General features: G+C 39.1%; 1 protein-coding gene across 3 annotated transcripts; it reads right to left on the bottom strand.

Annotated features, from left to right (window-relative positions):
• Window positions 1-40,507: 40,507 nt before the first annotated feature.
• On the bottom strand, window positions 40,508-122,123 carry PIK3C3 (phosphatidylinositol 3-kinase catalytic subunit type 3). Of its 3 annotated transcripts, XM_049795168.1 has the most exons (26): window positions 121,950-122,123; window positions 120,019-120,207; window positions 119,366-119,509; window positions 116,402-116,531; window positions 110,308-110,394; window positions 108,113-108,208; window positions 102,041-102,112; window positions 101,520-101,609; window positions 100,825-100,929; window positions 100,249-100,341; window positions 99,411-99,596; window positions 97,927-98,081; window positions 96,558-96,645; window positions 95,281-95,348; window positions 92,072-92,177; window positions 91,106-91,222; window positions 89,371-89,502; window positions 87,048-87,176; window positions 86,655-86,724; window positions 85,916-85,980; window positions 83,069-83,153; window positions 81,892-81,966; window positions 70,105-70,273; window positions 64,428-64,518; window positions 47,613-47,738; window positions 40,508-41,300 (listed from the first exon to the last, which is right to left on the bottom strand). In XM_049795168.1, exons 1-26 carry the CDS (start codon window positions 122,015-122,017, stop codon window positions 41,286-41,288), a joined length of 2,751 nt encoding a protein of 916 aa, XP_049651125.1. In that variant the 5' UTR covers window positions 122,018-122,123; the 3' UTR covers window positions 40,508-41,285. The 3 variants fall into 3 exon arrangements, with proteins under 3 accessions (XP_049651125.1, XP_049651126.1, XP_049651127.1); XM_049795169.1 differs by lacking the exon at window positions 101,520-101,609; XM_049795170.1 differs by lacking the exons at window positions 119,366-119,509; window positions 120,019-120,207; window positions 121,950-122,123 and adding an exon at window positions 110,826-110,924 and having other exon boundaries at window positions 116,402-116,484.
• Window positions 122,124-144,179: the final 22,056 nt, after the last annotated feature.

Below are 144,179 nucleotides of genomic sequence, written 5' to 3'. Positions count from 1 at the left end.
TGAAGGAAACATTTGCCTTGGTTGGAGAGATGAACAACGTGGCTACAAGCCACCTTCCATTTTATCTGCTTCAACTATACTAGAAGGGGAACAAAGGAGATACGTAGCTGTGAAGACTTGGAACACAATCAAGGAACAAACTCTGCATTTTCAGAACTGAGAAGTCCTGAGTTCTAAGCTTTAAGTTGTTTCTCTGCAGTATAGCTAAAAACAGATGATGCGTGTCTGAGCCTAATGATCCGCAATACCTGTCATTTAATTGTCAACCTCAAAAATTAGTAAAGAGGAGAGCCAAAGACAGCAAGACAAAGTGTAATGGAAAAGAGAAGCTAAGCAAACTGACATGAAGCACCAGCTCAGCCAGGGCTGCATTTAGTAGTAACAAGATGATGCTGCTTGGATTTTCTCAGCAAGATATAGCCATGTAGGTGCACCTCCATAGTTTGTCAATCACCCTAAAACACCAAATAACCTTTTCTCCAGCATTCCCAGTGACATCAGGAATTTTGTAAGTGTAGGGAAGAGCAGGAGGGGCTGGCCAGGGCACGTTAGTTCAAAATCTTGCTTGTGTGCAAATAGGAAACACACCTTATATGTAAAGCCAAGACTGTTCTTAGCATAACTGAAATCTTAAAGGTCTAACCTTAGAATCATTATTAGTCTAGATCTAGTACAGAAAGAGACATAATGTTATATACAGAAAAAGTTAATAATAATGATAATAATAGTATACTAATAATAAATTCAAAATTTTTATATGTACACTTAGTATTTTAGCCTTTTTCCTGCTGTTGCACTCACCTTTCTCCTGCTGATTTGGGTCCCAGGGTTGGTGGTTTCTCTCTGGTGGTGGTGTTGGTGGGGTGTTATGGTGTGTCATTGGGGTCTGGGGTCCTTTGCTGGGAGGAATATAATATTCATGTAGATGGTTTCTTCTTCCTCACTCTAGGCTCCACCTGGGGTCATTTTATGTTTCCTAGCACATTTTTCCAACTTTGTCTTTCTTCATGGCTTTGCAGCTCCACATTACATCTGAATTTACTATATATGCTACCTTTTCCATATGTTAAATATTTCTTTATTTTCTTTGTTAGCCCTAAACCCATCTTTGTCCATCTGCAGATCTGCATTTCTTTAACCATTGGTGAGTTGTTTATAGACATGGGGTCTTCAGTGCCAGCCCATCCAACGCCACACCCTATGTCCCCACCTCTATTTCCTAACAAGAGTCATAAAACCACAGTGGCACCACACAAAGATAAACATATTAGCCACAAAGACCAGTTAGAACAATTGTAATTACATCTAAACCAAGTAAAACAAAACTGCAAGCAGGTCAAGGAAAGCTCCAACAGAGCAAGTTGAACAAACCTCCATCCTGGGACTGTGCACTCAGCCCATAGCCTGTCCCTAGCAATGGCAGTGCTGTATTACAGAACTATAGTGATATGTCCAGATCTTTCTGGTGATGGGTTAGTGTCTCTTCCTCATGCTGTTAGAGCTGAACCAGGCATCAGATTTACAGCAGAAAACTTCCCTTTGATAAAGCTGGTAGAAACTTCTTCCTTCCCTCATTCCTTTTTTCTTCCTTCCTACCTGGGGGTATGATCTGCTCCCTATAGCCAGCTGTCGTGGTTTAACCCCAGCCAGCAACTAAGCACCACGCAGCTGCTTGCTCACTTCCCCCACCCAATGGGATGGGGGAAAGAATTGAAAAATAAAGTAGAATTTGTGGATTGAGATAAAGACAGTTTAATAGGACAGAAAAGGAAGAAGAAGAAAAAAAAATAAAAGAATTAGAATATACAAAGCAAGTGATGCACAATGCAATTGCTCACCACTCACCGACCGATGACCAGTTAGTTCCCAAGCAGCGGTCTCTGACCAGCTTTCCCCCCAATTTATGTACTGGGCACGATGTCACACAGTATGGAATACACCGTTGGCCAGTTTGGGTCAGGTGCCCTGGCTGTGTCCCCTCCCAACTTCTTGTGCCCCTCCATCCTTCTTGCTGGCTGGGGATCAGAAGCTGAAAAATCCTTGATTTAGTCTAAACATTACTTAGCAACAGCTGAAAACATCAGTGTTATCATTGTTATTCTCGTACTAAATCCAAAACACAACACTATACCAGCTACTACGAAGACAATTAACTCTATCTCAGCTGAAACCAGTATACCAGCTCAGAATTTAAACTGTAGTTTAAATTCAACCGTAGTGTTACAAGCTCCTGACATATCCACCTATTCTGCCATCTTATCTAATATCTGGAATAAGGTTTCTGAGATTTTATTAAAAATCCCAGCTGTGCTGGAGCGTGCTGTACATTACGTGAGGGAGGGTGGTCAGCGGATTACCCCAGACTATCCCTCCATTGCACAATTGCTTGAAATTTCCTGTTCCCTTCATCTGCTCCTATAGTCTGTATCTGTAGCCTTTCATGAGGGACATATGTGATGGTGTCCTAATAAATGCAATTTACTTTTCCATCTGAAAAACAAGCAGAACAGGGGAAAGAATAGTGTGGCAGTGTAGAGAGAGAAGTGATGTATTTTCAGAGCTGCTGATGGCCGATTTTTATATGAACTGGTTTGTGTTCAGCATTTTTTATATGTTTGGGTTTCTGTCTAGAGACATCAAAATAATGACTTGGGGTCCCATTTAAAGTTAATCATAGCTGTGTGTCTACAAATTGGTCCCTAGGTGTTGATTTTGGGCAGCTCTTACTGAAGAACTCTGAATGCACAATCAGAATCTCAAAATAAAAATCAAAAATTGTTTATTTTGGCTAGATCTGGCTTCAGGTCTACTTCCCTTTGTTAATACAGGTCAGAATCCTCTGAAATAGTTGATTTCCCAAAGAGTGCCAAAAGATACTATAAACAAGCTATTTTGTGACACTGTACCCTTGCTAGAGAGTTACAAGATATTTTTGTTAGAAATATTAATAAAAACCCAAGAACAAACAAAAATCTTTTTCATCTAGGAGTCCCATAGACATTCTTGAACTTCAAAAAAAAAAAAAAAAAAAAAGTCATTATGGAAACATTTCATCCAAACCCTGAAATACTTATTTTGGGAAATCCAGCTTTTCTGGTAGTCACAATGCCCAATGTCAGGTTAGGTCACGTGCATGAGTTCAAGTCTATTCTCCAAATGCTATTTATGCACCCAGGATACTGCCTGGTATCCTGAGATATACAGAAGGGAAGCAAACAATAACCGTCGCAGGCTCTGCTGCTGGAGGAACACCACTGGTGACTTCCAAAACAGCTCAGATAGATACCCCATCGCTCACTCCTGAACAGGGCCAGAAGAAAAACTTCAGGCACTGGGGAACTGGAAAAACTTAGTTCCCATGGAGATGAGACTTCTCTAAATTTAAATGTCTGCTATTCATGACAGTCCAGTATCAAAAGCCTTCTGTGCAACTAGCGTGTATGACCTTGCCCAACTTTATGTCAGGAGGGGCTTGAGCTGAATTTTCCAAGTCCTTTCATGGAGCTTGGACCAGCCCTCTGCCCAGACAACTAAATGAGCCCACATGGATTTTTTTTCAGTTCTTCAGTTCTACAGCACTTTTAATCTTGCTGGTATTTAAGCTGATGACATGAAAGACAGCTACAGCGATTGCAGATACTTCTGTTTATAGGGATTTAATAGAAACCCTCAGCATAAAATTCACTGAGCAGCATCTTGCTATTGGAACAGTTATATTTTAAACACCATTAAACTTGACAGAAATCACAGCACACATCCTCACATAAACCTTTCAGTAAACTTCAAATGTAGAGGCAAATTCCTCTCCAGAATGGGTAGGACATAGCAGCATGGTTTCAGAGAGGCCGTCTCATAGTTAATAAAGCCATTCAGCCTGAAATACATCGTTTTTCCAGAAGTGTCTCTCCTCCGTCATTTTTCTTCCTTAAAAAAGCAAGGAGGGAACTACTACTGAGGAATTAAGTTGCTGAGAGGTTGCTGACTCACTGGGCTATGGGACACCGGGGAGTTTCTGCCACCCCAGCCCCAAAGAGCTGGGCTGCTGTGGTCCCCTGTCCCCAGCCAGCTGCTGACACCTGGACCCTCGAGCCCCTGAGACTCGTGGTCCTGCACCAGGGTCGGTACTCAAAACCTCTTATTCTGCTGCTGGCTAGCCCAGCCAGAATTTGGCTAGCGTCACGCATCCTCTAGGAGTGTGCCCGTACAAAGCACAGTCAGAAATAGCATTTGATAAGGACAGAGGACAAGCACAGGGCAAGGGTGCTGGTCAGTCACCTGTCTGCATTCGACTGGCCCTTTTTATCCCCTTTTTCTTATATTTTCCCAGGCTTTGTTCCTCCCAAACTCCCTGGAACCTCTGTTTCTCCACCTTTGGTCCTTCTCCTAAACATCCCATTAGTAAATCATGCCTATAATCCCCTTCAAACATGACACCGTAAATTTTATTTAGTCCCCAAATTCTCTTCTCCGCACACTCTATAATAGGTCCTATACTCTTGGAGGCAATAAAAGGCAACCCAGCGTCCTGAACCCTTTAACCTGAAAGGCTTTGGGGGATAATTTATTTGTTTGTCTCCCTTTGGAAGAGTTCACAGGAGGGACAATGGGCTAAGCTTTCTCCTTTGATGGTCTCAGGAGTAACCAATTCAGTGTCTTCCATTTTCACCGATTATGGGGATTTCTTGGGTTCCTTCACCTGACCCTCTGCAGTTGTCTGTTTACCATCATTTGCCTTTAATCAAAAAACCTAAAAAATTCCTTCCCACGGCAAATAATACGTGGAAAATCTGCTGTGGAAAGAGAACATTTGCAGCATGGAGAGTGAGTTCACTCTCTGCACAAATACAAAAGACCAGCCTAGTTCACATCGGCTGCCTCCTGCCCCCCAGGCACTATTTAACTGTTCAACCTCACACACACACACCCCCCGCCCCGTGGTCCAACGCTCCCCACCGGGTCAGCTGAGCCACCTTGGAAGAAAGGTCTTTGTTTCCTTCATCAAGATTTAGCCTGGACTCGAATAGGGAAAGGTAATTTATTCGTTTGAAATCGCAGAATCAAATGATTGCCTTTAAAATATTTGCCATAATCCTCAGGGCATGAAACATGGGCCTCGGAAGAACAGGTCTAGAGCTCTCGTGTGTTTCTAAGGGCTAGTGAGGGCTTAGAAAAAAGTAGTATCTGCTATAGATGGAGAAATAATCAAGCTTTCTGACACAAAAGCTCTTCTTTTGGTCTGAAAGAGAAGCAGCAACTGTCAGTGTTAAATTCAGGTTGAGAACAATTGCTCTGAGTTGAACTTGATACGGTAATTAGTTAAATCATCTGAGAGAAAATGTTGCTGGTATCTGTAAAGCAAAAAAAAGTGTTCACAGGGAAAAAAGTGATGAGGCGGTTATCCCCTATAGGGAGAGAAGATTCATGTGATTTATCACTTTCGGGAAAGGTAGGAGGTGGCGCGGGGACAGAGGAGGAAACTGAAACACACCTTAAGCCAGCATCATTCCTGAGTCCAGGATTTTTAGTATCTGGTGCAGTTCTGAATTCCAGTTCACAGACTCATTTTTTGAAGGAATTTGGGTGAGCTTTTTTGGAGGGAGTGGGGTGTAGAGTAGCTTTGCCTTGAGACTCAGGACTCAGAGGCCGGAGCTGGAATGGTTATTCAGTGAGAAATCCCCTCTCCCTGGTAACCTGATGTTTCTGTCCCTTATTGATTATCCTTAGAAGCCTGTGCTGGTGCATAATGGTTGTCTACTTCTGCACACACAGCTTCCAGGAAAACATAATTTGCATGGGAGGATGTACATTACATTCAAGTATTATCCAAGTGCCATACTTACAAATTTCAAAGGCTGTATTGTGAATATAATTTATCACAATGGCTGCAAAAATATGTTTTCAAACCTTACTTCCACTCTTCAAGAACAGCCTGGCTTCATCCAGGGTGTGCGACGACTGATGAGGAATTGGCTTTTGGTGAAGAGCTTTCAGAAGCTGGCGAATGCTTTGGAAAGGCTACAGAAATCTAGGAAAAGACAAGGAAAATCATTGTGTATAAAAGACAGTTACCACAGTAAGCACAATGAAGCAGAGAATAGACTGTTGTTGATCCTAAGAAATGATTTCTACTATCTATGTATATTATAAACACATGCAAACACATATGGGTGTACATGCAATTTTGTTACACTAATGACTGCCATCAAGTGGCTCCGAGAGGCAAACACAATCAAGCCAAAACGACTGCAAGCAATTTTCCTGCCCAAACAAGTGAGGTGATGGAGCATCTTGATCAAGTAAAACTGGATACAGATAGTGGTGCAACTGCCCAGGGCAAAAAAAAAACCAACAAACCAGAGGTGGAGTCTCCCTGCCTGCTTGAAAACATGGAGGAAAGATCATTAGTTTCCAAAATACAGATTCATGACCCCCTCCATCATTCAGACTGCGCTTCTTCCTATGTACACTTCCAGCAGTTACTGGTGTGACGGCCCCTCATGCTAGAATATGCCCCTCCTGACCAAATACAGCAATATATGATAAACTATTGAGGTAAGACTTTATAGACCATCTTCTCGGGGGCACCCAGTCTAATTTGTGCAAGGGGGAAACAGCCTTGCTAAGTCCTTCCCACCCTCCTGATCACAGCTGCATCCTGATCTGTGTTACATGTGATGAAAACCAAAACAAAACCATGAAAGATCAACATGAATGGTTTTCTAGCCTGTAATACTTTGAAAAGTTCAAGTTCATTATAAAACTGCTTTATAGTGGAAAAGCGAGAGAAGCTTTATAAACTTGAAACTTTAAACCAACAGGTTTTTATGAAAGAGCTAGAAAACCATAGGGTTTGAAGTTCCCCAGAGTTTTTCTAAGCTCACTTTTTCCTTCGTCGTACAAGAAAATAAAAAATAATTGGTCATAATTCTGATTTCACCTTATCAGCTCCACTGAATGTTAGAATTACTCCCGTTGACACTAGTACAAAAGGATATCCTGACAGATCCAAGCAAACTCAGACTTATTAAAAGCAATAAATAATTGTTATGATCCCAGAGAAGCAACATCTACTACTCTATTTGTTTTGTGTATGACTTCAGAGATTAGGGGACCCTGCTACTTAATTGCTCAGAGGGACACTAATCTTGTAAAGCTCTTTTCCTAGCAGAAGCTATCAAATAGAAGTAAGACTCTTCAATAAAATTACAGCTGTTAAATTCTCTGTTTTGCTGGGAAGTTACCAGGTCCAGAAATAATCACCAAAAACACTCTTAGAAGAAAAATCAGGCTGCAGTATCAAGATCTGAAAACTTTAGATAAGCTAGAACTGAGGGTTTCGTTCACAGTCTTTTCTATATGTTTATGTTATGTGGTCATATATGCTTTTTCTTTCACATGAACTAAATTTTCAAACCAAGCAACAGTCATGGCAGGGAAAATTACTTCTCAGCCTCAGCCATCCGGGGAAGGAGCAGGTACTGTCCCCCCGAAGGACAGCACTGAAGGGGAGAGCCAGCCATGGGACATCCTCTAACCAGACAGGGGGGTCAGAAATGGGGTTCCCAAAATCTCTTTTGCAAGTGTGCTATTTTTCAGACCCAGCATGTACAATTTCTGTTACCACAGTTACTTGCCCACCAGCACTTCAGCCTCTCCTGGAGAAATTCTGAGTAACTATGGGTTTTAAGTAAAACAGTGGTAAGAATGTGTTTTTTTCAGTGTAAAAAAGAAATATTTAAAAAACAGTTCTCCCTGGGTTTGTTCTGAGACATGGCTGTAGACATCTGGCCTGGAAAACGTGAGGTTGAATAAACTTTGGGCAAGTCATAGGTCGCTTGAAACATGATGTAATACTTACAGGAGTACGTATCACACTCTTGACTCCAGGACTAGGCTGTCTGCAGATGACTGGAGAGTAACAGGACCAGCATTTATGATACACCCCCCAAATGCTCTCCATCTGCCTTCAACTGAACGGCAGTAAAGGTAGCTTTAACTGCTGGAGAGTCCATCTGTTCTGCTAATAACAACAACAGAAATGAAGGAAGGCAAATTCCTTGATCAGATCGTGGGTTGTGTTTTGCAGGGAACTTTCTTTGAACCTATTTGTGTAGCACCAAGAACCGGTGCTGGTCATGCTACCACGTTACACGGGATACATCGGCTAGAGATACCTGCCCAGGCTCCGCTCAGTTCAACGCAGCTCACGCCACATTCGATCCATCTGTCAAACCTCGACTGAAACGAACCATCTAACTGCTCGATCAAATGGGATTTGCTGTGGAAAATGGGGCTCCTGGAGGCCCCTCGTTATTAATAATTATAGCATAATAAAAAGCACACAGCTAATTGCTGATCCTCTGCTATAACCTGTTAGATTAATAGAAACAGTTCTTTCTTCTCAGGAGAATAGGCTCACTTTCACATTACAAAAATAATTAAAATGTAATCAAGTGCTGAGAAGTCACCCAGGAGGTCTGTGCATAATAGCCCACGCATACGTTTTGCCTTTTGTGCCAAAGCCTCTCACAAAGGACCAAATCTGTTCTGCCATCGAGTCCCGATTGCCCCCTTGCACATGAAAAAGGAGCAGACGGACCACGACAGGACAGCTCTACCCTTTCGCGCTGGGGCTGGCCCTACTGCTGGCCCTCCAGCTGTGGCAGTCCCCAGTTACACCCGATCAGATAAAAAGAAAAATCTTCCCCTGGTAACTTATATCCTGTAATTGCACATCACTACAGTTTGCTTTCCAATTGGAAGCTCAGGATGGGGCTGCAAAAGGAGGGTGTTTGTCTGTCTATCTGTCTGTCTTTCTGATGTTAAATACTGCTGCTACTACCCTGGGCTGGTTTCAGCTGGGATAGAGTTAATTGTCTTCCTAGTAGCTGGTACAGTGCTATGTTTTGGGTTCGGTATGAGAAGAATGTTGATAACACACTGAGGTTTTCAGCTGTTGCTAAGTAATGTTTAGACTAAATCAAGGATTTTTCAACTTCTCATGCTCAGACAGCAAGAAGGCTGGAGGGGCACAAGAAGATGGGAGGGGGCACAGCCAGGGCAGCTGACCCAAACTGGCCAACGGGGTATTCCATACCGTGTGATGTTATGCCCAGTATATAAACTGGGGGGAGCGGGGCTGGGATGGATCGCTGCTTGGGAACTAACTGGGCATCAGTCGGCGAGTGGTGAGCAATTGCATTGTGCATCACTTGTTTTGTATATTCCAATCCTTTTATTATTATTACTGTAATTTTATTATTATTATCATTATTAGTTTCTTCCTTTCTGTTCTATTAAACTGTTCTTATCTCAACTCACAAGGTTTACTCTTTTTTCCCAGATTCTTTCTCCCCATCCCACTAGGTGGGGGAGAGTGAGTGAGCACCTGCGTGGTGCTTAGTTACCAGCTGGGGTTAAACCACGACAGACCCTTACTCAGAAAGCCTAAACATGGAAGGGACAGAGAAGACACCTCCCTCATTCAGTGAGGAAGCCCTGGGGATGCTTTTTTGGGTCCCACAAAGGAAAACTCATCCCACCGAGCCCAATGACACACTGCCGTGAAGGTAATCACAGGAGCTTGCATGTTCCCTGAGAACATCTTTCCCTCTCCTGGGTCACTTCAGCACTACCTTCTGTTTCAGTGCAGTTGCTAAAGATGCCTTCCCAGCATCTAAAATAAACCAAAAGATTGCTGCAACTCCAACAAAAGCAGCACCAACCCCGAGCTCTAGACTTACCAACCAATAAATCTTGTGGCTTTTTTGGTGGTTTTTTTTTTTTTTTTCCTAATTACTCTTTTAATCTCAGAAGTAATTTGCAGAAGGAAGATCAGAAGAAAATTTCCACTCACACACACTTAATTCCCTCTCTATAACCAATTTGCAGCTTCCTTTCACTCCAGGGTGAAAATGTACTGCAGTTCTCATTGTTTCTCATCCCTGCACCTGTGCATGAAGTCAAAACTTCCCTGCAATCACCACAATGTATTCACAGGGTATCAGACTGGAGAACTTCATTATCTTAAGCATGAGGCATTAAACAGTTATTCACATATTGGTCGTCTTTAAAAAAAAAGTAATAAAAAGAAAAAAAGACAATACATATATAAAAGTTAATTATGGTCATTACAGTTAGAAAGAGAAAACAATTTTCACACCCCTCATTGTAGATGTTCCATTCTGATTTTGGGACAAAGAGGAAAATATTTTTAAAATATTAACTCACCAGAACACACAAGCTGAATTTCACAGATTTTAAAGGGGAAAAAAAGGAACCATTACCATTACTTTATCCTATCTGACTTTTTGTATTCTACAGACCGTTGCATGTGTCTTCCATACGTTATCTTGATGCCACACCTCAGTTAGAGTTAGGCATTTCAGTCCTTGAGAGTCTAAACTATTGTCTGTCAGAGACCAAAAAAGAAAAACCAAGATAGTACTAATGCCCAAGGCCCATTGGTTACTGGACCAAGATCTGTTCATTATGTGAGCCATTCCCTAATATTAAAAAAAAAAATCATAAAAAAAAATTGAAAAAACTCCATACTCCCCCTAAAATCTGAACCCAAACCAGTGATTCCCAGAAACAAAGCCTAGGGAAAACATCTTTCCAGACCTGAATCCAGCAGGGGGTTGGTTCTGGGTGTGTGGACAACAAACCCAGGAGCCTGGAGAAAGACGATGCACCTTTCCATTCTTCTATACTATTCCATTTTGGCCAGAGCCCTTGGTCTCCTGCTATGTTAAGGTGGTCTTCATGCTCTGAACCATCTTCTGTATTTTGTGTTGGGACTCCCAATTGTATCTGGCTGCTTTGCTTTTGTGACTTTACAGATCCTTTATCTCTGACATTTTTAGAATGTATTCATGCCATGCATTCAGTATCTCACTTTCCAAGATAGCACATAGTCCACAAATGGGAATTATTACACCCAGGGAAGCTCCTTCAGAAGTTTCCACATGAAGAATGCAACTTCTATGTTTCTGAGATTATCAGTGGGGTCTAAAGCGCGGGGATAAATGATAGAAGAGGCAGTAGTGTGCCTGAATACTTTTAAAAAATTAATGCCTACTTGATTTCAGTTTCATAAACTTTGTATCTGATTTTCACCTCTTGCATCTGGAGTAAAACAGTAGTGCCACACTTCTGTAAAACTAACAGAACAAGAATCGTGGACAATATGGGTATTTTTCTGCAATCTTTTTTGACGTGGATAACATGCTGACTTTCACATCTAATTTTTTTTTAATTACTGTCTGGTTGGTGATTATTTACATGAGATAAAGAATGTTTGAAGGCTTCTACAGTAATTAAGTTTCATCTTTTTAGACTGTTCTTTACATGTAAAGGTAATTGCTTTTAGTTGTTATAAATCTTGTGTAAAATTCCTCAAGCAATAAACACAAGCTGTATCTCAGTAATTGTCTATTGACTACACTTTCCAGTATGAATTAATTTTCAATTACAAACTTCCTTTCTTACTGTATCAGGTTGAAAGTCTGCAGTTTGAACACGTAGATATTCTCATCTTGTGTAGATTTGTCTCACATTATACTGGAAAAAAGAGAGAGAGATTCAATGAGCAACCATCAGTCTGAATATCAATGCAGCGCGACAATAAGTGTATGTCAAAACTCAGATTTCCTCTGCAAATTCCCAGACAGCAACAAAGACCCATTTCCAACCCTAATTGTTTTTATTGCTGGTACATTGTACTCTTCTCTACTGCTTCTTTAAAAGTTAATGGCTTGATTAAGAAGGGGACCTAAACTCAATGAAACTTTCACAGCAACCACAAATAAAAATTATCCCTACTAACTTAACTAGGAGTATTTTAAGGATAGGTACCTAAGTTAATTAAAAGGCATAAGTAGGTAATCCTGGGCTGAGCTGTCTCACCTCTTTCTGAACAAGAAGTTGGAGTCTATAGCAAGACTTTCACAAGTGTTCATCTGGAGTCAGGTGTCGGGTTTGCTGTTCCTTTCAGAAATGACCCAAGCTACTTGCATTTTTAGCCATGGGATACTTTTCTCATAATAGCAGCTAAATCCCACCTTCAAAAGCTGCATGACTCCCCCGGCACCACAAAGTTAGGCGCTTTACTCCGCAGGGGGTATACGCCATGCTGAGGGAGGTGCCAAATATCCTCCCACATCAAATCTGGGGGAGAGCTGCTGGCTTGGGGCCTGAAAACAGCCAGCTGGCCCGGTGGAGAGAGTGCCAAAGCCCTCCGCAGGGAGACACAAGAGGTGCTGATTCAAATGCAGAAAAATACCGTAACAGACTTCTGCTGCCAGAAGAGGAGGTCTCCATCCTTCTTCCTTGTCTGTCTCTCACAGCCATGAGGTCCCACCCTCCCTTGGGCCGATTCTGGACCTGTGCTGTACCAATTTAATTAAATAAAAGAGCAGAAAACTACCCACTCTTCCCTCCCGAGACATTTACTGCCATTTTTGTGAGGTAAACTAGCTCATGCAAAGGTCCTAAGAATGCTAAAGGCAGCACCAAACAAGTGACAGAAGACACCCAGGAGGGGAAAGTGGAAGGAGCTCCCAGCCCAGAGCCACATGTAGACACTGCTGTGAGCAGCCTTTGCAATCGTTCCCTCAAGGACTGAGGTACCCTGAGTTTACAAAGGTCTTTTAACACTCGGGGAAAGATAATCCCATGCGGATTCCCACTTGGTGCCCATACGGGACGTGGGTGCTGCAGATGTCCTGTGTCTTATCTGCAGGACAGCAGAGGGGTCTTGGATACCCTACGGCATCTAAAATGTCCCTGGACACCTAAATCTCTCCATCAGTGACCTCCAGTCATGTCACTAAAAATTCAGTAATCTCAATGACTTTAAAGGGTGTATTTAGTCCAAGAAAAGGGGATATATTAACTCTTCAATAATGCATAAAGTGTGGAAAAAGCAAGGGTGTCTTTACAAGCAGTTCCAAGTAGGAATACATTGAATGCTTTTTAAGGTATAAAATAATGACTAATAAATAAAAGATTTCCTCCATACATCTATGTGTTCAGCACATCTGCATTTCAAATTTCTGAATTTCTCTTTAGGATTGTTGATAAGTTTATCAGGCTCAGTGTTACCGGATTTCTGACACTACAGGAAAAAAAAAGTAGACACAACACACATATATCTGTAGATGATTGCACATTTGGGCATTTATTTAACAAGGGATGTTTTTCTATTCTCTGGTATTTGCTGTAACTGAAAAAAAACAAGAAAAGGATAAAAAAAATCAGATACGCCCACCTGCGGGAATCCTGAGAATGGGACTGAAGAGAATGTGATGGTACAGGCACATAAAACGAGGCTTGACCATTTCACTTGACCACTGCAACATGAATAACTCCATTAACTCCATTAGCAAGAATTGTTCTTTTCCTTCTCTTTTTGTTGTATAACATTTGTCCCTCTGCCTCTGAAATAAAGACTTCAGCTAATAGTGCCACCAGATGGACCCTTGGTGGTACTGTATTCCCTGAGTGATATCCTAATGGAAAAGAGAAGAAAAAGAAAACCCCAAACTTCAGCATTTCTGTTCATTTCATCCTATCTTTTCATCTCTGCTCTGAAATTCTCTCTCCAGCAAGAATCTGAAGGCTTTATAGTGTCTTACATAATAAGGTGAAAAGACCTTGGTTTTACTTTTCAATGCAATAACTTAGTGGCTTGCAAATTTCTCACTTGAGGTTAATTGTATCTTCAGAATGCGTGACCCACATTGCAGGCAGACAGAATAAAACAGTTCTGTATACTTTTAATGGATTTATTTAAAAGGATGAGCAAGCAAATGTTCACTTAAGAGGGCCTATTAGTGAGCTAATATACTACATTTTTACTAGGACAATTAAAGACTGAACAACGCAATGGTCAAATTGAGGTCACAATTAAAATGAAATCAGTAAATCAATAGCCTCGGAATGATCAAATCACTGCATTAATACAATATGTAATGAAATCGAATTAAGAGGTTGATAGCAGATGAAATTACTAGATGATAGTCTTTGGCTTTGGTTGAATTTAACAGAGGTGGTTTCCTTCCAGGAAGACCCCACTGGTGTTGTACCAACATGGTGTTGACCCAGCAGGTAAAGGAAGCAAATATCCACATATGTGGCTCTGGTAGTCCCTTGGTAGTTTTTCCTGGGAGAAATCTGACAGACAATAATGGAGTCTTGGCTTAGACTAAAAAATATAGCTCCTGTTGTGTGATTTTAACAGTCCCTCCTCAACTCACACCACTATTAACACTTTGCTGTGGTTGTTCTTAATTACCACCCTATGTTTTTGCAGCATAACATAGAATCTCCCTAAGGACTGAAACCAGAATTGATTTAGACATATGTAACTGTGACTCTGGGATAACAGTCTTTCTCTAACACGGAACAATCCACTCACTAAATCACTAAAAGTTTTCTGTTTATTTTAGGGAATTATTGAGGTGTCGTCAATACTACTCTCATAATGGTTTTTAAAATACCTGTGAGTACGGCCCTTCTTTAAATGAAGAAAAAATAAGGAATCCACTTTCAGCCATTGGCAATATGAAAGAACACAAGAACCGTGCTTCTTATGTAAAATACTAGATTTCATAAGGGTTATTTTTGTTTGCTCTGCCTTTGGAGTCAACAGGTACAGGAACCCAAATACTCTGAATATTCAACATGGTCCAGTACTTCAGTCAATACGTGTTAATTTTTAAGGTTTTGTGTCATGGAAGAAAACTCAAGAATTAGTTTATCTGTTTCTGTCTGCCACAGCAGCTGCAGCAGAGATAATGCTCCAGAAGAATTGAAAGGTCTTTGATAGAACAGTATGGCACCGGTATTTCAGCCAATACAACGGATGTGAGATCTTGAAAATTAAGTAAATAAATATACACCAGTGAGACCAATATATTATTTCCAACTCAGCTTTCTTTTCATGGATGTTCTTGCAGGGTTTTTTAGCAATTCCTATTTTTTCTGGATTTCTTTTTCCTCAGACAAAAATTAAGGAGCAGAAATTAATGACTAATTCTAATGGCTTTTGATCTCAAAACACTTACAAAAGCTTTTATATTTTTACCAGCATATGCTTTATATATGATTACAACATTTAGGCTGTTTTCCTCTCCAGTTCAACTTAGACTCCCTACAATGTTAACTAAAAAAGTCAGGGAGTTCAAAAAGCAGCATTAGTGACCCCACTCTTCCTCCGAAGGCACGTATTTCCACTGACTACAGGAGGATGACTACAGTCTAACTTGGCTGTCTCCATTAAGTAAGCCTAAATTATCTACCCCAAAAGACACAGTCAATCTGAATCGAAGCTGAGAAGCTTGATCCTTCAAATATCATCTCTGTTCTCTTAAAAAATATGCCATTCTTTCCATCTTTCATCATTTCTGAACTCTGGTCCTAACTTCCAAAACTTCTTGACCAAACAGTCTTCTCTCTTTAACCAATGGCAAAGCTTTCACAAAGGATTAAATAGTGCCAAACTGCCATTCCATCAGCTGACTGAAGATATTTATCCTATTTTAAAAGAAATTATGGAAATGTTTTGGTAAAACCACTTATAAGTATTTTAAATGCTATTTTTCCCAGTTTGTAATCCCATGACTGATCGACTTCATCTGTTCTAACAGGTATTTCCTATTAAAACACTTTCAGAAAAAAAGTAAATGTAATTTATCTTTATAATAGTGAAATAACAAAATAATAAATAGAAAAATAAGATAATAAAAATAATTTGTGTCTCAACACCACAAGATTAATGCTCAGATATTATTTCAATTGTTAAGCAACAGGCTCAGGAAGCCAATAGCTAAAGAGAGGAAACACGTACACTTCCTTGCACTATGCTGTTATTGGACAGAGCAGATAGTTTATGGCCTTGAAACGGGAGCACTGCCAATCCCACATTACAGAGCACCGGTTTGGTGTTTTGTTCTGTCTCTAGTAGCAACAGGGCCCTATGCTATATTCCTGGAAGAAAAGAAAACAGGATTGTCAAATTTTGTTTGACAGTGGCTGCAGTGATTTGTTTTGGAGCTGTGGCACGATTTTGAGACAAATCCCCAGACGGTCTCCATTTACTGTTCACTAGTTCAGAGCAGTTTAAGACCCCACTGACTTCGGCAGGTCAGGGAAGGAGGCAATGACCTTCTTGATCAGGCACTGGCAAGGACCTTCCTTCAGGTTTCTCCAAGAAGACTTGCGTTTACTGTGTGAACTTGGGTAGATCGCGCAGGTTGCAATTCATCTCATCTAGGTTCAGTACTACGTAAGCATCTAGTCCAAGTCAGTCAAATGGGCTCCTAGAGCTCCTGTCTGACATCCATTTCAAGACCACATGCCTGTTTCTCCAGTGAATGACCAACTTTGACTCAATTCTTAGCTTTTAGCTAGGCTATTAACTAGCACCTCGGTTCCCTGCCCATTTCCCTGAAAAACAGCCTTGTCTTTCAGTGGAGGGTTACACTCCAGACTTGTTTTGTGTCTGTGCCAGGGTTTTTGTTTCAGAGAGATCACAGCCTGACAAACATGCAGAAGAGAGTACTCCCAGACCAAAATGTACGTTGCCTGACAGAATTGCTACGGCCTTGGTGTATCTCACAGGCTCTGTGGAAACCTGTCAAAGAGATATCTCCTTATCTCTAGCAGGAGATAAGAAGGCAGCAACCTGGGCTTAAGGAGCAAGACAAGCTTAGTTTAATACCGATGGCCACAAGCACTTCCGATGGGTACCATAGCTGCGAACGGACAACCAGCAATTCCTAAGCTCTACGTGTGGCTTGAGCGGGTGCAGGGAGGGAGATAACAACTCCTGAACTTCCTAAGCAAACATTAAAAGAGATTTGAATGCAAGAAAGTTTTGTACTATTATATTAAATAAAATCCACGATAGATAGCTAAGTCACGGGAGGCCAGTAGCGAGCCTTTGCTGCTGTCAAGTGATTAATTTCAGTAAGAACATCAAAGAGAGGAAACAAGGAAAATGGATGAGACGCTTGCTCCTTAGGAAGAGACAGCAGTGGAGGATTTTGCCCACATTAGAACTGCAGCCCTATGCCCAGAGCTGCCATAATGTATCGTAATTACTATTGCATTGGATTCACATAATCCTGACAAGCGGTAAAACTCGCTTTTCTCCAGAGCAGCAGTAAATAGCAGGAGGTATAGGCATTTGATAATAGGATGACAATACCGGTCTGCCCTTCCCCACCCCAAAAATTGTAAGATCGAGTTTAAGAATCACAGTATTCAAAAAGAAAACAAAATCCTTGTGTTGTAATTTGCAGCCTTCACCTTCCTCTCAGATGGAGATTGTAAACTCTTCCCTGCAACTGAGAGAAAGATTTTAATCTTTAAAAAAATAAATCAAAGATTCTTACATGAATAAGCTGAATTCAGCTGTCAGGGCTTTATATACAAAGGGACTGAAGGGCATGGGAGCCCAGAACACTTCTGCCGCATTTCTGTGGACAATTCACTGTCTAGAAGACCCTCCAATGTTAATGGTGCTTATAGGAAGCTGTCAGTATGGTCTAGAGAGAGAAAGGGGAATGTACAGTATTTCTTTGCATGGACCAGTGAAACTTGGGACAACTGTAGCAGACCAAATTAGCAGACAGAAGACTTTTTGAACCCTGATTCTAGCTTCATATTGAACTTCTGGGGAGGCTTCAGGAAGAGCATAGACTTCAATTAAGACTGAAGATAGTGGAGAGGTTAATTTTATAATGAAGAAGTTCATGGGGGTGTTGTTTTGTGGATTTTTTTTTGTTTGTTTGTTTTTTTTTGTTTTTTTATCGCTGTGGCAGAGAGTTGGACCTTCATCAGAAAGGATGGATGTTATCTGGTGCTTGTGGAAAGCCTGGTGCTTCGGATAAATTCCACTAACCCAGCTAGGCGGAGTTTGAATTCCCATTCCAACTGAGTAACGTAATGCAGAGTATCAGCCAAAAAGGTGGAAACTGGCACTTTTTTGGGGAAAAAAATAATAAAAAATTAGTGCCTGCTCTCTAGAGATGATTCCAGAGTTGGACTTTCCATGGACATACATGCACACTGCTTTCAGACACATCTTACCTACTATGGGTTCTTCTCTTCTCCACTTAGAGGAGCTGGACCCATTTTTTTCAGTCACTGGATTCTCCCAGACGGGAATCCAGGCTCCCTACTACTGAGGTTGTAGAGCCCATTCGGGTGATGAGGGTCAAAAGCCTAAATTTGAAAGAGCCTGTGTCCAATTTCCACTTCCTTCTTGGAAATAGGATTTAACCCTTTGATACTATAACACAAATTCTAGGGCTCTAGCAACCTGGGAGTGCCTAGACGACACTGCAGTTTGTTATTGTTTGTATTGAGGTGTATGTCTTTAAAGGCTAGATAATTTTTGAAATATGAATACTGCTGCAACCAATTTCACATATGGAGGTCTGGGACTTCCCTTCACATATTCAGTAAAACACATAGCAAATGGCAACCTTAAAACACCTACCAGCAGAGATTCATAGATCTCAAAAGAGAATTGATCATAGCCCTCTGCAAGCATGACCTTCTGTTTAACACAGGCCATAGGATTTCACCCACCGTGGCAGAGGGAATTATTCTTTCTTTCTTCCTAACTGAACACTATCAAGCCCAATAACTTGCTGGTGGCTGAACTATAGCTTATCGTTAAGTAAGACATCCAGTCTTGGCGTAAACGCTTCACTGTGAATTTACCACCTTCTTTGGTAAGCTTACAATGTGTTTAAACACCTTGACAGAATTCATTCTTTTCCATTTGAATTTATTTGACCTAAACTTCCTGCTATCCAATTCTATTATGCTTTAGTGCACTGGATTGAATACCCCTTAATATCATTTCCCTGGTTAAGACCATTAGACAAACCACCACATGCCAGACCCCAGGGACTGATTTGCACCATCTGCGGAGCATGGTCACACAACACACAGTGACTGGTAGGTTAAAGTTGATCTCAGGATCCGAAAAAGCAATCTTGAACTTAACGTAGGGCTTCAAAAAAACCAAACTAAAGTAAACTAAGCCAAACCAAACCAAACCTCATTGCTCCAATTGGTGATTCCTAAATTAATCTTCATTACTGGTCAAGGCATTCACCACCATGTGCAGGACTTCTGGTACCAGAAGAGCATGGGAGGAGTGACACTTTATAGGCGGAGTTTGAAAACCGAGATGGAAGACCAGACCCAGAATCCATCTCACAGGCAGTATATGCTGAACAACCACCAAAAAGGGCTCCTGTGTCCCAAGTGAGCTAATGCAACACAGATTGATGGACTGGCCTGAATAAAGGTGATCCATTTTTCATATTCTTTTAAAATATTATCTTTCCCCCCCTCCTAAATAAAAGGCTGGAATGTTAAATCAGCTAAGTGCATCACTTTGATAAAAACTATGCAAATCTTTATATATATAAAGCCACCATCTATAACACTGACAGTTCAGATAAAGGCTTTAGTTCAGGTTTAAAATATAAGTTCCCAGTATGGAATGTAAATGCAAACATTTGTTTTATTTTGTGGGTTTTTTTTAAGTACTTTGTATTTTGTACTCTGACAGTTACGAATTGCATGGATAATTTATTGAACTTTTCCCTCCCTACAAACCCAGTCCTCCCTTCTTGAAAAGACCTCCTAATATTACAGGAGCCTAGCTAGAAATACATAACTTGAAGGACAGTGGGAAGGAAGATAAAACACACAGAGAAATGACACAGATTAAAGTAAAATAAATAGCAGGCAGCAGTTCAAATTACAAAGTGCTGGGGGTATTAAAAAGGAATCCATCATATGTGCCAGGAAAATGCATGCACTATACAGAATTCCTGTGCTGGTTCTTTCCTTCTAACTTGGGGTCACAGTCCGTCTTTATTCCCTTTCAAAGGGAACTGGCTATTATCAACGTGGCCAGCTCAAACCCTTGCCTATCAAGAAAGCAAAGAGCACAGAAAGCAAGGATGAAACTACACAGACTCCTTCAGTTTCCTTCTCTAAAGGCTTTCCCGTTGCCCCTTCCCATTCCCTTCCCATTCCCTTCCCTTCCCTCTGAAATCCTCCCTGCCCTTCTGCTGTACCAACACAACAGAGTTTACGGTGACGCTGGTCAAGGCAAAAATGCACAAAAAATGATAAAATAAATCAGAGAACAAGGTTGTGCTCTTTGTTTTAACCCAGATAATTTCAGACCTGGTTTAAACTGCAAGCCCGCACATAGTTGTATCAACACAGCTGAAGGGACAGCAGGGAACTTCGCATGCTGCAGAAAAAACGTAGCCTGTAACTACTCCCAGTGGAGCCATTCAGTCAAATGGTTTGCTGTGCTCATTCTGCCTGGGGAGAACAAACTTTAGGACAGATTCAGTTCAATGTGATTGCACAGCAGTTAGGACCTTGCTCAATGCCAAAGTGTTGCATGGTGGGGTTTTTTTTCCCCCCCTAAGTTAATGTAAATGATCTTTTAAAACTAGAGTCTCTAATCTAATTTTGACTTTGCAGAATCTAGATGAGGATATGAGAAAATTATAGAGGAAAAAGGGAAATCTGAGGAGTCACCTAAAGACCCAAGACACTGTGGCAAGAAAATTACTGTGAATTAAATAAATGCTCAATTTATTGCACACTGAAAACAGCAGAAAAAATATGTGTCTCCCTGAACAACAAAGTAGAAGGCAGAATAGAAATCCTACCCTCTAGAGACCACTCATGTATAAAACAGCACAAAACTCACCTTTGCCATGATCTTCTATAAGCTAAGAATACAGAGCCCAGAGCACTTCTTCACAGGCTTGCGATCATTCCAGCACCATCAGATGCCTACAATGAAAGAGAAGCCAAATGTATTTCTTGATATTCAGGTGTCAGAAATCACTTAAGGGTCCAATTCAAAAAGAAGGTGCCATCATACCCTCTACAGACCCTTTCTTTTATACAAACCATTGTTCAGAATAAAAAAAGCACTCCTTCCCCTGCCTTTTGGATTTTTTATTTTTTTTTTAACCTTTTCCTTTGAAGAAGGTAGAGCCACACAAAAATCAGCACATAGAGGTCTAAAACACTTAGTTAGCTTTTTCTAGGGCATTACAGAATAGTTATTACTTGATTACTTTAGGGCTTACTCTCTGCCTCTAACATATGACCAGGATTCAACACATGTGTTTTCATCAGTTTTCCTGAAAAAAGCTAAACCACAGAGAGGTGGCTTCACAAACTATCAGTCTTTATCTCGCAGCCTACAGTTTTGAAAGTCAGTAATACAGACAGATGGCGGCAAAACAAGCCAAATTCCATGGGAAAATCAGAACTGACACCATTTTCACATCATTGTTATGTTACGTCAGTAAGAACAAGCAGTAAAATAGCTTGATATGCACAAAGCGAACACTCAGCCTGCAAACAGCTGAAAATTATAGTGGGTAACCCCACGGACTGCAAACAAATTCTCCAGGCAGATGTTACAGCATCCTACAGCATTGGTACCCTAATGCAGCAAGGCTTTCAGATTGCTAAACTTATCTGATTAGAAACAGATACTACCCCTGGGTCAGGATGTATCTCGCCTTAAATTGGCAAGTCTAAAAATAAGACATCTACGTTAGGGGTTTTGGTCCCCCTTTGTAATCAAGGGAGAAGGAGAGAGCTGCAGAATGCTGCTCCACGTATCCTCAAGCTGGCACTGGAGGTGGGAAGAGCCCAGCCCACGGTGTGCCCAGTTTTCCCCATCCTCCACGGATAACAGGTCTGTACTCCAGCAGCGCCTCAGAGCAGCCTTCAGACTGGCTTGTACACGGAGGAAAATAAGCTTAAAACGGAGGCGTAAGGAAGGCTTTAGAAACCTGCCTCTATCAGAAGGGCAGGACTGTTGTTGCCGTCTGTCTTCTCAAGAAAGATTTTGGCTGGGAGGATGGGGATTGTAGAGCACATAGATTTGAGCCTCCCCAGTCCTTCCCTCCCCTCCCCACCTTCATGCCCAGGCTGTGCTGGAAGGAATTTGCCTGCAAACGCTGCCACCGAGCTCCTGCCGTAGCAGCACCAATGGAACAGCCCTCCCTGCTCGTCATCGTGGGATTTTCATCAAACCCTACTGCCTGCCCCAAAGCCCTGCACTGAGCCACACGCTGGGCATTTTTCTTTTTCAGCACTATCCCCCCTCCTTGCCGTACCAAACTCCTTAATGTAGTTATTCCTTTCTTTTGCTTTTTCTCCCTCCCAAACCTCCTGCCTCCTCTGTCAAAGACTCGTCTTGCCTTTGCTCCCTGATCTAATTAGTTCCCACAGAACACCTGGGTTCTGCGTGCCGGACTGACATCTTTTGCGATGCACCAATCTTTTGCTCGATTGCCTCAATTAGCTTCCATTGTACACCTGGGTACGGTATTAATGTGACATCTGTACAGTTCAGAGAACGTCTGCTCCGTTATAGAGCTTTTCCATCACTTCTTGGAGAGAAAGAGATTATTGTGCCCTTAGCTGTAGCCCTGCCTTAGCCGGAGGGATCATTCTCTGCCTCCTTGTCTCATGTACAGCTACGCAGCATCTCTGCAGATGTTGAAGCTTGGAAAAAATGGATCCTCTGCGAGAGATGCGAAATTACAAACCATCGAGGCTTTGGAAATAGTCATTTATTGGAATGCTCGGAGCCAGAATTGCAAAGCTGGGTAGAGCTGTTATAACTGTCGCACCTTGACCGAACTCTGTGTAATCCCAGCAAAGTGTAGCTCTTTGCCCTGTTTGAGTTGGCTATAAAGTTGAGGGGCTCCTCCAGCTGCGTAGCAGGACATTAAAACCTTCATTAGGCTCAGACTGCTCAAGTTGTTTGCAGTAAACGGCAGACCAGGATGTTCAGGGGATAGGTCCAGACTTTATCACAGATATTTTACATTTGCATCCATGGAACTGCTGGCCAAATTTGCCCCACGGTCTTCAAAAAGACATTGAAGGACAGTGGAAAGGCCATCCTCAGAAGGTGAAACTGCAGACAATGTTGATTATTTTAAATTTAACGTTAACAAAAGGTGGAACAAAATAGTTTGTTCAGTGCAGATGAGGAGAACTGTGGGCTAATGCTTCCTATCAAAGATGAAGGCTTTCCCCCTGGATGCAAAATGATAAAATAGCATTTTTCAAGTCACCATGTTGGGTTCATAAGTTAAAGTTTTATAAAATCCAAGCTCCTAATAATCCTTAGTTTGAGGATTAGTAGGGAAAAAATTAGCTAGTATAATTCTGTTTGACAGACATCAAAGCTAAGAACAACAATTTTAGTGATGTTATGCTGAAGCTGGCAGGTTTATGTCATCAATTTTCATCCATCTGTCCATTCTTTGTAGTACAACTGCTGAAGCTGTGGGCCAGTTTCAACTGCATGTAGTGGACCAGGGAGGTCTCAAAGACATTATATGAATGCGTGTTTCATGGAAATGAATCTTTAATCAAGAAAGGAGACCTTATTACTTTCTCTGCTGATTAAAACAGCTGTAGTGTGAGAATAAGAATCATTAATGAAAGAAGCTGCAGCAGAAATTTTTATGAACTTCCTGGCTTTAGGAGAAAAAAACCCCAAAACAACAAACACTGTTGCTATTGGTGCTTTAACAAGAACAAGAAAATTCAGCAGAGGGGCAGTCCATAACAGACAAGTCTCTACAGTTCTTCAACACTTCCACTGGTTAAAGAACAAGTTGTTCCAGTGCATTATTTTTTGTGTCCAAGACATGCCCCCTTGGATTCAGCTTGCACTTAGAACAAAGCAAATTTAACATTATAAGAAAGCAAAGGAGTGATGGGTGATCACTGTGTTGCATTAAACACATTTACCCCATCTATCCATCTACCCAGTCTATGATAAGACATCATAGAAATTGCCATGAATTATATATCTCAGTACCTCAGCATTAGATTGACCAAGGATCAGCATAATACATACTGTAACTTGTTTCTAAATAGTGACCCCTTTTAGATGCAGCCAAACTTTCAGGTCATGTGAAGTGTCCTATGCGTATTTTCTCCTAGTCTTAGGAAAAAAAGGTGATGATGCTATAATAGACTTCAGGTTTACTGTTCTTGATTAATTGTTGTTGTTGTTTTTGTTGCCATTTTCTTCTACTGTGGAGGTTTTATTGCCTCAAATTCACAAGAAAACACATCAACACCATTTCCCACAGCATTTTCCTGGAGAAACTGGCTGCTCATGGCTTGGACAGTTGTACTCTTTGCTGGATAAAACACTGGCTGGATGGCTGAGCCCAAGGAGTGGTGGTGAATGGAGTTAAACCCAGTTGGTGGCCGGTCACAAGTGGTGTTCCCCAGGGCTCAGCACTGGGGCCAGTTCTCTTTAATATCTTTATCAATGCTCTGGACAAGGGGATTGAGGGCACCCTCAGTAAGTTTGCAGACAACACCAAGTTGGGAGGGAGGGTTGATGTACTCGAGGGTAGGAAGGCTCTACAGAGGGATCTGGACAGGCTGGAACGATGGGTCAAGGCCAATTGTATGAGGTTCAACAAGGTCAAGTGCCGGGTCCTGCACTTGGGTCACAAGAACCCCATGCAGCTCTACAGGCCTGGGGAAGAGTGGCTGGAAAGCTGCCTGGCAGAGAAAGACCTGGGGGTGCTGGTTTACAGCGGCTGAATGTGAGCCAGCAGTGTGCCCAGGTGGCCAAGAAGGCCAACGGCATCCTGGCTTGTGTCAGAAACGGTGTGGCCAGCAGGACTAGCAAGTGATCGTCCCTCTGTACTGGGCACTGGTGAGGCCGCACCTCGAGTCCTGTGTTCAGGTTTGGGCCCCTCACTACAGAAAAGACATGGAGGTGCTGGAGCGTGTCCAGAGAAGGGCAACGAAGCTGGTGCAGGGTCTAGAGAACATTTCTTCTGAGGAGCAGCTGAGGGAACTGGGGTTGTTTAGCCTGGAGAAAAGGAGGCTGAGGGGAGACCTTATCGCTCTCTACAACTACTTGAAAGGAGGTTGCAGCAAGGTGGGGGTCGGTCTTTTCTCCTAAGTAAGAAGCGATAGGATGAGAGGAAATGGTCTCAAGTTGTGCCAGGGGAGGTTTAGATTGGATATTAGAAAAATTTCTTCACCTAAAGCGTTGTCAAGCATTGGATCAGGATGCCCAGGGAAATTGTTGATTTACCATCCCTGGAGATATTTAGAAGACCTGTAGATGTGGTGCTTAGGGATATGGTTTAGTGGTGGACTTGGCAGTGTTGGTTAATGGTTTGACTCGATGATCTTAAATGTCTTTTCCAACCTAAACAATTCTATGATTCCAAGTCTCTTCCTCCACAAAACAGAAACTGAGCAGTATCATGGCTGCTTATGAAAAACAGGCCTCTTGAGGCCAAAATTTAACCCAAGAGCTCTCTTTGGGTTGCTCTTTTTCTGTCTTTTTTTCTCCTTTTGTAACTGACTGCCTTTGAGTTGTCCCACTGGATTATTTGATTATTAAAATGAAATGACTAAGCGTCAAGCTGAATGAGTACCCATCTTCTAAACCACTTTCAGCCCATGATGAAATTTCTGCAAAGCATTTCAGCCAGTGCCAGAAAGCCCTTAGAAGGCAGCCGAATCATGGAGAAAGGACTGGACCTGTTTAGAAAGGGAGAGCTCAGCTGCCTTTAGAGAAGGGAAGCACCACATCACTGCATTCAATTATGTTTGCACTAGCAGGGAGAACTCCAAAAATGATGCTTTTTGGGGACTGGGCACAACAGACAGCAGATGCTTGCAGGTTGCTGTATGGCAAGAGCAGACACATCCTTACTACTGCTAAGAAGCAATGCGTGACCAGGAATAGCTACACGCTTCGAAAGCAGAGAGACATTCCCCAAAGGCTGGAGGAGGAGGAGTTCTAGGGTCTCCCATTCCTCCCATAGTACTGGTCAGTGGGTACCTGCATTCCTTGTCATGCAGGGAGCCTTCGCCACTCGTAGCAAAGCTTTTTTGGGGCTCTAAGCAGGGCACAGGAATTGATTTATGTGCATTTAAATGCTGACAAGGCATATCTTCCTTTTGACTACAAGTACTTTAACCACTTTCCTCACTTCTCTGAGTTAAATTCTTTTGTCATCCCATTTCTTCATTTGGAAGAGTCCTGGATTTTTTTACTGTGTTTTGCGTTAATTCAGATGATTTCATCACACACAATCTAACAGTGGCCCAACTGAAGAGGCAGCACATTATCGCACATGGGCGAGAATGAGCCCTTGGGACAACGGAAAGAAAAGGCTATCCTAAACTGGTTTTGCTGGTAGAGAAAACTTCTCATGGAAAGTCACTATGAGTAAGATTTAAAATAGTTATTCTGAGCCACAGCACAGGTGTCCTCTCCTCATCCTTTAGGGAGAAATGGAATTAAATAAGCTCTTTTGCTTTGGCCCCTGTGCTGAGCCAGTAAATCATTCCTCCTGGAAGCAGCGCATCATTTTTCATGTCTCTTGGACCAGGTGACCTGCAGACAGTAATTTCCTTTTGACAGAGGTCTCTTTTACATACTGAGAGATCACAGCATCTGGTTATAGTGGAACCCCAGAATGAACTCTACTGCCTTCAGGGGGAAACTATTCCTTCCAGAACAGGCCCTTCTCTACCACTGTGTCACTCTGGATTTTTTTCCTGTAGCATATATTATTTCCATATACTATAGCTAATCTGCTGAACAGGACAACTCCAGCAGTTGAAAACATTGTTGTGAAAATAAACCCAAACTCAGTATACATGTACAAATATATCTATAGTTTTTACTTCTTTCTGGAAAGGGAGAAAACCATTTGTCAGTGTGGCCAGGGTTTGCATTCATAGCAAATCCCTCCATGGAAGAATGATTAAAGAGAACAAAATCACTATAGGCTGAGTTTTAGAAAAGTCTGTCCAAACTGTATGAGAGGCAATTGACTCACTGGAGTGTAGGCTTTACTTGACTGTTATGGACTAAAAGTGGTTTTTCAAAGCTCTTTGTGTTCATAAATGCTATCTATAACATCTTTCATGGTGCTTTTTCTGCAATGTACAATAATGTGAGCTCACACACAGTTAATAATTAGCAGCCAATGAGCTAAGAATAATGGATATGGAAACAATTTCCAAGAGGGGATTTTTCCTCTTTTTCTCTCTTGACTTTTCAGTCGAGTATTTGAATAGTCAGAGACAAGAGGGATTATATCCTAAAGGTAATTAATATCCATCAGTCATCAAAACTAGCTCCTTTTGTGAGCTCTAATTACCGAGGAGTCCAACAGCTTGGTGGATCGTGCCGCACGGTGGGAGTTCTGGCCATCTCCTTGCTCTAGCCCCTGGAGTAATGGTGGACTTCGACTTAGTCATCCACTAGAGAGTTCTCTGAGAGAAATCACAGAACAGTCTATGGAAACAAGCAGTGCTCTGGGAAAGGCCGTCAGCCCCTGGTTTGTAGCCTGGAGCACAGAAAGGGCACAGACTGTGGCCCTCCTTCTGAAAAATAAGTTTTATCAGTAGCAGACCACTATTCTGATGTGGCTGATGTGGCTCTGCATGACGTCCGAGTTTCCCGAAGGGCGCTTTTTTGTATTTCCTTGGAGCAAACCCATCAGATTGAGCCTGTCAGAAACTGAGAGGGTCACCTGCTCTCAGAATCGCGATTTAAGTTTCGGTGTTGTTTAAACCTAGCAAAACAGGCACTATATTGTGCTCATCTTGAGGCACAAACTTGAAGGTCAAAGAGAGCAACTGAGAGATTTATCAAAGTCCTGCCTGACTCAGTGGGTGGTGTCAGCACCACAGACACACAAATTCTGCTTAAAAGCCATTTTAAGCACTCAGTTTCCTCCTCTTTTTTCCCCTAAGATCTCAATATTTAAATAAAAGCATTTTCTATCCTGCTTCCAGCACTGCTTCACGCTTCTTTTGTGTCTGTTGCTTTAAATGTTCTTTAATTGTCATCACACGACAGAAGAGTATTATCAAAGCAATCAAACTACAGACAAAGGGACTTAGAACATTTACAGCTGCGTTCAGCTCTCCAGATTAAGCTCATGACAGCTTGAAGCCACAGCAAGCATTAGGCTCAGTTGCTGGCCACAGCAGGTCAGTACTTACCCAGGGCAGATGTGGAGGAAAAAAAAAAAAAAAAAAAAACAAAGGAAAAAAAAAGAAGGGGGCAAAAAAGGCAGCTGGACTATCCTAAATGAACATAGAGGAAGAAATAGATGTGATATTCCATGGGGCTCTACCTACCCAAACAAAACTAACAGCCTTTCCAGGTTAGTAACCTGCAGTTCCTCCTTTTACCATCTCATTCCAAAGGCTTGCAATACAGGCAACAGCAGGAAAAAAGCAGTCTTAAACCAATACCGACATATAATTGATCTGGGTTCCTAATCACTGCTCTACAGGGACCGGCAATGCTTTAAAAACAAGATGTATTTAATCACAGTGTCCCACTGACATCAGTTCAAAGGCAGCTTCAGCTGCTCTCATCTTCAAGAGAGAACTTTCTTACCCAGACTTCAATTAATCCCCACGCTGTCTAATTTTTCAACATTTTCAACCTTGCACAGATTCTTTGCACAAAATGCTGTCACTTCCACTTGTTCTTTCCTCCTGGATTGAATGTACAGGTCTTTAGCCAAAAAAGGAAATAAACTCTCTTATCCAGATTTTTTCTTCCCTGCACTATAAGTGAAGACTGTGGCTGCTTTTTGATTTGCTTTATTTGTCATAATCAGAACAAAAAATAACCCCCAGGGTTCAGTCTCCTCAATTTTAGTACGTTACAGAGATTATCAGTTTTCTGTCTTGTGCAAATCAAGTTCTTCACTATTTTGCTGAAGAATTAATTATGATGAACCATTTCTTCAGCATATGCTCCAGATTTTCCTAGAACTGTATGATTTGCTTTTTAAAATGGGAAACTTTTCAGTCTTCTAATATACAGCTATACTCCTGTATTTTGTAAAAGGAACAGATTTCCTAATTCCCATTTCACTCTAAGTCATTTAAGTAATTTTATTTATATTTACATACCTCAGAATTACACCACGGCTCTGAAAAGCATATTAAATTTTCACTGTGCTTGAATAGTTTTCAGTATGGAATTATACATTAAATATCAATTAAAAAAAGGTCTCAAAATACAGCATTCAAAAGCAGACATGAGAATGGAACTTTCTTGCACAACAAATCTGCTCTCAATACAAATAATTTCTGTTGAAGGCATATTTTCTTTTTTTAAGATAGTCACCCATTTCTCTTATGATCTTTTCACAGAGCATTTGCCATGAAATGAATTACAAAGTGCACATACCTTGTACTTCTAAACATATGACCAACTATGCAAGGTCAGCTGTACTGTGCTGTCTTCAACTGAGACCAGTGAGAAATGTCAAAAGAAGAGTGAGGAAAAGAGTAAGAATATATTAGTATTTTTCGGTTGTATTTTCTCAGTTTCCACTGAATTATAGTTTCAGGAAATTCAAGAAGTGTGGGTAATATTACATTTAACTGACCTTGATGAATGTTTCTTCCATGCATTTACCTAATTGCTATTTAGCATCCACAAAATACTATGATAAGGAGCTCTATAGTTCAATTAGGCACTGTGTGAAAAGCACTTCCTTTTATTTGTTTCAAACCTTTCTCTTGCTAAGTTCCTTCTGATGCCATCTGTTCATTACGAAAGAGAAAAAACCCAATCCTTTCTTGTTCACTTTTTTCCATATTACTCAGGATTTTCCACAGCATACCTTAGTTTAGATGGGGCCTCTTGAGACCACCTAGTCCAACCCTCCTGCTCAAGCAGGACCACCTCGAGCAGCTGTTGTCCCGTTGGGTTTTGTGCATCCTTACTGATGGAGACTTCAAAACTTCTCTGGGCAACCTGTCTCCAAATCTGACTACCATCACAGTAAAAAAAAGAATAAAAATAAAGAAAAATGTTTTCTTGTGTTCAGATTGAATTTCCTCTGTTTTAATTTGTGCCCATTGCCCCTTGTCCTGTCACTGGGCACTACTGAGAAGAGTCTGACACCCTCTTCTTCATTCCCAGCCCCCAGGGATTTACAGGTGTTGGTAAGAACCCCCTGAGCCCTCTCTTCTCCAGGCTGAACAGTCCCAGCTCTCAGCCTTTCCTCATAGGAAAGACGGACCAGTCCCTTAATCATCTTTCTGGCCCTTTCCTGGACTTGCTTTAATAAGTCTGTCTCTTTCTTGTACTGAAGAACCCAGAACAGGACACACTACTGCAGGTTTTAAAGACCTCTGTCTCATCCTTCTTCAGCCATCTCTTTTCTAGACCGAAGCTTCCTGGTTCAGCTATTGATCCCGCGTTGGGAGTCATTTTCCCTTGCTTATCCTTCCTCAAGTTCCCTTGCTTGTCCTTTTTACTTATCTTCATATTCTCTAGACCAATATATCCATTTTGGGATGGGACAACCACAGCTCTGTTTGCATTCTGTGTGCGGATGCACATGCACACATGCGGTGGCCGGAGGATTTTTTCTGTACATTCCTTTTCTAACAACTCCGAATGTTCGATTGCTCTTTGACTGGTAGGGAGCGTGAAAAGATGTTTTCCTAAAACTGTGTATTAGAACTCTGTATTTTAACAGATGGGGTTGTATAATGAAATTTTTTCCTTACGGTATTATTATTAGAATCGCTTTCAAATGCTTCCCCCTATTCTTCCTTCAGTTTTTACTTTGCTTTCTTAAACAAAAACTGAAAAAGGAATTTATTTTGCATTAGCATTTTGCCCCCTTTCAATTATTTTCTTATGGCAGAACAGAAAAGTGAATGAAAGGGAGGAAAAAAAGAGAAGGATAAAAAGGATAGAAATGTATGTGTAAAGATGTAATATTGAAGTAATATATTGATCCTACAAGTGATTTTCTTTTTGAGATCGTTACAACATAGCTTATGCAGATGCTTTCTACACTCACATACTGGTCTATGCAATGACAGAATAATTCAGACACCTCTATCATCAACATTGTGGGCACAATTTTAGACATATGTAAGCAAGCAGTCCAAGGGCTGAAGACTTCTGGCTCGTGAAACGGAGAAGGAAGCAGAACAGCGATGCCTTCGCTACCCGCTTCTGCCGTGTAACTTGCTTTTCAAAGCCCGATTAGCTACCATGACCTATGACCAGACACTTGGAGGGGTTTGAAGTCCTTGGATCTCCTTGTACAAGACAAACATGTGTAGAGACTGCTTTATTGTAAATCTTTGCATCGTTTTCTTTTGTTTCACATTTCCAAGAAAGTCGCCTTGTCTTCTGACATGCAGATTAGTGGATGCAAAACTCCGTGGGATTTGGATCAGAAACAGCTGTTTGTTAAAAGACAGGAGAGGTGTGTCACCCTACGGTGAGGTAGGACTCGGAGTACTTTAGAATTTCAGTCCAAAAGCATGAGAAGCACTTAAAATACACTCACTACACTCATGGCCAAAGGCACAACTATTTTGTTACAAAGCTTGTCTATCTGTTTCTGCAATTCAACACACGGCTTCTTGGTGCGGAGACAGAAATTCACAGGAATGCATTACTGCCACCTTAACAATAACATTTTTCTGCCTCAAGTTTTAGACAAGACATTTCTTTCCAGCTCTATCCTACATAACGGTAAGTTATCTGAATATATTGTTTTCTTCTCCACCAGCAATTATTGGGCAGAGTCTAGAAGGCACACTAGAAGGATTTCACTGGGTGATTATACAGTTTAATAACAACAGTTGACAGTTCTTCTCACTCTGATTTAGAAAACAAAAAATGACATTTTTCTTCTCATATTTTCAGGTTGACCAAAGTGAAAATATGTGAGGTCAGTTATTCCTAGCAGAAGGTATAAATTTTCTTCAGAAGGCTTCTGTATTCTATGCAGCTATCTAGTGTCCCTTCTCATTTTACAGTTAATTTAACTATCAAGGTCCAGCTATATGATTTACATGTGCCTTTTCATTTGGGCTTGGATTGCTGGTTTCTTCCGTAATTGTTTGTCTTATAGGAACACTCAGAGATTCTAGACCTATGGTGAGAATCACTATGCAAATGTAATGATATGATCCTTGCTCAGAAGAGCTTACAAATTTAAAAGTTCAAGAGAAGACAACACAGATGGATGCAACAGGTGAAGTAAGAACCACTTGGATCCCTAACGGCAGATATATAGAATTTAAAGGAGACTGGATAAACTGTTCATCCACGTGAAATGGCAAAAAACTGGCATGGTATCTGTGGAGCACTGGGATCAAGCCTATCCTTTATTGTGCCAGCAGAAATTCACTGCAATGATTGCAAATTCAAGTAAATCTCCTTTCTTAAATTATTTAGATTGAAAATAAACTAAAAAAGAAAATAAAAGTAGCCTCCTTCCCACTCTCAGTCATGATGAATTTTATGGAATTAAAAAATATAGGAGGGGAATAATCAATAAAATCCTCAAGAGACATTCAAAAACTGCAGTATCAGTACAAATACACATTTAAATTGAGATAATTCATGCAAATCTCTACCTTACAAAAGTTAATAATTTATGCCTCACTTGGCATCTTTCCACTACCAGGACCTGAACACATTTGTTATTTTAAACTTCACAAAACACCTGAAAGCAGGTAAAGAATAAGAGATCAGAACAAGCACATCCGAAGCCTAGCTACCATGGCAATCGGATGCTGCATGAAGATTTAGAGCCCAAAGCCGGGCATAATGGAACAGCTAGCTGATTTCCTAGAGCAATGTAATTATCTACTCTGTGATTTAAGCTTGGCTGATGTGCCTAGTGGTGTGAAATGCATTTGACTCTGCGCTGGCTTCTGAGACGATGGCATTTCTAAAAGGTGGTACTCTCTCCTGCAACATCATCCACTAATAACTTCAGGTAAAATCAGTCTGTCTTCTTGGGACAGCACCACCTCCTCTGGTTCTGGCGGGAGACCTCTTATTCTAGTTCAGTTTATGGGCATCTGAATGTAGGAAAGGATCTCAGTGTTCAGTGACAGGGCTGTACCCCTAATACTGTACTATATGCGAAGCTCTGAACTACTGCAGAAGTTAGGCTCACGGAAACAATGATCTTTTCAAGGTAACCAGCTGGATGAAAATGTGATGGGATTAAGCCTTTCTCTGAACATTCCTGTACCCATGACTCCTCTCAGAAAACAAACGTGGGACCATACAGTCAAACAAACGCGATTTGGATGCACACTTACTCCACATCTCACAGTGAATTCCACTGCTCAGAGAGTAACGTAACGTCTGCATACCAATGACTGTGACCTCCTCTTAGAGAAGGAGTGCCTTGAACCTCTCCTCTGCCACCTAATAGGACCTCAGACTCCCTTAATTATCCAAACTTCCATGACTGGGAGATCCAGTTAGGGATGCCCTCTCTTTGGTCCTTGCAAGCAACATGCCAGTACTGGAAAACAGAACTGCCACGTGTATATTTTGGCTCTATATAAATACTCGCATCTAAGTTCCTAGCATGGTCCACGGAAATCCTACTCGGTACAGTCAGTGAAATATAATATTTCAGAGTCAGCTCATCCTAAAGTAGGCACATAAGGCTTGATTCAATTTGGTTAAAACTAAGCACACAGTGCTATTTGAAATGGCCTGAGGTAGCCAAGACCTCCATGACAGGCTAGCAAATATAACATGGAAAATACGTGTAACCCATGCTCTTCTAGAGTAATAGCTAGAGTCCAGGAAGGATACTGGTTAGATCTGAGACCTACCTTAAACAAACTTCCTTCAGAAATCCTGATCTGTGATCCAAATATCACAATACAAAGCTAAGGGTAATGTTCCTTACCTGCTTGCCTGGCAAGACAAATGGGAAGGAAGAGATTATTCGTTAACCAAGGACAGCAAAGAACTTAACAGGATCCTGTACATACTGTAACCTACAGGATTAGAACACGCATACACCTGGCAGCTTTATCTAGTAGGATTAATTGCCCCAAACCTGTGTCTGTATGGCACCGACTGCAATGGTCCAAGATTCCTTTTTCATTTTCCCGTATTACAGTACAGTACATTGTGTACACTGTAGTCAAGTATTTAAGCAGTGATTGCACCTTCAGAGATATTCTAGTCCAGGGTCAACACTCTGCAGCCACAAAAATTAGGATAGCTGGTAACCCTGCCACCACACCTGTGCTTGCCTTTGCACTAGTACTATCACCATGGCTGAAAAATGGCAAGCTACAATAGTAACGCACTAGGACTCAATACGCAAAAACCTGAGTAACAAAGAGAGCAATCTTTATGATTGCACAAAAGGCTCAACACTAAAACTGCCATTGAGGAACATTAGTTGGTACATGACCAAGGATATTAATACGGGCAACAAAATAATGAAATAATGGAAAAACATATGCTAAGTAAGCCTTTTGTATACATACATAATGGAGATGTAAGACCGAACTGTGGGTGTCCTGATTTATGCTGATTTACACATCTTAAATGAGCTGGTCCTCTTGCTTATTATATAGCTCTAACTGTAAATGAGAAAATAATCTCTGGAACTTCTCAGTTGTTCTTGTACACCCCCATTTACAATCCATATGGTGTTAAACTAGAAAAAAATGTACAGCTTTTAGCTACCCTTCTGGCTATATCTCTTCATTGAACAAAAAAAAATTATCTGTTGCAGCTTTTTAAATCAGCATCAGGTACCCATTAAGCTGGATGATGCGGATGCAGAAAACGTGGACCCTGATAAAAAGGCCTGACAATGTATCTTGTGGCTATTACTTGCTTAAGCTGAAAAATTGATCATCTGATTTTGCTGTGTTTCAGTTAAGCTTTCTTTTTGCGCATACTGAACTTTAGGATTAGTTAATGAAAGCAAAGAAACATTTTCCTTCTCCCTATTTTTACTACAGCTTTCTAAGACAGAAGGATGGAGAGAACCGCCAGAACAGTGTTTGACAGGAACAGGAGCTCCAGCAAGTACATTTCTTCAGGCATCTTTCAACTCTAAGGTATGGAACAAATATAAGCCAACAAAACAGGCTGAATGCAAAATGCAATCAAAACGCATTGCTTTTGGTAGATTATAATGGCACTTCCCAGATCCATCTGAAATTAAAGCCCCAAGCTATGGTACTTCCCGTGTGAGACAAGTTAAAAACGGGTCCTGCACCACTGAGTTTACAGAGCTGGGAGGGAAACAGAAGTTCAAAAAGTGAGAAATCTTCAAGGCCAACGGACAACACAAGCCACAGCCAGGGCTGTAACACAGTCTCTCAGCTCTCATTTCAAAAGTAGCGTCTGTCAAGTTAGAAGCAGAATGGAAGCTAAGACCTGTCATCTCCTCGTTTGCAGAGTAAGATGCCACTCAGTACCTTGTTATTGGCATGTTGCTTGCAACTTGGAAAAGATAAATGCAATATGGCCCAATATCCCTGAAAGCTACCAGCTACAGGTTTTAGTAAATTGTGCAGACTAACCGTGCAAAACACCTCTGAACTATACAACCACATTTTTTCCCCCATTCAGGATTTCAACAAGTACAGCTCTTACGGTAGCCAGCTCGGTGCCATGTATTTTATTTTTTAAGACCACCTCATTCATTACCCCAAGGTCTGTTGTTGTGCTTTCCCTTGGAAAAGAAACTGAATTAGCTTCCACTGTAATGCTGCCTTGGCAGAACCTGGTCAGAGACCTCAGCTGAGTCACTCCTTTAAAGAAAGAGCTTTCTGCCATGCATGCTGCTGTCCTCACCCTTGAGGTTGGTGAAAAAATCAGATAATCGTTACAGCATCAACCACCTCCCCTTCACCTCTGCTGGGTCAGAAAACTTAGTACCCGAGTCAGTCGCTGCATGATCAGCCCTGAGCGTTAGAAGCGGAACAGTTATCCACACAAGAATGGCTCCCAGCAGGGACAGCCAGAGTGAAAAAAATCCCAAGTTCAAGCTGAAATGGAAGCTGCCTACTTCAGGGAATAGACACCGCTACTAGACTAGTTGTGCTTTTATCAGCAATCTCTCCCTCGTATGTCAGCTGACGACAATACAGCATTAGAAAGGTGACAGACAGCTGACTGGACTGAATGAGTACAGTTGACACCACCAGATATAGGGGAAAAAAAACAATCCAGTATTTACTGGATGAGAAAAAAAAGCTCTGTCCTGTCCTACGGACACAGTGCCCTTGTCACAGGGTGCTACAACACCAGCTAGGCAAGATTAAGTAGGCACCTCTCTATACCTGCACGTAGACATGGAGCTCGTTATTCCACCTAAAGTTCAAAGGGAAGTAGTTTGTGAATGGTTTGTTAAAAGCAGTGATTTTTCCCTAATTACTTCCCACCTTCTCAGCTAGAAAACTGTTATATATGACTGTGCCAGAAAAGAAAGCTATTATAAAAAAGCGCTATTTTTCTTCCGCAATATGGGTTCTTCAGTCTCTAATCAGCGAGAGATGTTATATTAAACAGACACGGGAGATAAAAGCCTTTGGTTACAATTAGCTTCACAATCTGATTCCCAGTGAAAGAAGACACACTGAAGAAAGGACTGCACAAAAACTCTTCCCGTTTTATAGATCAAGGACAGATGAAGCAGCTTGTTTGACACTGTGGAACGTGTATCCATATGATTTACCCATTACATATTCCAATTAAAGTCTAAGCACCTAGCGAGATGGGGAAAAGTGCCGTTATCCAACTGTCACTGTGAGGACTACAGGCTGGAGCAAACTGAATGGCTCGCCCACGGAAGAACTGATCTCAGAGTTCCCCCGAGTCCCCACATTGGCTCAGCCCTCCCTTCACATCGCTTTACTTTCCGTGCTCCGTAGTTTATGAATTGAACATCCTCCTCAGAGCAAGTCTGTAAAATCACCATCTTCTGATCCCTAGCCATTGATGAGGGCGATGGGGAAAAATTTAGGACAAACACATTTCTGTCAAGGGAAGGAATTCAAAGTGGCTCTGTTAATTTTTGCACAACGTCTAGCTGTGGAGAAGTTTTATTCAGAATTTAAGTACCTCCCTGTGGTATAGCTTAATTCACTTTGGAAAGGACCATCCCACACACAGCTTAACTGATTAATGTCTGTGCGTAGATGAGCTATTACCTCCTCTCCAAGCACTGTTCCTGCCATTTCAGGTTTGAACCCATGCAGGTGAACCGTGTCACTGCTCGATTCGCTAGAACCAACAGGGGTTCGGTATTTTACCCTCCAAAGTGAAATTTCTTCCCCCTCCGGCAGAGTCCTTTCTAAATCACTGATGCTTGGAAGGACAGGAGGACACCAATATTGCACTTCAAGTAGCTTCACTATTACAAAGAATCATCACATCAGCTGAAGAGGTTACAAAAATCTATTTTAACACAATCCACCTGCAATCTGTTTTCGATGACTCCCTTAAGACTCCTTAAATGTACGCGCTTCAGATACTTCATAATAACCACGGTATTTTACCATCCAGTGATGACACTGGGTCTTGAGTAAAACCTCTGCTGACTACAAAAGGAAAGCCGTTTAGTGATACTACCCCTCTTTGCTGCTACCCCCACTCTGCGAGGGGTTAAGATTCCCATTCTCTGTTCCTCCTTCCCTTTTCCATAGCCATTATTCCTCCAAAGCCTTGAAAAGTGTTTATTTTAGACTGCACACAAGAAGAACAAAGACAGGTCTGCAAGAACCGGGATATTTTGTGCCAAAAGGGTATATGCCTTTTATATTAAAACCAAGGGCCCATCCCTCCCTTTCTTACTCCCCTAACTCCCCCCCCCCCCATACTACTTTAGCAATTACTGCTTCCTCCCCCCAAAAAAGAAAAGAAGACTGTGCCACTTTCTGCTCCTGAAGCACCAGCAGTTGAAAGCAACCAGTGACAGTCTATAGATAGGGGAAGGAAAAAAAAAAAAAAAAAAAAAAAAAAAAAAAAAGAGCAATTTCTTTCGCTTCCCTCACCCTCGATCCCAAGGGATAGACCACTAGAGATTCCAGAAGAAAATAAAATCAGGATGAAACCAAGATAGATGATGAAAGGCAAATAAAGCACGCACAAGCTGGCTTTACAGTACTTTTTACCTCTAGTTATACAAAATACAACTACTAGGTAAAACAAGCCTGTGACAAAAAGTATTTTTTGACTGTTCTGTTCTTTTTCTCTGCAGTACTTCCTGGAGAGACTTAATAGGATGACTTTTGACAAGTTATTCTACAACACAACTGGTACAGCCTGGTTTCCTACTAACTACTGCATCATGCTTTGATACATGTGATGGACCTCACAGCCTCACTCTACGCAGAATTTTGTGTGTGTATGCAGCCCCAGATATGCATACATGCAAATACACGTGCAGGGTGAAACTGCTGTCTGACATCCCCCTGGGGACCTTCATCTGACTGGGGATCTACCTTTGTGAAACGCAGAAGGATTTCACCTTTAAGACTTATACTCCTCAAGACAAAATCAGTAGTAGCTATTCAAGGGACTCGGAAGTTATTAGAGACAGATAAGTAAGATACTCACAGCACTGGATTACACAGAGATATCGAGCCACAATAGATAAACTATTAAACATTCTTACTACAGAAGTAGAAGCTTTAGACTAACATACTGAAAAAGAAAACCCTTCATTTAAAACAAAATAGCTTACTCCCCCAGGTTGTTTTTTTTTTCTGTTTTACTTTAAATAGATGATGCTGCATGAAATGCTAAGAGCCATAAGATTTTGCAAAATAGTCAGAACTTACTTTGTATATGAGGAATAAAAAGATATATATATAAAAATCTTTTGATGTGTGGACTTCTAAGAACCATTTTCAACAATATTTGGTATTTAGAACACAAGGCTTAAAGTAATAAATTTACTTACATCTAATATATTGTAGCAGTCCCAGTGCTGTCCTGTTCTTCATGCTGTAAGGGTTCAGAGCAGCTGAGAACAGACTATGCAGATCAGCCCCCAAAAAAGTCACTAGTTGGATCAGAGACATATCCAGTTAGTTTGTCAATGCTCAGCTGGTACATGTTCTACAAAATTGTTTGGAAAATACACTGAAAATATAAGCAGGGTGACTCAACAAGCAGAAAGAACACACTGGTTGGATTATGTTCCACTGACTCAGGCAAGCTTTTCCATTTCTGTGCCCGATGTTCTCCATTTAGAAAATACTCGGTGATTTACAGCAAAGTCAGGGTCTTCTTAAGCCTTACCTGTGATACTCAGATTCCATTTTGGGTTCACACGCCAACATTTGAACTGACTTAGCGTACAGTTTTAACAGGCTGTTGCATAGTCCAGCATATGAACAGGTTATTGTGTTAATTTTAAACCACGAGACATAGTGAAAAAACATGTACTAATTCATAATGTGTTTACAGAAGTTATATTTAACACTTTAAAAACCTCTCTGCAAAGTGGAATGTGCTGTAAGATCAGGTTGATGATGTCTTTTGGGTTTTAACAAGGAGTCATCCTTGGCCTGTCTGGTCACCTGGTATAGAGCAGCTCATGGCCGTAATTAGTCTTGGGCAGGGGGAAGAGGAAGTTTTCTTAGAAAGAAATAGAGGAAAAATCCTTGAATATATACAGCAGGAAGGGCTGGGGATGAGGAGTTCAGAACTCAGTCAAAGTGTGGCTACAACATACAAATCAAAGTTGTGTGAGCATGTAGGATGCCCCTTCAAAACAAATTAAAAAAAAGACAATTTTTTTTTTTTTTTTTCAGAATTTACTCTGAATGTCTGAGAAGTCCATGCTCTCAGAAATATCCTTGGGCGATACCACAAAGTACTGTATGTAAAATGAGTTCATGAGAAATGGAGGCAGTAGAGAAATAGGTATTTCTGCCAGATGAAGTAAGACCAAAAAAACCCTACAAGAAAATGGTAATTACTTCTTCTCAGAAGAAAAGCCAGGTAAAGGTACGAGGTACCTCTGTGGCTCCTCTGTGGCATTGTGTTTTGAGAGCTACTACAAGCACTTAAGTAACTAGGGTAACACAGTTCCTCTAAGTCGCAGATATAGGGGAAAAGAGGGGCTGAACCAATGTTGTGGTTAACTGGCAAATTTGGGTAATATGCTAAAATAACTAAGGGCCCATCACAGCCCTCGTAGATTTTCCTCCATCAAAGCTCTTCTGGTGTTTGCTAGCAAAAGCAGCACAAAGCAAGACTGACTTACAAATATCAGTCAGATTCAGATTCAAATCAGTCCTTCTTATCTTTGTAATCGGGAGGGATTTCTTCCTCACTTGAATTGTTATTAAAAAAAATAATACAGGAGTGTAAGAGCACTCTTTGAAGAGATCCACACGTTTATGAAGAGCTAATTACATTGTTGATCATTCAAACCAGATTCATTATTAACTCAACATGTGGCACAAAAGTCATTTTATGGGTGGCCTTATTCCTGCATCAAGCGAACTGAGAAGTGAAAATCCTTGCAAAAAGCCAAGAGTTATGAACATAATCCTCTAGTATGCCATGTCTCAGCAGGTAAGATTAAAAAGACAAAAGAGAACACCTCAAGACGGCAACAACAAAGACTTTATTAGAGTCAAGAATATATAATCACTGTACAGAAAACATTCAGAGTTAAGGTGTGAAATACTGAACCGCTCACTGTGCATTCTGGTTGCTAAGCCTGTTAGTGATGATTTAATTGGCTGCCTACAGCTGGCTAACTTATCAGCACTTAAAAACATTTTTGTAAGCAGGGAAGAAATGATTGTCCTTTCTAACTGATAACATTGCCCAAGGTGGGAAATAAAGGATCATATGCATTACATTAAAACTTACTCACGGAACAAAGTTGGTGGGAAGGGAAGAGAGGAGATTGCCATAGTTTTGTGTTTTTTCCGCACTGAGGAACTGTAACCTCACTGTTCTAACTTTGTACATACTCTTGTTCAGTACAGCAATGATTTCTATTTTTAAATAAGAAAATATATTAACAGGTACAAGAATTTACCATCAAATGCAGCCTCTTCCAGTTATCTTTGGCTTGAGAGGAAGTTCCTTACTTCAACTTTTGAGGCTCAAATGTTTTCAGTGGAAAGAAATGCCATAGCATCTGAGCCCCAAGGATAGTATAAACAACCATTTTTTTCCTTTAAAAAAATAGTTGTTTTTAAACCTTCAGTGAACAGAGACTCAAAAAAGCCTCTCTACCTCCTGAGCTCTCAATTCTCCATGCTACCAAAACTGCAGCTTTTGCCTTCCAAAACTGTTTGGTGAAGTCCACAAGGGCTTGAGAAAGTCTCTTTCTTGAGCATTTTCTTGTTTCCACCACAGGTAGGCAAAAGGCTTATTTTCTCCAATACTAAAAGAAAACAAAAAACAGATAGCACAGCATTTATTCAACTTGGCTTACTCTCAGAAACAAAAGTTATGCATAAATTGAACTCTGTGTTTAAAAACATGGTGAAATGCCTAAAGGCAGCGATTTTCACAACCCTTCAGGAGAGCAAACAGCATGAAAACCAACTATCTGCTCCTTCACAAACGGTTTCATCCAATCTACACAATCCTGCTGGTAGATGTTCCCTATTTTATTTTGGCATCCAACAGAAGGAAAACAGAAGCCCTGTCCTGAAGGAAAGGAACCACAGCTGCATTCCAGGATGCAGCAGCACTGGGACCACAGCTTGGAGATATTCTAAAGCCAAGTAACATTTACAGCTTAAACTGAGTCTGCTCCTAAGCAGACAGCAGCCAAGCATTAGTACAACCCCAAATTGTACACCTACATTTTAGGTGGGACACCCCTCATCTCCCAAGCTTTGACTTTTTTTAATCACTGCTTAGCATGAGCCCTGAATGTAACTGACTTGACTTTTAAATTTACAAGGGAAATAAAATGTGAAATTAGTCACTTCAACTGGAGATTGTTTCCTTCCTCTACAAAAATAAATAATGCTGTTAAAATGAAAATGACCCTCCAGGGAGAAATGGCTATCCAGTCTTCGTTAGTATCAACTAAAATTAGTATGCACTTTTTCTCCTCTTGAGCACTATTGTACAACTCCATTAACTTATTCTAAATGTTAAATTTATTTACTTTTGAGACAACAGTTTTTTTGATAACCATTAAAAAGGAGACAAGTACTACATAAAAAGATCTGTAAAATATTTGGTAAGATAATAGATTAGAGATACATTAGAAACTAAACTAAAGGCTTCATAACACAGCTTTAAACTGAACTCAGTTTACAATACTGTTACAAAATAACAATACTAAGCCAATACCAAAATATCTAGACTGCTTTATCTAAGAGCTTTACTTACTACAGAGTGACATATAGAATGGTGATACAAACAGTTACCATAATAACGAACATTATTAAAAAGCTCTTAACTGCTGCAGTAGACAACACAGATTCCTTGTAGGCCTACTTTGAAGGCAGTAAGAGAATAAATATCTATTGATAAACAAAAATAACACGTTGAAGGGCATTTCAAAGGAAAAATTGTGTGGCAGCATTAGACCAAACTCTGCTGTTTATGCTTGTGTCATAATACCTGTGTAGTGGTTTGGTGGGGGTTTGGGTTTTTTTTTTTGTTGTTTTTTTTTGACAACTTACATTACTATTAAGAGCAAGGCCATTGGCAATTCATTGCAGCATTATACATGAACAAATTGAAAGCTTCAATTGGCCATTGTGCAAGATGACCCCTTTACAGCAAATTCAATGATGCATTAATTGTTCATTTGTTCAATGATTTACAGACTCTGTGAAGACTCCAGCAGCAAATTCTTAAGACCACCTCAGACAAAAAGGAAAGATAATGATTTTGACTAATGAAGTACTAAATATCACTAAAAAGTGTCCTATTTAACTTGTAATATAAATAGACATTAATTACACTCTATTTTGATGGATTTTTCTGGTAATTTTTTTAAAAAATACATACATAGAGCTCAGATTCTTAAGACTTGTCAAACGCTGATTAATCTGTGACTATTCTTTTTGTATCCTTCTCATTCTTATAAACATCCAGTATTCTTGCAGTGGGAAGCCTGCATGTGTAATTGTTTACAGAACATAAATGAAGGCAATAACCTGAACTCCAAAACTAGCAGAAGAATCCGACATCACATGGAGCCAGGAGGTGCCTTAAGCACTTACAGAGCAACACACTACTGTTTTCATTTTAGGCACCTGATCCCAAAAGTAGAAAGGAAAGCTAAAGGCATATAGGTAGCAAACTCCGCAGCAGTGCACATGGAGAATTCAGGGCCTCAGGAAAAGCAGCCCAAAAGTCTCCATGCTGGAATTCAGCATCAGCCAGCTGGAGAGATAAAAACCCCCAAATAAGACAACTGGATCAAGCCTGCATTAGTGGCTGTCATATCTGCTTATTTGGTATCCAAAGTGTGATACACACTGTGGGCTCGCTTTTTAACTCCCAAAAATGTGAAAGGAAGATGCAACTGGTGCCTGCTGCTGTATGTATCAGCCTCTTGCTTAGAACACCATTCCTGGCAGCTAGAAGCCTGGGGTTCAAATTCTTGGGTACTTTTAAATATTCTGAACAAATCTGTCCTGTGATTTTAAAAGCAGTTTTAAGTGCTGAAGAAAGGTCAAGCAAGAACAAGTCTGAATGGAAAAAGAAAAGGTCACCTAAATCAAACCTGTAAACTCTGATTTACTAATACAGCTTGACAAATGCAATAACAATTATCTGGGAGAGTCTGGCAGTCACCTAAAACCAATGAAGTAAAAAGACATGTCTTAAAAAAAGTAACTGTCAGTATGGGATTAAAAGCAAGGTCTACACACATATTGGAAACACTTAAAATTTTAATTTTTAATATTTGTAATGGCTGGGTTGGTGGGGTTTTTTTTGAACCCCAAGGTAGATGCTAGGCATTTTTCACTTTGTCTTATGAAATTATGGTCCTCCATCCTATGATCAAAGCAATCCATAATAAATGACAGCAAATTTTGCAACATTTTCGCATAATTACATTCCTTTTCTTCACATCACGTAAAAGATCACCTTTATTAAATATATATGCAGATGGAAATGACATTTTTGCTTCTTACCCTGCACTATAGTGCAGTTCTTCAAAATAAAAAAGTTCGTAGGAAACAACATATTAATTGGAAGACCTTTAGCAAAATCCATAGCCATAAAAACACTTTTCCTTGGTTCATATCAGAATTTGATCAGTCTTTTGAAGAAAGAATCAATAAAAAAACCTGAGATAATGACTGGCTTTTCAGATTGGTTTCATTTTTCCTCTCAATTCCATTTCTTGTCACGAGTCTAATACTTAAGGCAAACAATGTAGTATCTTAAATCCCTGATAAACACAAACTAAATATGTCCGATGATTTTAGGGAAAAACCATTGTAAATTCAAAGAAGAAATGCTTTTGTGAACACAGTTTTATTCAATGTGAGAATTAAACATTTTATTGTCTTATTGTGGCTTGTAGTAAGACAGCACACATATGTGTGGTTAAACATTTCGTTCTCCATACTAGAGCAAGGGTAAATTTTAATAATAAAACCAGCAAAGACAGGAATTTATTGTCACCCCAGACCATTAGCAAGAATCAGATAGTGTGTGAGGGTGCATGGAACCTCTGGAGATCATTTAGTCCAACCCCCCTGCTCAAGCAGGATCAAACACAATTGGCTGCTCAGGACATTGTGCTGTTGGATTTTAAGTATCTCCACAGATGGAGACTCCGCCACCTCTCTGGCAAACCTGTCCCAGCGTTTGATTACCCTCACAGCAAAAAAAAAAAACCCAAAAACAAAAAAACAAAAAACCAAAAACCAACGGTATTTATGTTTAGATGAAGTTTCCTGTCTTTAAGTTTGTGCCCATTGTCTCTCATCCTGTCACTGGGCACCACTGAAAAGAGTCTGACTCCCTCTTCTTTACTCCCTTCCATCAGGTATTTATATGCATTGGTAAGATCGCCCTGAGCCTTCTTTTCTCTAGGCTGAACAGTCCCAGCTCTCTCAGCCTCTCCTCGTATGACAGATGCTCCAAGTGCTTAATCATCTCCCTTTGCTGGACTCGCTCCAGTATGTCCATGTCTCCTGTACTGGGGAGCCCAAAAGGGGCACAGCACCTTTTGGTGTATCTCACGTAGCACTGGGTAGAAGGGAAGGCTCACGTCCCTCTACCTACACCAGGAACACTCTGGTGGCCCTTCTTCACCATGAGATCATGTTGCTGCATAGAATCATAGGATAGTTTGGGTTGGAAGGGACCTTTATAGGTCACCTAGTCCAACCCTGCTGCAGTAAGCAGGGACATCTTCAACTAGATGAGGTTGCTCAGAGCCCCGTCCAAGCTGACCTGGAATGTTCCCAAGGATGGGGCATCTACCACCTCTCTGGGCAAAATTGTTCCAGTGTTTCACCACCCTCATCATAAAAAATTTCTTCCCTTTATCTACTCTGAATCTACCCCCTTTTAGTTTAAAACCATTATCCCTTGTCTTATCGCTACAGGCCCTACTAAAAACTCTGTCCTCATCTTTCTTATAAGCGCCCTTTAAGTGCTGAAAGGCCGCAGTCGGGTCTCCCAGGAGCCTTCTCTTCTCCAGGCTGAACAACTCCAACTCTCTCAGCCTGTCCTCATAGGAGAGGTGTTCCAGCCCTCTGATCATTTTTGCGGCCCCCCTCTGGACTCACTCCAACAGGTCTACGTCTTTCCTGTACTGGGAACTCCCGAGCTGGACACGGTACTGCAGGTGGGGTCTCACCAGAGCGGAGGGGCAGAATCCCCTCCCTCAACCTGCTGGCCATGCTTCTTTTGATGCAGACCAGGATATGGTTGGCTTTCAGGGTTGCGAGCACACACTGTCAGCTCATATCTAGCTTCACATCCACCAGTACCCCCACGTCCTTCTCCACAGGGCTGCTCTCAATCCCTTCATCCCCCAGCCTGTACCGATACCAGGAGTTTCCCAGACCCAGGTGCAGGACCTTGCACTTGGCCTTGCTGAACCTCATGAGGTTCACATGGGCCCACTTCGGTACTTGTCCAGGTCCCTCTGGACAGCATCCCATCCCTCAGGCTTATCAACTCAGCTTGCTGTCATCTGCAAACTTGCTCCACCAGAACCTTCAGGGCTTTCTCTGAAAAGCTGCTTCCCACCTTATCACCTACCCCCGCTTGCCCATGCTTGTGCATGGGGTTATTCCACACCAGATGCAGTACTCGGCACTTCCCTTCGGTGAACTTCAAGAGGTTCCTATGCAGTCATTTCTCCAGCCCGTCAAGGTCCCTGTGAATGGCAGCACACGCTTCTGGTGTATGAGCTATTCCTCCCAGATTTGCATTGTCTGAAACTTGAGGGTGCACTTCAACCCATCATCCAGGTCATTAATGAAGATGTTAAACAATTCTGGCCTCAGTATCAACCCTTGGAGTACACCACTAGTGAATGACTTCCAGATGGAGTTCATGCCACTAATCACAACCTTCTAATCCCAGCACACTGACCAGTTTCCAATCCACGTCACTGTCCAGTTCTCTAGTCTGTATTGCTGCAGTTTGTTTATGACGATATTATGGAAGACAGTGTAAAAGCCTTGCGAAAAATCAAGACAAAGAACACCTACAGCTCTCACCCAGTTCACTGAGCTAGGCTTTTTATCTTAAGTGGCCATCAGGCTGGTCAGGCATGATTTCCCGTTTTCTAAATCCATGCCAACTACCCCCAATCACCTTGAATCTATTCTGCAGATCTGCACACAGAGCAGAAGCCATCCCTCCTCATGCCAGAAGTCTCAAGGTTCCAGCCATCACCATCCCAGGAGTCTCCATTTCCTAAATCGATGAGCACAATGTATTCTTACTCCTCCTTCAGTGCAGCTGGAGGTTCAGGCTCTTCTATCTCAAGGTCTCTGTGAAGATCTGGTCAATCTCTTTCTTGTCAGCCCTGACACTGTGCAGTTCGCTGACCTCCTCCCACAGCTCCTTTACTTGGTGATGTAGACATTCCACCACCGCACACCTCCTGCAAGCAAGGAGCCCAATTCCCACTGCCCCAGCAAGAGGTCTCAGCCACCCCCTACAGCCCCAAATCTGAAAAACTGCATTATCCCTCAGGATCTCCTTCTGTGCCGATGCCTCTGACATAGGGGATAGCTGTCCACATAGCTGCTAGGGACCATGTTCTAAGGTATGGTATCAACACTGCAGAAGATGTGGATGCTGTTACGAGCAGAGTTCCTGTCCCCTTCTGCGCAAGCTGCTATGTCTGTCAATGATCAAAATGACTAGCTGGAATGCACAGTTAAGGAAGTCTAGCAAAGGTATGAAAGAAAGGAAGTTATCTTCACTCATTTACTTTGGGAATGAAAGCTAAGGAAGTTCTGGATCCTTCCCTCAGAACTCCAGCTTTCCAATTTGCAGTTCTTACCCTTAGTAATACAACCAGTTACATCCTACTTAGCATGTCTGCTAAGGTGCTTTAAAAAAATTTTCTAGAACCACCAACAGCTTGCTCTTCAGTTCTGGCAGCAAGAACACACTTTTAACTTGTTGGAAAACGAACTAAAAAGATCATAAACAATGAAGTTAAGTCTTGAACTTACCACTCGCAACCTCTTACCTTACTGAGCTTTCACAGAGACCACCAACTGAGAAGATATCTCACCTGTGCAAACTTGTGTATCTGCTCCACCACAGCTGCAAAGAGGGCATGGACACTTTCATCAATTAGGCTCTGCATATAATGGACAGCTTCTTCATCAGACAGGTCCAAACGAAACTTGTCCTGCACCTGGAATGGAGGCAGAGATGACAAAAATTAATTCAACAGTTAACACATGCACTATTCTATCTGAAGTATACAGTAGCAGACAAGGATTTCAGTTATGAAAGTTTATTAAAGAATGTCTCTTTCACTTCTAAATTACAGCAGATTACTGGAAATTTACAACGTTATGTAAAATGCCCGTTTTTCACTGCTTCATAAAAACAGGTATTTAAATAAGCCAGAAACATCCACCTACACCTTATCCGTCCAACTAGTAATTTCAAAGCTTGAGGCCAGAGAGTCAAGAGAAGTACCTGGACATAAGAGTTTAAACAGAACTAAAATGCTCTGAGAAAAAGAGAAAACACTCGAAGTTCACTAAAAAAGAATTAAATGTCACTTGAGAAAAAAACCCACACAACTTTGCATATTAAATACAAAGTTGGAAAAGTCTGGACGATCCTAAACGTTCTTGAAAGTATATAACACTTCCTTATTCTAAACTTATTTTCAGTTAACATTGGCTTTCAGAAACTGTAAGACTATTAAGTAAAGAATACATAATCAGAGGAAGGGGTGGGCAAATCAACCACGTCAAAACTGACCTTTATATGGCAGGTGAGAATTTCATTAACTTTTATTACATACACCATCCATAAACAGTCAGCTGGCGACACTGCTACCCATTACATTGTTTTTCCTTTTGATGGCAACATATTTTTATTATTGTACCAATAACACATTTTGCAATTTATACATGAATTAAAAGGGGAATGCACTATTAATTAAGAATACAGCAACATCTATACTTTTCTATTTCAGCCTTGGCAAAGCCTTGACCCATGAATATTTACAAAGGTGCAGTGGATGCCTTTCTGTGAATTCCAACTAATTCCGTGGCAATTGTTCAGGACTGGTCCAGATGGCAACATCTTACAAGCACCGTCACGACAGACATTCCTTTGGTAATACTCAAAAAACTTTTGTGCACAGAACTGGCAAGAGCTTAAACAGATCTTTCCGGAAGAAAAAAAAAAAAAATAGAAAAAGAATTTGCCTTAGAGAAGCCAAGTAAGTTTTGCAGACGTGCCTTATCCCTCAAAACATTTATGAGAGGCAGATGCATAAACAAGCATTTTGGATGAGTTCAAATATTCTGATGCACGGACCTGAGGAAGTGCTACAGATGCCAAAACATCACTTTGAGTTTTCTGAAGTGCTGGCTGTCCAAAGTCTGCATATAGGAATAGCAAGTGTTCAGATTCTTTTGGGGGCAGGGGATGAAGTCATCACACTGGTCCAAAGGTGCACCAGGGGAGGTTCAGACTGCATATTAGGAAGCACTTCTTTACCGAGAGGGCAGTCAAGACTGGAACAGGGTTCTTAGAGAGGCTGTCAGTGCTCCAAGCCTGTCAGTGTTTAAGAGGCATTTGGACAATGCCCTTAACAACATGCTTTAACTTGGTCAGCCCTGAATTAGTCAGGCAGTTGCCTCGATGATCACTGCAGGTACCCTCCAACTGAAACAGTCTATTCTACTTTTTGCATTAAAAAGCCCTTGAGGTGTTGAATTTGGAAAACCATCTGTGCTGTTGAATACCTCCTAGCAAGTCCACGATCTCTCAGAATTAAGAGTCTAAGCCAGAATCACAGAATTGTTTAGGTTGGAAAAAACTTCTAAGATAAAGTCCAACTGTTAACCTAACACTGGCAAGTCCACCATTAAACCATGCCCTAAGTGCCACATATACACATCTTTTAAATACCTCCAGGGATGGTGACGCAACCACTTCCCTGGGCAGCCTGTTCCAGTGCTTGACAACTCTCCTACTGAAGAAATTTGTCCCAATATTGAATCTAAACCTCCCCTTGCACAACCTGAGACCATTTCCTCTTGTCCTATCACGTCTTACTTGGGAGAAGAGACCGAGGCCCAAAACCTCTTTTCAGGTAGCTGTAGAGAGCGATAAGGTCTCCCCTCAGCCTCCTTTGCTCCAGCCACAAAGTTTGCTTTGTGTCCAAGCCACAAGTAGCCAGTTTCTCCAGGAGAATGCTGGAAACAGTGTCAAAGGCTTTACTAAAGTCTAGGTAGACAACATCCACAACCTATCACTCATCCACTAAGCGATCCACCTTGTCATAGAAAGATACCAGGTTATTCAAGCAGGACCCACCTTTCATAAACCCATGCTGACTGGGCCTGATAGCCTGGTTGTCCTGTATGTTTCGTGTGGTAGCACTCAAGATGATCTGTTCCATAACCTTACCCAGCACTGAGGTCAGACTGACAGGCCTGTAGATTCCCTGGATCCTCCTTCCAGCCATTCTTGTAGATGGGTGTCACACTTGCTAACCTCCAGTCAACTGGGACCTCCCCAGTTAGCCAGGACTGCTGACAAATGATTGAAAGTGGCTTGGTGAGCACTTCTGCCAGCTCCCTCAGTACCCTTGGGTGGATCCCACCTGACCCCATAGACTTGTGTGTGTGTGTGTCTAAGTGGTGTAGCAGGTCGCTAACCATTTCCTCTTGGATTACAGGGGCTTCATTCTGCTCCCTGTCCCTGTCTTCCAGCTCAGGGGTTTGGGTACCCAGAGAACAACTGGTGTTACCACTAAAGATTGAGGCAAAGGTGGCGTTAAGTACCTCAGCTTTTTTCTCATCCTCTGTCACTGTTTCCCTCCACATCCAATAAAGGATGGAGATTCTCTTTAGCCCCCCTTCTGTTGCTAATGTATTTATAGAAAAAATTTTTATTGTCTTTTACAGCAGTAGCCAGATTAAGTTCTAGTTGGGCTTTGGTCTTTCTAATTCTCTCCCTGCGTAACCTCATGACGTCCTTGTAGTCATCCTGAGTTGCTTGCCTCTTCTTCCAAAGGTGTCCATACTCTCTCTTTTTTCTCCCTAAGTTCCAGCCAAAGCTCTCCGTTCAGCCAGGCTGGTCTTCTTCCGTGCCAGCTCGTCTTTTCGGCAGATGGGGATGGCCTGCTCCTGCACCTTTAAGATTTCCTTCTTGAGGAACGTCCAGCCTTCCTGGACTCCTTTGCCCTTCAGGACTGCCTCCCAAGGGACTCTGTCAACCAGGCTCCTAAACAGGCCAAACTCTGCCCTCCAGAAGCCCCAGGGAGCAGTTCAGCTGACCCCCCTCTTTATTTCTCCAAGAATCAAAAACTCTATCATTTTGTGACTGCTATGCCCAAGATGGCCTCCAGCCATCCCATCACCCACAATTCCTTCTCTTTTCTCAAACAACAGGACCAGCGGGGTGCCTTCCCTTGTTGGCTCACTCACCAGCTGTGTCAGGAAGTTCTTCCACACACTCCAGGAACCTCCTGGACTGTTTCCTCTCTGCTGTATTGTATTTCCACCAGATGTCTGTGAAGTTGAAGTCCCCCATGAGACCAAGGTCTAGTGATTGTCAGACTCCTCCCAGCTGCTTATAGAATATTTTGTCTGACTGTTCGTCCCGGCTGGGTGGTCTGTAACAGACTCCTACCATGGTACCTGCTTTGTTGACCTTCCCCGATTCTTACCCATAAACACTCAACCTTATCGTCAAAATCATTAAGCTCTAGACAATCAAAACACTCCCTAACATACAGGGCTACACCACCGCCTCTCTTTCCTTGCCTGTCCCTTCTGAAGAGTTTATAGCCATCCATTGCAGCACTCCAGACACATGAGTCATCCCACCATGTTTCCCTGATGGCAACTTTGTCACAGTTTTCCTGCTGCACAATGGCTTCCACCTCCTCCTGTTTGTGGCCCATGCTGTGTGCACTGGTGTAGATGCACTTCATTAGGGTATTGATCCTGCAACCATTTTACAGGGAGAAGCTCCAATTCCTACGTGACCATTCTCAGGCGCTTCCGTGGTTTCTAACACATCAATAACCCTTGCATCTTTACTGCCGCGTGGATCTCCATTCCCTACCTACACTGAGACAGCAGACTGAAGGACCTCGTTAGCACACCGTCCCTCAAACATTGGCGTGCTGCCCCCAGGCCTACCTCTAGGGAGCCTGGCTTTATCCCTTTCTCCCTTCAGATCTAGTTTAAAGCTCTTTCAATAAGCCTAGATCCTCGTGTTCTCTAATCAACCCTATCCCCAAAGTTTAAAAGTACTAGTCACCTTTCGAAGTAGTGCTGATAACAATATGAAAATTGCCCAGCAAATTCACATCACTTGCAGAAAATTAATTGCTGCAATCTAATCACGTGCTTTATTCTCATAAAGATAAATTTCAAATGATGCGAGCTCTTGTGGAGACCATCGTGTCTTCCTCTAACTTCAGTCTCCTGCATAATGAACTAGGTAAAATGGTATCAAACAATTTTTGCATCAAGTATGTAACTTCTAGTTTATCTCTAAGATTGAGAAAGAAGAATCTCTTTTACAGAGTCTTTATACAGAGACAGAATGCTTCACGTCCTAGGTAAATTGTTTCAAAGATTAATTGCCCCATTTAACAATTGTGACTTACTTCCTATCTGAATTTGTCCAATTTCCATCTCAAACAGTTGAGCTCATTAAAACTTTTTACATTAAAGAACTGTCCATCAGAAATCTATCTCATGTAGGAAAATATCAAATTATTTAAGTTGCTTCTTAACCTTCTCCTGGATATGACTAAGGAGACTGACTATAAGACAGAATCAAGTCTTTCCCGAACATTTTCCATGCATTCACTTTTTTTAAGCACTGACAAAAATGCAAGCCAAATTATTTCAACACCGTTCTTAATAAGGTCACATTTGTGAGATGACACTACCTTCTCTTCCCACTCTGTATTCTTTCTATGCATCAAGGATACTGCATATACAACCACCCTCTTTATGATAGCAAAATACTCTGAGATTTCAGTTTAGTATTACTCTGCATTCTTTTCAAAAGCAACATATTCCAGAACAGCACCCTTCCAGCGCTACAATAAAAAGCATGTTAGCCTGCCAACTATGGAAAGATAACACTGCTTTACTCAAAATACTGTTATAACTCTGTTGCTGATAAGTTTGAAGTAATCATAAATAGACTTTTTCCTCAACTTCCCCTCAAATAGAAGATTGATCAATATGAAAGAATACATTAAGCCAAAAAAGTCCAAACTCTCAAGGAAGCAAGTACCAAGGAGAGATTTAGAAGATATTTCAGGCTAGTATTTTATAACTTTTATCTTCATAACAAACATGATGAGAAGGAAGTTAATTATCTCCCACAGACTTATTAGAAGTTTGACAGCCAGCGAAGCACACAGTAGAATCCAACCGAATTTAATGGACTATTCACATGCTTGCAATTACACACAAGCTTAAATACTTGCCCAAATTAGAGCACAGACTTCTATCAGATCTATTTTCACACTCACAGAAAAGGCAATGTAATGAGAATTCAGCAAAATTGCTAACTGCAGTTTCAAAAAAAAAAAAAAAAAAAAATCACTGTAACATGCTTTTATACAACTCTAGTAACCAAGCACTTCAGTGATCTTCTGCTTTGTTCATAGAAGTACTTCTCAGAAAGTCTTGCAGGTAGCAATATTAAGATGCAGCCTCATTCTATGAATTAATGACTATTTAAACCTGCTTCCCACCTTCCCCAGGAACAGACTGGCACACTGATACGTGTGGCTTTCCACGGTTTACCCACAGCTAGATCTTAAAAGCAGTTTGCAGTTAACAGCAGGATCAAATGCTGCCGAGTACTAGATCTTTGCATGAAAGTTTTTCAGTACTGCAATTAAAACTGACTGCAGCCTGAGAAGAAACACAGCAAGATGACAAATTACCTCTTGAGCTGCAACAGCAGCAACAAGATTAATATACATTGACTTATAGTTCTTACAACAAAACCAGTAGTAATTCTTATTTGAAACCTGTGAGTTCCAAAGTAAACCATGTACTCTAAAAGCCAACAATTTCTCACAGAGGAGGTGCAACTAGGCAGAGATTTTTGCATGGTATCAAAAAAAAAAAAAAAAACAAAAAAAGAAAAAGTGAATTGGCAGGTCAAATTCTGATGAGTTATACCATTGTCTCATTCTACACAATTAAGAATGGCCACTGTGAAGGCATCAAAAACATCTCACCTGAATTATTCAGAGTTCTGACTTTGGCATTTAAATTAAGTGAATTATTTTAGTTTAGTCATTAGTATTTGTCAAAGAGAAAACAAACATACTTGCTGAATCTGGCTAAACTTTTGCTTTGTTTCCAGAGAGGAAAGTTTTAAGCCCCACACTATATACACATATTGATTTTAAACATCAGATCTCAACAGCAGGATTTCAGTGTTTAAGGATAAAAACACGGGATAAAGAACTAGAGAGTCCATGAAGATACTGACATCAACTTGAAGGTTTCACGTTGTCCATTTCCTATCCCCCTGCACAGTGGATGGTTTAGTGTTAAAGCGTAAAAGAACAGGATCGCACAGTTGTATAAATCTGTCTGACTAGAAATTTTATTATACTTCAGTTAAAATTGAAGCAACCTGTAAGAAAGCTACTGTTAGTTATTGTGATAGAGCTTTTCTTTTTCAAAAGACAAAGAAAATAAAAATTAAAAGCAGAAGAGGCCATAAATCATGAGGGACAGTTCAGAAGAAAATATGGGGAGGTGGGGATGAGGGGAGAAGCATTTAAGTTTAAATTACTTGGAACTGAACTGATGATGAGAATGGAAAAAAAGCTGATCATCGCTTGCTGCAGAATCACACGGAGGATGGAATCTTAGCAAGGTAAAAAGGCAAAAAAGTAAAAGAATATATTTTACAGTAAAACCACCAAGAAATTCTACTTTGCACCGTGCTTATTCCATCCAAAATTACAGGTTTATCAACCACAGTTGAAACAAACCCAAGAAAAAAAGCACAAGAGGAACTGGATAGTTAGCAGCTTCCCTCACCTTCCAGCACAGTGTGCAAAACCAACAGAATAAGATGTAGTGTTTTGTTTATGGAGTTTTTGTTTTGTTTTCTGTAACTGATAGGTATCAAAGGTCTTCACACATTCCATTACTGCTGCCCCATGCAATGAACTTCTCAGTATCTGGAGACGTTTCAGATTAAACTGTTAAATAAAAAGATCCTCCTTTTTTAATGCAAAGATGAACTTATGCAGAACTTATTTTTAATATGGTCTAAAGTTGCATTTACATATTTTATTTATAACCAGATCACAGTTTGCAGATACATTATGACGCTTTCTAGAATAGTTTAAACATAAGGATTAAGGTACTAAAATATGGGAGGGAGGGTATGAAATAACAAAAACGGACATCAGTTTTGACTATACTTTTGCTAAAACAAACAAAACCACCAAAACCCCAAAACACAATCACCCTGTGAGATCCCAGTCAAAATTAGAATTAACTTCCTCTTTTCCTCTACCTGCCAAAACCAAACAAAACACCTCAACCCAAAATCAAGTGGTCACTTCATCCATCTACTGCAAAAAACCCCAAACCCAGGATCCTATGATGACACAGCCTGATCAGAGCAAATACTAACTAGAATCCCACATCTTAAATTCTGGGGTAAGAAAAGTAACTCCTATACCACAAGTGTTAATATGGGAAAGTAGAACATCATGAGAGATAAGACTGAAGTTGAAATTAAACTATTTCATGGTAAACACTGCTATTTCACACACTCACAAAAAAACCAAACAAATCCAAACCAAAAACCAAACCACCCCCCACCCCCACCCCCCTCCAAAAACCCCCAACCCCCAAAACCTGTTTTAAAGACATGAAATTTCAAAATATGTAAGCCTTATGTATTGTTATATTTGATAGGACATCTCACTAGAAAAAGGAAAGTTGTAAAGTTAACTGAGAGGGAAAGAGCATAACATCTACCAGAATAATGGACAGTGCTAACTGCTGGTAAACTTGCACTTTATTTTTGCTTGAAGTGTCTTCAAGGAGAACTAAAAAGACTATCATTTTGAAAATGACATCAAACATGCTGTATGAATCTGATTTCACAGAAAACTCCCAGTCAGGCTCACAGAGCTGTGTACTGTATAAAATCAGGATGGCAATAAAGAGGAGATGAAATACTCAAGAAAGCCCTAATCATCATATTAAAAATTGCAGTTAAAGGTCTGAGATAATAGCAGGCCTATGTCTTCATTCACTTGAATGAATCTCCAAGTTTACCCTTCTCTCTTTTGGTATTTTGTATTGTCAGCCTTAGGATTGAGAGATCGTACACAAATCCAGGTGGGAATAGTGCTAGTTCAGGTAAGCGCACTTCATTGCAAAGTTCCAAGATCTTCACTTACACTTTTTGCTCCTTAACTGCATTGTATTAAAGTCAGGATTTTTTCTTTTTTACTAAAAAAACATCTCACTGCTAAAACATTACCTGAAATGGATTAGGTACTTAAGGCTTAAGGTTAAGACAAGCTTTTTAGAAACTGTTAGGAAGTTTTATAAACTTCGGGGCAGTATCCAAATCCATGCTTCACGAACATTTGTAGCTATGTTTTTTGTGATTACTGAAGAAGGGAGTAATACATTTTGAGGTAACATATCACAAGTACATATGAGAACCCTTTCTCAATGCTGTTCAGTTTTCAGACAAATTGCAAGTCAGCCATTCTGAAGACTGGTGGCTGCTCTACTATTTATTTTTCCAGCAACATTAAGCAGCACTGCTTGTGTTTTCTGTCACTACTAGGTACATAATTTTATCACTCCATAATTTTATCACTCCAATATGGTATTGCTCATTGCAAAGTCAGCTGCTTAAATTTAAGAGAAACTTCAGTGTCCTTTTTTGTTGGGTCACGATATGCATTGTATCTAAGCACCCTGACTACTACCAAAACATCAGATAAAAATCAACTGATAGCCAAAAAAGAAAAAAAACAAAATTTAGTGGGGTTTTCATGATTATTTTTACTGTTTTGCCTTATAATTGTCACCAACAGTCAGCATCCAACATTCATGTAGCAGAACTTGGCTGCAAAATGGTTGGCTTAACCCTTACTATGTTTCATATTTTTCAGCAAAAGACTTTCTTGCTTTCCCTATTGCTTGCAGTCCAAACAACTCACAGTACAAACTCCTAAGATGCTCTATTTGCATGAACAATTTCATTTGAAAGACTATCCCAACAAAAGCTTTTGTCTTCAAGGCTTTGATTTGAACAAACTGCAGTTTCTAAACAAGCCTGTGTAGGTTTCTCTATTTTTTTTTTTTATTATTTTTTTTTTTTAAATAGAAGCAGTAAAGATGTTAGTGAACATCTCTAAATGGAACGTCCATGAAAATCAGGGTTTCAGCTACTGCAAAATGCAAAGATGATACTGTTCCAGCTCAGAATTTCAACATATTGGTCAAAAACTTATAATCGAATAGACAGCGTGATATAAAGCAACAGGAGTGTTCTCACACTTGGTTCATGTTGTGATGTTTATTCCATTTTTTAAAAAATTTTGAAATGAATTAATATTCATGCAAAATTAACAGCTTCGAAACAGAAAAGCTGGGTGTGCAGCTGCAGCATCATTACCCAAATGGACAGAAAGATGAACGTCTGCCTAGGCAAAATAAGCACCATGTCAATGTGACACTTTTACAAATAAAAAAACCTCCCCAGAGCAGCAAGCAAATACTGAAACAAACAGACTGTAACTAGCAAAACTAAGCTTAATTCTCCAGTAAAAGTAAACTTTCTCTTGACATTACTAAATCTCAGAAATCTTTCCTAGCTCCACCTTTTAACAAATACTTGTACAGTCAGGTGAAAAGACACAGATATCCACTGCCTAAAAAGGCATGTCAAGCACCAAATTAGAAGTCCTTTCCATTTCACTAATTTGTAAGCTCAACCCTCAATTATCCATTGAGTGACTCCTGGGGAGGACAGAAGAGAAGGAAAGAGCACAGGGAGTTTTACTACAACCCAGCTGAAGAAACTGGCAAAATTAGCTCAGGTTTATAAACAAGCTAGCTCTGAAATTCTTTTTTTACCTCAAGTCACATCATATCTCTGCTTCAGCTTTTATGGCTGTAGAACAAAACTCATTTTACCTTGGTATGATTAATGCAAAAGGAACAAAACATGCCTGCTCTCTGTTCTTGCTAGTTCCAAACAATTACAGTACTCATATTCTTATTAAGGAGGATGAGACCTAGTCAATTTTTGCATATATTTGGGAGACACAGAGGGTGTCTCAGTGTAACAACCCATAGAAAGAAAATTCTCCACTCTCCTGAATGGTTTGATTTTAGCCTTTTCTGTGTATATCCAAAGGTGCTATCAAAACTGAATGGGGGCTCCTTTCACCAACATCAGTTGCCTACTGCTTGCTGGACGCCAGGTATTTGCTGGTTTGCTATGTTCACAATAACCTCGCCTGTAAATAAAACAGTTGCAGCATCTTTGCAGCACCTTCTTTAATCAATGGGCATCTGAAACACAGCTCAGTCAATTAGGACACTGTCCTTTAATGCCTGCTGGGTTCTTTGTGAGCCAATGAATCACTGGTCCCTGATGTTTTCTAATTTAAAGGTCAAATTTGCTATGAAGGACAGATAGAAACCATCTGGCTTTCCTGTAGGAAAATCAAAAGCTTTTTTTGTTAGGAGGTGACAATGCTGAATACATTAGCTATATCTGAAGAGTGATGGTCTACCTCTTCCTTATGCAAAACTGGTTATATAATTGGCTCCAGATTTTAGTCATTACTACTTAAATTTATAGCACTGGCTAATTTAAAAAAGCCCAACAGTTAGCAATTAGTGTTGCAGCTGTACTGGAAATGAAAAAGCAAGTAGCACTGGCAGAAAAAAGGTGTGCATAGGGAAATCTTCATTGTATCATCAGTTATGCACTGACAAATCAACGTAAAGAAGTTTCAGCCCAGCCTTTTTCCTGAAAACTGAGAAGTGGAAAAGCATAAGCAAAGAGTAGAAAGTTTAAAGGCAATTACCTCAGAGGCCACAGAAAGGGAGAGGCAAACTGGGGAGACTCTTCCCCTACTTTTCAATTTAATTTCATTTTGTGACATTTTTGAGCCAAAGCAGGTTTTCAGAGCAGCCTAAATCAGAGGGTGGCAGTAAGAGATAGTGTCATGAACCATGAAGTGAAGCACCCTAGACTGACAGTTTTCTTTACAAATAGTATGGAGAGGACAAAAGGAGATGAAAGGACCAAAAAACCAAATAATTTTAAACTCTGCAGCTATTTTTTCTTGGTCAAAAATTGTCAAATGTTTTACTATTAAACAAAACACCAAGAACGTGAATAGGGTTCCTATGGTTTTGAGGACGGGGACAATTTTGCGTAGTTGGTAATCGCTGTTTTCTGGGTTTTTCTATGGGGAAAATTAGTGATCAAAACTGGAGTGAGGGAAGTGAGTCACTAAAACAAGCTTTTCTTACAATTGAAAGGTACTAGCCAATTTATCCAGTGATATTGGGTACACGCCCTGAAAGTAGATAGTTGGTTGAAAAACAAATATTTTTCCATACACTCTCAAAGAATAGTTGTGAAACTTCAAACAGAGCTTTTTTTTGTTTTCAGGCCAATGCTGACTTACTCATTTTCAGTCCAATTTTAGGTGTAAGAATGCATCATTAAGGTCAGCACTGATTTAATTTCTGAAAACAAATGTTACGGAAAGCAAGTAAGAAGTTATTGTCAAATTTTGGTATGCTCTAAATCCACACCTCTAGTTGAAGTCAATGGAAGCTTCTGGTTCTTTTCACACTAACAGGGAGAACATATCCAAAATTGTTGTCATTCTCTGGTAAGAAAAATCAGTTTGTGTAAAGCTTACTTTCTTTTGAACAAGAAGAATGTGAAAGTACCTTTACAGATGACAGGAACAGAGTGCCCAGCTCTACTTATACCATCCTGTGCCATAAACCACGTAAAACAGGTTTAATCTGTACTTATTTTACAGAAAGTTGTACATGACAAGCTGCTGTTCCAATTTTGCCTTCCCTTGATACATATTTCTCCCAAGACGTTTCACAACTATTGGACAGAAATGACACCTGGACAATGTGCTTTCAGTCAGATTTTAAGCTTGATTATACAATTACATTCTGCCAGTTAGCACCTTGGGATGTCAGGTTGTTACTGGAAGGTAGATGGTATTTTGTCAAAAACAGGCGCCAACTATAAGGATCCTGCCTTCTCTTTCGTTCTTCAAGTTAGTAATAATATTCCTTAAGAGTGCTTTGTACACTCAGATTTTTCTAAAAGGTGTCATTTAGCATACCAGTCTGAAATTCTTAAAAAAACACACAAAAAAATAACAATTCAAATCATCCAATGCCTCACTGAAGACGACACCCCACATTATAGTTTCTTTCGTGATCTTACTTTGTTTCCTTATTTGTCGGATTGGTGACTTCCAACCATCTTTCCTAACTAGTGAGCATCCTGTTACAATAAACATATATGTCACAGGAAGTGACAAAAGACAGCACAAGAAATCAAGCCATACAAAATGACAGTAGTATTCTTTATTTTATTGTAGCTGTCATTATCATATCGTATATGCAAGTTTTATTTTTATTTAGAATATGTGTATGATTACAAAAATTAAACCTTCATTCTGGCTATAAAAACTCAGTAGATTACTTTCTCTGAAAGTTTAGAAAAGGGGAACACCAAAAATATTTCCAAAGGCAGCTTTACTTGCAAGCATGTCTTCACATCTTACTGTGTTTTTCACCAGTGGGCAGGTATGTTCTGCAACATAAATCACCTCCCTGCCTATCAGAAGCGAGGATGATGCATTATTTCACTTTGTGAAGCTAAAGATTAGACTGGAACTTAGGCTACCATCTAACATCACAATGCTTTCACTTTGAGGAATCAAAACTGTGACCATTAAAGAAAAATCTTCCTTTAGAAATAATCTTTAGAGTAATTCATGCCTACTTGGTAACAGCAGTATAGCTGCACCTACTGAAAAATTCCAATATCAAAGAGCTCTATACCAAACAAATTGTTCTCTAAACTAATTGAAATATAATACTCCCTTCAGTAAATATTCCTTTGTTTAAAAACCAAGAACTCTTTTTTTCCCCTACTATATAATTTTCTATGTAGTTTATTCATAAACTAGTTTTCTGATTTATCATTGAATTTAGAAAAAGGTAACCTCTCTAGTTACCTCAGTGACTTGACTCCAGCTGCCTATGAGACCAGAGCCTCACCGGCTCACCAGCTCCCTAAAGCAAAACTGCAGGCTCTATAAAACAGAGAATGAGTATTACTACAGCACCAATAACGGAAATGCTGGCTATGAACTTCCAGCTACGCTGTTAAGCAGGATACCTTCTTAGATATGGAAACATTTGTAAATCTCCACCTTCGTCTTCCATGAAAGTGGTATCATGGTTGAAACGGCTATTGACTTGATTCACACAAAGGTAATTTAATTTTGCAGTTCAGTCCAAAATGGATCTTTAGCTAATTTGAGTCTGTTGAAATATATATGGATTTTTTGCTTAAAGCTTTAAGAAAAAAAATAAAAATCAATTGAGATGCTGAAAGCATTTATTCAATTTTCCTACAACAAGGTACAGTATTATCTTGTTAAATGACTGAACAGACTTGCCACTCAGCCCAAGAGATGCAAGACACCTTGTTGTTGTTTTTTTTAATTAGTACTAACAAAGCTCATAACTGATTTGAGACAGGCTAATGGGTATTTAATATCCAAAACAAGTTTTCTAACACATTATTTAAAAAAACCAATGACCTATTCACCATTCTATAATGGGTTAAGATGATTCTGATCCTAGCCCATTTACAGCTGATTTGCTAACTGTTTTTTTTAAAGCAAAAAAGTAAAACCAAAATTAAGAACTAAAGAAAACTACTGTCATAGGGAGCTTTGAACATAGTTGTATGCATTCAGTAGATCATAACGTCAACAGCAGCTTTATGGAAGGGTCCTCTGTTCACCTACTCTTTAGGGAGCCCATTATGATGTATTATTTTTGCACAAATTCCAGGAGTATATTCAAAGGATAATTTTTGAACTAAAAGGACCAAACCTGAACAGTTAATAGCAGTTAAAAACAGCTGAGCTATCAGAAGAAAAAAAAAAGAGTTTATATAAAATAACAACACTTGTGGGAGGGCTGAAAAGTCTATGAATTACAAATAAAACATTTATGAACAAGCTAAACAATCTGCTTATCTTTCTGATAATATCTTACTGTGTGGGTTTTATTTTGTTTTTTAAAGGAAGAAGCACACTTTTAAGTAAATGAACTTAAAGAACTTGGGAAAGTGAAACCTTTTCCTCTCAAAACATTTGAAAATGTGAAAGTGATTTGCTTTCTCTACCAGTAATACTTGTCTTACTGGTTCAGTTCTAGCTCTTTTCACATTTTAAAGCCTCTGTGAATAGACTTGAACCTACCGTGAGGGTAAAAGTCACAGTTCACCAAGCTGCAGCATTGTCAGAGTCAGTATCCCAATAACTAATTGTGGCTTTTGACCTAATAGTGGTCTGTCATATAACAACTAAGCTTATGTTCTTTTCATGCAAAGAATGCGCTATTATTTATACTTTGTAAGGGAATTTAGAAGTAACCACATTGATCTAATTCATAGCTCTTAGAACTTCCTTTTAGATTTTGCTTCCTTCATGATCTCCAATCAGATACAATACAATCATACTTTACATAATCTTGATTTTTAACTACTGTACATCAGTTAACTATAACATACTTAGCAGCTGTAGAAAAGACTTGTTGGCTTTCAATTCTGTATCTCAATTTGTTACTTAAAGAAAATTATATAGCAAATTTATATAGACTAAGAGTTTTAGAAGTGTCTGAAATACTCAAATGTTGCTACATTAAAACAATCCTTTACAAATATTTTACAGAATCTGAAATCCTATTAACTATAGAAAGCAATATACCCTCGGACAGCACTTCTACAGGGTTTACCAACATAAAATACAGTGCCAAGATACTAATAAGAAACAATAAATCTTGCATGTGAATTGGCAGTGAACACCGGGAGACTCTGATTAATAAATGTCAGAGCTCACGAAAGAGCATCCAAGGCAAGAACGAACATAATTATGTCAAGTGACAGTGAACTCTGGACAGAGGTGAGTAAGATTAAAATACGCAGCAAGTCTCAAACTTACTGCTGCAAACGTGAAAGAACCAGCACTTCTGGAATTCAATGAAACCATCAGTTTGACCTTTTGATGACTACTGCAGTCAATGACAAACTTTCCAAAATTAGCCCCTGCACTACCTGTAGATGCATACTTTTAACTTCTCCCAGGATTTATTGTGCATCTATTCATAGACTTTGCAATCTAGAAGGGTTTCCCTTCCTTACTGTATCATGGAAATAAAAAAAAAAGTATTTCTCCCCATTTTTCCAACACGTAGCCTGAAACAAACATGTCTTCTTTATAAAGATGAAATTCATAGGCATGCATTGCAAGTACACTGTTAGGAAGGTCTCTTCTTTCAAAAGAAGGTCTCTCCAGGAAAATGTAGTTACTCCCAGAACTTGGTAGGTATTGAACCATTTCGGTTTTCTACTTGAAGCCTCTATATCCCATGTTCCATGTGAGTAACTTACTCAATCTTTGCAGGGCATTTATGGACAGAGGTGATGTTCAAATATTGATATGGAAAAAGAATTAGCTGTGAGTTTCTCAGAAAAAGTATCAAGTGGAGGGAGGGCTGTCATCTTTACCACAAAATACAGCACTTCTGGCTAGCTCAGTCTTCCTGGAAATGAAACTGAATAGCTACATGAACTCTTTGTATTAATTTGAAACCAAGAAACTCTGAACAGAAATGCTCAAATTCTTGCAGGCAAAAGGAAAAATTTGGTTGGAATAACAATTTAGTTTTCTTTAAGGGAACTGTATTAGAACATGAAATATTAATTTAAAGATTCTGAATCTTTGCTTTCATAGCTTATTGAAAACACTGAAGAACAGCATATTTTAGAGGAAATCCACTGCTTGAATAAAAATTACACTGAACCGATTTCCATTGGATACACAGGCTCCACAAAGTCTTTCGTGGAATTAAAACAGATGGCCTTTCACTATAAATCAGGTTATAAAACCCCCAACATTTGCCTAAAATATAAGTGTAATGAAATCAAGATGAACATTTATCCAGTATTTTTTAATGTCAACTGTTGTTGAAACATCAAATGGAGAAGAGTGATTCAGGTTGGTGCAAAGTGACAGAATTAGAATTATGGGACACAGGTTTGTTTTCACAACAAACAAAATTCTTGGTGATGAAGACATACTAGTCTACTGGTTTTAAATCTTCAGCAGACTGGTTTTATAAAACCATGACTTACAGGATTCTAGACTAGATGGAACAATCTTTCATGATATAGTCAGTGTTGATTGCTTCACTTATCAAAAGTTTCATAAGGTAGGATCACTGTTCTTAGCAGAATGCTAAAATACCACTTGGAACAGAGTGCTGAAGCAGACTTTGCACTACCGCATGGATGATAAAGAGCAATTCTGTATTTATGGGCACATGTGCTAAGTGATCTCAAAAGTATATTCTCCTATCTTTAACTTCAATTATTCTAGAAATTGCTCAAAACTTATAAAACAGGATCAAGTATTTTCAGGTCAGTTACAAATAAGTCACCACAAGCAACTTGAAAATTTCATGACATGATCATGACTTGGGTCACTGTAAGACAAGGAAAGCTTTCCAGTTACCTTTTTTACAGTCTTATCAGGTTCAAGAGCAATATCTGGAATGTTGGCATCCACCATGAGGGAAAATAAGTTCAAGATCAAGTTGGAATACCTAAGCAGAAGAGCAAATTAGGTAAAACACTTTGTAAACTGTACAAAAGACATTTTGCAAACAACTTCATTTAAGAACACATCATCATCTTAATGAGAATTGGTAATGCTTCAGAGGAGGTGCATTCATAACACTTTAGTTGAACATATTTATGTTAAAAACATAAGGTACCTGATATTAGCAGTGAAAGTTTAACCCTCAAACCATCTCAAACTGCCAAAACTGAACAGACTGCTCTGGTTTTCTTATATTTTTCTAAAAAATGTCAGAACATTTATTCAGAAACACATCAAATATAAACTGTGATTTCACATATTGAAAGATTTAATGCCATTTTCTACCTCTAGTAGGACAAACATATGCTAGTATATTGATTCAAAGGTTATTTTTTATTAAAAAGGATATCAGTGATACAGCAGTATCATATAAATTAGCATTCAAACAGCTGAAGTCTTCACAATTACAAGAAATGATTTTTCAAGTTGCTTCAAGGGCTTTTGCCATAACAAGTTGAATATAAGTGATTTTACCAGATCCAAGTCTGCAGTTGCTCAGTTAAGCTGCAATAACGTTGGTAGGCATGCTACACTTACGAAGTACAAATGTAATTTATAACCATTAAAAAAGACAAGACAGAGTATAGTTTTCAGTCTTAACGTGATATCGGAAGTACTCGCGAATCTTTTAGAGAACATCATTTTGCCCTTGCAGGAAATTAGCTGTAAGTTGCTTTTTGAAAGGATAATTTTCAAGCTGTTCAACATAAACTGAAACTTCCCTTCCTCTGTGAAGAGATCTAATCCCCTTTCAGAGACAAAGTAGGTAACTGACTTCAAAATCTGAAATATTGCTTTGCTAAGAACACTAGGAGCTTCACAGACAATAGAAAATGAATTCTTAGCCGCAAAACTTGTTTATTAGCAAGCTGCTGAATAAGCTGACAATTGCAAAGAGCACAAAGTATTTTAACTACACAAAAGGACTGCTTCATAGCTGTATTTTACAAAGTAAATACTGCTCGACAACAACAAAATCTCTCTAGAAAGCATAATTCCATCAAAAACTCTTGACACTTCATTATTATCTGGGACTAGCACTACCTAACACATTCCAATATAAGTTTTAACTCTTTATAAACACAAACATTTAATATAAACTGTTTTTAATAATCTTCAGTGTCTTATTTGTTTCAGCTGTTCTGCTTCACTTTCCCAGGGGCAAGGGACTGGAATCAGGAAAATTGTTTTTATCACAGATTAAAAGAAAGGTTAGACTACCATTTTGTTTCAGATCTGGTTAAGAAATCTGGCAGTCAAGTTGCTTCGGTGCCAGGAACAGACACCATGGGTTGCAATGAAATTTTTTTCTACTTGCCTGAAACAAGCAAATCTCACTTTGAACATGCATAAATCTTACAGCTATGTTCTCTCAAGTCTCTTCCTAGATCATTGGTAGTTCTCCCTTTGAACTGACCCAGGAGTCCAGAGTCTGAGTCCCTTTTGCTCTTGAACCACGCAGAGAATAACAATTTATGAACAGCACAGGTTACCAGGGTTATTTAAGAGATGGATGTTTGTAAAAGAGATTTCAAAGGTGTAGGCTTCATTGCTGGAGGCCAGTTAAAAGCTGGTTCTGTTCCACACAATGAAGTCTTTTGGTTCTTGGTGCTTAGAGTAAAAGCACTGGAAGCATAAGATTAACTGAAGAACCTCATTAAAAAAAAAAAAAAAATTCAAGAGACGGTAAATTTGGGGGCAGTATGGAGTCGGAAGAGACAAAAATTAGGAAACAGCTGCTCACTATGCTATCTGCAGGTCTCTCCTCTGACCCTCACCCCAACATTTCTTTAACTCAGTAATCAACTAGATGGTGGTCTAAGGGTGAAAAAGATCTTAAGTGAGTTTGTTAGCTGCCTCTAGGATCCCTGTCATGTTTCACAGATTTTTAGAAAATTTATTAGAAAACTGGGACTTGACAAGACAGTTAAGAGCTTCCTACTTTAGACAGCTGGCTGTCATCCCTCCCATAGGCAACATCCTTGGCAAATATGCCAAGACGATCACAACTGGTCAACTGACAGCCCAAATTCATCCTAAGACTAGACATCTTGCTGAAACACCCAAGTTAAGAATCTGACCTGTAAAAACCAAACACCTTTGTCAGGCAAATCGTATCACTCATCTTTGACATCTACATTACAGGCCTCTGGAGCGGCTGACCTCCATCCAGTCAGAATGAGCTAGGAGCTCAGCTTCAATTAAGTACCTAAACCTGACCTTAAATCCCTCTCATGTCAATGCATTCTTTGTTTTCCTCAAAGCTCAGTACAAATCAATTTGCAAAAGAAATGAGCACTTTGCTACACCGGAGGTTGATTAAGCTTACAGTTTGAACATAAAGTGCTAAAAGAAGGTGGTTCTGTAAAAATTTAAGAAATCAAACAAAATAACTCCTACATAGGAGAGGCCTCATATATACCAAAAAACCCACATCACAAGTTAAAATTCTCACAGCCATCTTTTCTGAGAACAGCAGCTTTTGGTTTTAAGTGCTTAATATCTCATCAAATACATGCTTGATCCTAAGCACTCCTTTATGCATTTTTTCAACATTTAAGGGAACCTTTGCATATAGATGTCTTAAACCAACCAAATACTTAGACTGTTGACATTGCAGTAGTCTATCAAATTCAAAGCCACTAACTTCTACTACAAAGACAGGACGGGAAAGTATACAGTTATCTGCAGTCCCAAACTAAAGCCCTGTTTACCTGGTCTAACTCAAAAATTCCGAAGTTTAAAATGCAGTCGCCTTTTCTGCAGTGTAACTTGGGACCCCCTAGGACTCATTTTTTACTCTTCACCAGGCTATGTGTACTCCCCAACCACTATCATGTCCCAGTCAGCTATTATAAACTATGGCATTTATTCTTCCAAAAGTATTTCCTCACCATCCAGACTCAAACAAAACTGACCTGATCCCATCCAGTTTCACCTTTGCTCTTCCCTCTTCACCATCTACCCCCAGCTTTTAGAAGACTATCTAGACCCTGCAGTGCCTAGCTACAACCTTTCCAAAGAATCAGCACTTCCCAAGGGCCATCACAGCTATTCACTTGTTGCCTATATTGTTTTCACTGAGATCTATACAGCCTCCTCTGTCCCCTATACCACTGAGACCAGACTGGGGAAAAACACTCTGGTCCACCCAGCTGGATTCCCCATCCATACAGAGCAAATCTCAGCCCAAACTACAGCTTCTGTCCCTAGTTACCTCCCAATCCTTTGTCCTTACCTATGCCCAAGCACTTAAACAGAGCACCAATCTTCTCACATGACTAACACAGGGGGAAACCCTTATTTGGGAAGGAACAACACAATCTAGAACGTCCCTCTGGAAAAAGCTGTCAAACGTTGCAGCTGGCTTCTTCTCTGCTGGATCCTGCTGAGGATGCATAAACTGGGAATTCTCAGAGGAAGGAAATGCTGACACATAACAGGACTCGAACATCTTAAATAGGCTCAACGTGTATAATGAAAAAGGCTGCTACAGCCCAAGTAAGGATGCAAGTTCTGCTGCCAGCCACAATTTGCCCTGCAACACATTCAGAACACGGAGGCTGCTCTTTCATTACAGCACTGCTGACAAACACACACGACTGATTTCTGTTGTTAAAAAATGGAAACATCTCCCTCACCCCCCGACCCACCCCCACCCCAAAACCAACAAAAAAATGCACACTACTGATCATATGCCAAACTATTTCCAACCTAAAACAATGAACAACACTCTCTTTCCCACTTATAAGTTTTAAATTGTTTTTATTTGTTTTCACTCTGCAACACCAATAGAACCAGGAATCCTGAAACATTGAGATGTAGCACTTTAAAGATGTAGAGAACTGTCTATACCCCAGGGAAATAAAGAAGAAAGAATAAAACACAAATTGACAGAGATGACAAGCAGAGTTTGCATTTTGTCTTAGCAATCAGAGGTTATGATTTCCCGCTACTTAGCCAGAAGTATCTGTGAACGGGTTTGTGTCAACATGCAGAATTGTTAGAATGAAGCCATTCCACCTCTAATTATTCTTTTTTCAATAAGCAAGTAATCTTAATAGTTTTTAGTTCTAGCTGCTTAAAGTAATAGTTATAGTAATACTAATATTATCCTATGCTATCTATCTTTGTTGAAAGCCTTAAAGATATTTATCCAGAACAATTTAAAAATACTTTCCAATTAAACTGAACAAATATTGGAGAGGCTATAATTACAACTACAATCCCAGACATTAAAAATGAAACCATCTTGATTTACAGTTTAGTTTTATACCCAAATTACTGCTATACTCCACACTTAATGATGATCTTTGTAGCAAATCATTACATAAATTAATGCAATGGATAATCCTTCACTGACACAACAAACCTTTCCATTGAAACAGCTAGGTTTAAACAATAAAAACAACTCAAGTATTTCACAAATAAGAAATACAGTATTATGAAACAGTTTTAAACAAAATTTAGAACATGGAATATACATTAGCCTTTCAGAGTGTTCTCTGAAGTCAGAATATCATTTGCTAATAACATGCCACTGTTTTTTTCATGCAGCTGAATTGCTTGTAACCTATTAATAACGTCAGTTCATAAACCAACTCCTTACTCTTTCTCCTTTTAGGAATTGGAAAACTACATGCTACATTTGTTTCGTATCACTGACTGCCTACTCATCATACTATATGTACTTTTCACATAGGCTTTTCATATTAGTAATTTTTTTCCACATATTTGGAGGTTTACATTATGTGATCTTGATATTAAAGTGAAATAATTTCGTCTCCACTGAAGATGTACTAAATGAAATCACTGGACAGACCAAGAGTGCTTACCTGTGTTCTGTTCAAACAGAACAAAGCTGAGCTACCTGGTTCAGAAAGTTGATGGTAAGTAATCCAGTTGCTGCAAAAGAATGAAGCTGATTCCAAGTTTAAAGGAGAGATCTGTTGGTCCATAAATAAATACAGTCTAAAGAGGTTTTAGCCGTCACAGTTCTGGGTATCTACAGAAACTGCTTACATACTCGACTGTCACTACAAGTAGCTAATTTTTGTCCTGCAGGACCCAAAGCCAACTAAGGTTATTTATGTGCCATCTTCAAGCCAAAGAATTTGATCACCACTAATCTAAACCGGAGGAGGAGAACAGCAAATGAGCAATGACTCAGAGTTAAAAGGACAATTACTTGATCATCAATAATCAGAGAGAAAGTTGCTTAAGGACAAAAACATATCCAAAAAGCAAGATATAATTTAATACCTCACAGGAGTTATGGAAAAAAGCTATTTAGGTTATTAAACAAGCAAAATTGGAGGTCTTAACTTGAAGGACAATTACATTCAAGCTCCACATTACACCAATGCTGTGATGTTTTCATTCCTTTGTTTTGTAAAAATTCTTGTGTCTGCATTCAGACTTCAAAGTTTTGAATTTTCAATGTAAATATTTTCTCTGATTCATTTACTCCTCTTGTCTCCCGCTTTACAGTGGCTCTAATAAATTTTCAGCATTAAAATAGTATTGTTACCTGCGGAGATGGAGAAAGGCTGTGTAGCACTGCTTACGGAACTCCTGGTACTGTTCGCTCTGTGTGCCTCCCATACCTTCCACCATCTCCTTATTCAGCTTCATTGGGGGAGGTAGAGGCTTAGGGTCCCGACCCAAAATATAACCAAAGTCAATGTGAAATAGTTTACCTGTAGAAGCAGGAAAGGCAAACACTTCACATGGTATCAAATATTGATGCAAAACTTGGGAAAAAAATAAATCTTTAAGTGCAATCTCTAGTAGATGCTAAGCAGCTCTCAACAAATACAGTTCACTGTTTTCTATAAAACTTATAACTGTATATTTTATATCTTCAGCTGCCAATTTGAAATTATGGGTTTAAAAAAAGTAAAGCTGATTTCAAATTCATTAAGAGTACTAACTAACAAGATAAGTTTTTCTGCCTTTTTTTTTTTTTAAACACATGGAGTATATTCACAAAGACTGAATCAGTGTTGAAACTGGTCAGTAGATATTTAATGCACAGTTATATAATAGATACCATAATTCTTTGTGCCTTCTTTAGAATGTTAACAAATTAAAATATTAATACACCCATCGCACTGCTTTTAGTATCTCATTTGGTTGCTGTGGCATGAAACACATTATTTTATTGTATGTTAAATTTACCAAGGGGAAAGTTAAGACTCATGATCCTAAGAACGACCTTCTGAAGCCACCAAATACCAAAGATTTCAAAGCTGTTTCAAAACTCTTTTAGTTCTTTGAGTAAGGTTAAAATTTATCAACCATTTTCAAAGACATTGAAGAAACATCACTACAATTCCAAATCTGAAACTGTATTTCAAATGTGCCTAAGCCTGTCTTACACTTTTTCAGTACTAAAATACAAGTTACATCACTTGATCACTACCTTTCCCTTGTCAGATCAACTGACTACATTTAAAATGTTTCTGCAGCATTAACTTCACAAAAACTTATATACATCTCTTGTTTTAAATGCATAAGGCAACTTCCCTTCCCATCAAGACCTTGCGTGCAGCCACGATGTTTACAATATTGCTCAGACTTTTGTTAGGGAATATTCACTGTATTCTCTTTCAATAGTACTGAACCATACACGAGATGCAATAGGTGGCAAAATGAACAACTGCAACACCAGCATCTTCAAAAAACCTACCAAAACATTTAGATAATCTGAAGATTAAATATTATATAAATACACAAAACAAAACTGTTGTCAACAGAAATCAAAATCGTACAATCCATAATTCTTCAGAAGCCACTTTCTAGGAACATTCTTGACTCACTTAAGTGGAAAACATTGACCATATAAAGCAAAAAAGAAGAAATATTTTTAAAGTATTCTTAAAATAAATTTTCAGTTTAAAATATATATATTTTAAATAATGACTTGGGCCAAAACAGAGCTGTGTTACAAAAAGATGGTAAGAATGCAGTTATGACAAGAAACATTTATATAAAAAATTTAAAAGAAAAAACATAAGTGAAATCTGTTAAGTTATTTCCTTAGGACAGACAGAAACCATCTTCTTGAACTCTGCAGTAATAAGTAATCAGGAAATAAATTACGAAGTACAAAAAGGTGATGGGTGTTTGAGTCATTCGGTAAATTAAGTTCTGCGTTCAAAGCAAAGCTACTCAGTGACATTAATAAATTTAAGTCTTATTTGACTAATTTATAGAAGAGAATGAAATGCAGATACAAGATGGAAGATCTTTTAAACAAGAAGGTAAAAAGTTATTAGTATGATTATCACCTAGACAGTCACAGATAGGACAGAACATACAGAGTCTTGCTTCAGAATTATAGAACTGAACAGCATTATGGACAGAGATCTCTTTGCTAAGGGCTATTTTAATCTGCAGCATCCATATTCACCTTAATATTTGCATAAGCTTAGGTGGTCAGCACTCTTGAAAAAAATGGAACAGTCAGTAGTTTTCAATTAGTCACCCCTCTTTGGCCATTTCATTGAATAATAATGTTTTATCATCAGAAAATGCTGCTTGAGATCTGTCATAAGCACTCTTCTTCTGCCCAAGAAACAAATTCCATCACAGTCAGTCAATTTTCTAAGGGAGATCACAAAGAAGCTTAATAAGCAGGCAAAGTATTTGCTAGTTGATAAATGCCACAACCATTACATTTTGCATACCTAATTGTGCTACAAAAACCCTCCCTTCCTTCAATAGTTTTTTTCAAGCTGCTACAAGACTTACTTTTAGAGCTCATTTTTGTACACTAACTTTTTGAAGTAAGCATTTTGATATATACACCCCCTTCCACCATTAAGTTACAAAACATGTTTAATTAAAAAGTTGGGGGGGGAGGGGGGTCTGTGTTCTGTTCACTTATTCAAACCTGTCACCTTCAAGAGTCAAGAGACAACATTTTGAATAAAACAGTAACTCTTGTGGCAGTAATTAAATCTTTTTTTTAGTTCGCTCTGGAGATAGGGAATAAGAGGCAACAATTATTAATTTAAATTGGTAACAAAGATGCATCTAAAGCATTCAAAACCATTTTAATAGCTGACTGATATATGTTCATATAAATTAATTAGATAGCAAGTACTTATGCACTTTCAGGAATGAAATATCAAAAAATATAAGATGAGGCCATCCTGCATTAACATTCTAGCTTCCCTAGCTGTACTTCAAAATCCAGCAGATTTTTAGGCCGACTTAAAGTATGTCAAAAGCTTTCATTTAAATACATTAAATATATTTACTATTTTTCAAATCCATGTACTAAACACAGACTTAACTAATTTTCATTTGTGCAGTTCCTCCAAAATCCAAGAACCAGCATACCATAATACAGAATACAGACAGTAGGCTCCCCTTGGTGCTTGCCTGAAGCCGCTACCAGTGAAGACTGACCAGCCAGCTCGAGGGAGGCTCTGCGGTTTTAGAGCCTTCTACAAAGAAGCCTGACTTATGTTCTCCCCAAGGACTTAACTACAACTATAACATGCAAAGAACAAGCCTGCTTTAAACAAATTAAATTGGTTGTATATTTAATACTGAAAATTATACATGTTAATAAATAATAAATTTATCAAGTTTAACAACAGATGATATGAAACCTTTTAATACTAAGATAAAATGTTCCAAGTATCTCAAGTGATCATCCCAAGTAAAAGTCAGGTTATAGCACTGAAGATCCCACTTTCAGACATTAATGAATGTGATGATTAGACTACCACTCAGTATAAGCTCTGTTACAAGAACAAGACTGGAGAAAGTTTCTAGTACCTATTTGACAAGGCGTAGTGCCAGAAAATACTAAAAAGTACCAGAGAGAGCAGGATAAAAATAGGAACCTAACACTCCAGCTCTATATAAAGCAACTGTTGTAGAGTATATGAACTTCAAACAAAAAAATATCACTTTGTTCTGGAAATCACTGTACTGAAGATGTAATTTTAAGAGGACAGAAAATATATTTAGTAAGAATTTTTATTCTGTAGGAATTGACTTTCACTGCGAGTAGCATATTGTCTCCTAACATAGCCATCACTCCTGATACACACCTGTAAGGATGGAGGCGAAAAATGCCAGTACCAGCTCATAATTTTTTTTTGTCAGCTTAAATGCATTTTCTTCTTCAAGAGCACAGCTCCTCAAAACACTACTCATTGGAAATTTGCCAGCCTCAGGTATGACAATAATTAAAAAAATAACCTTGTCTAGTAATCACAGCTGAAAAACAGTCAACAGGAGAATCAACATCTTATTTGGGCAGGTGTTGAATGACTTTTTTAGTTCTGGAGTATCACACAATTTGTGCAGTTTGTATTTGAAAGTTCCTGAAAGTTATGTAATTTGGTTGGTAACTTATCTTCTCAACCAAATTTAGAAGATGACTCTTTTAAACCTTTATTTCACAGAATCACAGAAAGGCTGAGGTTGGAAGGGACCTCTGGAAGACATCTGGTCCAAGCCCCTGGTCGAGTAGGGCCACCTAGAGCCAGCTGCCTTGCCTACGACCATGTCCAGACAGTTTATGAGTATCTCCAAGCATGGAGACTGCATGATTTCTCTGGGTAACCTGTGCCCGTGCTCCATCACCCTCACTACGAGTTAAAATTCATACCCATAGCATGGTACTTATATACAGTTATCATCTATCCTCCCAATAAATTAGACTGCTTGTGAACTTCGTGTAACACTACTTTTTCTAAAGGCTTTGAACTTCCGTGTTTTATAAAACAATTACGTTTCCTTCCTTCAATATACAGTGTCAGTGCCATAACATATACACTTTGATGTCTTAAACCATCATGTTTTTACCTCAGCTTCTAATCCATCTTCTTCAGATTTATTAGATCTTAATTTAAAGGGCTCTAATTTATAAGCATGTCTAATAATTAAAAGACAAACCTGGACTTCTAGTTTTGGTTTATTACTGTTCCTGAATAACTGCTAAATCATATGGGTGAGGTTTTTCTTGAGTCATGTTTTATACTAAAAGAAAAGTTACTTAAGACAATAGGTGAAACACCTTTAATCCTCTGAGCCTCTTACATTATTGTAGGGCTAGACATAAAGGCCTTGGTTTTCTAATATTTAGACACTGAAACCTTTGGACATCTATCTAGAAATCTGAGTTCCTTATAAAAATAGTGGATTTTAGGTATCTGAGAAAACAAAACATAACAATTCAGGAAACACCTCAAGACCACAGACAAGTATGTATGAATCTTCTACTCTGTTTTGAGGCTAGGAGCAGGACTATATGTAGGCTCCTACGTATAGTTCAAGATACACAGCTTTGGACAAACATTTCTGATGTTGAAAGTGGCTCACTCCTCAAAGTCTAAAAGATGGTATTAGCATTCTTTCAGGAAGCAAGAAAAATCCCTGCTGGAAAGACTTTGAATAGCGCTTCTCACCTTAAAAAACAGTGCCCTAATAATCACTCTCCACTGCCCATTTAAGCTATTTTACTATAGAAAGAGCAAGACATAAGGCATTTACTGACTGTGGCAGTGTGCTCCCCATGCCCCCTACCCCTGCAACCTGACCTGTGTTTCCAGTAACCCTGCTCAAGTAATAACCACCAGTGGCAGCTGTAATGGATGCGTCTGGTCGTGATTGCTGCATCCAGGTCAAAGTTTGGGGGAGACGGGTAACAACATGATAGCCAAGGGCTAATTTGAACAGTGTGCCCACCTAACCACAGTGTTGGTCAATGTCCAAATCAAGCCAAATTTGGGAAAAGCTAACATCTGTAGTCGGTATACAAATATGGCTATGAGTCAATTAACTTACTCCATAAATAAAGGACAGCCCAGGGCCCGTTGAGCTCTCCTGCATGGCAGCGGGCTGCACACCAGGATCTCCCACTGAGTACAGATGCCTCTCAAGGTTACTCCTCGAGGTTGAGAGATTCCTTGCTGCAACAGATTCTCAGCAAGTGATTCATAGCATGCTGATCTTTGAAATCTCAGCTAAGTGATATAAAGGATTGATTGCACATATATGTTCCTTCAGACATAAACTGCTGACCAAGTCTGGGACTAGGATTGGATCCAGCTGCCCCTAGACTCCTCTCTGAGAAGGACTTTAGAACACGAGGGGATCCATTCTGAACCTTGTGACTCAACAAAAGGGTCTCCCTCACAGTTGTGTCTGACCCTGTCCTCTATACAGTAAACACTCAAGTGTACCTTGCCATCAAATCTTATTAAACCACTGTCACCTTTACTATCAAGCTTTGTTAAATTGCTGGTTTGTATCAACAAACATCTTGCTTCTCTCTTACGACTGAAGTGCGTCACTCCATCTGCGACACTGGAAGAGAATGAGATGTTTCCAAGAATAGGCAATAATGCAGCATAAACACACAAAATTATTTACTCCAAAACCTAAAAGCTGATACTGTTGTCTGCTTTTAAGCTTTTTTTTTTTTTTTTTTTTTTTTCCATTTTATGAGGTTGACTACATTTTCCTACTGAATACCTGTTTTTCTAAACATATGGAATAAAGAGGACAGGCCCTTGGAGAATTCAAGGAAATGCCATCAAACGTGGAAAGTTTCCCTGACTAGCAGGCAGGACATGAGGGATTTGAAAGACCACCTAAGTTCCTTTCAGCCTTAAGAGTGAAGTGATCTTTGATTAAGTGAAACATGGGCTTGTGGAGACTAAAAATTGGTATCTTATGCTTGCAATAGCCAATAACATCTGACTGCAGCCAGAGAGACTGATTTGTCCACCACTTTTACTGTTAATGCCTAGATTTTAGTACAGGAGAAAGTTCCCATATAGCAGCAAAGAAACTGTTTTATTTCACCAGAGGACTGTTAGGAAAGACTACTGAAAACCTGCACAGAACTCTGAAATCCTTAAAATGCAGATGGCAAAGCAAATTGGATGCAATTACTAAAATAAAGGAAGTCTGGTGGCAATTGTCTTTAACAGGTAAGAAAGCCTTACAAATTATTTTGAACTTACCTGTTCCCACTTTTGAGAAGGGGGGGGGAGACAAACAAGCTCTGAATTTCAATGTATTTTCTGTAAACTGCAACTTCCACTATTATTTTAACCTGACTCATATAGAAAAAGTACAATTTAGTGACTATTTTAACTGAATTCCTATTTTAAATTTGAAGCAATAGGATAAAAATTCCTATGATGAAAATGAGTGGATGGAAGGAGTGGTTTCCTGGCTTTCCCAGCAAATTCTGATGTTACCATCAAAATTTCTCCTTTACCAACAGAGCACTGTGTCTAATTTATTGCCAAAATTTTCATCAGCTACATGTTATAACTTTTCTAAGACTGAACCAAAAATGGAAGAAAGTAGCATGAGTTGTTAAGGACTTGCTCAGAATACAGTTTTTAAACTCAGTATGCAGCAACAGCTGGAGGCAAAGTTCATCATCACCATCCATAGAATGGATAAGGGCCCAGCTTGTGCTAAGGATTGTAATTTTTCCCCTTCACACATCAAGCTGTCCATTCTCAAAATACACTCCATGCAGGCATATTGTAAGGAAAAAAAAAAGATGTCAGATATGAATTATTAAATGAGAAGTACTTTTCAAGATACCTACAAGAAATTTTTTTAGCAGATCAATAGCTAGAAGTTTATATTCTTTTTGGTAGGCATCACAAACAGGAGTTGCAGAGAGAAATCTAAAGGATTACAGTATGTGTTAGTTTTGTCTTTTTTTTTTTTTTTAATAACAAAAAGCATGTTCCTCTATCAATACCAGTAACATTAAAAACATATTTAAAAATTCCACTGTATTTCACATACTGTAGTAGTTTGCAACATTAATGAATGTATTTATTAATGTACTTATCTAAGACTGATATAGAAGGAAGGTGTGAATCCTATAGTTTTTCCATTTTTGTCATCTTCAAACCTACTTTGGGATAGATGGTTTTAACTGAAAAGCACTAGAAGCACAAACACATGGTGTCACCTCACATATGGAACTGTTCAGATCTTTGCCATCTTACCTGGCAACCCTTTCTAACTGAGACTGAAGAATAAATCAGATGTCAGTTGGTGCACTTCACACAGAAGAGAGACCACAGCTCTACCTCTAAGCATTAAATGAGAAGACAGTCCTGTTCTTTCACCTATCTACACATGATGCTAAAAGCAAACGTGGTTTTCAAGTTATGAGCCCTCAGACTTTGACATGCCCTCAGATATTAATAACCTAATTTTATCCATGTAGCAACATGCTCTACTGCTACAGAGCAATTTCTGCCATAGAGTTCAGATCAAAGCACCTATATTTAGGGAACCTATAATGGGAACTTGAATTTACATGTAGGTCCCTAAAGGTTATTGAAAGATTAAGCTGACCAGTCACTAGGATGAGAGTTAGTTGGTCAGACACACACATGCAGTGCTACTCAAGAATGCCACTTAAATGTCTCAGGATATCCTAAAACATCTACACATAGCCTACAAATATGACAGGACCTTTATGAAACCTTTGTTTGTCTAAAGCAAGTTGAAGTCCCTACAATATCCCAAATGGGACAGGAGACTTCACTGGTCTATCATAGCTGAAACCATCTAAGCTCTAACAATGGCTGTACTGACTGTCCTAAGACTTTAAAAGGCTTAGCAAACATGAAGACATCCATATCTGGATGTTATATCAGTAGCTAGATCCCAACTCTGCAATCAAAACCAGAGTGGAACAAATGCAGAGGAAAGTGTTCTCAAGGGAAGGCATAACGTAATTGAAACATACTAGTGTAATGCATATTACGTGGAAGTTAATTGAACATGCTACATCTCATATCTCAACCCAGCTTCACAACCACCCATCTCTTCCTTCCAAGGGAACAGAGAGCACATTAGCTGGTAAGTCAGATGCTAGCATTAAAATATAAATCAGTCTGTAATCCTACAATATGGCACTGATGTTACTTAAAGCTGGGTATTCAGCTGCAAAATAGTGCCTTGCTATTTACAAGTCACAGTAATATCTGCTGTTATAGATTTGGAAACAAAAAATTAAGACATACAGAAATTGGTAACATATTTCATCTCTGGGATAAGTAGGAAGTTGAAGGTTCTCAGAAAAGAAATATTGCTGTTATGTAATAGATTATATAATGTGACCTTCAGGTTATAAGCTAAGGCACATTTGTGAAACTGATTGAAGTATTCCTGTAATTTTTAACATTACTTATAGATGAGGATGTTTTGACTGAAGATTCCCTATATCTCTTTCCAAACAAATTTCTATACCTGCCCTTGAAGAATGGTACAGCATTTAAAAATCTGAAAATCTAGATATCTTATTTATGACTACTTAAAAAAAAAGTGTCACCCTATTTCTAGCATAAGCATGAAACAGTCATGAAAGACAGCAGAAGTTATTTCACCCAGATAACAGACACTCTCATCCTATAGTGCAAAAAAACCCAACCCAAAACATTTCTAACATTAAGTAGGAAACAATTTGTTTTTATGAACTTTGGTATCTACTACTTAATATCTAAATTATACTGAATTCTTTATAAGCATAGACATCCGTATGTTAGATGATGATGCAACAGTTCTATTGGAAGGAGTCCAACACAGATGTGGCTACATCCACCAAACTAAAAGATAGAGTCAAAAAAGGGAATGATGTACATTGCCATATAAATCCAAGGAAAGTATGTGAACCCACAGCTGGTTCTCAGCATTCTTTACCCTACTGGAAAGCTTCAATTGATTAAATAAATATCATCAAGAAGGATGCGTATATAGTCACGCAGTTTTGAAGAAAGGTACTTACAGCTTCCATTCTCCAAGAGAAGAATGAAGTTAGCTTTTTCCAACTTAAGTCTAAGGGATACTCAGTAGCAAAAAACAAGCCTTTGTAGCAAGCCTTTGTTGTATTTGGAACATAAGAATTTCTCTTGTTAGCTCAAAAAACCTCTCTCTGTATGTAACAGAGCACAGGTAGCAGATGAAAACAATTTCAGACTCAGAACGTACCGTGGATGTGCACTGCCCTCTGCTGTACTGCTTAAATTCTTCCACTAAGCCGAACAGCCATTTCTGCTGTTACTTTTTAACATCGACAGGTAAGATGCACTTTACCCCAAAACAAAATACTAAAATATTGCTACTCTGAGCATGCAAGCAGTGCCTGCGATGAAAAGATTTACACCTGTCACCTTAGACAATGATAGAGACCTCTCAAGACAGATTTTTAAATGCCCATTTATACATCTCCAAGCAGATAAGGAAAACTACACTTGTTTTAGTTGTTCCCCCATGTGCTTAGAGCAAGACCTTTTAACCTAATCAAGGTCCAATGGTTAATTTTCTACTCTTTCATACAGAGTATGCCGATTCAAAGCAATATATATTTCAGCTTTATCTGTAAGCTAACAAGCCTTCCACGGGGATGTGTCTCTTTTCCCCAAATACCATTTTTTATTTACATGTTTCTCATGCAGTAACATTTCACTTCATAATAAACACTTAACCACATCTCCTAACTCTTAATCACTATGTAATGAAGGTATTCAAGGCATCAGAAGCTGTAGTTCTAAAGTAAGCAAGCAAGCAAAAAAAACCAAACCCAAAACCCAACAAACAAAAAAACAACTCCAAAATTATTTTCCACTACAAGAAATGGTTTTGTTAAAACTTTGTGACATTCATGCAGCTACACATGAACTCATTTTCAACAAAAACACTTGAATTTCCCTCCACCCCAAGGCACTGACTGTAATAGTTGAAGTAGCTTAATTTTCAAATCCTTCATTTCCTCTGGTAAAGAAATCTTCTATTTATTAAGAAACACTAGAATATTCACTCTACCTGGTCTGTTATTAATCCATACAGATGGCAACAAAAAATAACATTAAAAAAAACCTTAAAATAAGTTAGGGAGACTCAAAATGACCATCTGCTATTTTGAACTTTCAAGATAGATGGCTTTTGCTGCAAACTAAAGGATGGACTTGATTAAACAGTAACTTCTACTACCTTCTCTCACCCAGCTGTGAATTTGTAATGAACAGGACACTAAAGAGTCTATTTCCTTCTTTGTTTTTAGAGAAGGCTTAAAAAAACATATATAACCTCAACTAGAGCTGAATGGTCCAGCCAGCTCAACTACTGGATTTTTGTTGCAGTGGTTTGGTTTCATCAGGAACACAAGATTCACAGGGAACAGAAAATGCTGAAGTGAATCCTGCTCTGACAGGTCTCACATTACATTCCCACTTCTGGGACTTATCATGTCAATTTCTCAGAAAATAATACAGATCTGGAAAGTTCACAGAACCACTTTGTTTAAAAGAAAGTCAAATCTGAGACAAGAATTCACATGGACATCTCAGTAAAGTCATTAAGATTATACCTAATTCCCTATGACTACTGATAATACTTGTCTAAACGTCTACTGTACTTGGAATAGCATACATAAAAAAGCAGAATTATTTGACAACTATTAAAATACAACTAGAATCCCACTAGTAAATCTTGAATTTGCTTTCTGATAGCATGTTAAAAAAGCTACTAAACAGGAATGTAACAATTTAATGAAAAATTGAATGGTTTGATAAAGAACAATTAGGATACTTTGGATTAGAGTGACTTTACATGTATTTTTTAATGCATACTTTTTTCCAGCTTCATACCAAGAGTTCTGAGAAAAACATATATAATATAAAATATAATTATGATTTTAGCCAAGTTTAAGATAATGGTGAAATGTTTCTTGGTCTTACGTAAAGGCAGTCAAATTTTACCATATACTATGTCCATACTACTTTCAAAAAAGGTAGCATCGCTCAAGAAAATTCTTGTGTTTAAGAAAAAACAACTTACAGGTCCAGCTTACAGTATCAAAAATGATGGTAGAACACAGGACCATAAAATAAGCCAACTGAAAACTATACAAGAACTCCAGTGTTTGTAAACATGTCTGTGTTGGGGTTAAGTTAGACTTCTATAACCTACAGATGTATAAATGGCTCTTAAACTGATATCAAAACCACATATCAGATACACATTTTTTCATATCTTGCCTACTAATGTATTTAGAAAGCAATTAATCTACTTGTTTTCTTATTCTTCAGCTGCCGTTTCACACTACTAATAATTTAAACCTAAACTTTGATTCACTGAACTAAATATTACCTTAGATGAGACAATATAACTTGACATTTAAAAATATATATTCTAATCTACAATACTCAGTGGGTTATACTCAAGGAAAATGGAACACAACAGTACCAACACATTAGAAATTAAACAACTGCTGTTATAAAATTATACTGCTAAAAAGAATTACCTGTTTTTGTTAGCAAAAGATTATCCAGATGTCTATCTCCAACTCCAAGGATGTAAGTAATTACACAATAACCAGCTGTAACAAGTAAATTGTAAATATCAATATCTTTCCTGGAGAGCAACAAGTTCCACACAATTAACAACAGTGTATGACATTATCTCAGTTCTTGTTCATTAGTAATAAATATACCATAGAGACTGGGGCAGGGGTGATGCTGGTGAAGAATAATCAAGATTGTCAGCAGTGTGAAGAACATTTGAAGTAACAGATTAGAAACGCTGAAGTTTATTCGGTACTGCCTAGATTTTAATTTCTTACTACACAATCATGCACTTAACACTAAAAGCCTAAATTCATTCAATATTGGGATCAAGATACTTCAAAGGAAGATGAAGTGCTCTGAGCAAAATGAATGTACTCATTTTGAACTGAAGACTGTAACAAACATTAGACATTGATATGAATCAGAATGTATATGTCAGCAGTATTCACAAGCTAAGCAGTAAGCCAGACAGTGGTAAGTAGTGAACTGCTTAATTGTTACTTTCACCCACTAACAAGAACAGTTTGAAGCAGCTCTAAAGACTGTGCCATCAGAAAGCAAAGGGGAAAGGAGAAGATACTGTGGAGCAACAAATGAATTCCTTTTTTTTTTTTTGTAGAATGAAGTTGCTTTTCATTTAATGGACAGCAAATGTGATATGTTAACATTCCCACCAGTTTACTGAACAAGAACAACACTAACACTTTTTCTTGTCATCCAAATGGAACAAGAAGTTGAATGTAGCCTCAGCCCCCATAAAATCTGAAGTTTTAAAAACAAATAAAAATTTTTCACCTCAAATACAGATGATTTCTTATTATATAAATGCTTTATACCTCCCTGAATTATAAAGGCCCCAACTCATGAAGTGGAAGGGTCAGAGGCAAGATTATTGCTAGAAAACAAAGAATATTTAACTTCTAGTCTCCTTTAAATAGAACAAGAAGAGGGCTAAGGAGAGGAATTGCGTATGACATGCCAGGCTCAAAACCGTTCTTTTCACAGGGATTCTGACAGCAAGTACATGCTTAGTGCCCTATCTGCAGTCATCTGACGTGAAATGGCTTAATACCTCATCTACCCTGTCCTTTATACTTCAGATATGAAGTTACCAACTGTAAGACTGTAACTTACCACAGCTCTTAACATACGTGTCCATCACCTCTGCACTTATTCCATGAGGGCCAGTCTCACTAGGTGCATGTTTTCTGAAGAAGTTCTGGAGGGGAAGTCATCAACATATTTAGTTATTCCACATGATCTGAAACAGGATCTTTATAACTGGTAGAAAAAAAGAGATTTACATCAAGACCACAAATGGCCATCACTACAATCTGTAGTAAACTAACAACCACTCCTCAAAAAACTAGTAAGATCTAATTTCGTATCGCTTTGTCTTAATCATCACATTCCTATACTCAAGAGAAACAGATCTCAAGTTCGAACTGAAAAGCAGTTTTCTTTACTAACAGCTTCAGAAAGTTAACAATGCATTGAAAAGTTACTGATTAATAACTATGAGTGCAAATACTTCCACAGGAAACTGTTTTGGCCAGATCAACAAAAACTAAAACAGGACTAACAGTCCAGATTAGTAACTACATTTGGAACACGCTCTCTTACAAAGTTTATCATTGCTATACGTCTCCATATTCCTCAATACAACAAACCACTACTGAATTTAAAAGGAAAATTTAAGTCATCAAATGGAAACTTCACATTTCCTGTGAAATGGGAACAGGGCCAAAACAGTCCTTCCCACCACTCAGAAGAACACTGTTTTATTTCCTTGAGATGAAAGGTAACTAAATTAAATCCAAGCCTAAGCACATGTTTCTTCCAGTAAGCAAACACAAACCTAAGCAAGCACTGGAAGAGGAGCTTTGTAGGCAACTAGATGACATACAAGTGACTAAAATCATAATGAAAAAATGAAGGGAATCTTAAAAAAAGAGGAGATGGTACTGAAGGAAGGTACCTGCAGGCAATTTAAGAAAGTTTTGCTTGAAAAGTGCTCCTGTTGTAATGTGTATCAGAGATTTAAGGCCTGGAGAAAGCTTTAATTATCTTTGCTTGCAGAAAAAAAAGCCCTTCTGAAATATGTTAAAAAAGCTGACAGAGTAAAGATTCTGTTAAATGAAGTCCCTAAGCGAAATGTGGAAGGAAATTTTTAACTGCTTAACAGGGTACTATAGTGAGATCTACTTTCAGTGTTCCAAAATGTTACATGCTGTATGTTAAAAAACAAAACCAAAAAAACCACAAACTAAAAATCCACACATACTTCAGACCATCCAAATGCTAAATTGTCAAGTGTAGAACAGAAATACCTCTAAAACATAAACTGTAATTTCAAGATTGTTGATAGAAGGTAAATAACACTCAAACATCAAAACACCTTTTCTGTCCTGCAGATCTGCATTACCAGCCCATATTAGATTACTTGCTTTAATTCTTTTCAGAAGTGAAACATTTTTTAGTATCTATATACAGTACCCATCTTTATTATAAGAGCTGCGACACCCAAAATGAACATTTACAAGAAGAATAAACCAAACGTTCACAATACCTAAAAATGTTCATTTAGTTTTTATTTCCTTGGCCTACAATGCCCAGCTATTTTATCATGCTTTGGGCACGGGAAATCTGAGCTCTATAATGTATTTTGTCATTGATCTGTGAAGTAATTGCAGATCACATTCTTTTGGCATCTTGTCTATTTAGATTAGCAATTCTTCACAGGAAGAATTGCTCCTTGTGTCTGCACAGCAACTAAAACAGTGGGGCACCCATTTCAGATTGGAATATGATGTTATGAGTAATTGCAAAATTACAATTTCACAAGCATTTCTAAATATATTATTTTATAAAAACATCCAATGAACTAGAATATGAGTACTATGTTTCCAAGATTACAAAGGATTGCCAAGAAAACACTTTCTAAACTGTATGAGTATTGAATGTGTAGATGCAGCTTATCACCATCTTTACAGAATAAAAAGTTCAAGAAACTTAAGCAACTTGATGCCGGTCATTGTCTGACTAATGATAAGCATTTTTTACAAATAAGCATATCAAATGCCTATCATTTATTAAGCAAACAATAATGGCAAGTGACAAGCATTTTTTAACCTCCGCATTTTTAATATATGTAGTTTATAGTAGCTGGGAGCTGTTTACTTTGGTTCCCAGTTACTGAGCCATGACCACATACAAACTTAATTATCAACTGGAAAAAAGGGAAAAAAGGTACTGTGACAAATTGAATCCAACATAAACATGCTGTGTTTTCATTAAAAAAAACTTATTAGCTATATCTCTCACATGGCAATTTGGTATATTTTTATCTAACTATATTTATCTCAACCAGCTGAACTCGGCTACCTAGCTTGTGTACTGTGCTTGAAACTAGCATGAATTTTGTGTGCCACTACTCAATTATGTGTCCCTACTCAATTTCATGACAGTTACAGAAAGATTGCTAAAAAGAAAAAAAAAGAAAAAAATCACACAGTTTCTATACAGCCACTATGACAGGGAAACAGACTTCAAAAATTATATGAAAAAACTATTTAGTTGTTCCATCAAAAAAAAATAAAAATTAAACATACTTTGACCAAGTATCAAGCCAAAACTATCACATGAACAACAGAAACACTTAACAACAAAACAGTAAAGAAAAGTGTCATGCACCTACCATTCATCATTACAGCAAAGCCAGAATTTCAGTATCACAACTAAATTACACTTTAATCACTTAAATGGTATTACTTTTAGGACATGAGATACTCATGTGGTGATTTAAGTATTATTTTTTTTTAAAGTAAAACATCTGCTGTAAATATACTTATCTTTCAAGCTATAATTTTTCTTCTAACAGATACAAAAATCAGTGGGAGACTAAAGACTTTTGTATGAGATCTAAGTGTGCAATTTATACTGTTTGATCAGGAGACGACTTAAAAATCCCCCATCACATACCTGTATACTTTCCTCAGTAGCAAGAACTTCTGCAACTGGTACTGACTGAATAAACTGCATGAAGCCTGTGACAGAAAACAGTCAAAAAAAGAAAAATCTCCAATGCATAGAACTTTCAGGCTACTCTATAATGCATGGTTATTAAAGGACAACACTAATACACACTTTCATTCAGCTGCTTCTCATCAGCAAAAAACCCATTTTGTTCCAATTTTCTACACCTTCAGTGGTTTTAAAACAACTTGTCATTAATGCCAAGTTTGCTTGCAGAAGGTCTGTTCTTCCAAGTTTTCATGGGAAGAGAAAGTAAATCAATGGCTTTCTAAATATTTAGCCAGAATGTTTCTAAAAACATAGTCAAGTTTGATTTTGTTTTGTCTCATTTTTTTCCTCCATCTCATGCAAAGATCTATAAATAGGAGAGGTAAAAGTTACTTGTCCAAGATCACACAGCAAGCTAGCAGCAAAGATAAGACTACTGATTATCACATACTCCAAAATCCAGACCAGGCTTCTTTTATGAAGATACTTGAGTCACTTATGGAATACCGTGGTCACTCAGGTTGTTTACTTCCATGACTTCTATTGCAACAAGATTTTCTAACACATTTGAGCTCCTTTTTAGAATACTGTACTAAGCAAAACATCTCATGAAAATACTGTGTCACAACACAGTCTATGAACGAGGGAGAAGACTCCTCCCAATACCGTATTATTTAGGAAATAAAAGTATTCATACCATGTTTTGTACTAGTTGCCAGCACTTTATAGGGTGTCAGTTTCAAATCCAGATTCTCTTTTCTTAACAGCTGGAAAAAAACAACACACAAAAGCAAAGATGAATGCAACAGAAAGGCAGCTTCTACTTCTAAAACCAATGTGTATTGGACATTGATCTCCACTGTTCTTCATTTAAATTAGTAATGAGTGAAAGCCTGTTTGACTTTTTTTTTTTTTTAAAATCTACACAGGATCATTGCATGTCTATAAAGAAAAGAAAAAAGCCACCTAAGATCTGAGAACCCTGGAATGTATTAGCAACATAAACTGCATTAACAGGTTTTAACAGTCCGCTCTCGACAAGGAAAATCAAGAACAGAGAAGGGCAAGGATGTGAATTAATATTGCTCACCTTATCCATGAGTGAAATAATCTGAAGAATAAGTTGATCTTGACGTAAATCATCACCATGCTTAAAAATTACAGGGTATTTGCCTCCGTCTTCTGTCTTGAAGAATAACTGAGCAGGCATTAAGGCACTCTGGAAAAGGAAACTTGTTCTACTAAACTGGTTCATATTAAAATGTTGCTACAGTAGAGTTCTAAAATATAACTCTTTGTTTACTGCACTGTAGATAAGTGAATTAAGCAAGTATCAGGTCATCAGAGTCAAGTATCGAATTCAGTTACAAAAAGGTTTAGAATAGTCCCATTTGAATACCAACAGTGTGGCAGTGAGTACCAGAGCTCTTTTGCTATTCCTCCAATTTGATAGAAAAGAAGCAATTCTAAAGCTTCTAAAAGCAGTTACTCATTGTTTAGGACTAAACATTTAGAACATACCATTTCTAGTTACCAAAAGAGTGATCTAGGCATGTTTTAAAAAACACAAAACCACAAAAAAACAAAACCCCCTTAAGGCTTTCCTCCTTTTTTAGCAAGGAGTGTGAAGGATACATTCCCTTGCCACATCCCCCCTCCAGCAGCAGAAGAGAAAGGACAGAAGTATTCAAGTTTTGTTTGTATGCATAATTCCAATCAACACAGAAGCATTATGCAAAAGGTCACAACAAAACAAATTTAAACTGACCAGATCAAAAAGAGACACAATTATAGGATAAACATCAAAGAAATGCTAGGGGCAAGACATCTTAAACAATTAATTGCTTCCTTAATCTATTTAGTAAAAGCAAAAATGCCTTTTTACTTTGTTGTTTGAGAAAGCCAATTTAATTGTTTGCAATTTCTCTGCATAAAATGGGTTGAAGGGAATCAATTACCTACATGAATTATTTCATCTATTGCAACTGACCAAGTCACTTCCCTCAAAAACAAAACCAAAAAAATATTCAAGATGCAGAGTTTAATATTAGAGCACTTACATTAGATTTTCACACGCAATGAATGTTTCAAAATTATTAAGTTCGATAAATAAAGGAAAAATTATTCTTTAAATAGTCCTACAAAAGCTACTATGTGATGTCCAAGAGCACCAAAAATTAGTCATTTATCCAACAGTACAGAATGAGAGATTAAATGGAAATCTGTAACCTTTCAAAATCAGGTGAATCAAAACCATCTCCGATTTTGAAAGAAGTTATCTCTCAGATTTTTGGTCCTAACTTTTCTACATTGCTACAGTAGACCAATATGTAGAAGACTATCTGACTTGAGTTTGTCCTGATCAAGCTAAGCTATTACTCTTGATAAGAAATATTTAGTTGCTGTTCCAGCAGTATTTTTGTCGACAGTCTTCCCCCAACCCTTACAACATATTCATGCTAAAAGTTGACCCAAGTTTGCAAAATCTTGTTTTCATGACAACATCTTTCCAATGCTGCCTCCAACCTGGGGTGCAAGAACATGCAATTGAAGAAGCGTACTCTTCAAAGAGACTAACTGGTATATAAAGAAGCAAGCCAAAGTTGGGAAACCAAGAGATGGTTTGGTAAAAAACTATGCAAAAATGTTCATCTCTGATATTAAGTAAACACAAATTATATCACAGTCACCAAAGTTTGAAAATACTGGGCATAATAAAATTATGAGCTAGTAGAGATGATTGATTAATATTGGTTGTCACAGCAGCTTGTACATTTTTTAACTGGCAGAGAATGCCTCCTGGACATAGGCCTGACTCATAAAGCACATTTTGGTCATCTTAAAATTAGATCACAGTCACCTATATGAGTTGAAAGTAAATTTATAAAGAGGTTCTACATCACCGGACACAGGTAATAACTTACATTCCAAGTAGTATAGGAAGGAAAATAACCCCAGGCCTTTCAACTGTTTATTAACTAGATTAAGGGATGGCCATATGATCACAAGCAACTGTTACAGATTGGTTTAAGGACTTATCAACCATAGGGATATAGGATCTACCAGTCAGCCCACTTGATTTGTATGATTCTGATCACACATGGTATTCCTATTGGATACCATCTAACTAAAGTTCAGAGAAATTCTGAAGTAGGAAGCACGCCTTGAGCTTGGGGACTTCATAAACTTTATAAACTGTATCATTCTTACAAAAGCTGCTTTAAAGTTTGCACATTAACTTGAAAAAAAGAGTTTCACAAAGAAAATAGAGTTGTTTAACCACTTTAAGAGCATGTTACAGTTACATCTTGCCTCGACTATGTCAGCCCCTTTAAATCTTTAAAACCGATGTTTCTAAGCTTAGTGCTCATAAGATTTGTTTGTATTTCAGCTATTCAGAATATCTTATTTACCTTGAAGAGTGTGGCTTTTTCAGGGATTATCCCTTTAATTTTCACCTGAGGTTCCAGAGGAAGTGGAATAAGTTCCATATCTGCCAAATTCATCTTTTCATTATCTGCTAACAATGCCTGAAGCCTCTCATTCTAAAAGAATAAAAGAAATGAAAACTTGTTTTAAAAAAAGCTAAAAACCCCACAACCATAACACACATAGTAGGTATGTGTTAAACAGTTAAACAGCCTTTTAACAATGGATGTATTATTAATAAATAGCCAATTTATTAAATTATTTACTCTTCCAAAGAATCAAGGTTTCACTCTTAAAATCCAGTGAAATAAAAATTCCTCACTTGCAGTAATGTGTATAAGGAAGCAAATACTCCATCTAGTCTGAGTATAGTCAAGCAATTTTAAGTGCCAGATACAACAGACTTAAATTTATTTCTAAATTACCTGTACAAGTAGCAGGATGATTTGTTTTCCATACCAGTATCAAACGTTAGCTCTGTTTCAGAAACTGGATTCAAGTCTTTAGCTCTGACCATTTAAATCCCTGAACTCAAGGAGATCCCCTACCATCAGTGAACCAAATTGCAAACAGCTCGCACAGATCTGATTTCAGGGCTTGCTCTACATTCCTACAACTGTAGTTACCAGGAACACAATACCAGTCAATTTTCAAGTACTTTACACTTGGTGCCCTACATAATAAAGGTTGAATACATAAAAGTCTCTAGCCTTTTCCCTTACTGAATATAACAGGCAAAAACACACAGCAAAGTAGCCCACTACTTTTAGGAATACTTTTAGTGGTTTAACTGCTGCTAGCTAGATTTTAATTGAAAAACCAAAGCAATTTGTTTCTTAGTTTTACAGAAATATCCCAGCAGTTATAAAAGACTATATGACAGAATGCTACCAATGTATTGCACAAGCAAGAAATAGATTCTTACGAATTGAAAAACACTCCTCCTCTTTTAGTGATTACACCTTTATTACTGATACACAGAATATTCACAAAATTTCATAACAATGATGCAATACTTGTGCTTCATTTTCCTGCAGAAATATACCCCACAGATTTAAAGAAGGGTGACAAAAATCATTACACTGAAAAATACATGTTTAAAAATACTGATGTGTGCCAGAAGAAAAAAAAATCAAAATCAAAAACCAAACATGAATAGAAATCCCTCTGGCCTTCCTGCTTCCTCCACATACACACCCGTCAAGTTCACTTAAAATATTTTAACTAAGGACGACAAATCTTCTTAAAATGCACCTATGATAGAAATCCCTTTCCAAAAGATGCAACAGAAGGCAAAGTTCCTTATAAAAGAATAGTTTTGTGGCTCTTGGAACAAATTAAACATTGCTGCTAGTCAAATTTCATTATCTATCCTGGCATAATTCTCACACCATAATAACCTCTGCTACCCTCCCACATCCCCCACAACTTGTTCACTCTTATATCTTCAACTACTCAATTATTCCCCTATCTTCCTTTAGCCAAAGTATCCCAAGATTTTTCTAAAGGGCCTCTTCTGTTTTGCATCTACAAACTTTCAGAACACTTTGGAACTTTGACTTATCTAAACCTCTCCAAAGTTTGTTGCAAGTTACCTAAAGTTATTACAGGACAGATGGACATCTGTTAAAAATCTCAGTGCTAACAATTTTTAGTTAAGAGCCAACATTCCTATTATCAAATTCTAGCCAGAGATAATTTTTTCAATCCTTTAGTTACCTTTTTCTTACGATTCCCACTTTCACGCTGCACTGCTTTCATTACATGAACCAGCCGATCTACAAATGTCTGCTGGGCTGCCAACAATGAACGCATAACTCTGACAGACTTATCACCCTAAATGAATTAAAAGAAACAAAATTAGTTCTTTGTTCTGTAATTATTTTATCTAGAAATTATTCCTCTATTCTTAGACCTTTGGGCTTTTAAGAGGTAAATGAATAATGATCAATTTCCTGTCAATTCGAAAGGTATGTTCTGTAAAACACAATCAGAATCACTGTAGCTGGCAATCAATTATCTGACCAGCAGTGCACTTCAATTTGCATCAACAATTTCAGTGGTGAACAGTCATGCATGACAAACCTATTCACACAGCCAAAATAAGTTAGTAAGGATAAGCACATGGAATATTCTTATGAAGTATAAGAGTCAGATTTAAGCAACATGCCTAAAATCAGAATTTTAGTATGAAGTGTGAGATACGTGAAAATCAGGAAAGGCTGCACATCTGCTGTAAGTTATAGCTTGCAATTCACAAAAGTTTTTATTTTTGTTTTTGCTTTTTTTCCCCACTGCTCCAGCACCCTCTGCTGCTGATACACAGAACAACATTGTGAATTCAAAAGATAGGTGTCTTGTCTCAATTTACACTGCAAGGACAAATGCTTCCAATAAAGAAATAGTAAATAAAGTAGACTGATTATACAAGAAAGGATTTTAGGCCCAGCAGGTTACTAACAGGAATAAGCAATAAAACAGAGGAAAGAGTTCCCAATACTTGTTCTTTTCTTTTTCAGTAGTTTCTTTGGTTTACCACAAATTCAAAATTCAAGCAAAAGCTGAAGCTTTTTTTAAAATTTCAATACCTATGACATAAAAAACTGTCGTCCTCCTAGACACCTATGTCTTTTTAAAGAATTACTATCCCAAACCACTATGTATTTCCTTACGCAGAGGCATTACCTTCAGCAAAGCCTGACTAAATCTTCTCATCACATTCAAGTACATTTCATGAGTCTTTGGGTCCCTCTGCTGAGTGTCTTGGTCTTCACACTCCACTATTACATACCTGCAGCATAAAAACAACCCAAGTTATGCTGTACTCTGGTGCTACACAATTTGAGTGAAATACAGTAGCCCTGTATTATAGGCCTGGAACTAAAAATAAAGTCAACCTTTGAATGAGATTGCTATTTCAACCAACAGGTGAACTCTTCAAAATTGCAGAGTCACAAATTCCCACTTGGATCAGGAGAGCCTATCAAAGTTTCTGAGGTCTTTCACTTGCAATGAAGCGGCATCACTCAAACAGAACAAGTCAGAAGTCCAAATCACATGAACACTCCAACCAAGCAGTACACATGGGAGGAGCAGGCATTCCACTGTGCTACTACCCTCTACACAATGTAGTGGCTGCAAACTTGCTATTCAAACATACCTGCAAAACCAAGAAGAATCTCACCCTGCCTGTTCCCTATTTTACCATCAGCAATGGTGGAAGAGATGGTGTTAGTCCTGAAGCAGCTCTGCAAAGTCTACATTCCAAAATAAGTTTTCATTTCTAAAATTAGGATTCAGGTACAAGATTTAAACAGTACAACTTGGGACAGTTATACTGAAAATTTATATGTTAAGCAGTTGTTTGGAATGCTTTTGTGCATCTTTCTGTTCACAGCACTTACAATCAAGAAGTAGCTATGCACAGAAGTTATTCTTTCCGTTGATCAATCTATCTCCTAGCACCACCCAGTAAAAAAAAATATAATCCCACTGTTAAAAAAAGGAAAAAATTAGGAAGTCAGTTGATTTTAAAACACTGAATTTGAATTCAAAAGCAACTCTACACACTCAACAAACACATCTGGACTTTACTCTGGCAGCTATATAACCCTTCCTTATGCACTTTTTCAGAATCTCTTTGCAACTGAACAATTAGGGGACAAATTAGAGGACTGTCATTTACAGCTGATCAGATTTGACTAGTCTTATTTGTAGATACACAATGTATTATATACATTAAAATAAGGCATATGTAACTCATTCCATGAGTATTATCTCAATGAAATCTGTAACTAAAGATTACTTCTAGGACTTTGGTAATAAATTGCTCTACAACATTCCCTCACTAAAATGACAAAATTAGATTGCAGCAATATGTGCATAAAAATAAGTCCAAATTTAAAAAGTCTGTGCACCAAAACTTAAAGGAAAACAGGAAGTAATGAAGTGAAACATGTCATTTTCATCTTCATTTGTTAAAAAGCCCTAGACAGTTTCTCAAAGCTATCTTGAGACAAGGAGCAAGAGTAATGCTTCATACTCTGATAGGTGTCTCATATGTCCGAAGAAGAGACAGAAAAAAGCAATAGCTGACTTCTGTAGCTGCTGTTAAAGTATGAGGATAGGATAGCTTTACAGTGACAAGTGACTGAGCAGAGGTTTGATTTTCAAGGGTTACTGTACTTTTTCCATTGATTATTTTAGGTGCATGCTGTGTCTGGATAGTTGAAACAAGCAATTGATCAGCAGCCAAGAGGATTTATGGCTACGTCAGCTGAAACAGTGGCTGCAACATTTGTATTTTGTCACTGAGAAATTGAGATGTCTGGAAAGAAAACAAAGAATAAATTGACTGGGGTTTTTTGGGTTTTGGGTTGGTGGTTGGTTTGTTTTTTGTTTTTTTTTGTTGTTGTTGTTGTTTGTGATTTGTCTTTTTTTTTTTTTTTAATAAAGTCATAAGACAAAAACTTCAGAGTTCTGGACATTTGAACTTTCTGTAGAATGAGATGTTGCCAAAATTTAAGTGCACAGTTTCTATCCATGGGGTAGAAATAAGCTAATCTACTAACAGTGATCTTAATGAAGAATATTTGATTAAGTCAAGCATTTGGCTTCTACCCACATCAATTCAGCCTGCAATTATTTTAATAATTTAAATTTGATAGCACTTTATTCTGAAGCCAAACATTATCTTTGGCCACTACAACAGGAACTGTAGTTAAGTGATGCACTTAAATATCTTAAATTCAGGCTACTGAAAAAGCAATGAAATAATAAAACTTAAAAAGACAAATGGAATCATTCTTAGCATAGGTTAGGATTCTTCGAAGAATTTTATAAGAACAGTTTGGTAGGTTTGCATCACATATCACACTGTTCCCAATTCATGACTTATCTGTGGTTAATATTCATAGCACATTAACATATGATCATGGGTCTTAGTATTTTTAATTATTAGATACATCTACAAAAGATAAAAATGCAAGTCATTTGATTTAAGTTTAGCCATGTAAAAGGCATCTACGCTCTCTATTTTAAAATACATGCGTATATACAAGTGAATAGCTGTATGTGTTGTGTATATGCGCATATGTATGTACATTAATATATACACATACACACACACCTTCACAGAGTACAGCTCTATTCATCTCAGCTTCCTTCAAATGAGATAATTCCTACCAGCAAATGCTTACTCAGAAGGCATGCAGATGACTGGTTTAGGCATCTAATTTAATTCTTAAACCACTGAAGTGAGACAAGATCCTTAGCTAAGTAATCGTACCTCTCCACTATCTAAATGAACTGTTCACAACTAAAGTTCCCCTTAGGAAAGCGTGCATCTACAATGACATTTTGTTTGTGCTTATAATATACCCACAAATGGAATCTAAAAAAATTAGATTAGCACAAAAGAATTAGTGCTTTATGAACCTTCCTAAAGTATACTCTTGATTAATACTAAAGTGCATAACTTCAGTATTCTAGCCAACACTGTCAAAAACTATAAACGCAAACCAAACAGAAAAGCAGAGCAGAAGAGGAACTTTAACTCCACCCCACCACCATAAACAATTTGAATTACAACTTATAAACTACAATTAGGGGTTTTTTTTGTTTTTTTTTTTTTTTTTTGTTGGTTTTTTTTTTTGGGGGGGGGGGGGGAGGGCGGGGAACACTGTACTTAATGCCCTAAAAACCACCACTGCCCTCCTTTTACAAATTATTCTGTTCAAATGCATGTTGTTTTAAATCTACTACTTCATCCTGAGAGAAACTGAGACTCTCAAGTTCTCAAGACAGGTTATCTTTTGCTGTGCATCCTTCTGGGTATTATAGCTGTGGTTTCAATTAGACATTGATACAGTATGAATAAATAGTTTCTAACATACCAGTACAAGTAGTTTGCCAACGTGGAATTTTTGCATGCTCGTGATATCAAGAAAGTGCAAAGGTCTTGCTGGAAGGGATTTAAGAAAAGCAAAATTAAGTTGTAAAGAAGTCTAAGCACCTGAGAGACACATGAAGTTAAGGAAAAACCCCAAATAACTGCAGGGCATTTTGAGAGATACATTTCCTTCTAAAATCTGAATCCAATCCAACCTAACATGTAAATCGTATTAGTTTTAATATTAATCCAAATCCTGCAACAACACTACAAGTAAGAAAAGGTCTGCTATTACAGTAATATATTTACCAACATGTCAGAAGTACATATGTTCTCCAACAATAAATCTTTAATGTAAAGTTTCTATTTACAGTTTATTACACTTTCTTCCTATGCAATTATCCATTGATGTAAGATTCAACCCTGAAAGGGATTTGCTACCCTGTTTTGCATCCAGAAGATGTGAAAATCTTCAAGACGTTCTACATTTTAACATAAAGAAAAAAATCTGTAGAGGATACACAGCATTTAGCTGCTTTTTCAAGGTTTAATATTCCAACTAACAAGAAATATGTGTAACTTTACTGATATGCTCAATTTGAGGCATATTTTCTATGCAGTAATGAGACTCAAAAAGGAAGATTTGCAACAGAAAATGGATCTTTAGTTCAAAGACCAATTAACTGCACATTACATTAAAATCAGACTCCTTCAAACCATCTTTACCTTCTATCTCTCCCTCCCTCCAGTCCCATTCTTATTACTCTTCTACTTGTGGTATAAATTGAGTATAATCCTTGGCAGATGTAAATCAATACAGCGTCTCATTTAAGTGCAAAAAAGATGACACCCATGCCAAAGAATATGGCTACAGGAAGAACAGATTGCAGAGATTAAAACATTTGGATAACTGTTTTCCATTTAAAAAAACTGCTTTAAAACACCTCAGACACATGCAGTTGTCAGTATCTAATCAGCACGTGATAGTCTTTGCAGTAATTTTCTCCTTTAAAGGAGAGTACTTTAATTTTATGAAGAATTCAGTGCCCAGTCCCCCAATTTTGGATAGTGTGACCATGTACATAAATAAACGCCTGTAAAAAAAAAATATCAGTTAAGCTATTGCTATTTTCCTAGCATTTAGTTTACATTTATATTCGTTGAGCACTCTAAGTATTCAGCAAGATACAGTAGAAAGATACAAATATTCACAAACAAAAACTAAAATCAGTGACAGGTCACTAAAAAAGTATCAAAACCAAGGTAAAGCGTTTGACTTACATCAAGATTTTCACTGTCTGCAAGCTCCTTTGTCTTAGAAGTAAGAGGTGGTGAGGAAACAGGTGGAATAGGACTCATGATCTGGGAACTACATAAGGAAAGCATGTAATTGGCATGATTCGAATTTCTTGCTTGGGGAGCAGGGGGCATGCATGGAAATAGCAATGCATTTCACTTTCACAGCATAATAAATTCAGAAAATTGGACGAGAAGTAACTCTGAAGATAGTATCTCAACCCTGTTTCAGAACAAACTGCATGAACAGCATCTTTGACAGCTGCAGTTCCTGAAAACGGCAAAAATCTGTCCCTGGTTAGCTACACAGTTTATGGCTCTGAAGGACACTCACTTACATGAAACTTAGCATTTTGTTTCATCTTCCATAAAAAAAATAAGCAGACATAGATGGGAATTTAGCAAATCCGCATTTTCAGGATGAGCTTTTTTTAAATGTTCTTAAGATGAAATTGCTAATACACAACACCTGCAAGCACTCGTCTCTGGAATGCAATTACACATAACAGAGTAGACAAACCCAATGCTTGTAAGGCAAAATTATCACACAGCAAATTTACCTGAAAGGAAGCAATCAAACAGCTCTACTAACATCTAAGCATCACTGCAGCCTCAAAACACACCATACATCCCAGGATACCCACTCTACAGCTTAGCAGCAAGATCAATGAAAAGCAGTATACTTGTAATACGAAAAGTATATCCTAATGATACAAGGGATTAGACATTGACGCTTAAGACTAAAAATCCTGGAAATCTGTATTAAATATTCACAGGAGACTTCAGTTAACCAAGTTTGTTTGCACCTTGCTTAATACTATATTAATTAGATATTTCAGCCTTTCTTTTGGGTTCCTGCAAGAATAAAAACCCGTGCTCCCCCAGCTCCTTTATATTCACAGGACTCTCCCTACACCTTCTTCTGCAGGAGCAGGAAGAAATTTCTGTTTCAGACTGATCGGACTTTTAGATCCATATTCTTTGATGCAAGGGGGAAAAGTGGGAAGTGGAGCCTCATATAGCTTCATTGAAGACATCCTAATTTTTGCAAGGACAGAAGGAAGCAATGCCAGTGTTTTTCCTGCTCTCCAGAAGTTGTCTTCCTTTCGTGCAGTAAGGTCAAAGGCCATAACTTCAAGATTAAGAATGTTTGCTCTGTAAACTATCTGTAGTCAGGAAATACATTCTGTGAAAGCTCAGGGGTCAGATTTTTTTTATTTTTTTTTTTAATGTTACCGCTTCAGATTATAAAATAGGAAGTTGAATATGCAATAGTCCCTAAAAAGGAGAAAGAATTTGAGGGCTCACAGTGTTACATGTTTCTGCTTTTCTACTGGAAATCTAAGTTTCTTACCTGTCTATTTCTGCACCATTAGTTCCAGATGTTGTCATGCTTTCTGACATTGAACCTTGACTGTCCCTCTTGCTAGGTTCCAGTCCATTCTTTATGTCATCAAAGTTTTCATATTTCAATGCCTGGACTAACTGTAGCAGGTACATCAGCAAATCCTCATGGAGGAAAAAAATTAAAGTGAATTGAGGGGGTCAGAAAAAGCTGACTAGGCCTCCATGTTTTCAAAATTCTATTTTATAGAGAACTTAGTCTGCATTTAGTGGCCTACACAGAAATGGAAATTGGGGTCTCCCTAGCAAGCAATATACAATAGAAAAAATGGTGTAGGATGAAGTTTGACTCGCAAAAGATACTGAATTATCACACTACTAATGCTTTGTTACTGAAAGGTAGTAAGTCCTAATTAAGTAAATACTTAAGGGCAATTACTACTTCAAAGTTATCCTTAGTTAAGCTGTCCTACTTGCTTCCAGCATCCACAAAATAAACCTTTCAGTTTGTGGCTCCAAGAAAAAAATTCAAGCATAAAATTTGGACCATGGTACCAGGAATTCAGATTCTCTCCTCTCTTATGCACTATCATTTTTCTTCTTTTTTTCTTTTTTTTTTTTTTTTTTTTTTTTTCCCCACTCTCTTGTATAGCTGGGGATCCAAAAAACCCCACATATCTGATCTATTTTAGACTGAAGTATAGAATTTTAATGACTTGCTGTTTATAATGAATTTTTTCCCTCTGCTATTCAACTTGCTCTGTATAGTTGCCTTTAAATGTTTCATAAAAGGTACATTTTTCAAGTCAAAGCAGTATGACCTTAGCTATTGAACTAGGCCTGCAAAAATTTGATACATTTATGCTCCCTATTTTAAACTCTATTGATTGCCAAGGATTCAGGAGTTATGGTAATACATTCAAAGTATTTTTTTTTTCTGTCAAAAGAAAATTAAATACATAAATAATTAAAAATTAACAGATTAGCATCTATTAAGTGGGCTCTACTCACAAATCACAGCTCATCATATTCTAATCAGTATACAATTAGAAACACCTTATTTCCACAGATGCTTTTCTACTCACTTTCTTTAGCAGAAGAGTACGATGAAATACTGCTTCAATTTAGCAGGAGGATTTGTTGGAAATCTTTTAGTAGACTATTTAAGTTCAAAGCACTTCTATGCAGGTTAACATTCAAAATTTGTCACTGGCTTCTGAGGAGAACATATGGTGGTTTCACCTTGTTTCACAAAACCAGCTATCACTGGCTGCTCACACTAAGACAATTATCAACGAGTGCCAATTAATAATGTGAAGACTTTGCTCCATAGAGAGCTTACAATAAATAGCATCACAGTGAATTTCTTTTTTTTTTTTTTTTTGTTTTCCATCACTATTCTTTCCTTAAAAAGTAGCAAACATTTCAAGTACTCAATGAGACTAAAAATCCTGAGACCACCTGACTTTCACGTGTCCACAGACCAATGAATACCTCATCATCAGCCTGCTGAAGCCGGGCGACCGCATAGCGCCGAACCGTTGGGTTGGTGAAGTGTGATGACAGAAGTTCTAGAGAGTCTTCCACATCCATGGGCTTCCACTTTCCCAGTAGCTCCAGTGCTTGCTTTGCCTCCTGTGGTAGGTCCCAGTTGACACATTTTAAGAATTTTGTCAAGGCCTAAATAGAAAGACATTGGACAATTCATCAGTGAAAAGCCAGGCTGAACAAATTATTTCAGAAATTAATGTTTCGCGTTAAGGTAGAACTAGATTCAGACTTATGTAAATAAGTGCAGACCTGGGAAAACTTACTGATATAAGTGACAATACAACACTGAAATGTTTTAGTATGTCCCCAAAAACTGCAGCTGAGTCATCTTCTAAGTAAAATGTAAAGTCAATGGTTACTGCTCTACCACCATTACCACTACATTAAAAATGCCACTGCTGAGGGATTATTTAGTTCTTTAATTTACTTCGGGCTTTTGGTGTGCTGCTACTTATTCTGGTAATGCTAACCCTTGTCTAAAAGGGATGAAGAAGCTACTCTCTAATAATTTTTATTTGCTGCAGACAAAATTGGCAACACTGGTATTTTAAGCTGACAAAGTGTTTGAAGACAGACTGCTGCAGTAATAGCCAGTTCACATGATTTAAGAGGAAAAATTAAAGTCACTAATTTTTACATCAGTAACATTGAAGAAAAAATAATCTTGAATAGCTTCTAAGACACTGAAGGTCTGTATCTCTGCAAGGTCAGGACATTGTAGAACAAGTGCCAGACGAAGCACCTCTTGCGTTAATAAGTCTTCTCAAATCATTCAACTTACCTTCTCCTGATTAGTAAGGTAATATCTGAATTTCCAAACTAGATCCTGTTCCTCGTATGTTAGCTGCTTTGTCGGTGGGTAACTCACTATGATCTATTAGATACATAGTCAGAAAGTGAGTTTAAAAACATGAACAGGCATAACTAACAAGTTAACAGACTACACTGTGACAAAGCACAACACTGACAACACATGAAAATAGCTAGAAACAAACAAAAAAATCTTTCCAACAACACAAAGTTCTCATGCTATGATGGTGATGCTCTTCAGTTATGTGGTTGAACTGGCAGTGTAGGCAAACATACACAGTTACTTTAAGACCACCATTAACACCTACCCGATATGTGCACAATATACATTCTTATCATCCCAAAACTGTTTTACAGAAAAATGAGCAAGTACCTTCTCCTCCTGAGTTAGACCCATCTAACTAAGCAGTTGTAAGAAACACTTAACATTTCTTCATTAATCACTTTCTATAAACTGAAATTAACTGTATTTTCCTTAAATTGTCACCATATATTAATACCAACCTACCTAATAAAATTGAATTTAGCCATCATATGACTGACTTACATTAAGCTGATCTCTCGTAGCTGCATTAGGCTTCAGATCATGATCAGAAGGTCCACTTCTTAAACTTCGAGCAAGCTTGTGATGTTTGCTTTCTACTAAGTTCTCCTAAACGCAGAGGGTAAGTCAGTATTTATAAATACTTAAAACCCCAGAGAAAATTACTACTGAAATGAAACCATCTAGGAAAGACTCACCAGTATCTTGAATAATGCAAAGCAATTAAAATTCACATCTAAAACTACAGCACCTTCTGGATTTTTTTGTTGCTGTTGTTGCTGTTGTTTTAGAAGAACCTCCTTCAATAATATGTGGAGGGTTGTTAGGGACTTTGAGGTTTTGTTTTGGTTTTCTACTTGACATAATTTACAAACCCTATCTTGCCTTTTGGTGAATTGCTGCAAAATGTAAGCGTTTCAGTCGACATGTCCGTGATTTAGACAGCACTCACAACGTGCTAGACACTTTATAAATGTTTTTAGGATGATGTTTGCAGTATAAAGCTTTGTATGCAAGAAAAACATCTCAAAAAGTTTTCCCACTGTTAATACCATGTTAGCAACAGTAGGAGCCACAATAGGAGCCACAGTGTCAATGAGATTTCAGCAGCCAAGGCAGTTTTCAGCGTTGTCAGACTTGCTCTTGCAGTGTTAGATTACACAGTGCTCAAACAGTGTTGCCAGTAGAAGCCCACTTACATTAAGGTTCCCAAAGCTGCCAATACCAGTCCCACTGAATTGGCATCCACAATAATGGAAATCTTTTCTAGAACTGTACTTAGGCACTGTCTACATGAAAGACAACATACAAGAGAGTGTAGGGAGAAAATATTTTAACAGACGAAGTGACCAAGAGTTACTGCACCATCCTCTACATTTCATTTCTTCATCTCCCTCTTACCTTATATTCCCACCCTCTGACCTCTTTTGCCAGCAATCCCCCTTCTCTGCTTTCCTACACCTCAGAAGCAAGCACACTAGGTATGGAAAGGAGGAGATGAATGTAAGTATTAAACCACTTCTTGCATTTTAATCTAGCAGCAGCAGCAAATAAAAAAAAAAAAGTCAAACCCACTAATATTTCTCAACTGGTCAGATATATCTTTCGACTGGAATTTTTAAATATTGAAGACAGCAATAGAGGCAAGCTTTCATCTCCAACTACGGAAACTTCAACAAAAACACTATAATACGGATTGTGTTACACGGAGCATGCTCACCATAGACATCTGGGGATCTGGAATCTTCACAATTTCAGAACTTGTTAAAATTGGAGATGACTCATCACCATCCTGAATGACAAAAAGTTAAAGGCATATTAAACATCTCAAGTTTTAGGGAAAAAAACATGTCATATTAATGTATTGTGAATTATACTACAGTGAAAAAAATGACGCAGCTGCACCTTGCTGACTTTTGAAAGTTATAAAGGGAAAAACAGAAAATAAGAAATAGATTCTTTTTCTTGTTAGTTTTTGCCAGATGATAAACAAGGTGGCAAGACAGATGAAAGTTCATTTGATGAGACACAGCTTGGCAACTCATTACCATGCTGGCACACAGGTAAGTGGAGAAATTTTCCATTATCATTACATATGTCCTCTGGAAGCACAAAGAAAAACCAAATCAGGGTCCGTATCACCGCTGAAAACAAGTAATTTCCTAGAAATAACAACCATGTTGCAGAAAATATCTCCTAACAGCTCAACACAGACAAATTTAGGAAGATATATGTGTGCCCATCTATCACAGGTTCCACACGGAGTGTGACAGTCTCTTCTAGAAGTTCTCGCCGTGCTACTCTAGAGCAGTACAACAGGAGCCTGCTAGTTTTCCTCAGGGCAGTCTAACCTGCTGCTGCATAAATAAGGGAAGGGAGAAGCTAAAAGTTTCCTGTTTCAACCATGCAGAAGGAACAAAAAAATACAAAGCCTACCACCACATGACAAAAACAGCAACTCCATTTCCCTCTTTCAGTGACACCCAGCAGTTCAGTTTGTTGTTTTTTTTACCTTAGAAGTGTAACTAAGCATCAATTGACACAATCTACGGAAGAACATTTCATTTAAAACACACAGTAGAAAACAGTAAAACAGAAAAAGCAACAAGACAACACCAGCATAATACGTGCTATGCTCTATTTATACTTAGTTTGTTCTCATTTATTTTGGAGTAAATTTCAGCTCAGAATAAAGTTTTTTCAACATATCAACATTTCCCTCAATAATGTAAGTTTTGAGATAACTTGCTCAGGTTTGCTTCTGTCCCCACCCTCTTCCCCCCCTCCTGCTTTTCCAATCACATATGCCTCTTGGGATGGTTTTGCTTTTATACTTTTCAGAGGTAACTTTCAAAGAAGGGAGGTGCTTGTATCAAGGGGAAGAAAAGAATCAGTCATCACCAACAAGACACAGGAGTTAAAATTGCCATTAACCTTGCAGAGAAACATTTTTTTCCAGCCACATAAATTTTGTGTTGCTGACTACAGTAAAAGATCTCTTATTATTGAAATGCACATTCAGGAAAACATTTCTATTACATTTATTAGTGTCTTATGCCTTTCTGAAGTAATGATTTTACTGCCAAAATAATGACAGTAACTACACACACATCATTCCTAGTTAAAGGAAATACATATACAATCTGGCTGTGGCTGATGATGGTGCCAGAATACGAGCAGGATTGCTTTTCCCAGTAGTCTTTAAAAAAGTACACATGCAAACACTGAAGAGGACAAAGAGTACATTTGGTTACAGTTCCTCTGTTTTAAAAATCATACTGCCTAAATAACAAACTTAGATTTAACCTAATTGTATATAATTAATTGTATTTCCAAAGTATTTCTATTATCAGAAAAATACTACTGCATCACTACAACAGTAGACTGAACCGAGTAGAGCCACACTGACAGATCAGCGCTAGCATTGGACTAAAACCTTTGCCATCTCAACAGACAGAGCTTTCAGATCATGTTATACTAGTTTAACAAAGCCATATTACATAAAAAAACAATGAAATTGGTTGGGGGCAGGGGGAGAAATCCTTCTGAAAATAAACACTTCTGATGACAAGAGATGACAGACCAATTTCTATCTACTAATTGGTTATCTTCCTAATCAAAACCATAAGGCTGCAATCTGAACTGACCCTTATAAAACAACCAAGGATTACCAATGCCCCACTGACAAACAAGTTTCCACTCTGTTTAGACCCCTCACATAAAAGCACTGTAGGAAAAACTTGACACAGGAGTGGATTCACTAGCAACTTATAAATCTTCAAACTCTTACAGAGGCATTTATAACATCCATACCCCACGTGGATTCTCTAGGGATTAGTAATAACACCCATACTACTACATTTTTCTCTCAATGAAAACATTCAGATAAAATAGCTGTAAAACGTAAGTCTGACAAAGCTTTTAGGCTGGTAAAAATGGAGCACCTACCCCACAATCAAAAGCCTATGACAGCTATTACCAACTCAGAACTTACTAGGATGAGAATGACAAAAGCACAAAAGTGCAAAGCCTTCCAGTGCCTCATGTCAAAATGTTTATAATACTCTCTAAAACAAAGATTGCAGAATTTTTTTCCAAGACTAGCATTAAAAGAATGATTTCTGAACTGATTGCTGGCATCTTTTTTTTTTAGCGTTTCAAAAGAAATATTGTAATGACTGTTCTTTAAATGCCTCTTCTCAAGTGCAGTGAGATTATGCTGAAAAGCCAAGCTGAAAAGCTCTAGTTACTTCGCTCAAGGGCTAGGAAAATTCTATTCCCAGTGTTTCATTGCATTTTAGAACAATGCTTTAAGCTTCAACCAAAACTTGCTATTAAACCAAGTTTTGCCAAAGATTCATTCATAGCACAGCTACAACCTGAGATGACGTGCTATTTTGCCACTGGGAAACAAAAGCAACATCAGTACTGAACAGCATTAACTTAAACTACTATGTTACAAAGCTTTAGAGATATTTCACTACGTTAAGGTCAGTGTGTTACTTTAATATAAATATTAGAGTTCATTCAAGAAGTCAACAAAACATGCAGAATTTTCTGAAGCAGCAACATTCTTCTGCACTTTCCTGAAAATTAGTTTCACAACATCAACAAACAAGAAAGTTCCATTTATCTTATTCTTTAGCCAAAACATAATTTCAAGTAACACCAATGGGATCCAACTTCTCCCCCACAAATAGTAAACAGACACCCAATACTGTAGACACTGCTTTTTCTTTCTTTCAAGCCATGAAAAAGGCTCTGATAATCAAGACTACTATTTTTTTTTTCCCCAAATGAACTGGATGCAGCAGTGCAATCAATTTATTCAAACTAAGGTTTCACTTGAAACCTGCACAAAACCACATAAATGGTAAATGCTGGTGTTATTTGCACTTGGAAAGTCACACTGAGTTTTTGCCTAAATGAAGAATCAGAAGCAATCCTCTCATTACTAGCAGACTGCTATACTTCACGTCTTGAATGCTGTATTAAAATTAATTTAACAGAGAACACGGAAAGAGCCACTGCCACTTCACTTCATTGTAATTGAATGTTGAGTCAAAGAATCTCAAATTCTATCAGCCACTGTTTAACAGGCTAGTTCTTCGTAAACACTTGAAAACAAATTTATCAACAAAACTGTGACAAGTAATCTCCACTTCGACTATCGGTCACAGGCAGGTGACACCAGAACCTACTTTCATTAGACTCAATATACTGGATTGGTGATGCTGGATACATATACTGTACACTGTAATTGGAAGCATGACAAAACTGAGAAGACAGGCACTAATTTATGTACCATTTCCTACTGCTGCCAGAAAAGGGTCAAGAACTTGTTGAAAAGCTACTTCATAACAACAAATCCCTCAAACTGCACTTAGTTATAGTTTTAATATGTACTATTACACATTCAATTACTTTATTTCCACAAGAGCAGCCAATTCATAGTTATTTTGTTCCATGCACTTTTAATATGTTTCAGAAACATCTGTTAAAAGCAAGAGGCATGTTTCAAGTCCTAATCTTCTTTCCTACACCTTGCACATATGTAAAACCATAATGACGACAAAAAAAGCTGTGCGTTTAAATGGGGAGTAATTCATCTATAATGGTAGGTTTCTGGAGGTGAGGGAGAAAAATCATTTCTAGGAACATCACACTGAACTGTAAAAATATAAGAGCCAAGAGGACACAGAGCCACACAGTAGCCATGCTCATCAGTTTGCACCTGTGAAAAAAAGTGCAGCACATTCTAATGAAAAAAGCTAATGGGTTAGTAAAATGTTTCAATATTTTGATCATACTCTATTATGCTCTCCAGAAAAGTATTTCCTTGATTTCCACAGAAGTAACTTTATTTAGTTTATTGGAGGAATCTGACACATCGTAGGTTTCATTCTGATTTGTAACACAAGGTAGTTTTGTAATAGTAAGGTCCTCTACAATAGCTGCTTCTAGGATAAGTGTATAGGAGCACTATAAAACAAGCTATTCTAAAGGGAAAAAGACTTGGAAAGGTGGGGAGAGGTCTCATTGTCAACTACAGTCCGCAAAAAGAAATGCTAAAAAGCTAAGCAAGACATCTGCCTAAGACACAGTTTCACCAAAATTACCCCCCCCACACCATACCACCACTGAAAAAAAACCAAACCCGCACCCCCCCCCCCAAACCCCAAAATCAAACCAACAACACCTCCCCTCCCCCAAACCAACCACAAAGACAAAACCAAACAAAACAGCAAAAAAAAAAAAAACACACCAAAAAAACCCAGGAAACTCCCTCCCCCAAAACACATCCCTGCCTCAGAGTCCAGGAAGAGACACCAAGTGCCAAGTGGAACTCCTATTTCCCCCAGAAGCATCACAAAGGCAGCTACCACTATATGGGATATGTGGATAGAGCGTGGACATCTGCATGCATTATGCCTATATCATGTCTGCAAGACACAGCTCTTAAAAGGGCTTAGAGAATTTCTTAAACAGCCACTTTTTTTTTTTTTACGACTACAGCAATTTGAAAAACAATCGTAACAGCTTCTTTTATAGAGGCATCTCTATTAAAATTAGTGCCAAGACTACTATTAAAAGTTTCAGATATTCAATAACACCTTAATTCAAAGGGCTACATTAATAGCATATAAACAGTTCTTTTTCAAACACTCACAAGCTTTAACTTGCACCAGATCATACAGCTGAGGTAGATTCTGATCTATGCCTTCTCAGATTTTTTTTGTGGAATCCTGCTTTTTGCAATTTATTACCATATTTTTCATACCTTCTTCAAGAATCTTAAGTTAGATCACACTTCTTCTGTCCAGATCAACTGGTAGTGTTGTCACATACATAGAAATACTTGTAATCCGTTTTCCATTGTATTAGCATTTTGCATACTGAGTTAGATTATTTTTTTTAAGCTCTCAGAATAGAAGTTCCTTAAAGTTAATGCCTCTGATCTCAACAGGACTCCAGTATCTTTTTGTACCTTCTCTTTCCCATAAAGCTGTATTATTCAGTTACTTCCTGACTTCTTATGAATCTAAACATGCTGAAAATTTTAAGAGGCAATTAATGACAATTTTTTTTGGAAACCAGATTAGATACACACTGCTTTTTCTATTTCAGTAGGTCTTTCCACAATACAGAGGTCTGAAAAAGTACTGATAATGCCTTCCAGTGCCACACTGATGACTGTTAAACTCGCTGTTAATCCTTTTTTCCATTATGTTTGAACTCATACAAAACACTGAAGGCACTGCTTTGGAGATCTGTTTTGTAAACAGGAAGAAAAGATGCAAGACATTCCAATCCAGAAGTCTCTCACTTAAATGACTTCCAAAGCATTTTCAGCATGGAAGACTGAACTTTTACATTTGTTCATTTTAGATGAAATGTTCACCAGCAGAGCTCCTGTGCAAAGTTTTAACAACTTTGTAAGAGTTAAGTTACCAATCAATACAGGTACATTTCTTCCTGATGTAAGACATAATTTTACAGACAGCTACTCTGAAAAAGTACTACTGGAGGACTGAAGGAATCACAAATCAAAAAGTTTTTAATCACTCACACTTATTAAATTCTGTAATCTTGAACTGTATTACACAAATGATTGACTTCTGCAATCTTGTTGCATCTGTACTACTTGATTTGTACGTACATAAACAGTTGCCACTGACAGCTGTCTGCCACTATCCTGCAGCAGAATATTTCACCTCAGCAGAAAACCCCATCCATTTTAGATGCATATGTTGCTTTTTAAAGAAGACCATAAAACCTGCAAGGCACATACCTTTTCGTAGTAAACTATTCCATATTCTTTATCATCACACTTGACGCAACGGAATTCAATCATCAGGTACATAAAATTAGAACTTCGTTTTTCCCTCTGAGAAGAGAACAACCACAGATGTGCATCATACATTAAAGTGCATCAATCTTCAGCATTCTCACTACAGCAATTACCTTACTTCCTTTGTGCTGTAACTGATTAATTAGATTATCAGTTGTTGTAGCAATTATTCAGTTAATCATTTCATGGCACTACTTGAAACCATATCACCTTCTTCCTGATATTCTTACTTGCTCACATTCCTACTTCATGATAAACACCCACATTTAACAGATAAAAATCACATTGTTTTCAGTGGCTTGCAACTGTGGGCTGAAGGTCTGAAAAACGGCAGTGAAGAATAACCAGACGACAACCGCATTTTTTGTGTTTGCTTTTTTTTTTTTTTAAATCATTACACACAGTTATGCATGTCAGAGTAAAAAAACCAGAAGACACTTTTTTAAATAACATGAAAGACAGATATTAAACATGGACTATGAGATTAGATTTGCAGCTCATTCACTTTCGGAGGAAGATTTGCTCATGTATGCATTTCTGAAATGCTTTACCTAGAAAAAGTGCTTAGAATTTTAAAATCTAGGTGGGAAACAAGAAAGAAGTTATACATAGCCACCACCAGGAACATAGTTTTAATAAAAAAATAAGTGTCACCTTTAATAATGAGCAACTCAAGTTCATTTTATGCATTAATAGTGGACTACTTTCGCAGCACAGGCAAAGTGGTTCTGAACATAATTGCACAGCTCTAGGAATCAGGAATTTTTAGTTTTCTGTATTTTTACAGAAAGGGAAGGGGGAAAAAAAGGGGTGGGATAAGCTGAGTTCTTAAAAAAAATAATTCATAAGGGTTTATAAAAGCACAAATTTAACTTCAAAAAGAATATGATTCCCAGAGGTCTAATCATAAATAAGACAAGAAAAATCTCAGAGCACAAAGCAGAAAATAACAAGTTCTGTTGTGCAAGATGAGTATAACCAGTTCACAGTTTGGAGGCGATTTTGCTCAATGAGGATTAACTACTGGATTTTTTTAAAAAAATATTCATTCAAATCTTACAAGAGTTTTTCCTCAGCACCCAAAATCAAAACCAATAAACCTGGACAGGTCTCAAAACCAAGGAACAGACTGTATGTCCAAAAAGCTTCCCATCACAATCTAAATCCTAGAGTTAAGCTAGTCATACCTAACAGCATTTGTTCAAAGCTATTCCAAATTATTAATAAGTCCTGCCTTTCACGACCAAGTTCAATTAAAGCTGAAAACTTGTAAGACCGCTGTTTATTCTGGTGGATGAAAAGCTGGACATGAGCCGGCAATGTGCACTCGCAGCCCAGAAAACCAACCGTATCCTGGGCTACATTAACAGAAGTGTGGCCAGCAGGTCGAGGGAGGCAATTCTGCCCCTCTACTCGGCTCTGGTGAGACCCCACCTGCAGTACTGCATCCAGCTCTGGGGTCCTCAGCACAGGAAAAGACATGGACCTGTTGGAGAGGGTCCAGAGGAGGGCCAGAAACATCATCAGAGGGCTGGAACACCTCTCCTATGGGGACAGGCTGAGAGAGTCGGAGTTGTTCAGCCTGGAGAAGAGAAGGCTCTGGGGAGACCTGATTGTGGCCTTTCAGGACTTAAAGGGGGCTTATAAGAAAGATGGGGACTGACATTTTAGTAGGACCAGTATCGATAGGACAAGGGGTAATGGTTTTAAACAGAGAGTATATTCAGAGTAGATAAAAGGAAGAAATTTTTCACAATGAGGGTGGTGAAACACTGGAACAGGTTTGCCCAGAGAGGTGGTAGACACCCCATCCCTGAAAACATTCAAGGTCAGCTTGGACGGGGCTCTGAGCAACCTCATCTAGTTGAGGATGTCCCTGCTCATTACATGGGGACTGGATTAGATGGCCTTTAAAGGTCCCTTCCAACAAAAACTATTCTGTGATTCTATGAGTCTCATTATTGCCAAAGTAAAATCAACTTTGGAAGCTTACAAGAATTTTTTTTCCTTTTATCATATACACTAGCAGCTGAAGAAAAACAGGACAAGTACTTCAACTTAGTCCCCTAACCAAGCAAAGGTTCGTATTAGCAAGATCCAAAAAAATTTAAATACCGTGATGTATGATGACCTACCTCATTGATCATTTCTATTTCTCTAAACGTCAGTCTGTCCAGCCAGTCTACTTTTACCATGTGACCCTGCCGATGAGACTTGGTGAGCTGCACGAAAAAACACAATGATAACATTTAAATTGCTCACAGCAAGAATAGTATCAAAGTTATAATTTAACAGAGACACTAACATAAAATCAGGGGAAATAAATAAAGGAACTGGAAAAAAATGCTTGTACAGTACACACACAGTAGCTGCTTGTAAACAGCTAAGCCATGCCATAAAAGTAATTCTATGATCTAAAACCCCAAGCAAGGCAAAGACCAAAACCATGTTCCAAGCACATCACCTCTGCATTTTTAACACATTAAAAACAGGAACCTTTTTTTTTTTTTTTTTTTTTAAGCAAAGTCATGTAACAAATATATTTCAATTTTTGAGTTACTAAGTTTCATATAGTAAAACTTACCAAGCCAAAGAAAAAGAAGATATTTCAAAAACTATCCAAATTGAGTATTTCTGCCCTTGTTAGCCTTACCTAAACAAGTTTTCAGGCCAGGACTTACACACCACAAAAGGTCAGCTGAATGCTTACAGCAAATCATAGAGAGCTTGTTCTCCCTTTCTTTTTAGTCACCTAAAAAGTAGTTAAAAGTTTTACTCCTACATCTACATATTGCTGTACTAATAGCAAGGAAGCTGAGTTGTTTAAAAGACTACCTAACGTTAGAAGAGTGGAAGAGCAGATAAGCAAGATATGAGCCATACTACCTGTAGTTTCAGATGCACTGACACACAACAATTTATGAAAAATTCAGCAGACCACCACACAAATATGAACAAAAAATCATCTTTCTGGCTCCTAGAGAAATCACAAGTGTTCCTCAAAAAAATAGTAATTCTTGCAGCATGCAAGAAGAGATGCAAAGGAACTAGAAGACATCAAGTTTTTTCACCTTTCAAAGAAATCACTGTCTAGAAAATGGCTAGTGAAGAGACCCTCAAAATTATTCCTATTAAGGGAAGGGTTACAACTAATACTCCACCAGCTTTGTTCTGTGGTCACCCTGACAACCCATGAGTATTTAAATCTGAACAGGCCACACAGTCACAACAATTGCCATTTCTTGCCCAGCTGACAGCTAGGGGACAGGCAATATACAAGGAGAACTAGGAGAGCATATGAATGGAAGGTATTGTATGCAGGAGAAAACAGCCTTCGTCTTCCATACAGAACTGGAGATAAGGTTACTACAAAAAAAAGGTCAGGTTACTACAAAAAAAGACACAGAAGACTTAAGACTTGCAATATGCTGGGAGTTGTCTAGGTTGCATAGCTTGTCAGATACCTGCACGAGACTTTCAGTAGCTCACCACAATAGATAGGAAAAAAAAAAAAATCACTGTGAAGAAAAAAAGGTTAAGAGGTTGCACCAGTAATACCATTTCATTATTCTCACTCAAATCCCCAGTAAACTGATGTCTTAGCAGTACAGGCACAAGTATTATTGCACACCAAAGATGACCTGGGCTAAATACATACCTCATCAAGATATACTCTGGAAGGAGCATCAACTTCACGTCCAGGTACAGATCCTGACTGACCTGTAGAGTTCATACATGACAAACTCTCAAGAAGCCAAGCTTCAGAAATTATGCAGAATCACATAGCTTTTTACATCTCTTAGAAGTAATGCTGAGATAACAGGCAAATAATCGTCTAGTCTCCAAAAGACTATCAACAGCCATTAAAGCCACTAATGAAATGAAATTTCAGTGTTCTGCAGTCTCCCTGCAGGTGTTATTGTATCAGTGGAACTGATCTGTCAAAGATCAGCTGGTAAGCATTTAATCCTCGTCTTTTAACACCTTGATCAACTGTCCTTTCATATCCAACAACAACAAACCATCTTGCTTCACTTTCCACAAAGTGACTTCTTGCTGTTTAAGACAAGGTCATTGGGGGTTCTTTTTCTCTTATTCACCTCCCCAGAGTTTAATTTGGTGTTATGGTCTAACAGGTTTGGATACTGGTTCCCACTTCTAAGCAGGAAAAAACCTCGCAATTAATTTAGTTTTCTTGGAAACAGTTTATGTCAGTAAGAGTTGGAATACACTACAGCCCACACCACGGCCGCTGCATCCTCTCAAGATCTGAATTAAATTTTATGGCGATTACTTACGAAAGCAAGCATGATGTTTAGCTCTGAATGCCAATAGTTGCTCATTTCTCAGGTATGTTATCTAATTTAGCTTTTCTGATTCTTGGTTCCTACTAAGTCTACTGGTGATGAGATTTAAATTTTTCCACTGAATATTAACCCTCAACTATAGTTAGTGGCTCCACCAAAGTAAAGGACTAATTAAAGGCAGTCACAATTTTAAAAGCAGTCAAAAAGCTATTCTGCTGGGAAGAAAATCCTGCCTTTTTTAAAAACCAAACAAACTTATTTCCAGATTTGCTAGGAACTGGCTATTTCAAGAAGCATTGCAGTGTAAATCAGCCATGAGAATCTGATGCCCTTTGTCCTGAACTCATTCCATGAAACACAAAACCACAATCCCATAATGACTATGATATTGTTCGCTTAAAGCAGCTGATTCACCTAACATTTCTTTAAGCTCTAGACCACAGTATAGCTTGACAGAAGTAGTAAGATTTTGATGCAAACTTTGGAAGACCACAACTTCTAAGAATTAATTAACTCCATTCAGTATATAGTAAGGACTTTTTTTCATTGGTTTTGTCTCCAGTAAACTCTGGGACAGCTAATCTTCAGATTAGCTTCAATAAACTTCAGAAACTTAACAGCACCAAAGGAAAAGGAAGGGAGGGGGAAGGCAGCAAAGTATAATCCTTACTAACATTTCAGGATGCTGAGTATAACCAGTCTTTCAGTTCTTTCAACTTATCAGCAGGATTGTAAACAGGAGCACAATATAGTAATAACTTTTTGCTATCTTACGTTATATTCTGCAGCCAGTTCATCAAACTATCTCAGCATTATTACAGAGACAAAATGCACCAGGACTGTACTAACAGGATAATACAAGACTTGGCCTTTGCCTCCTATGTGACTTTATAATATATTTCAAAGGTAGAGAAACAGCAACACACAGATCAGCAATAACCCAAAATGCTGTTCCAGGCAGGCTGGACATGATCACTTAAACACATTCACAAACGTCCTACCTAGTTCACAGAAAAGGTCTTCTCATTCTCAGCAATGAAGAAATTCCTTACCCTTACATGTCCACCCTTTTAGCCACTTATAAATTACTCCCTTTTTTTTTAAAATCATACAAAAGTATTTTTTCTCACTCAAGGTGGCCCTCTTACTTCCACTACCTTGAACCAATGCATCAAAATTGTCCAACTACCACATATTCACATCCAGCATTGATACACAGATTTAGGAGAGCACTTAATGAAAGGTTTGGCAACAAAAACGTTATTTAGATACCTTGGTCGCAAATTCTTAGTTCATTTTCTTGTTCATTGCACTAGAGAATAAAAAAAAGTAATTCTGTATGTTTTAGAGGAAAATTATTAATCTCTTAAACCTGCAAACCTCCCTTGTAGAGAGGAAAAAAGTCATAACACAGCAACTAGTTAGGCCTGCATACAAGACCCAGAAGATCTGTAGGCATATACATATATATACACACACACGAAGAACCGTTCTCTTGGATTAATATTTAAAGCTTAAAATAAGAGAGAAGCTCGTGCATTCCCTTCAGGGAAAGAAGCATTCATCATCTGCTACTAAATAAGAGGCATCCTTTTAGATACTATCTCACCATTGTTATTATCTAATTTCATTCACCCAGCAGCAGGTGTGAGGGAAATGAATGGATCAAAAAGAACTTAAGAATACTTTTTGTTTAAGTAGAATAAATTAACACAACACTCATGGGAGAAACATCTTAATGTTGTTAATATTTGAGTGTGCTAAGGTATTCCACACTCTTCCCCATCAATACTCCTTAGTACAGGAAGAATCTGCATTCGCAATGACCCTGAGGATGCAAAGCCATGGCTTTTTCATCAGTAGCAATTTTACAATCAACATCCATGTGTTTTGTAAGAGCACAACCATATGGCACTTCAACATGAAATGAGAGACTTGCCATAGTATCAATTATTTAAGGTAAAAGCATGCAACTCCTCTGGCAGCCAGTCATTGATTTTATACAAATTCCCTATAATAATAAATACCACACAAACTCAGAAACATGTCAAGAAAATAAAAAGTTATCCTTTAGATGGAGAAAAGGTCCTTCAGTAAGCTCTTCTCAAAAGTTACTTATTATCTGGTGGACTCTAATTTGGCCTCTGGTATGAGACATCAATCAATAGCATGACACTTATAAATGGTAAGTCTGTGCAATAAACAGAAAAAAACCCTAAGAATAACAAAGTCCACACAAACTCATCTTGTATTTAATTAATCCTGCTCCTCTTACCAGTATTTAAATATACCTGCACATACAGTAGCATCAGGAGACATTCAGCACCTGAGAAGTAAGTCATAGAAAAACTGAAGCTGACTGTGCTCAAACAATGGCTATTTAGGAATGATACATCACAAGAACCTCATCTGCTGTGTAAACAGTTGTGCAAATGAAAGCTCTCATAGACACGCTACCCAGAAACCCTATTCACTTTGCTAGCATTGCTGGTAAAATGTTTTTATAAATGAACACAACAAAGTATCAGTGCAAACACTCTCATCTTTCAGAAATTAGTATCTCCGAAAACAGCTTTCAGGAGAGAAGAATGACGGCAGTGAGGTTATTAGCATTTCATTAGCCATTAACTAGGACTCTCAACTGGGATGTGAAAGGAGAATTTCCTTTCGTCCTCAGAGGCTTTGAGCCCTCATCTCCCATATGCCAAAAGAACGGTCTAGAACAGACCCAGGTATTTTAAGACTGAAATACTCTACATTTGTATTTCTTGAGCTAGGGAGCATAAGGGAGTGAAGGGAAGAGGAGAAAAAACACTGGTAGGGCATGGTCATATTTGCATAACAGAACTAACATGAAAGGGAAGGCTTACATTCTAAAAACCCTTTCTCAGAGACCCACTGCCTACATCATGTAACCGTCTGATGAACTATAAACAAGCCTTGATATTTAGTGTCTGTCTACAGAGCTTCCTTAGGCTAAATGCGATTTATTCTACTATGATCAAGAAATGGGGCACCACCACTGGCAAAAAGCTTTTAATGAGTTTTCCATTATAAATTCAAGGTGAACTAGACTAATAAAAGAGAGACCCTAAATGAAAGTTAGTTTATTGCTGTGATAAATCTCTAGATGAGAAAATGAACGTATTTAGGACACCGGACCTATCTTTCACTGGGAGTTGCACAAAGGTGAGGATGAAAACTAGGAGACCAAGATTAAGAAGAAAGTACACTGCGTAAATGAGCTGAACAATTTGGCAAGCTTGGGGTAAGCTCACCTGAAGAATGAGAAAGATCTGCTAGTAAAACAGTTCAAGAATGAACATTTACTGATCAATTCCAGAAGTAGTTTTGATGCCAAAAAAACACTCTGCCATCAAGCTGGCAGAAGAAAATACTAATATATACACATATTCTTGAGCTTAAATGAATGAAACTTTTTTGCAGTTCTACTCAAATTCTTTCTAATGTAGAGGTATGTCATACACATCTGAACACTACACCAGACAGCCTTAAATCTGAAGGATGGCTACTGAAAGAAACTAGGCTGTCCTCACAAGTTACTGTCAGGAGCTGCTCTTACTGAACCTGATGGAATTTTGGCTTCAAGCATCTTCAAGGCATCTTCGTATTTTCATTCTTTACAAAGAATTAGGATCTTAAGTTGTTACAACAGAATGCTATGTATATTAAAAGGTATTTGTATGTCCCCTTTTAATAAATACTTCACAAGCAAATGAGCATGATCTATTTTACTCATTCATATAAATCCTGTGAAATATCTAAACAATCAAAGGAAGACAGCTTTCACATGAGAAACCAACACAAGACACCTGTTTTCATTACAGCCTGTCTTAATTTCACTCCAGTGAAAGTGCAAACTTTTCACATACATCTTAAAGCTTACTTACTATTCCATTACCTTTGCCAGGCGGCTCATTTGATCTTCAGAGACTGTGCTGCTGGTTCTCCCAGGAGTTTTGGTGGGCTCCGAGCCATCAGCTTCTACATTGGGCCAGACTTTCAAATCATGCATACCTTGACGAAACATACTGCAGGGAAAAATGCATAATCACTTCAGTACATTCAAAATAATACAGCTGTTAGGAATCAAAGTGCAGCAGCAGCTGCAAGAAAATGAAGTAGCTTCCTTGGCCAAACCCGCAATCATGCACTGTCATGCATAATTTAACTGAACTGCAAAGTGCCTTGCACCTTGTGCCCTCTACAGCCTTCATTTTTACTGGCACGTGGAGTTTAGAAGAAAATGAGTACGTCTGAGATAACTTATTTGGCAAGTGGAAGAAAAATGGGTAATTCCCAAAGTCAGTGGGGTGGTACAAATGCAAACTGAGGACAGAGCTTGACCTTCATAGTTTTATTATTTGTAATGAAGCAGAAAGTATTCCTCTTGACTTGCAAATTATAATACTGACTTTAGGTCTGCCAGTCTGAAAAAAAAATTCAACTAAAAAACCACCTAAGTTTCATCTGAAGGTCAACCGATACAAAGCAGCCTTCTGAGCTGCCAAAAAAACCCAAACAACCCAGCCACCACCAACCCCCCCCCCCCCCCCAAACCCTCAACACAGCATTTTCTCCATCTATGCTTGAAATTGAATTAGTAATTGAAACTGTGCAGTGAACAGAACTTTGCAGGCTAACTGACCACATCTTTTCTCTGCAAAACCCTTCTTCCCTTGCATATTCGTGCTGATCCACCTATAAAAAATGCTCCAAGAAATCAAGTGCATTACTTTTGCCAATAAGAGCTGATCACTTAACTCTAACAACTTCAGATAAATATAACTGTAAGGAACACTTCAAAAAGTCAACCATTAAAAGTGAGAAAAACCAACTAGAAGGACCAGACCATCTGACCTTGAATTTACACATCAATTTCATACTACTATAAGGGTTTGCATTTACAAGCAAATACAAAATTCCACAATTATTTGTTTCTTTCTGTCTGTCTACTTCCCCCAGGCCCCACATGCTGGAAATAAAAGTAAATTTCATTTATAAATATTGTATCTTTCTCCAGGAGCTATGCTCTAATGCTTTAAAAACTACCAGCAGTCTTTGGGACAGAGCCCAATTGAACCAGTTCAATTTTCTGCCCTAAGACAATGTCAATCTTTTTGTCAAAGCAGTATCTTCAGTGACAGATACCACCTTTCTCTACAGTCATTTTTCTGCATTCATCCATCACTAGAACAGCTTTCCTAATGTTAACCTAAACTTTTCCTACACTTCAGTTTAGCCTTATTACTTCTTATCCACTGACAAGACAAAAAAAGCTCTTTCTCCCCATTTTCCAGCGCTACCTACATACTAGAAAAGTGTTCCTACAGTCTTTTCTTCAGCCTCACTAGTCTTCACTCCTCCTCCATCGCACCTATTTGGTAGATGTTCAATGATATGGACTCCCTTAGACTCCCAGTAGTCAGCAACTTGCATAAAGTCAGTTATATAGAACTGAACATATTCCAGACAAGTGGACAAGTATAGAGGATACAACATTTTCCTTGATGCACATACTTGTAAATTGTTCATATATTCAACGTTGTTCACACATTTCACAAGAGCATCGCCATGCTGAATCATGAAAAACTTAAGATTCACTCCAACACAAATCTTTTCCTCTGTTTTCTTGGGCAGCTGCTCTATTCTGTATTTGACTACAATCAATTGCAAAAAGTACCAGCGCCTCATACTTTTCCTTAAACTGCATCCTGGGTTTTTTCAGTCCCCTTTGCACTTAGTCAAGATCTTTTTGATGTATTGTTCACCTTCCAACACACCTGTAATCCTTCCCATCTTAGTGTTATCATCCACAAATTTACTAAACTCACCCTCTATTGGATCACAGATTATTAATTTTGAAAACTCCTGATTTACTGAGTTACACTTTATTCCTCCTAAATAATATTGTATTAACAGCCCAATTGCAAGCCAATTAAATCAATTACGTTAAGTAATCAGTACTGGCACCCATGCATTACAAAAGTATAAATATGAAGTGATTTCAGCATTTGCGACCTTAAAATCCAAGATTACAGATTAATTTTTTTTCTTAAAAAAAAGCGTAAATTTTGGAGTTATACAAGAGAGGACTTTTTTTTACAACACTGTAGCATGTATGAAGTTACAGTCAGGAGGAAATAGAGTAAATCACTGTCGTGGTTTAACCCCAGCCTGCAACTAAGTACCACGCAGCCGCTCACTCACTTTCCCCATCCAGTGGGATGGGGGAGGAAATTGGGAAAAAAAGTAAAACTCCTGGGTTGAGATAAGAAAGGTTTAATAGAACAGAAAAGAAGAAACTAATAATGATAATGATAACATTAATAAAATGACAACAGTAATAATAAAAGGATTGAAATGTACAAATGATGCACAGTGCAATTGCTCACCACCCACCGATCGACACCTAGCTAGTCCCTGAGCGGCGATTCCCCCCGCCCCCATTGCCCCCAGTTTATACACTAGATGGGACGTCACATGGTATGGAATACACCGTTGGCCAGTTTGGGTCAGGTGCCCTGGCTGTGTCCTGTGCCAACTTCTTGTGCCCTGGCTGGCCATGAGAAGCTGAAAAATCCTTGACTATAGTCTAAACAATACTGAGCACAACTGAAAACATCAGTGTTATCAACATCCTTCGCGTGCTGAACTCAAAACATAGCACTATACCAGCTACTAGGAAGACAGTTAGCTCTATCCCAGCTGAAACCAGGACAATCACCTATGTATCTGATTTTGCAAACATGGAACTGTTAACTTGGTTTAAAAAAATAAATTAAAAACCTCTCTCATAACCACTGCTACCTTACTATTCACAAGTAAGCTTCAAATCTGTATCATAGAAGAAAAAGCATTATACCCATATTTCCCAAAGAGTGAGACTGTTGTTCCTCCCACAGGAACTGCTTTACCAGGTCCATATACATCCCAGATGGTCAGAGCCACTTGTGCATTGCGAGGCAAGTCCGGATACTTCACAGGCAGTTTCAGCCACTCATTCCAGCTGCAGAGAAACACTTTTTATTAGTTATAAAGCTTTAGAATTCAAGTTACTCTGTATTAGTTTATATAACCCAGATTCTCCTTACAATATGACTAAGAGCAGATGGACTATTTTCCTGTGGGCTTTAACCATTCAAATACTTGTCTTGAGCATGATTAAAAGTCTAGAGGCCAAGGAGAAATACTCCGGCTTGAGACTAAGTAACAAAGATCAGTCTGTCCAGTAAATAGTACGAAAACGTGCTAGTTGAGGCCCCAGAAGTTAAGTAGTGAGCCATGCCCAAACACACAAGTAACAATTTTATCACTTACCCATTACACAAAAAGGTTGGTTTTGTGCTGTCAGGGTAACACTTAATAACCATACAGAGACTTGAAGAAACATAAGTTATTTGAGGAATACAATAGAAAACAAATTCTTCTGACAGAAATAAAAACCATACATATTTATTTATATAACTTGATGACCCAGTAACTAAAAGGAATACAAAATAAAAGCCAGTCACTTACTTCCACCTAGTGCTAAAAGCCTTGTAGGAAGTTCTAACTGGTAGAGCAAGAGGCTTCCCTTCTGCAAACACCTGACAAGTTACATACAAGTCAGAGCAAGTTTCTTGATACAGTCCTGAGAACTTCAGCATTGGATCTTCTAAGAGAGCTTTGTAACTCTTCTGTTCTCTTTTCCCTTCCAGACTTCCTCTGCGGGGGGGGGGGGGGATAAACAAACCAGAATTTATTTCATCCACAATAAAAATCCTATTCTATTTCCATAGTTTATAATTAGATTACCCAGTACTTAGGCTATCCTCACTTTGCATTACTAGCCGGTAGTGAAATCCAAATATCAGAGCGGAACTCAGGATGTGAAATGGTGAACAAATACAGAATTTACTTGTATGCTGATTTGGGGGGGGGGGGGGGGGGGGGGGGGTAGCAGAGAAGGGAAGAATTACTTGTTTTTCAATGGAGATAACTTCTAGTACAACCTGCAGATTCTTAGATAGGATCAAGTGAGGTACCTTAAGCAGGGCAACAATAAGATAACATATGAAGCTATTAAAAAAAAACCCAAACCAAACACCAGATCACAAGTGCTCAAATACTATTTGGGAAAAAAAAAAAACAACACAAGAAAAGCCTTATTTTTAAACAGTATGAAATGTGAAACGTATGACTGGCTTTGGATGCCAGTTGTCTCTCAAATCAACAACAAATCAAAGCTCAACTAAGCAGACTGTTCAAATCAAGCTTGATTGAAGCCCTGAAACAATTTGCAGAGTGCTGGCGTTATGAATAAATTGAGGGAATTTCTCAGGCCTCAGCTATACCACGATGAAAACAATCATGCGTATTAAATATCTGACTGTGGATGCACATGTGAAAACAAAAAAGAAATTGTTATGGTGATGGGAAAACACGTACAATCAATCTTCTAGGAAAAAAAAAATAAATCTATCAGTACCACAAGAACACTTCAGACTAGATGAACAAGTTTCTTGCAAAAAACTAGCATAGCACATTCCAGGACGACATACACTCTGATGCACACACACACACAAAAATATCCTAGTTATATTTTTGTTTGGCAGAATGAGTTAGCAAAAAACACATGCATCTGACTTCAGGTATCATCTTCCATTCAGAAGTTAAACAACCCCCGAATAAGTTTCCCCAAGTTAGTTTTCAAAAAAAGTGCAACGTAGCAACATCAGGTATACATTTTAGAGCCAGCCACGTCTCTCCTATACAAATGTAAACATCCCATTGCTGTGATGCAGAAAAATCCCAAACTTCAAAATTAACCAGCAAATACATCACTGTGTGATAACACCAGCTTCAAGAAGAGTGCTTACACGTACCCAGTTAGGAACATACTTACATGTTGCAGCACCTGCATCTGTCTACAACAAAGAAGCCGACTAAGAGCAACTTGCTCTCAAAGGAGCACGTAAACAAGTAGGAAAGAGTGTCCCCAGTTCACCTCCTTCCCCTAACGCTGAGGGGTGAGCTGTGACACCAGCAGGTGAAATGTTATCAGAGGCACCAGCGCTGAACTGACAACCAATCTTTGCCTTGAAGCACGGTCCTGCACTGCGGGACCCAAGGCCATGAACGTTTCTAAGGCGTTTAGTGCAAAGCTTACACCCCGTCCCCTTGCCCGTCCCCTCCCCACGGCAGCGCTCGGCGGCGGGGCTGAGGGGACGGCGACACGGCCGCGGCCGCGCTTGCCCCCGCCCGGCCCGGAGCCCTGAGGGAAACAGGCGGCTGCATCCAGGGGTTCCCGGTGCCGGCGAGGGGAGACAGAGCCAGCACCGCCCCGTAACCGGACTCCCGCGGCGAAGCCAGGGTTCGGGACCCAGCGCAGCTCCGGTGAGCGGGCGGGCCCAGCCTCCCTCAAACCGGCAGGGGCCGGGCCGCTTCCCACACAGCCCCTCACTCACATCTTCAGCTGCACGTTGATGTCCAGGTCGCAGCTATAAACATAACAAAGCTTCTCGGTCTCGCCCATGGCTGCCGCCGGTCCCCGCCCGCCGCCTCAGCGGCGCCCGAGCCCTCCACCACAACAGCCCGCGGGCATGAGCGCCGCGCCGCCTGGGCCCTGCGCACCGCCCCGCTCTGAGCATGCGCCGCCGCCATCTTGCTGAAGGGAGGAAGGCGCCGGGACGCCACCGCCTCCCGCGGCAACGGCCCCTTACCAAGATGGCCGCCGGCCCAAGTCAGCCGAGTGGGCGGCCCCAGGAGGGTTGTGCCCGCCTCTCCCTCACCACCATGGCTGCTGCCGGCTGTACGGCACGCAAGATGGCCGCTTCCGTGAGAGGCATGGCAAGATGGCCGCTGCTCCAGTTGGGTGCGAGATGGCTGCCTGCCCCGCTTGAGGGCGGCGAGGGCTGGGATGCGGGGCAGCAGCCTCCAGGGTGATGTGTCTGAAGGTTTCAAGGCTCTGACTCTTGCTCGGTTTTCCAGCAGTTTACCTAGATCTCACCCTATCTTCTCAGCCTGCGATTCTTCGGGCTGCAGACAAATCCCTCATCTCCAAAACTTTTCTGTGCCCTGGAAGGCAGGTGCTACTTCTGTGAGGCTGACAGTGTACACCTTACGTTTTTCCAGGGGTAGTCGCAGGCTGGGTAATTTTAGAATTAATGATTCTTGCTTTATGTTACTGACAGCTCTGAAGAAGGCCCAATAGAAATGGCAGTTGTCTTCGACCACCTTGCAGCGAACACTGTGCAGGACGTGGACATTACAGGCTGATTGCTGAATTCATCATGGTGATTTTATCATAAGTCTTACCACGCTTACTTTGAGAGTATTTTTTGTTCATTTGTTAATTTTTTCCTGAAGTCTCAGCTGTCAGCAGCACTGGGTCATCAGTGGTCATCACCTAACAGAAAACGAAGTTGTGAAATCTAAGTACCGAACGACTCTGTATCTGACGCAGGCAACCAAAAATCACCCACAACTTACATATTGTAAATAATAACATGGTTTTAAACAATCCTTAATGTTTCAAGGGTTATTAAGGATTGCAGCCACTTTTAAGTGACAAAAATATACACGTCATTACTATCCTACACTTATTCTGCCTATGTAGGCAAAGCAGCTGGGGCTGCCTAAAAAGGATGTTCGTGGTTTATGACCCACCACAGCCACTGAACTTCTCAGCACTGCTGAACAAAAGTATAAAAAGTGCTGTTTTGATGTAGCTCACTATATATACTGCAGCGCTAGTCCTGAGGAAGCATCAAGACAGAGGTGGTCTCTCCCAGCATGTGCTGGTCATATTATAAAAAGATAATTGTCTTTTGGAACCAGCACGTTCTCCTCCATTTTCACAGCAAGACCTGTTAACAGGTGGATGTGGAAGGACATGTCGTCAGCTAGTCCTCTTCTCTTGCAAGTCAGCAGCAATGGCAGAAGAGGCCAAAGCAGGGGAGGAACTCTTCTTTAAAGAAAGAAGGACTATTTCACCCCAACACTATTTTTTTTCCCCTCAGGTCCTGTGACCAGGAGGTCTTTTTTTCCTTTTTCTCCAAAACAACTAGGAAATTAGAGAAGGCAGTGACCCAGAACCTTGGGTCACTAAAATGAAGCCTTTGCTTTCAAGCACTGACAAGCTGGCATGTGTCATAAGTGCAAAATGTAATTTAAACATAATTAAATTAAGAAATTCCTTTGCAGAGATGATGTTAAAATAACTTTAAAAAAAAGGTGTCCAGCTTTTTCTATCTTAATTTGTCACTTTTTGATCACATTTACAGTTTCTACAGCTTTGGCAGCTGCCATTCATTTATTGCCTGCCTCATAATTTTTGATGGCTTCTGTTTGTTTGTTAGTTTGGGTCCAGCCCAGCTTTTTACATAAAATCTCTGCTTTCCATAACAGAGATAAACAAACGTATTGCTCTTCTTGGCTATGGAGAAAAAGTAAAACATAAAACTGTAAAAATTTAAAAGATAAATAAATGTCACAATTTAAAAGCTAACCAATGTAAATCTCAGCAAGTACATTCATATGTGTGTACCTGTTTTGGTATTATTTTGTCTCAGGAAAAAATTGGATCCTTTTTCAATTAGTGGAATCAGTAGTATCAGTTAAGTAATCTCAACATCAATTTCACCATTACAGAGACATTTTTTGGTTATTATTTAATTTTTGTTTATTTATCAGAAAAAAAAGCTAAGGGAAAAAATTACAGAAGACCTGTGAAGTTGGCATTATAAAAAGGTTTTGAAGTGGCGTATTTCCCAACTTTCTCAGATTCCAGTGTGTCTAACTAAATACATAAATTAGGTCTGTGGGAGGCAAAAGAGGATAACAATGTTTAGAAAAGACATTTTTGACAATGAAGTTGTAGAAAGATGCAATTTCAATCAAAAGTGTCACTTTATACTACTTTGTCATATTAATAACCTTACATTTATAAGTTCTCAAATACTGCCATAGAGGCAGATAGAAAGAGTATTTTTCACCGTGAAGGACCCTAATGTACTTCGAAAATGCAGTGATGAACGTGCCATACATGTCTGGGAATCACTGCCTACGCTACTGACACAGATCTTGCCAGAGGTGACAGATGTCTAAGCGGGCGCAGTGTCTGTTCGACATGCCACACTGCTACAACCAACCGGGGTAGCACACTAAAGCTGAGCAGGGCCATTTGGTACGGAGCAGATGCAGAGCTAGATAAGGGCATTATCCCGTTTATTCTCTGCTGCCACTTCTGTGGATCCTTCAGGGCACTCGCTGTTCATGGCAACATCTATACTGCTAAAAACAGCCACTGTAGGCTGTTGCCCCTGAATCAAGTAGTACGTGTGACTCACATCTACCCTATCTTGACTTGCTCCCTGCAGACTGGTCCATCTGTGTCCCAACTGCAATAATATTTGGTCTGTCTCTTCTCTAAGCTTCAGTGACCACTCTTGTGGCCAAAAGACACGATTATTTCTGTGCGTGTTTTCCGGCTCCAAGTGCCTGATGTAACGTAAGGGTTGTTTTGCAGCCTGCAGGAAGGTTTTCACAGCGTGACATCTAGGGCATGGCATGAAGGCACGTTGTGGTGGTTGAGTGTTTCTGGCCTACTGAAGTAGGGCAGGATTATTCCAAGTGCTGGGTGTCAAACAAGGCACATCTGTTCTCCTGTTGCTGATCTGCAGCACAGCCGTAAGCAAACTCTCCTGGCAACTCTACGTGGGTTTCTTCTTTAAGGAAACTCATAAGCATATGCCAGAAGGGAGTCCGGGAGTGAACTAGCACACACACTGTACAGGCAACTGCACATATGTGATAGCAGGAACAAGTTCTGGAAGCAAACCAGAGTGTCAAGATTGCCGATGCTCCAAGTACATTGTGAAGCAAACTCTGACCTTCCTCGTGCCACCAGAAAAAGGGCATCTATCCCTTCTAGACTTGGGGCCAAACTGAGAGGGACCTGAGGGACTATCAGGCCTTAATCGTCACCAATCTCCCCTGCTCGCGACCCAGGACCCCATTTCAGGGAGTTCCATGTCCCAGCAATGCCATAGAAATCAGTCTCCTGCTCCACCACAGTACCCTGCCTGGCCCAGCCATGGGGTCCACTGAGCCAACTCCCACTCTTGGGCTAACGTCCCATCCCCATGGAGGTGCCTGATGCCCAGGGCTGGAGCTGCCCTGGCCGCCCCCCAGTCTGCCCTGCTCTCTGGCTGGGGCAGTGGGACAGGCCCTGGCTTTCTGCCACAGCACAGCCCAACCACAAGTTCCCATAGAGCCCTAACGTTTACCTGAGTCTTTGATCGCGAAACACCAATTTAACTCAACACATGTAAGGGTTTACAAGCTTTCTGAAGAAAGGTACACAAAGTGAAATTTATTTTTTCTCATGAAGACTAGAAGTAACTGGCTAGCTACACCTAGCTTTAGTTACTTACTGATATTATGCCATTCTTGTCATTAGAAGACTATAGGAAGCATGAGACTGACACTCCTCATTGCTTTGCTCATGCATTAAAATCTTCCCCATCTCTTTTCTGTTTTTCAGTCTGATAGTTTGTCAGGTCCCAGAAGCCTGATGAGGTGAAGCATCAAGAAAAACAGTGGGAGCAATAGAGAGCTCTGCCACTGACACGATTCTCTTTGGAGGGAATGGAGCTATTTTTCTTGTTTTGAAGCAAAAGTATCACTCGCAGTTCATATTCGACTGATAGCCACAGAGAAATATGTAACCTCTCAATCCCACTAAGAAATATATACAATCTTCCAGAGGATGGCATTGCTTCCTTGTACACCATCTATTTTCTGCTAGTGGGACTACCACGATAAGCAAGAGGACTGATCAGTTCAGATGTTCAGCCAGGTCCCACATTCTTGGTAGAGACTTTCAGCGAAGTTGCTCAAAGTAGCTGTGTTGCCAGACTTGCTTTGTTTCATCTTTTCTGAATGTGGACATCTGTCCACTCGAAACTGGATTGAGACAACTAAGAAGTATACATAACCCTTAGTACGTCTGTCAGATGGTAATGAATTTCTGTCACTAATGAACTGGAACAAAACTGAATTGGCAACCGCCTTTTTCCCTCTAGTAATATCCTGAGAAAGACTTTACATGCTGGATGTACAGCAGAGAGAGTTTCTGCTGTTTGGGTATCACAATGATGGGCAGGTTTTCAGAACCACAATGGAGAGGTGGTTAACACAGTCGTTATCTTATTTTCTTTAAAAAGGGGTAAGAATGGGGTTTAAGAAAAGAACACACCTTTCCTTTCTTCATATGTATGTTTTACATTTATTTACAGGTGCGTTAAAAGATCATTGATTCATATACTGTAAATACTGAATAATTTTAAGTATCCATGCAGAAGAATAGTTAGCTGTAAAGACACACACACACACACACACACACCCCCCATTAATTTGGAGTTAAATTCAAACCTAGTAGTATCATTTGGGTCCAAAACCTTATCCTTCTCACAATTCTAGCCTTGGAATAAAGCTGCTCTTGTAATGTGCTCAAAAAACATTCAGATCTAGACCATATGGAGCAGGGAGCAAATGTCCAAAGTCTAACAGAGAGTGTTCGGCCAGCAGCAGCATATACCTCTGTAGAGAGCTGAGGCTGTCACGAGGGTGGCCCTGTGGATTCTCATCTGGATAATACAAATCCACGCGTAAGACTCTAATTGAAGTGTCAGAGCACTGATAACTTAGGTATATGGAATGATGTTTTACCTAACAAGGTTCACTTTCCAGCTGATTTTATATTTTTCCATAACTAATGACTGTTAGATTTAGATTAGAGTTCTCTGAGAAAGAAGTCACTACCCTTCTGCATTTCCACTGTGCTTTGCTATCATAGGACTTAGCTCTTAAACACGACAGTAAGAAGTACAGTATTTTCTAATTGTCTAGTGTGTGCCATTAAGTGACGCTACCACTGAAGAAACTTTCCAAGTTCTTGTTTCCCCATCCTTCTGTCCAAGAACAACAGCATCATTCTTTGTGCTCAAAGAAACCTAGCACTTGCAGGCATCTCTTCACACATTCAGTCCCATCTTCTACTATTACCAGCACCAACTGTTTCAATCTGTCTTGGCGAGTTCCACTTTACAAGCAGAAAGACTTTTGGCTCCTCTAAGACCACGAGAAGGTTGTCCTAAAACACTCCTGGTTAGGAACCATCTTCTTTTTTGTTTTGTCCCATCCATAAGAGTCTGTATTCTCTGAGCCTGATCCAGACTGGTCCTGCATTTCTGCTATTTTAAGGAGCCAGATGCTCATAGTCTCACCTTGCTCCTGGGACAGATGCCATACCAGCCAGCAAACCACTCCCTCAGTTGCCATTGATAGAGATGCGGTGGAGAAGATGGCCATTCTTGTTGGCCATACAACTCAGAGTGCTCCAGGGAATATGTAGACATGAACAGGAGTGTTATTAAATGCATCCTTGAAAATATTAAAGGGTTTGTTCTAATCCATTAAAACGAGGTATAATTTTACCTTTTTGTGCTCAGTACTCTCAGGTTTCAACTTATCAGCTGAAGATGAAAGCACTGGGCTTCTTGCAACATTTCCAATGAAATGACAACAAAGCTGTGGACTTCCCTTTTATTATAGAATCAGCCTCTGCAGTAACCCTTTTTGGAGAAGTCCCTGAACTCATTCATCTCTATATAACTTGAACTCAATAAAGTTGCACTAGGGAAGAGTTTGGCCCATTAACTTTAGTTTTTTAATGCTGTTTAGTCAATAAGCCATATAATTCCCAAAACAAAGAAGGGGAAGGAATAATAATATATAGGAAATATGAAATGTCAACACAGCCTGTTCAGAAAGGGGGGGGGGGGGGGGGGGGGGAGGGAAGCTAAAGCAAAACAAAAATACTGAGTCAGGTCATCAGCTAGAGAAAATCAGCATAACTCCAGTGAAAGCAATTAAATGATATTGGATTACACCAGCTGAAGATCTGGTATGCAATTTTCAGTTTTTTCCACTTCCTCTTCCCCCTCCCCCATCATAAAATTTATTTAAAAAAACCCTGGTCTGCCAGATTTTGCAAGTTCAGTAGTCTGTTAACTGAGTAAGTAAAGATATAATGAAAGCAGTAAGTGCTGAAACATCACACATGCAGTACATATCTCCAGCCAGTCCAATTTTATGCCTAAGGAGACTGGCAGAGTTCCTGCTGCGATTCAAATCTTATGTCAAATTTATAAACTTGTTTTCTCCATTCTCCTTTCCTATCCCCGTGCCCCATCAATCAGAGCTTATACCTGCACAAAAGGCTGATCCATCATTAAGGAGGCAGGTTGCAGCCAAATGTAAATTTGCACTTTAAAAAAAAAAGGAATAATACTCATGCTGCAGGGCAGGGTCACCCTCTGACCCTAGGCAATCTGCCTCTCAATCTGCAGAACACAGGTTAAAATAATGTGTCCGCCGAACAAGCAGTAAACTTTTCTGCTTCTGCCTTTTTGAAGATTCTTGGAGTTGCTGCGTCTGCCGGCTGACACTCTGTCTGTCTTTTAAAATATGAAAATCTCCTCCATATGCATTGAGCTCAGTTTTCTACTTAGCATTTCAAGAGCCCTAAGGACCTTCAGGGGAAAAAAAAAAAAAAACCCACCATATTCTGAATTTTCAATTTTGATGACAATTTGCTTTCCCTACAGGATGTGCAGAAACACCTTGAAAAACTTGTCAGCTGCACTAAAGGAAATGTTCCTTGCCATGGGAATGAGGGCACATCACTTTCAACTAACTTAGGGGAAACAAGTTTGAGTCTTTTATAAGAGTGGGTCATATTTTCACCTGTACCCTGTGCTTCCCCAAAGTAGCTGAACATCTCTTTTAGGTTGTTCCAAATAAGAAGCAACGATAATAGCAACTTTTTAAAAAAGTGAAACACCATAAACGTAAGTTTTGACCAGGCATGTAAAGGCAAACTTTAGTCCAGCCAGCCAGCCATCCATCCACTTACAGAGGAGTCCATTCTCATAGCATCCAAATCCAAATAAAGCTTCAGGCCATGAACAAAAGATTTTTAATTGCTTTAAAATGATGCTGTTATGTTTGGAATCATAATTCTACCTTGTCTAGGCTAGCCTCACCTTGCTTTAGAGTCAAGGGAAGAAGACGGTAACATTGAAGACCAATATAATCGCACTTACCTTCAATAATTGTGTGAGACCAGGATGTACCACTGTTTGCAATCCTGTTTTTTCTCAAAAAATTGTAAAAGGAACTTAGATGACTGACTTGTATTAAACACTGCCTTTATAAGCTAACGTTAAATGAGGTGAATCTCACACTTAAGCTGAGATTTATGTATTTTTCTCTGTAACCACCAGATCACAAAAGGGCACATTGCAAGTGTTAGTTCTCTAAGCACCAGAAGCGTCCAAATTGTTCAGGGTGCGCTGGGTTTTGTTGCTTCCATGCCACAGATGGGAGGTGCTGAGGTACAGGGGATATGAAGTTCGATGCTTTACCCTCCAGTTGAAGTTAATGACAAAAAATATAATTGACCCTAGGGGACTTAGGAGCAAGTTGTACAGGCTGACTGCTCAGAAAACCCAAGGTTACAGAATTCCGGATGAAATCACTGGATTTCAGTATTCTGGATGCTCAGTATTCAGCCTTCATTAGCTCCTGACAGATGAACCACGAGCTGAGTTAGGAACAGGGGAGATAAGCCCTGATTTCTGGGCTTGTTTTCCAGCCATTAGACAGCACTTATCTTTAATGTGAAACTCCTAGTTTTAGAGATTGGACTGATGACAATTGTTTGTTTTGTTTGGGTTTTTTTTTTTTTTTTTTTGATATTACCAGTATCTCCATGTTCTACATGGGCTAGATAGGGATGCATGAATTCTAACATCATTTAGTATTTCTGCTGCTAATCCTGGTTTAGCCTTGACACAGACAAATCTGGTATTAAGCAAAGGAAGATGTTACATAAACACGGTAAATGCTGCCTCTCTTCCTTTCAGTGGACTCAAAAATTCACACCAGAGCAGTCAGTTAGAATATGCGATTTATACTACAGGCTATTTAAATGTTTTAAAATGGAAGGGTTCATTACAAATGCCTTTGCTAACCTTTTATCCAGGGTGAGATGCAAATACAGCAGTGACTGATAAAGACAGACATGTAAATGGATATGAATGTTTGCATAAATTGTATTTCTTTGCTGTTGTGGAACAAATTCTGCTCTTAGTTCCATTTAAGCATCTGCTATTGATTTCAGTGTAGTTATGAGTATGCAGCTGAGGACTGGATAAATCCATCCATCCACCTATTGACTGATCAAGTGACATTTTTTATTATGGATCCCATTTCCATATAGAAGTGAAGGAGGCCTTGATCTCAAGGGCAGGCTATACGGCATCATCGCTGCAGCCCCACGGCACGGTGTGGGTATATGCTTCACTCCAGCGGGTGCTCATGTTGGGTACAAAGGGACTGAAGTCCCCCATGCCTCTCTGCAAAATACTGAGGGCCAGATAGACCCCAGCAATTAGAAGTTTGTTATTTTTTTTAAAAAGGTATTTAATAAATAGTCTAAGCTCAAAAAGCAAGTTGAAAATGCATAATCAATTTTGTCATTCTTGCTTTTCTTTCTTATTTGTAGGAAAAAATTAATCACTTTTCTCCCACCCTCTGATAAGACTAGGCTTTTGCACTCTATTAACCCCAGGGGCTAAAAGATAGACTGTTTTCTAACAGGTGAATTAGTGCTAGATAGCATTACCACAAATGCCAAGTCATTAAACATGTAATTGGAATTTTTTTTTTTTTTTGCTATCTTAACTTTTCTACATTATAAAGGATCTTTACAAATTAATGTCAGAATACGAAGCTGCCCTGAGAGCTATTTGCCCATTAAAAATAGGCATGAAAAACTCCCATCCCCATCACATGAAGAACTATCCCACCAATTTCCAATTACTTCTGCCACTGACAGTTCACTGGACTGTTAAGTTATATTCTGCACCATGCTGCTTAATGTGGTTAAGTCAGGCAGGTATTTGCTACTCTTCTTTTTTTCTTTCTTCTTCTTATTTCTAATTTTTTTCCCCTGATTGTGAAGCAATTAAGCTATGTCACTAATGAAAAAGCAGAATTTTAGTACTATAAAGGCACAGTTAATTTAAAGATGAATCCCTGACAATAACTGAATAAATCCTTCTAGCACTCTGGTCCAAAAATGTTTCTGGAAGTTTATTCAGGACCTTCGATAAAAGCCTTTCCTGTGGCAGTCATGGGTATTCTGAGGGAAGAAGCCTTAGTAAAAAGAGCTAAAGAACGTAAATCTGTGTTAGGTCATGCCAATAATAATATTAGTGATAATGGTTAATAAGAGGAAGAAGGAGTCGCTGTGGAATTTTTTTTCTTCCATTTGATGAAAACCTTCAATTGAAAATGCAAGAAAAGATTGACAAATATGATCACTTATGTCAAGAACTGAAACAAAAATCTAAGGCTATAGAAGAGTAAGCAAAATACCACTGATTCAGGGTGCTTTGAAGCTCTATGGTGGGGAAATCTAAGTGGCAGTGTGTACTAGCTTCATTATTAGATGATGGAGCCTTTAAACAGAGATGTTAATAGTATCACTGGGAATTGAATAAGGCAATGAAGCATCCTAAGTTCACGGATGCCCTTATCTGAGCTAGAGCTACTGGGGTAGTTGTGTTCTGTGTGTCTTGTGCGGTTTTACTTCTCACATACGACATCTTGAGGTGCTTGTGACATATCTATTCTCTGTAGATTGGTGATTAAGGAACACACCATTCAGCAAAGTGTTATATTCAATCTAAATGATTTAAGCGGGAATTTTTATTAAATAAAAAGTAATCCACCTCAGCATGGACAAGGGTAAGATAACCAAAATGTAAATGGACTTCATCAGAACACTGTGTCAGATGTGCATCTTTCCTTCACGTTGCTCATAGGACCCCCTTTTGTGATAACACTCGTAAGGAATTTTAACCTAGCCATTTCTGATTTAAATAGAGAGATCATCAGTTATTACTGAGAAAGGGGAAAGACCTGGGCTTTCTAGAAGTTGTGTGATGTCTGTGAATCATTAAAGTGATGCAACTAAAAGAAAGGCGAGTACAAAAAAATTCTAACAGGAACTTGAAGGCACTAATGGCCACAAAAAGACAAATTTGAAATGGTGTAGGTACAGAGAAGGACTATTAAAATTAACAGGGGAATATAGAACCTATTTTATGTGGAAAGATTAAAAGAGAATGGGCTTTTAAACCAAAAGGGGTGGGGGCAAGGCAGGGAAGTAATATTATTACTGTATAATTATCGTTCCTCACGGGGACAAATCCCTGGAAGGAGTTAAAAATATTCAAGTTAGAGAAAAACAATGAAAAATGCAGATAAGTGCAGATAAATTGCATAGCTGGGTGCAGCTGTCCTCTGGACAGAGTGTGCTGGAAGCAGCCACACGCCACTTTGAAGCATCCTCTTTGAACATCACTATATATTCTGAAGTATCTCCTTATCACATACACTCCACATATATACTTCAGTGCGTCCTAATAAGTGTCTTCTTTAGAAGTCCAAACTCCAATAAGTCTCTCAAGCAGATTAATGCTGGGATATTGCTGGATAAGGTGATGTTTGTACTGGAAACAGCAACTCATTCCACGCTGGCCAAAAAACAGATTACGGGCCTGATGCTTTTCACTGGAACTGCTACATGTGCAGCCTGTTTCGCTTGCCAGACTTTTTGCTTTCTCCATCTTCAGCTGCCTCACTGAAGTCCAGTTTGATATTTTCAAAATTTACTTTGGCTTTCTGATTCTGAGGATTTAGTTTGGCTTACCCAACTAAACAGAAGAAATAACCGCCACATTAATATGGTAAAATGCATTTTCTCCCCTCGTTGCTTTTCCTTTCCTTATATATTGTTCTGACTCCTTTGGCTTCTAAGATCTGAAGGCAGAGGTTTGAGTTCAGATATTCCTTCATTTTTTAACCTCGTGCTTATTTACACTGGTGTGATTACAAGGTGGAATATATTGCTAAACCAAGGGGACATGATTTAACACCTCTTTCCAGTGTTTGGAATGATTTACCAAGGCTAATAATTTCAGAGATGAAATGAAGAATTACTGTTTTAAATGCCCACGTTTGCTTCAAGCACCCCATTGCTGCTTTACAGAGCTGCATACAAATAGTATAATTTAATAATGAGTGGAAAACCTCCTGCTTCAACCTGTAAATTAATAGTTGAAATTTAGTCTTGTGCAGACAGCCGGTGTCTGGGCCAGTTCACACCTGGCATCACATCAGGGCTTGTGTGAAATTCAGGCGGGCCACAGGCTTTGTGCTGGGTTTTTGAGCAAGGCTATTTTCACTCTACAACGAGCAAGTGCAGTCATATGTTTCAATAAGGGACTTATCCGTTAGCATGTGAAAATGTTACTGCTAATTTTACACCTTGAAAACAAATCAGGGTTTCACAGTTCGAAAGCAGAAACCAACCAGCTATAAACCGTCAGATTGACTGTGATCTCAGAATTGAATAGGTCTATTTGTTCTAACAAACTGTTAGGCCATTAAATTGCAAAGCCTTCCAGTGTTTGTCCAGGTAAATAAGGACACATCCAAATTGATTATCTGTTGTTCGGAGGTAATGATACGTAATAAACTATTCGCTCTGGGTAACGTAACAGAAATGTGCTTTAGCGTGCAGATGTGCAATATCTTCCAGTGTAAGAGCAGGATCTCCCGACTAGTTTAGCTTCAGTCCAGGACTCCATCGCACCCTCCTGCCCCCCACCCTGGGAAAAATGCGTTTGCCTGGTAGAACAAACATGCACATTTTTTCCTGCTCGATAACCTTGTGTGATGCTGCTGCATCTGCTAATGGGGATCCCTCAGAAATCTGCATGTGGGTACATCTGCAGCTCACAGAAAAAGACTTCAGGGACATTAAGGTTGATGCTGTTCTTTTTGGTGTCATTATACTCATTTGAAAAAAAGAATATCTGTCATCACAGACATCGGATTCACTAGCTGCCCAGCAATAAATCTTGTGCTCATGTCAAAATGTCTCCAGCAGAATTTCTAGGATGAAACTTCACAGCTCAATGTTAGGCAGCAATTTATGATATATGATACAAGCAGCATGAACAGTATTCTAACAGGAAAAGGGCTAATCTCTAAATTTTGTCAAATGGGATGTACTTAAATGATTCTTGCTTTTCTCAGTTAGGAACTTAACTGACTTTTTTAAACTGTCATATAAGAATTCCTCCCATGCACAGGTTCTTGGTATCTCCGGAGTTAGACTATGGCTACATGCAGATCTGGCTGGAAATCTCCAGTGTGGGGGTGAGGGAATAAGCAGTTGGGACGGAGAACCAGGGACAGAAACATTTTCCAGTAGCAGCAGGACATTCTTTATGGGATCCTGCTCCATCACTTGTGACAAACACCAAATTGAATGTTTGTGGGGACAAACTCTGAGAGGGTAATAACCCGTGCTGAGGCAGTGTGAGAATGATAAATGTTTTATTGTCTCTATTTTTCTCACATCACTTGCCAGTTAGACTTACAAGGTGAAATTAGCAACCTTCCGGGGTGGAATTCGTCTTGCCAAATTTTAGCTGACTAAAATAGTGAGTGGGATAGCGTGCCTAAGTAAAACACCTGAATTTAGACACCTAGGGATGTTTACGCCTAGGCCGGTGTTTAAGCTGTCCTTAGAGCCGTTAGGGCCTTAGTCAGTGCTGCTGGTAGCTCCTGGGGAGCTGTTGGAGCCGTCCTGGTGCCTGGTATGGGGTGAGCAGCATCGTCCCCAGGCTCCACGGGCTGCACTGACAGCTCTCCCCTGCACGGAAGGAGAGGCTAGGGACAAAAACGATCCGATTTCAGGCCCTTTGAGCTGCTGTTGTTGGTATCCTCTGACCCTGAGCTGCCGGTCGGGGAGAGGGCAGGTCTCCTGAAGGCTCTTTCATGCCTGGGGGAGCTTGACCAACGCTGGAGGTCGACGGCGAGGAACCGGATCGTGGTCCAGGGGCCTCGCCTGACCTGCACCGATGAGCTCCCGCCGTAACCCGGGGGGAAGACAGGTGCCTTAAGCAACATTTTGAATTAATCTATCGTAAATGCCTGCTTTAGGATGATACAAGATCTAATTTCTCCCAAATGATTTTTTAAAGGTAACCGGCTACGACTTACATAACTAACATTTGGAGCCTGATGCTAGAAAAGGATCACGTAGATTTTGTAGAAAGGAGGAGGTTACCTCTACCTGTTTGTGGTTTAACTTTGCTGATATCAGGAGGACGACACCGTGGGTATTTAACCAACGTCCGCTGAAACTGAAAGCATGAAAACTAATCAAACAAGTGAACCAGGCATTATCTCTCAGTAATCATATAACAGATGGCAGACAATATGGAAAGGGGAACACACAAAGAGAGATATTAATTTAAGACAGACAGATAGATGGAGCAATGCTTTCAAAAGTAATAAATGGCTCAAATTGAAGGCCAATTCTCAAATGCATATTCGGAGACGTATGGGTTGAGCTCTTAATGAAAAAAAGTCCCCCTTTTTAAAAAAAATATAAGCAAACGAAGGCTTATGCATTGACATTTATTTTCTATCTGTAAAAGAAAAAAAAAAAAAAGCACAGCTACATTTTTCTTGATCCCTTTTTTCTCTGAAGATGATGAACATTTCAGTGCTCCCAGTGGAACTGAGACAAGGTGGGTAAAAAGACATGATTTTATTTTCTTTAAAAAAAAAGGGAAGAATAATAAATGAAAGAGTGTTTCTTTTTCTTTTTATTTCATTTCAGAAAATGATAAGACTAGTTCATCTCTAAAATATACAGAAATCGGATTTCGAAAATATGCCAACAGACATGCAAATATATTTCTAACCACTAGATGGTACTTAAAGCACAGGGTTGAAATTAACTGCTCTAGCGTGAGCTGTACTGTCAGGATACCTGTGTCAGAGGCTTGGCGAAGTCGAGGTTAGTTTTATTTTCCCCATATCTAGGGGGGGGGGAATAAAAAAATAAAAAAAAAAGGAAGAAAAGAACAAAAAAAGAATAAATCTCTTCTGTGCCTTTTTTGACTTAAAAAGAAAAATGGACATGGCAAAAGTGTTCCTGATTAGATTGGTACAAAAAGATGATGCATTCTTTCTGGATGAATCAGGAGATATGAGGTTCTGTCACTCTTTAGATATAGACCTGAAATACTAAGCTTAAATTTATAGCCTCTTGAATGAGCCACAGGACTCTGTTTACTCATGGAGTAGAATTGGGTGTAGTTCCAGCAGTTCTGTGTGATCAGTTACTTTATCACCTTGATCAGTTCAGAAGATACAATAACTCTCTTTTTTAATACATCCTAGTACAGTAGATCCTTTATCAACCTGCTTTGGATTTAATCACACTTCTGGGGCAGGAATCCTCTCCCCATCTCTCTGTTTCACATGCATGCAAATACATGCCCACACAGCTATAAAATGCTTGTATGTTACTTTTTGAATTTTTACAATTTTTATTTTTTCTGGGGAAAAGGCTGGAAGAGATAGGGAGCAGGATCTAGGCAAAAGATAGCTTGATTGCAGCTGCTCCTTTTTTCCAGCTCTGGTTTCCAGAAAGGACAATCTATTTCCAAAAGTGACTGGGGGAGAAATCTCCATCTATCGGAACGATATTGCAGTGGATATCTGGAAATTTGAAAAGGTACCTTGGCTGCAGATTTTGGACTTTCAGTCCGAACTTATAGCATTAGGACTCAAAACTGTTATTCGGTCTGTGCTGGGTAACCTTTCCTATTCCATCCCAGGCTCAATAGTTTAATCTGGTGCTTTGGTTTGGGTTCATTCCCCACATACATTTTTAGAGCAAGGACAAGCACTGGAGAGGTCAGTGAGATTTTCCAGGAAATAGTGAATAACAAGTATCTCCCTGTAGTTCCTCCCATTGAACACCCTGCTGTGCAACTGGGAGCATTTCTTCCTGACCTCTTCTGCCTATAAACTGTCCCTGGAGGTATGCAGATCAATACTGTTGCTTAATGTACATGAAAAGGTTAGGCTGATTCTTCTTCTTCTTCTTCTTCTTCAAAAAAAGCCACTAGATCTTTTCTAAAAGTATCTCAGATGATTTGTCTTTGAGGTATTCTGTGCCGTTGAGCTCTAAAACCTCCAAATATTTGTTTGGTATCTCTGATTATCCAACAGAAAAAAAAAAACAACCAACAAACCAAACCAAACAATCCTGCTATATCTTTATACAAACAACCGTGAATGACATTAAGGTTGGAAAGGTGCATCTAAAAATGTTATAAAGTGTTAGATCATCCAGAGAGTTAGTGGGGAATGACTTTGTTAGCAAGGCCTAACTTTTCTTTAGGAAAAGGTGAGTCTCTGCTTCTTCGTATTTCTTTGCTTGTCCGTAGCAATCCTCACCACAGAAAACCAACAGCTTTCAGCCTGATCTAAAGCTCCTTGAGCACAGGACAAGTTCTCCCTGAGGACAAAGTCCATTCATTAGTTTCATGGCAGCTGCTCTGAGCAGGAACTTTTTTCACAAAACAACAAAGTTTCGGGAATAGCTGTAGCATTGATCTCATCACTGAGATTTGCTCTCGCATAATGGCTTTGCACCAAAGGACTTGGCTTTGGTAATGAGTCCATGTGCGAAACCTTTGAATGTGAGTTTTACCCTGCAGTTTGTGAGTTTGACCAGCTGCTGCCTGGGAGTTACTTATTTTCTAGAATCAAGGTTGTTCAGAAGTAAACTTCTGGGCAGTTTTTGTTCTGTGGAGTTTTATAAAGATGCACTACAGCATCTTCAGAAGTCACATACTGGTTGTATCTATTGGCCAGATGTGTCCTATAACATCAAGCGTGTTAAAGGCATAGGACCTGATGTAAGCATGATTGGTAATTTCTATTTCATTAGTTGCAACTTGCCTCCAAGTCCCTGAAATTACTTTCCAAAATTTTTTCTGGAACTGCATCGCTCCTAGCTCAGCCAGGAAAGTATTCACCATTTCTTCTTTTCAGAGCAAATCCTATCTGTTCTGTCTGTCCGTTGTTCCATCTGTCTGTCTGATCTGCTGCTTCGCAGGGTGGAAGGGAATACCTTTTGGGTTGTTTCATACATATCTTGTAACTGCTGCAGAGCTTTGCTTGAAGGGGCCAAACTCAGCCGTGATGGTGAAACTTCACTGACTTCAAGGTAGTTATACAAGGGATGAGTTTGATCTTCCCTTGGGACCGCTCTGGATACAAAATGTGTATCTGTGCGTATGAACAGTGGAAGGTGGGGAGGGGAATCAAAGGCAAGGTTTTGCAGAGATTGTTCCAGGACAATAGTAAATCATACGCTCATTGCTGCACTGCACAGAATACGCTAAAGGAGAGCAAGAAAAATGAAGGAACATGCAATTCTGCCCACTTCAGCAGTTAGGCTTTTGTTAGAATACTCTTAAGCAATTACAAAGCTGCCAGGACTGTATTTAATTAAATATATAAATATCTGTACAAAAATAAAACCCAAGCAACACTTACATCATGCCTACAAGGTGTTATTGTTCTGTTTATTTTTTACAGATGGACATTTTGTCAGGGAGAAACTTGCCAAGTGCTGTAAGAGAGAGAGGGAAAGAGAGAGAGAAGGAGGTAGAGGGATGTAGGGAAAAGAAATGTTGATGCTACAGGAAAAATGGCAGCTCTTATATTTCAGAGACGCAAACCACTACAGTGTACATATGATAAGGAAGTGTGACTTGAGTTCCCTACTTAAGGCTTCTCTGAAATTGCCCAGTACTTACAGGAAAACAGATGACAGAGTAATTAGAGATGGTGCATCTAATTTATCATCCATGGTCTTGAACTTCCTGTAGCTGATTTGAATGACCAGATGATTTTTACTAGTAGAGTAAATATTTGGAGGGGAAAGGTGGGCGGAACAGAGCTGAATACAAAAAATAACTCTTATTTGCCTAGAATCCTGAATCTTTAACCCCTAAAGGACAAAAACCATGCCTGCAGATGCTCAGGTGAGGGGAAATACAGCCAGCCAGCGCCTATGGCTCTGCTGCTCTTTCTGAGACAGGTTTTGCACACCAAGAAGCACTTAACTGCAGAGGCACACCCAGCAAAGTATGGGGCTGCTTTTGCTCCTAATGGAAGACGAGTAGAGCTTTATAGAATTTCATGAGCACACTAAGGCTTTGCCTACAGGCCAGGCACGTTCCTGAAGGGCTGTTCTCATGGGATCTTATGGGCTGCGGAATCCTGCCTAGTGGAAAAGCTGGCACAAGGTTTGATCCTGGGCTTTTTTGGCATGACTGAGACTAGTTAAAAGCTTGTATATAGTCAGTATTTTAAACCGCAACTGGCATAGGGCAGGATAACTCAGGGGTAAAGTGATACAGTATATAGTTTATAGCCTCTTGGTTAAATTATCTCAGAAATATATTCGTTTTTCATTCACACTGAGTGATATTTCCTGAAATGTTAGTGTGCTACATGGAGGCAGCCAAGGCATGTTTCCTTCTCAGCTACCAGTAATGCAAAGTAACGTACCTGTCTACTCGGCAAAACTATTTTTAATGGCACTCAAATCCACCGGGTGCTCTCTGGAAATCACATATCCTGCCTCAGCATCCGCTCAACTGTGCCGGTGGTGTGGTGGTTGTCTTCTGTCCCAGGAAGGGACAGAAGGTGGTTTTCTTCTGTTACTGCAACTCAGTAATGGCCTTGAGAGATGCACCTGCAGGTGCCGCGAGTCTCTGATGACTCCCAGGCACAGGACTTGGTCCGTAGCTTCAGCAAGAGGGATGTTTTGGTCTAAATGCTGGAGTCCTGGCCTGGGTGCCAGGACAAAGGAAGATAAGATGATCACCCCAAACTGTTATGGCCTGTACGTGAGGCTTTCCCATCATTTTATGTGAGCTTCATGACCTACAAGAGTGTGAACCTGCAAAGGAAGGGGGTTTTCGTGGAGCAGGGGAAAAAGTCTGCCTTTCTCAGTCCCCTTTTCTCAGTCCCCAAAAGGGGGAAGAAAGCGTGGTTAAGATGAAGCAACAGCTGGATTTTTCTTTCACTCCCTAAAAGCTGTGGCTATAGTTTTCAGAAAGGCTAAAGGAATTAAGTATCCATTTCTTTTTCAAGTGAAAAGTCCAAATCTCTTACCTAAGCCTAGAAGGTAAATGTTTTACTTGCTGGATTTTAGCCTCAGAACTGATCATGTGTTGGGTTTATCCGTGCTCCTTTATTACCTGAACCATCCCATAGTATTCATTATCCTAGTAACAGCCTCTTACGTTAATTTACAAAATGAAAAACTCAGGGACATCCATAAGCTCCCACGCAGAAGCACTGATGAGGAAACAACTTGGCATTGGGTGCACTTTCTCTATTTTCCTCAGACTATCTCAGGTGGTGGCTGCAAAATGAAAATGCTCCGCTGATAAACACTTGTGAATGGTAGGTGAAAGAAGCTCTCATTTCAGGTGCAAATCTGATAGCTTTCCCTGCGGTTCGAGGGAGAGGATTAGTTCCCTTCGCCATGCGCTTCTCATACCTCTGCCCACCCCCCATCTTCAGGATCTGTATCCGAACCCTCCATCTGAACCAAAAAGCTATATCTGTCCCTTAGTAAAACATCTTTTATTTGCCAACTTGTTTTTCCCACAGACTCCCGCTCCCTTTTGTGTTTGCGCTAATGTTCCGAATGTCTACACCGCGTAGCCGATGATTATTTGTGAGACAGAGTGAGTTAATGCAGATTTGCAAGCTGTTCCCATTTGTTAAATGTCAGAAAAACACATGCAAGTCACTGGCTTTAGCACTTAGCTGCCAGCTGGCTCTTCTGAAAGGAGGGGACAAATGACAGTCTATCAAACAGCATGCTTTCAAAGAAAGAGGAGACCTGTTCCAGAACTGCAGCTTCAGAGGCTCTTTTAACAACATAAGCAAAACTGGGAGCCAACCTCATTTTTTCCCCCTGGCTGTAATGAACACATAGCTTAGCTACAGCATTCCCCCACCCCCAGTAAAAACAAACTGGAATTACAAAGCTTATGAAGTAAACAAGTGTCAATTTTTTTTCTTTTCTTTCTTTCTCTTTTTTTTCCTTCTTTTTTTTTTTTTTTTTTTTAATTTTCTCTTTTGGCTCCAAAGTAAGACCAAAAATGTCAAAAGGGAAAGGAGTGGGGTTCTGAGATCAGTCTCAAACCTCAGAAGATTGCGGGAAATTGTGCCAAATGGAAGTGTTTATCCATGGGTAAGTGCCCAGTGTAGATTAACATATTTTAATTATGGTCTCCGGGTTTGCTGCACTCCCCGAAGAATACATGGTTTAGGCCTCACTGGTGAGCCAAAGTTGTCGGGGGGGGGATTATTTTCGGTCGTGCGTGCTGATGGGGAGCTCTCTCCTCGCTGCGCCCGCAGAGCCGAGACGTGCCTTTCTCCTCCAGCAGATGCTGCAGGAGTTGCGGCCGTGCCGGTTTCTTTACGCCACCCGACATGCTCCGACCCTGACCTGGAGGCCACCGGTCCTCTGCTGCAGCTGCCAGCGCGGAGATCCAGGCGTGGAGCTGCTTTCCCGGGTGGTGTCCACCAGGACCTCCAACATCACCCGCTCATTAGGATGTCTCTGAACAGCTGTCATGTGGTGCTGACTTTTTGTCATGGTTGACAGCGGTGAGATTAAAGCAGGTAGCCGGGGGCTGAAAAACTCTGTGTTTTGTTACGAAGCCCTGAGTCATCTAGTCCCCTGTTATAAATATTAGGTGTCAGATCTGGATTCACACTGAGTCACTCGTAGCCTTGGGTAGATCCCATTGCACAAATGGTCCAATTTATTGCAGCAGGACTATTTGTATACAAGATTGCCGTCATTGTCAAGATGTCAAAATCTGGCCTCGTATGTTTAATGCTTGACAATTAACAAGCTGTATTGCGCTAGTGAACATCTTCCAATAATACAATAAGATTTTGAAATGAGTGGTCAGTTCCCAAAGTTTTCTCTGCTTTAAACTCCGTGCTGGTTAAGACAGGGCTTTGGGAAGAAAGAGTGTTGTGTTGAGAAAGATTCATCTTTTCTGCCTCCCTTTTCTTATTCTAAGCTGAACGTCTGGGTTCCTTCTTATAGGGGAAAGAGAGAAACAAACTATGAAGACGATAATTCATGCTGCATAGCTTACAGAAGAAGGAGTCCGTTCTGCTCACCTCTGTCACTGGAAGGAGCCCAGCCCACTGGAGGTGACTCCAAGTAACTCCAAGTTCAGTGCTACCCAATGGAATGGGAAAAACTAGGTGAGAAGAAACATTTTCTAATTGCAAACGCTGCCTACAAAGCTCATTGCTCTCTGCTGCTCACAAATGCATCTCGGGAGCACTCCCACAGAAGGACTTTGGTGCCAAATGTAGTCTCAAATTATCATCCAAACCATACCCCCTTTCAACTGTTTAATTCATGGGAATCATAAACTCTCTGGGTGTCTATGCTTTTACCCTGAAAACATACCCTGGGCACCCCTAAATTTGAACAGTGGGTGGGCTAACTCCTGCCTGAATCCCAGTGAGATCCGGGAATTAGGCAAAGTTAAGCCTCTGAAACTGATAGGTACAACTTGAACCATCCCTGATGTCTTCGAGTTCAGCACAACGCCTTACTTCAGTCAAGGCCCCTTTCATAGATAAAACGGGTCTAGCTATTTGACCAAAAAGTGAGATATCCCATGTTCCGGGCTGTCCTCATTCAGATGAAAATGAAATAAGAGACTTCAATTGCTCTAAACTTCTCATTATAGTCTCAAACTCTAGACTTTGAGACTGTCTGTGGAAAAGGGCTATAAAAGTTATTGTTCTGCAGCTGGAGGAATCTAACCCCATTTTGAATTTTGAGTGCTCAGAGTCTTCAGAGCTATGTCCACAGAGATATTCAGAGATATTTAGGCACCCAACTGCTATTTGTCTCAGTGCCTTCATCAAGAGAGATCACAGTCAGCTTGGATGTAAAGAGTATCAGAAAATGAAAGCACCGAGCAATATCAGCCTGTGGAGAGAGAGAGAAGACAGTTGTTAGCTGAAAATTTCCTCCACATTAGATTCTTGTTATCTTTCCTTTTGCACCATAAACTGTTCCCTGCAATTGTGCTTGGGATCATTTCATGAAGAAAAAGGCTCCCCTGTCCATCTGCCTGTCTAAAGGTCCCTCTTTTTCCTGTTCCCTTCCTCGGATCTGTCCGGTGAAGCTTATCAAACAGAGCATTACGATATAGTAGCCTCTCCAAGCCTCCAGAGTCGGACTCTGAATACTGACATCACTGAATTTGTTACAGGTTAGCGCATGGCACTCGTGCATTTTTTAGTGCCTTGAGAATATTGTTAGGGAAAGATTGAATTTGGCAGCCCAACAGAGCTGAGGCTGCTGCAGATCCACGTCCCAGGTCTGACCAGTAGAGAGACTGAGCATGTATTCCCAGTAGGCACACACACATGGACACACATATACAGCATACATATAGATGTATATGACATATAGATGTATTCAGAGCCATACAGATCACGGACACACAGAGCACTCGCACAAACACAATCAGCACCAACAGCCTCATCATGTCCCTTCCCTGGCTGTCAGTAAAAAATATACACGTATGTATAAAATACGGATCCCCCGG

The sequence above is a fragment of the Accipiter gentilis genome, chromosome Z (genome assembly GCF_929443795.1).
Source record: "Accipiter gentilis chromosome Z, bAccGen1.1, whole genome shotgun sequence".
Taxonomy (NCBI): domain Eukaryota; kingdom Metazoa; phylum Chordata; class Aves; order Accipitriformes; family Accipitridae; genus Astur; species Astur gentilis.
The sequence above is the reverse complement of the archived record's forward strand: the minus strand, read 5'-3'. Positions and strand labels throughout refer to the sequence as shown.

Bases quoted from the DNA above. Each gene is read 5' to 3' on its own strand.
- PIK3C3 (XM_049795168.1), bottom strand. From the start codon at position 122,017: ATGGGCGAGACCGAGAAGCTTTGTTATGTTTATAGCTGCGACCTGGAC. The intron at 120,208-121,949 runs GTGAGTGAGGGG...CCCCCCCCGCAG, and splicing joins ATCAACGTGCAGCTGAAGAT to AGGAAGTCTGGAAGGGAAAA. The intron at 47,739-64,427 runs GTAACTGGAAAG...CCTCCATTCCAG, and splicing joins CTGATAAGACTGTAAAAAAG to GTGCAGGACAAGTTTCGTTT.